The 107,734-nt window shown below is 31.4% G+C and overlaps 11 protein-coding genes and 1 long non-coding RNA gene across 16 annotated transcripts; 3 read left to right on the top strand and 9 right to left on the bottom strand.

The window, feature by feature from the left end:
• Positions 1 to 9,097: 9,097 nt before the first annotated feature.
• LOC107645169 (mitochondrial Rho GTPase 2) lies at positions 9,098 to 15,278 on the bottom strand. Its single transcript, XM_016349135.3, has 14 exons — positions 14,918 to 15,278; positions 14,415 to 14,547; positions 14,175 to 14,324; positions 13,498 to 13,674; positions 13,125 to 13,376; positions 12,321 to 12,389; positions 12,118 to 12,173; positions 11,574 to 11,655; positions 11,286 to 11,497; positions 11,088 to 11,157; positions 10,792 to 10,904; positions 9,924 to 10,074; positions 9,626 to 9,812; positions 9,098 to 9,506 (listed from the first exon to the last, which is right to left on the bottom strand). The coding sequence occupies exons 1-14, from the start codon at positions 15,124 to 15,126 to the stop codon at positions 9,433 to 9,435; spliced, it is 1,935 nt and encodes a 644-aa protein (XP_016204621.1). The 5' UTR covers positions 15,127 to 15,278; the 3' UTR covers positions 9,098 to 9,432.
• Positions 15,279 to 19,313: 4,035 nt separating this feature from the next.
• On the bottom strand, positions 19,314 to 27,394 carry LOC107645168 (basic helix-loop-helix protein A-like). The gene is made up of 8 exons (XM_016349133.3): positions 27,220 to 27,394; positions 26,337 to 26,630; positions 25,514 to 25,610; positions 25,385 to 25,399; positions 25,221 to 25,277; positions 23,742 to 24,027; positions 20,542 to 20,610; positions 19,314 to 20,218 (listed from the first exon to the last, which is right to left on the bottom strand). The coding sequence occupies exons 1-8, from the start codon at positions 27,315 to 27,317 to the stop codon at positions 19,425 to 19,427; spliced, it is 1,710 nt and encodes a 569-aa protein (XP_016204619.1). The 5' UTR covers positions 27,318 to 27,394; the 3' UTR covers positions 19,314 to 19,424.
• Positions 27,395 to 32,018: 4,624 nt separating this feature from the next.
• LOC148554412 (uncharacterized) lies at positions 32,019 to 32,817 on the top strand. Its single transcript, XM_088489991.1, has 2 exons — positions 32,019 to 32,350; positions 32,664 to 32,817. Exons 1-2 carry the CDS (start codon positions 32,019 to 32,021, stop codon positions 32,815 to 32,817), a joined length of 486 nt encoding a protein of 161 aa, XP_088346117.1.
• Positions 32,818 to 45,806: 12,989 nt separating this feature from the next.
• On the top strand, positions 45,807 to 49,446 carry LOC107645166 (aluminum-activated malate transporter 13-like). Its single transcript, XM_016349131.3, has 5 exons — positions 45,807 to 46,378; positions 46,471 to 46,611; positions 47,408 to 47,826; positions 48,435 to 48,578; positions 48,916 to 49,446. Exons 1-5 carry the CDS (start codon positions 46,045 to 46,047, stop codon positions 49,249 to 49,251), a joined length of 1,374 nt encoding a protein of 457 aa, XP_016204617.1. The 5' UTR covers positions 45,807 to 46,044; the 3' UTR covers positions 49,252 to 49,446.
• A 1,960-nt stretch (positions 49,447 to 51,406) lies between these two features.
• LOC107645167 (protein trichome birefringence-like 10) lies at positions 51,407 to 54,850 on the bottom strand. Its single transcript, XM_016349132.3, has 4 exons — positions 54,029 to 54,850; positions 53,173 to 53,562; positions 52,367 to 52,525; positions 51,407 to 52,153 (listed from the first exon to the last, which is right to left on the bottom strand). The coding sequence occupies exons 1-4, from the start codon at positions 54,490 to 54,492 to the stop codon at positions 51,802 to 51,804; spliced, it is 1,365 nt and encodes a 454-aa protein (XP_016204618.3). The 5' UTR covers positions 54,493 to 54,850; the 3' UTR covers positions 51,407 to 51,801.
• An 8,757-nt stretch (positions 54,851 to 63,607) lies between these two features.
• On the bottom strand, positions 63,608 to 66,386 carry LOC107645164 (F-box protein At2g27310). Of its 4 annotated transcripts, XM_016349130.3 has the most exons (3): positions 66,059 to 66,386; positions 64,464 to 64,816; positions 63,608 to 64,289 (listed from the first exon to the last, which is right to left on the bottom strand). In XM_016349130.3, exons 2-3 carry the CDS (start codon positions 64,798 to 64,800, stop codon positions 63,679 to 63,681), a joined length of 948 nt encoding a protein of 315 aa, XP_016204616.1. In that variant the 5' UTR covers positions 64,801 to 64,816; positions 66,059 to 66,386; the 3' UTR covers positions 63,608 to 63,678. The 4 variants fall into 4 exon arrangements, with proteins under 4 accessions (XP_016204616.1, XP_088345612.1, XP_016204615.1 ...); XM_088489486.1 differs by having other exon boundaries at positions 63,608 to 64,812; positions 66,059 to 66,353; XM_016349129.3 differs by having other exon boundaries at positions 63,608 to 64,816; positions 66,059 to 66,350.
• Positions 66,387 to 77,741: 11,355 nt separating this feature from the next.
• LOC148554413 (uncharacterized) lies at positions 77,742 to 81,784 on the bottom strand. Its single transcript, XM_088489315.1, has 2 exons — positions 79,046 to 81,784; positions 77,742 to 78,960 (listed from the first exon to the last, which is right to left on the bottom strand). Exons 1-2 carry the CDS (start codon positions 79,398 to 79,400, stop codon positions 77,933 to 77,935), a joined length of 1,383 nt encoding a protein of 460 aa, XP_088345441.1. The 5' UTR covers positions 79,401 to 81,784; the 3' UTR covers positions 77,742 to 77,932.
• Positions 81,785 to 82,342: 558 nt separating this feature from the next.
• Positions 82,343 to 82,841, bottom strand: LOC107645163 (outer envelope membrane protein 7). The gene has a single exon (XM_016349128.3). It carries the CDS (start codon positions 82,697 to 82,699, stop codon positions 82,493 to 82,495), a length of 207 nt encoding a protein of 68 aa, XP_016204614.1. The 5' UTR covers positions 82,700 to 82,841; the 3' UTR covers positions 82,343 to 82,492.
• A 731-nt stretch (positions 82,842 to 83,572) lies between these two features.
• On the bottom strand, positions 83,573 to 85,648 carry LOC107645162 (small nuclear ribonucleoprotein SmD1b). Its single transcript, XM_016349127.3, has 4 exons — positions 85,521 to 85,648; positions 85,331 to 85,407; positions 84,014 to 84,205; positions 83,573 to 83,901 (listed from the first exon to the last, which is right to left on the bottom strand). Exons 1-4 carry the CDS (start codon positions 85,532 to 85,534, stop codon positions 83,840 to 83,842), a joined length of 345 nt encoding a protein of 114 aa, XP_016204613.1. The 5' UTR covers positions 85,535 to 85,648; the 3' UTR covers positions 83,573 to 83,839.
• Positions 85,649 to 85,859: 211 nt separating this feature from the next.
• Positions 85,860 to 92,811, top strand: LOC107645161 (uncharacterized). Of its 2 annotated transcripts, none has more exons than XM_016349126.3 (17): positions 85,860 to 86,107; positions 86,784 to 86,904; positions 87,656 to 87,804; positions 88,038 to 88,121; positions 88,203 to 88,265; positions 88,453 to 88,584; positions 88,686 to 88,922; positions 89,253 to 89,372; positions 89,679 to 89,728; positions 89,995 to 90,157; positions 90,259 to 90,396; positions 91,040 to 91,162; positions 91,245 to 91,343; positions 91,611 to 91,700; positions 91,801 to 91,885; positions 92,029 to 92,159; positions 92,264 to 92,811. In XM_016349126.3, the coding sequence occupies exons 1-17, from the start codon at positions 86,093 to 86,095 to the stop codon at positions 92,405 to 92,407; spliced, it is 1,944 nt and encodes a 647-aa protein (XP_016204612.1). In that variant the 5' UTR covers positions 85,860 to 86,092; the 3' UTR covers positions 92,408 to 92,811. The 2 variants fall into 2 exon arrangements, with proteins under 2 accessions (XP_016204612.1, XP_016204611.1); XM_016349125.3 differs by having other exon boundaries at positions 85,876 to 86,107; positions 88,686 to 88,961.
• Positions 92,812 to 94,232: 1,421 nt separating this feature from the next.
• LOC107647870 (uncharacterized) lies at positions 94,233 to 95,587 on the bottom strand. The gene is made up of 2 exons (XR_001621661.3): positions 95,425 to 95,587; positions 94,233 to 94,608 (listed from the first exon to the last, which is right to left on the bottom strand). It is a non-coding gene; the product is annotated as an uncharacterized LOC107647870 (long non-coding RNA).
• Positions 95,588 to 103,075: 7,488 nt separating this feature from the next.
• On the bottom strand, positions 103,076 to 104,790 carry LOC107645160 (putative aspartic proteinase GIP2). The gene has a single exon (XM_016349124.3). It carries the CDS (start codon positions 104,591 to 104,593, stop codon positions 103,286 to 103,288), a length of 1,308 nt encoding a protein of 435 aa, XP_016204610.1. The 5' UTR covers positions 104,594 to 104,790; the 3' UTR covers positions 103,076 to 103,285.
• Between the last annotated feature and the right edge of the window lie 2,944 nt (positions 104,791 to 107,734).

A 107,734-nucleotide genomic window follows, 5' to 3' on the forward strand; every position in this document is an offset into this window, starting at 1 on the left:
TGCAACTTATTAGGGATTGTAGTCTAATCTGTGTTTGATTTGGTCTAATTTGACTTGTTATAAAATAGATACAAATTCAAATTTTTATAAAAGTCTTATTATATTAATAGGCCAGATCTAAGTTCATTAATTAATTTTATTGGTCAGTCAGGCTTGCTTGAGTCTGTTAATACATAATTATATATATAAATAATTTTTTTATTATTAAAAAATTATGAGATATTTTAAATTTATTATATTTAATTATAACTAAATTTGTATATTTTAAATATTTTAAAATTTAATTTTTTTTATAAATATTAAATATGACATATTACATATAAATATGTTTATTAAAAAATAATTTTTATAAATAATATTTTTATTTTTATAAAATAAAAAATTATCAGACCTTTTAACAAGTTCCAGGTCAGGCTAATCTGAATAACAGACCAGACTTAATATTTTAAAAAAAGTCTATAATAGGTCAGACCTGTTAAAAAAAGTCTATAAATCAATTGACTGTATAACAGGTCAGACCTGTTAAAAATAAAGTTTGACCTGGCTTGGACTGTTAAGAGCAAACCTGGCCTGTTTTGAGTGTTTTTACCCTAGGTACAAGTAAGTGGTTGATTTTATTTGTGACCTTTATGCACATTTATTTATATGAGATATATAATTATTTATATATGAATAAATAATTTTATAATATAAGATTAAAAATTTTAATTTGTGACAAGTTTAAAATTTATTTTTTTTAAATAATATAATGTAAAATATATACTGTTTAATAAATTATTGAAGAGACGTGTAAAATATATAATGTTTTATATATATCTATTCCTATCATTTTAAAATTTGAATTGTTTCATGATAATTTTAGGATAAATAAAGAAAAAAATTGAATCAATTTAAATTGGTGGAATGATTAATTCACTCGTTTATTTAAGTAAATGTTAAAAGTTTCAATCTCATTTTAAGTATGTGGCAACCTATTAAAAAAAAGTGTATTTATTCTATTTTTTCGTTTAATGCTCAAAACTTTAGGTTGTAGAAGATAATCATTATTCTTATTAGAACCTTTTTTTCATATACAATTTCAAAGTGTCGAATAAAAAATGAAATATAGCTTGCAGTCATTTTGTAAACAAAGTAATTATAAAATAAATTATATGAGTACGTAATAAAATTTATTTATTTATTTGGCCCAACACTTAACTTATTCTAAATATTTTAAAAATTAAGTTCTAAATTCTTAATAAATCCTAAATTTCATTATTTTAATAGTATAACATAAAATATTAATTAATATTAATAAAGATATTAATCTTTTAATATTTTTTATAATTAAAAAATATAAGGATATTTAAGCAACACACGTCCAAGTTTAAACCAATTAATCATTAACCTATGAATTAGGGATGCTGGTGACGGATACCAAATGTAAGTGATGAAACTAAACCCTGTATCAATAGAATTGCTTAAGCAATATATATTGGTGTATTTTAGTATTTTATGAGACTATAGCTATAGTTGTTATATTATTTTAAAGAGTGTTGCTAAAATAAAGTTACATTTTTTATATTTTAGTAATATTTTTAAAATATTACTTTAATTTTAACAATACTTATATAATTACTGTAAATATAGACATGCTAACAATAATATATATATAAAGTTATTAAAAAAATTGTCTTAATAAGTTGTCTAACTTGCTTTTATAATTTCTCATATGTTGCTTGGGATTGATCTTTAGATTATGTTTAACAAACCAACTTGGGTTGGTTGAGTGGTTAGCTCACTCGTCCGCTTAAGTAAGTGTCGGGGGTTCGAATCCTGCCTTGTGCATGCAGCAATCCATTGGTCAGCGACAGACCCTTAAATGGAGCTTCGATCCGGGACGGATTAGTCCTTGACCTGTCGGGTTGGGGAATACCGTGGGCAAAAAAAAAAATTATGTTTAACATTAAGCCAGAAAATGTAGGTATTTAATTATTTCTTAATTTCTGTAATTTTGCGTCAATAACAAAATTTAAATGCAATCATATCTGTTAGAAACAAGAAGGAAATCTAAAAAAAATATTTTGTGTATTATTCAGATTAAAAAAATATACAATATACAAAGAGTATATATAACTGCTAAAAAAATTAAAATAATAAAAATATAAAATTCTACAATTAATATACAAATACATTATATAAATACAAATAATACTAATTAATCTAATTTGACTCTAATTATTCTCTTAACAATATCGAATTCATTAGAGAAGATGTATAAACTTTAAACCGCTCATATCATAAATTGCAGGAACATGCCTAAAGCTTAGCTACTTAAGTAGACATGTTGGGGGCGTTTTACGGTTGACTTAAACTCGTGAATAAAATGAATATTTAACAAAGTGAAAATTTTTATATCTACTTATTTTTTATGTGAAGTTATTAATTAAAAAAAATATTTAATTAAATTATAGTAAAAATTCAGATGCAGTCAATTTCACGTGAGATCGATAAATGTTAGATTAAAATTTAGTCAAATCATTCAAATTATTTAACGATTCTCAACTATTAACTTCACATAAAGTTGACTGCACCTGAATTTTTACTTTAAATTATTATTTAATAACTCTCAGTTATTATAACTTCACATGAAAACAATGAAAACAACCGCATCTAAATTTTAACCTTCAACAAAATATGCGAGATATTCTCTCTTTCTTTGTTATCTTCACTCTTCATGGTTCTTGCATTAGATTATGCATGATTTGACGAAAATAGCTTAAATCAAACACGTAGTGCACTTCGTTCTTTATTCCAAATTATTATCTTTTTTCTCAATGGATGCCATCCAGATAGAGAATCCCAAAGCGTATCCTTCAGGCCCCCCACCATCATCAAATACTTGACAAAATTGAATAATAACAATTTTTATGCAAATGTGTTAAAGTGTTTTTTGTCTTTTAATTATAGATCTCGGGAAATTAGAAAACACTCTTTATCTCTTTTATACTTATAATATTTTTTTTTTAAAAAGCAAACACCTCAACACAATAGTAGTAGAACAATTAGAGTCACCCAAACTAAAAACAAACAAACCTAAAAAGATATAAAATAACATAAATCTATCCCCATGTCATCTCCGGCATAGCCATCAACAACTAAAGAGATTTCCACCGCTCCACTCGTTAGCACTATTTGAAAACATGTTGATAATTTCTTCAACTCCTTTGCTTATGTGCTGAAAAATCTGCCTATTCATTTCCAATCATAAGGTCTAGACGATCGCGCAGAAGCACCTCAACCGGTGATTACGCTCTTCCATCCTCCTCGGTTCTTCTATCCAACTAAGAAAGTGTTTTTTCATCGATCCCGGATAAGACCATTGTCAGCCAAAGGCTGAAATCCAAGCAATCCACACCAGCCAAGCAAATACACATCCTAGAAACAAGTGATGTACATCTTCCACCTCGTTGTTACAAAGAATACAAGTAACATCGTCCTGACTGATGATTCCAAACCGGCTCAACCTGTCATTTGTATTCACTCTTCCTATTAAAACAAATCAAACAAACAGCTCCACTCTAGGCGGAACCAACCCCTTCCAAACAGTCCTGGTGAAGCTGTAGCTAGTTACCTCCTCTGGGATCAGTTCCTCCTACATCACCTACACAAAAGAGTTAGTTGTAAAAATACCCCGCCTATTATATTTCCACACCACTTTGTCCTCTCTGTTATGAACTAATTTCACAGGTCTCAAAAGCTCATGCAATGCACTCAGGAGTTCCAACTCCCATTGGAAGAGCTCTCGCTTCCATTGGAAGTTCCACATCCACTCAAACCCATCCCAATAACCACACTCTCCTATAACGGATCCACATTGGTTTGAAATAGAGAAAAGTCTCGAAAAACGATCCTTTAGAGATCCACAAAGCAACCATACATCCTCCCAAAAACGAGTCCGTCACCCGTCATCAACCTCCATGAACAGGTCTGCGACCATCTTATCCCTTAAATGTTGGTTCCTGATTTGTAACTAGTAAATATCCTTCCATGATCCTGATTTGTAATATGGTGTTGCTTCATGAACCTTAGCCTATTATATATGTTCCACTCGAGTAAGTAATTGAGGAAATATTATTTGCCAAATAATTGTTATCAATTTAGGGTAAGATTTAGAACCATATACAAGAAAATCCCGGCCCCTCCATAGTGTCTCCCACCATTTGTACACAGTGTTTGGTCTACTATGGAATTTGCATACAAAAACTGAAACATAAAAATGGTTTTCTATTGCTTTTTTTTTTTCTTTAATTTTTTTCAAAATACAAAAATAAAAATGCTGCTCTAGTCCAAATAATCCAACAGGTTTAATTAATTAATACTTTCTCTAACTAATAACAAGAATATTGTAACAAAGTAAACACACAAATTTTATTCACATAATTAGATGAGGGGGAAACTCGGATACAATCGACTTCACGTGAAGTTGATAGCGGAGAGCTGTTAGATGGTTTGACTGATTTGACTAAATTTTCATCTAATGACGCTATCAACTTCACGTGAAGTCGACTGCACTTGAGTTTCCAACTTAGATGAGACATTGATTGAACAATAACAAAGAGAGTAGTTAATTATGTTGTAGTAACACAAAAATTCCATACAAAAGGGTTGCAACTTGCAAGTAATTGATGATGATGAAGTGAAGTTTGTTCACTTGCTATGTAGCCAATAGAGTAGCCTCCTCTAAAGGATAAATGTACAAACACAACAATAAATAAATAAATAAAATTGACATTGGTGCACACAAAATTATCCCCATTATTCAAATCAAACATCATACGTGTCAAAATTGGCTTGGCTTGGCTTGTGTGGATTTCAATTTCTTGTATTTTAGTTATTTAGAAACAAAACATTTCTATTTAGGCCTTCTTTTTTAGATATTATTGGTTCTTGATAACAATTATATTTTAAAACACTTCATTCAATCTTTTGTAGATTAGAATATTTTAGAAATAATTTTATAAAGTTTTATAAGAGTTTTTTTTTAAATATTTATCTATCAAGACTATATATATATATGGAAAAGTTTTAGGGGCTAGCAATTTTTTAAAAAGTTGGCCAGTATTTAACCATCAAAAGAAAATTGAATAATCCCACACCATTAAATTTAATCTCACACCATTAAAAATACTATTGGTGGCCAATTAATGGTTATAAAACACAAAAGTTGCTAGCCCTATCACTCCTCAGTATTTGCCACAGATGTAGTGGCACTTTGATAAAATAGGCAAGTCAATGTCTTTTACCGCCATTGTGTTATATCCGTTTTGGTTAAATTTGGAGTACATATAATTGAAAGCACTACTGTATACTATATGCACTTGCAGAAATTTTTGTTGAATGGTATATGAGGTTTCATTTCCTCTATCCAATTTTTCTGTCTATTCCACGGACAATCAACTATAGACAACTTCATAATATAAAGATAAAATATTCAACTCTTGGAGCTATACAGCCTCTGAAAACAATATCATTATGAATAATATTTTTCTTTTTTTTGTTACATAATATACAATAATATAAGGATAGTTCTTTTTTTTTCTCATAATAACTATTCGTTTGTTTTGTTGTTTTTTGAATTCAATGTTCCGATGTTAATAAAAAATAAAAAATGTCCAAATATACCTTTTTTTATGATTATTTTTAGAGTTATATATCAAATATTTTATTAAAAGCTACAATTATATTACGTATACTAAAAAATCAACTACTAAATTAGTTATTCGTATAAAATATATATTAAAATATAAAATATATATTAAAAAATTATATAACACATATATATACAAATATATAGTAATTGATTTTTTATGTATATATAATTAAAAAAAAAAACAATCGCAATCTGAGTGTGGAATGATCAGAAACCGATAGCTATAATCTAGCTAGCAAGATCTGGAAATAAATGTACTGACTGAAGAAACTCATTGGGAAGGAATAGGAAAGAAAAAAAGAGCTAGCTAGTAAGATATATGATTTGATTAATTAGTAATCAATCATATTATGTATATAAATATAAAAAATTTATCAAATTACTCATTTATATATAAAAACACATGTTAATTACAAAATGTACATTAAAAATATGTGAAATAACATATATATTTATATATAATACATAATGATTGATTTTGGGAGTTAAGTCTTAAAGTGGTTTTTCAAGTTACACCCGAACTTTAAAATGGTCCTATCCCCAAACTTACACTACGAGATTTATATTAGTCTCTAAGGCATTTTCTGTCCATCGAAATACTAAAATGACGTCGTTTTGTATTAATATAAAAAAAAAAAAAAAACACGAGCCTCCCCTTTTCCTTTCCCAACCCGAGGCCCTTCTCCTTTCCCAGCCCGAAGCATCTGTCATGGCGTCGCGTCGCTCGCCTCTTTCCCAACCTAGTCTCTCACACTCTTGTTTCTTCTCTGCCTTCCTAATCCCTTTTATATTCCCTAATCCCAAAATTAATTCGTCATTGCACTCTGAGTGAAGCTGATATCTTCGAGCAAATTTATGAGAGGTGCTGCGCTGCTCCCATGAAAGGTGTTTTTTTCACCATTGATCAGTTCATTGAGGTCCTTGAAAAGTATGATTTTGATTCCAAGGTTGGTACCAAGGTCAATTCGCTTCGTTTCGGATTTTTTTAATTTTTTTTACAATGGAGTTTGTTCTGTCACTGATTGCATAAAATTTTAAACTTAATAAATGGATGAGTTAAGTATGATTTTGGTCCCCAACGTAAAGGTCGAAAATCGGAATCGTCCCTAACTTTTTTTTTGCTACGAAATGGTTCCTAAAGTTTCAGTTTGTTTTAAAATCGTCCATCGGACGAAAATATCCTTCTCCCTTCTCCCTTCTTCCTTCACCCCAAAATCAACCACCACCACCACCACCAGAATAGAAGCCTACGCTCAACCAGAACCACCACCACCACCATCAGTATCATCATAGTCATCATCATCTTCATCAGAACTTTTTCCAAAATCAACCAGAAGCCCAAGCTGAACAAGAACCCACCACCACCACCACCATTATCATCATGGCCTCATCATCATCATCATCAGAAAATTCAAGTCACATGCACTTTGAACAATAATCAACAAATTCAGCAACAACTTCCAAATTCAAATTTCAGCAACAATATTCCACAACAAATTTCACAAAAAATTCCAAAATTTCACAAAAAACTCAATTCACATAAGAAGAAGAAGCTGGTGGTGGTGCGGCGATATGGCGGTCCCCTTCTCTCCCCCCTCCTCCCCCCGCCCCTTTTCTCATGCCCCCCTTCTGTATCTCTTTCTTTATTTTTTTATTTATTTTATATTTATTTTATTTTATAATTTTTTTACTGAGGGGTAATTTAGTAATAAAATAAAATAAATTTAGTGAAAATGACGATTTTAAAACAAACTGAAATTTTGGGGACCATTTTGTAGAAAAAAGAAGTTGGGGACGATTCTGATTTTTTACCTCTACTTTGGGGACCAAAATCATACTTAACCCTAAATGGATTTTATGGTTTAGGTGAAAGATGACTTTGAATTGAGTTTGTTGAAATGATGTGTATTGATGAGTAATGATATTATTTAATTAATGTGTATGTGAAAATTGATGGTTGGTTGTGTATAAAAAAAAACAAAATGAGGTAATGGAGGAATTAATTTTGGGATCAGAGACAAAAGGAGACAGAGAGGAGACAAGAGTGTAAGACACTAAGTTGGGGAAGGGGGGCATGTGACACGGCGCCGTGACGAAGGCTCGCAAGAAGCGGCCACAAAGAGAAAGGGGAAAGGGGAAGGGAGGCTCTGGTTTTCTTTTTTTTTTTCTTTTCTTTTTTTACAAATACAAAACGACACATTTCATTGTTTTGATGGACGGAAAATGCCTTCGGGACTAGTATGAGTCTTGGAGTCCAAATTCGAGAATGAAATTGAATAACGATTAACTTCAAGGACCACCTTGAAACTCGAGTACAATTTCAAAAACCACTTTAAAACTTAACTCTTAATTGGGTGACTAATTTAGTATACACAACATTTTTTATTAACAATTTTCTATACATTTTGTAAGAGTCTTATTTATGTTTCTCTTCTTTCTTTCTCATGTGTTTAATAGGGATAATCAAAACTAGTCAATGATATACAAATACAAGCCAAAAGAAATATGGACATTCAAAAATTAAAAAATAATATGAAAAAATAAATAAAAATGCCTTGAAAAGAAGACTTAAAAACACATATATTTATCTCAGCAGATGACTCTTGAAGGCAGCAGGAGCCATGAGATCTTGTAGTTTAACTCTTGCTGACTTATTAGATCTCAAAATGCTGTCTTTTCACATCACCTGCTTTGTCCAGTTCTCATTGTTCACAAAATTTCTTCCCATTGATCATTTGGAAATAATAATATATTTGTGCTGCTTTGGTTGCTAGCTCCAATGGAATCCCATATGGAAATATATTATGTGTTTCTTGAAAAACTTGTGTAGAAAAAGTAGTGCCTTGACTTTTGATTTAGGGGTAATTTCTTATTTCCATTCAAAAGCTTCTATGCCAATTGATGATTATATATTTGATGTATTTTTTCAAAATCAGAAGTTTTAATAATAGTGCAGCTAATTTTCTCATATTTTACTAGCATGGTCAACTTTCTTAACATGCCATCAAAATACAGGATGATTGCAAAAAATGGTAAATCTTTCAAAAATTACAAAAAAAAAAAAAAAAGAATTAACCGGTGTCCATTCATAATCTCTGCGAGATGGCAAATTCTAAAAGGTTTCAAAGACAGGGGAGCACATAATTCATGAGAAACAATGAGTACTAACATTTAAGTCTTTTACTTCTATAACATGCAAACCCTAAACTACTTCTGACTTGTAAGATTAATTTGCTTTGAAAAGAAATACTTGTTGATAATTATAAAGAGTTCATTCCATAAAAACCTTGTCTAATGAAGTACATTTGTATTCATACAAGAATTTTTATATAGGAATCAAATGGTTAAAAAAATATCACATTATAAAGTACTAATTTCCATCAAACTTTAATGCACCCTTTCTAATTTTTAAAGAACACTCTCATACTTTGAATTCACCAAGCTACCTTGTATGTTTTACAAAATCATACTACCCCCGTACAGGCGAAAATACATACCAAAGGAAGCAAATGTAATTTACATAAACAAATGACAGATAAATGTAACTTAAATCAAATTTTAAGAACATAAACGTAACGTAATTTACCCTTAAAATATCCACTAGCAATAAAAAATAATGAAACTATATACACACAAATACTCTAATTTAAGGTAGTTCATCATGGTTAGTATACACAATACTGAGGAGGTACTTTTAACATTTAAATCGGCACCAGAAGCAGCATAAATTTACTTGACGACTAACCAGAAGATTTCTTTTTCACTGCATATGCGCGCAATGCTGCCACACCAACAACAGCCATAGCAGTTCCAACTGTAAATTCAAGAAAGAGAGCTATTTAGAAATCAACACTTTGACAACTTGAAAATAGATAGTGGATTTCAAGGTTAGGCTCAAGTTGTGGGGAGTGGTCGCTAGAAGTAGAAACAAACCTGATGCAAAAATGAGTGTGTTTTGAAGAAGCCGATGAAATTGCTTTCTTTTCCTCCCAATCTCTGTTTCTGGAATGCTTAAATGAGGGTGTTCTGCAACACTAACAATCCTATGGAACACATTGCTTGAATCACCTAATTTCATACTCAAGTGAATAGGGGCCTCTATTCCTAATTCCTGAGTCGCCTGTGATCGTCCTTACTCAGGTTAGATATGGAACTATGCATAAATTATATTATATTCATTTATTCAATGATATGGTACCACTGAACTGATCACTTAAAAATGCAATAATACCTTAACTGAATCTTGTACTGCCCTTGGATATGGGGTTAAATCATCCTTGGCAGCAATGAGGAGGCATGGAACTCTATAGCCAGTGAGTTCTCCTTGTCTTGCAACCTGCTCAAGCATATCTCTGGATTTCTTCCATGAATGTTCATTTGAGCTGGAAAGCACAAAGGAAAGAGCAAAACGTATGAAACAGGAACCAAATGCCAAAGGAAATGAAAATATGCAACAAATAGTGATAGATTAGTTCAGCTAAGGAAAACTATTCCACAGTCTATGACCAATGCAAGTCTGTTAGCCATGACCCATGGTTCGGCACCTCTGCCTTGGCAAGCTCTAGATAAGATTGGAATCAAATCAGACAACAGCACTTGATAATGGCCAAATGAGCTAAAGTAATAGGGGTTTATGCCCTGAATAACGGAACTCTTGACCTAGGTAAGCACTCAATCCAGCAAAGGGTACAAGAATAGGCTTATATCAAAGAATATAATGATGCAGAGTTCTTTGTGCATCCTTGAATGTAGCATTATATTGTTGATTTTGGCCTTGGCATGAATCATTAGTGTGCTTCCTGGCTGTACATATCTATGAACACATGATAGTTGGGAAACAATAGTACACAAGATACCATGACAAAGCTAAAGTTAGCAACATGTGAGTGTACAACGTGCAAGGTAGGCATTTATGGGATATTAAGTAGTTCCAATCTTATGTCAGTTTATTTTATATTATACATGTAAATATAAACATCACTTCATACACCTTTGCATACTACTCATTGAAGAGCGGGTTAGAGGAAATCACTAGTGCAAAACACTACTTCCACAGCTTAAATATAGCAATGCATAACAACAAAAGATTTGTACCATACCTGTCATACACGAAGATAGCTACATCACATGCCGCCAAATAATCCTGATTTGACAAAACTTTCGGCACTTCCCCTTCCGGAATCTCCCGCAGCACAAGAACTTTCTTGGTTCCCTATATAGAGGTAAACACCATGATAATGAGTATGGATAGTGGAGACTGCATATCATTCCTAGTTGACTTCCTCGATAAATTTATTAACTCCCATATTTACAAGTGAGGTATAGAGCTTGAGTGGAGATGATCAGTTTTCACAATCATTTATGTATCAATCTTGTTCTCCAACATGACACTCACCCGTATTAATTCAATGGTATTTGCTGCAAACTGTTCAGCTGTTGTCGGAGTATAATTATTTGAGAATGGCCTATGAAAATGGAGGAGTTAATTGTTACTTTGAAAAATAACTAACATGAAGAGTTTGAGTCGATAAAATCTCATTGATACATCTAAAAATGGTAGACAATGATTTAGGTAATTGGATTAGGAGCATACCTTCCCAAAAATGAATCCAAGAGAGCAGATTTCCCAGAATTTTTAGAACCAAAAACATAGCATTGGAATACATTCCTTTCTGTTGCTTGCTTCTTGCGATCGACTGATCTTCTGCGAGTAACACGTAGTGCTGCAGCTGTATTGCCACTATATCCAATGTAAATCAAATTAGCCACGCTACATGGTGGATCGAGCAATGTCATGAGGGCCCACTGCAGAATAAATTTAAGAGATATATCAAAAAATGCCTCATTTCAAAAAACGAAAGACAGCATAACTTACACAAACCTGGGACAAAAATCCGTTCAGTGTTATGTAACCCATGTCATTTTTCTCAGCAGCATCCTTATATGGAGCATCATTCCAAGGACTGCAATTCAAAATCAAATACCAAACCTAAGACATACTACATCAAGAAGAAGAGAACTAAGAGAACATGATAGAGCGTTTAAAGATATATATCACAATTGCAAAAGAAGTAAACAAAGTGAAAGATTTGCAAATGACATATCACTTTTGGCTAATAGATAAATAATAAGCAACATAAAATAAATAATCAAAAGAAAAATTGAAAAAATAGTTTAAAGTTTAAATGCCTACCTTTTGCCAAACATATAAATTTGTCAAAATAAAGAGATAAACTCTCCATCTAAAAATATAAAAACAAAAATTATCCGAAAAATGTAGCATAGAGCATGACATCACTAGACAAAAAGATAAAGCATGATACACAATAAGTATGATGCAAATTCAGAGGGACAGAAGAAAAGACATTATCTTTCTCTTTTTCCATATATAGGCAATTTAGGGAGAGGGGAGGTTGCAAGCTCACCTTGATGGAGCAGTACAAAATAGCTTATCAACTTCAGCAGGCCGTAAGGCTCGATCCTAGAGGGTATCAAGGTTCCACGAAGCAAATCAAGAAAAAACAGTATATTAGATATGGATTATCGCCTAAAAAGAGATCATGCAGAGAGGATGTTAAAGCATATATCTGTAATCATGGAATTGATAATTAAAAACATTGGTACATACTTTATCTGTGTCCAATAATCGGAAGATACCATTCAGAAATTCTACAGCTTCATTTGTTAGCTCCACACTCTGTCAATGAAAATACTTTAAAGTAAACGTTTTGTATCATTCGTAAGTTAAATAGAAAGCACCAAATAACTTTTCAACTATTTGTAATAATTTGATGACAAAAATCAATGAAAATTGTACTAATTGGTAAAAGTGCATACATCTATCATGCTTCATTGAAAGTCTATAACCTTTATATAAAAAAGTATTCCTTGAAAGACATTGTTTGACAAAGCAAATGTACATCCAAAAATGCAATAACACATAAATATTTGTATCCTCCCTTCAGATGAATGATGAACAGCAAAGAATAGAAGCTGAATTTACCACCTATGATGATAAAATAATTGCAATCCATTTGTCATATTTCAACAAAAGGAAAGCCAACAGATAAGGAAAGATCTGGGAAATAACCATGCTTAACATAAGAGTTATTCTACACATAAAATATATACTTGAATTATGCAAATCACCAAATATAGAACCCCAAGCAGCTGACTGTAATATTTACAAAACCTCAGATACTCTTTATTTTAGGCAATCAGCAACCATGAGACAACCTAAGGTAAATAGCTAACATTACAACTTTAAAGTATCTGTAGTTAGCAGTTTAGTGTTATTAATTTATCAATCACATATCTTTCTGTTATTGCTAATCCTAATAATAAATAAATGCTTCTCCCACTAAACCTCTTGCATTTAAACCAAACAGAAAGACAGTGGTGGAAATAACAGAATGAAAATATAAAGTATGACCTGATCAGAAGCATTCTTAGACGGAACTGGAAGGGAATCATTCCTGAGTTTTAAATCATTATCATATCCATAGTTTCTTAGAACAGCCCATAATGTCTCTGGGCGCCCTTTCCTAAGGAACATACTATGGACATAAAGAAATCCTGGAAAAGTAAGACCATTTGAGTTGACTCCTTCAGGTACATTCTGTTGTACAACAGTTTTGACCCCATTTATTTCAGATGGCTGCAATGGGGCATCAAAACATCTAACCTGTTGATACATTTGCAATTTGTGAATAACCAGGCTATATACTAAGGAACTAAATATTCAAAGTATACAAAAAGAAAAGGATATTCAAAAAAGAAAAGGACGATCCAAGTTTATAGAAAACCTGGAACTCATTTAGTTCTGTGTCACTGAGGGCATCATCCATGTCACGATCACAAAGAACAAATATTCTTCTCAATGCCCTAACACATCGATCTGTTAAAGCTTGACTTTCTTGATCAAACAATGGATCTATTGGATGTAGTACCGCTTTTTGGGCAAAATAAAAAACTTCAGGGACCTAAAGAGTAGAGTTAATATTAGATAGTTGATACTTAGTTTACAAATTCAAGGACATGGGAAATCCCAATCAAAATATCATCAAGATGTTATATATATAGCAAATAATTGGTGTCTTGCAGAGATGCACGGATTTCTTCTTCTTTTTCTTTGATTTAAAAAAAAAAACAAAAAGTAAAAAGGAAAAAAAAATGAGATACATGGATTTATACCCTTTCACTGGACTTAATTTTAAGGGGAAAATGGGAATCCAGTTAACTGTTTTTTTTTTTTATCTTTGTACTTCTTATTTTTTATCATTAAGTATCATCTTCACATTCAACAAGGATACAACTGCTCTGAATAGAGCTGAGGTAGGATCCACTGATGTTTTCAAACAAGCCCAATAATATACTGCTATATTTTCATCATGTTTTCAAAGACATTATTTATGAGCTATATACAAGGCCAAATAATAACCATAGCATGACCTACTAACAACAGTGTGGCAATACAATATACCTGGTATAGTGTAACTGCTGAGCATTCAATGCAGGTTACAATTTCCTTGAACTGTTGTAGGAGCTGATTCATGAGGCGCTCTAAGCTCACTTGCTGGCTTTCATCATGCAGATCTAGCTTGCAACCAACCACAACTACAGGCACCTTCACCTGAATCATGAACCAAAAATACAAACAGTAAAAACACTAATCGTTTAGCATCCACACATTACATTCCCTCAAACAAAACAAACCATCCACCTCCAGCCTCTCCAGTTCCGGCAACCAGTAAGAACTCAACCGCGAAAAGGTCGAAGGCTCATTGCAAGCATACGTTAAAACCACCACATCAGCCTGCTTCAATTCTTCATTGCGCTTCCCCTGTTTCTCTAAGCTGCACAAAAAACAACACCACCGATCTCCATTCATTAATTCATTCATTCAATACCGTATGACTCTGATTTAAAGAGTAAACACACCACAGCAATCAGCATCAAGTATGATAACAACAATAACAACACAATCGTACAACAATTATTCAGCACATGTAAACAGAGTTCAGCTAAGAGAATGCAACTACGCATATATGGTAGTAGAATTTGTATTGAATCATAACTGATTAAGCTAAACATAAATCTAAAATCATTGATTAACGATTTTTTTAGCATAAAAGGAATCTACTATTCCTTACGATTATTGAATTTTCAAATTACCATAACTTGCATCTAAAGTTGCGAGTGATGAGAGAAAGAGAGAGAGAATACCTTGAAGAAGTGTCGACGACGGTGATGGGGACGTTGTCGGGGTAGAAATCGGCCGGCAAGACAGTGAGAGGGAGCACCGGCGGGACGGTCTCCGAGAAGGACTCGGAGGCTACGGCGGCGATGAGGCTGGATTTTCCGGTGCCTCGGTCGCCGGCGACGACGACTCGGACTCCATTGGTGCGGCCGCCGGAGCTTAAGTGATTCAACATTTGATGATGCGAAGTTGCGGAAGAAAAAAATGGGGAAACAGTGAAAATCAATAATTAAGGATTCAAAAGGCGTTCATAATCATAAATAAACTATCATTTCGTTATTTGTTAATTTTTTATCTTTTTCTGAAAAAAATCATGTTGCCCTATTTATTTATTTATTTATTTTTAGCAAAGATAGGCAATAACTTTTTAATTGAGTATGGAGACACTATTTGTTATTTAATTATAAATAACTTATCATTTCAATTAAATAAAATAAAGATAAAAATTCGTTTTTGCAATAATATGAAAGATCTATATATGATTCCAACTTAGAGGATCTCACATTTTATTTTATTTGTTTTATTAGCAATTTTCTATAGTAAAAATAACATTCATAATATATAAAGATAAAATATTAGTTACATATAATAAAAAGATATATATGAAAATAAAAAATGGTCACATATTGGTATTTATTATAAATAATATAATAATACTTTATTCAAATTATATTTAAATTTATAATAAAAAATACGAAAAAATTATAACAATAGAATAGTAGTTATAAGAAAAACTTTTAATTATTTTACAATGAAAAAGTTTTATTATTTTAATAGTTTATCATTGATATTTATGAAGCAATTATGTAAAAATAAGCCTACTATAAAAAGTAGTAAATTTTTTTTTTTATTACCAAAGATATGAGACTCGAAGACGCAACTTCTTAATTGAGTATGGGGAGACTATGCCATTTGAGCTATTATTCATTGGCAAATAGTAAACTTATGTTGTTAAGATGTTATGATTTTAAAAAATTACTATAATTTTTATCTTTTATAAACAAAATTTTTTATATGACATAAAAAATTCAAATAATAAAATGTCAGTGTTTCCATTATAAAATTACAATGGTTAAAACGATTATATTATGTATACTAAAATTAATCATTAAAATTAACTATAAATATAAAATATATATTAGAATATAAATACTTTAAAAATAAATTAAATTATATATATTTATACAAAATATATTATATATTAATATTAGTGACTGATTTTAATATAGAAATAATATTTTTTTAGTTAAAAACACTTTTATATTTATTTTGAAGTTTTATAAAGAAATTTATTATTGTATTTCGTGCATTTTCTTTTCCATCCAACCAAAATCTGTTTATGTATAACATAAGTTGATAGTTTAAAAAATGAATTTAAGAATAAGCATACGGCTAATATCATGTAAATTAAACGTACAATGTGAAGGTCTAATAAGCAAAGGGGCACAATGGACGATTATAATTTTAAATTGGTAGTACCCATGAATTTTATAAGAAGAAGTATAGGGAGTCAATGGAATATTTGTATAATGTATACAATAGAGGTTTAGGGATATCCGATTCAGTATTAGATATATAACTATTAGTGTTATCTTTTTCCATTAGCTGAAATTTTTGGGATGAGTGGTATCATAACATGGTATAGAGCTCTAAATTCAAAAGGTGTATTGTACAAATATTTCACGTTAAAAAAAGTATCTATCAAATAAAGAAATTAACGTTGTATCTATAAAAAATAGGTTTAGTAACTTTTTTTCTTCTTCTCAAAATTCACTAAAAAAATACTTTCGGATCTAAAAGAACCATAATCAGAATAAGACGCTTAACATGGCTGAATCTATAACAACTATTTTCACTGTCGGTCACTACTCTCTCACTATCGTCGCCTCCTGTTTCACGCTCGTTACTACCTCCAGCAGCCTCTTCGTCTCTCATCATCGCTGCCTCTCGCAGCCTCCTCCTCGTCGTTACATCAATCTTTTTTTCTGTTGTGGCTACCTTGCATTTGTTGTCACCTTTCTATATTAACTCTATTTCTCTTATTAACATTTTGGAATTTAGGGTTTGTTAAGTTTTTTGGCAATTTAAATTTTAGGTATCACTTGATTTTATAAATTGATTGACAATTTAACTCTTTTTGTTGTTGTTGTTGTTATTGGTGGTGGTTGTGTAAGTGGTGGAAAGGATCTTTTAGATTTGGGGTAAGTACTGTTTTGGTCCCTAAAGTTGAGCGTGAAAATCGAAACTGTCCCTTACCTAATTTTCGATTTAGAATCGTCCTTAACGTTTTTTTCGTATTAAAATCGTCATTTTTAATAAATTTTTTTATGTTATTCCTAAACTACCCCTACCCCTCCCCCCTTTCACCCCTCACCCATCACCCCTTACCCCTCCCGTAACCCCACTCACCCCCTCACCCCACTCCCTCACTCACCCTCCCGTAACCCCCTCACCCCCCACCCCTTACCCCTCACCCGACTCCCGACTCCCGTAACTCCCTCACCCCCTCACCCACACCCTCCCGTAACCCCCTCACCCCACTCCCGTAACCCTTCATTCCCTTCCTTATGTCCCTCTCTTCAAAATTCTAACCCCAATTTCAACTTCAATTTTTCTTCTTGTTGCTGCCGTCATCCTACTTATTCGTTTCTAGGGTTCGTCGTCGCCGCCGTTGCGTGGTCATCGGGAGGGGGACTCCGCCGGCGCTGCTTCTTCTTCTATGACTGCCTTTGCTTCTTCTTTTGTGACTGCCTCTGCTTCTTCTGCTTCTGCTTGAACTTCTGCTTCTACTTGAACTTTTGCTTCCGCTTGAGTTTATGCTTCTTCTTCTGTGATTTTTTAATTTTTTTTAATTTCTATTGTTTTGCTGTTTTTAGATTTGAAAATTAAAATTGTACTTGATGATTATTGAATTATTGTTTATTGAAATTGCTGTGATTATTGAAATTGTTATACTTCTTCTACCTCTGATTTTTTTTGTTGATTTATTTTGTTTTGTGAATGTTGCTGTTAATTTGTTTTGTTTTGTGTGGGGGTGGTGGTGGTGGTGGTGGTGGTGGTGGTATTGGTGGTGGTGGTGGTGGTGGTGGTGGTGGAGGAGGTAATTATGTTGGTAGTGGTGAGGGTATTTTTGTCCAAAAAAATTAAAAGGACAATTTTAATACGAAAAAAACGTTAAGGACGATTCTAAATCGAAAATTAGACGAGGGACGGTTTTAATTTTCACACTCAACTTTATAGATTAAAACAGTACTTACCCCTTTAGATTTTAAGTGTTTTGAGTACTTTTAAATTAAAACTTTTCATTTTCAAAGGAATGGATATTGGTGTTGAAGTTTGGGGAAGAAGAGAGACCGTGGAATTGAGGTTGAAGATGAAAGATGAGTTAATTTAAAAATTTTGTTAAAAAGTGAAAAAAAAAATAAAATTTGTGTATTTTTGTCGTACAAAACCTATATTTTATGAGTATAATTTTAATTTTCTTGTTTAATAAATATTTTTGTCAACATTCATAAAGTTGATTAATACTAACAATTGTTTTTTTTTTATATATTATTATAACTTGAGTGACACCAATTGACTATAAAAAAAACCCTCTTAATATATAAAGTTTAATTTCCACTTATGTCTAGTATATTTATTTTTTTAATTTCTACCTATGTCCTCAAAGATTTATAATAGTTGCTAACAAACTATAATTCAAATGATATAATCTTTCTATTTTTATCTAAAAGTTTTAGGTTTAAATTTCACCTCTAATTTAAAAAAAAAAACTATAATTATTAATTTTTTTTTCTAAAAAATATATAAATCCAGTTTAAAAATTTTCAAAATACATATGTCTTAATTATTCTCTTTTTCCATAACTTCTATATCTTTTTAGAATTGTGTTATTCATATCACTTTTTTGGTACATTTTCCATTTTTAATATAAAAGTGATTATTAATAAAAAGAATAAAATAATTAAAAATATTTAAAAGACAAAAAATAAATCAAAATAATTTAAAATTATCTTATTTTGTATTTATGTTATTTTATTTTTAATTTTTAATTATTATTAAAATAATAAAATAATATTAGATGTAATAAATATGTCATTATAAATATCACATGGGTATAAAATTATAAATATAAAATTAAATAAATAATTTTAAATTATTATCTCTCAAAAATATTACTGAAAAAATAATAAATATGTATTTTTTCCAAAATAGAAAAATATACAGTTTAGTTTTCATACATACTAGAAAACAATATAACTAGTTAAAGGTGATTGCCTTTTTCAGTTGCCATTTTAGCCAGTACAGTATCTATATATCCCTAGTAGTCTGCATAAATAAGTTAACTTTATGTTTTCTAAATTGTAATGGAAAAACCTTTATTAGAAGTAAGTAAGAGCCATAATAGTTACTTCAGATATAAAGAACATCTTTTAAGTTCAACACCAAGAGTAATGAACAATGCTGTATGCATTATAGTGGATGATGATGAGGGTTTATAATGTTATGAAGGACCTTCTTCACTTCCACGATGCTAATCTTCTTATTCTTCTTATTATTATTATTCCTTTTTCCATTTTCTTTCACCTTGCCTCTTAACTCCACCACAAACACCCTTTCATCATCACCCTTAAATGACGATTTTACCCCTCTCACCTCTATTCCCACCTCCTTCAATGTTCTCATCAAATCAAGCAACAACCCTTCCCTATTCATACACTCCACCTCCAACAAAATCTCACCCTCTATCACCGAAACCTCCACCGCCCTCTCCTTCCTCTTCTTTCCACTTCTCCGCCGTTGATCTTCCTCCTCCAGCTTCTTCACCTTCTCGTGCAACTGTTTCACGTACTCAATTGTGTCTCCTAATATAGAAGCCTTGTCCATTTTCGTCACATATGGTACCAACGACCTTAACGTGATGAACTTCTCGTTCAGCTTTTCGCGACGCCGCCGCTCCGCTGCCACGTGGCTGCTGATTAGGTCATCTTGTGGAGAAGGCATTATCGTTCTTTCCAATTGTTCTAGGGTTTCTGCTGAATTGTGGCGGTTTTGCTTGCGATGCAAGTATGGAACCCTAAACAATATGTTCTTGAGGAGCCGTTGGGGGTTTTCAACCACCGTCACCTGGTGGCAGTTATAAGCACGGCTGCTCCACGTGGCAAAAGCTGATTGGAAGGACAATAAGCCGCAAACAGCATCCGGCCGATGGCCGGAGCTGCCTTCAAGGATGGTGGACACCGTTTTAGAGTAGTGTGTGTGGCCTTCTAATGGAAGTGAAAAAATTAAAAGAAAACAAATTAATAAGATAAAAAAAAAAGAAATTAGAACTAAATTGATTTACAAAAATATTATTTGTATACTAAAATTAGCGACTAAAATCAGTCATCAATGTATTTATATATAAATATATATGTGAGTTTAATTTATTTTTAATATATATTTTATACTGATAACTGACTTTGGTAGCTGATTTTATTGTCCACATAACATAGTCGATTAATTTAACCTTTTTTTTCTTCGTAAATTGATTATGATTCAATTCAAATAATAGGTAATAATTAAACTGAGGGAGTGAAATGAAATAAACCTTGCTCCGTACATAGGTGAGATGTCTCGGCCTCTGAGTTATTATCATACTCATCACCATGTAGTAGTTCTGACACGATGGAACATGAAATATACTTTAGAAAATTGAAAACTATAATTTGACAAAGAACACTACGCAATGCAACCAAGAAAACTATATATTTTATTTGTCAATAGCTATATCAATTTATTATTATTATTATGAAATTGAAGGATAGTGTATAAAGAAGAGTGATGATGACAATAAAAATAATGTCTATCCATCTAATAAGCTACTAATAACGTGTTAAGGATTAATTTATCAGTTCGTTATATGCAGAAGGAAGAATGATATATAACAAGGGAAGAGTTTTAAGTGTATTGGGAACACCGGTGTTTCAGTTGTTTTAACCGTTGATCTGATTATAAAAAATATATATAATATATATTAATTGAAATCAACGGTTAAAACAACTGGAACACCCGTGGTTCCGGTACACTTGAAATTTTTCCTATAACAAGTATGACTTACTCACTTGAGACTTGAGTAATAAATATGGTTAATTTTAGCGGCGCCTATCATTTGGTGCTGAAGTTTGTCTAGTAACTTATTTTTTGGGATAATGTTACATAAATAGTATAATTTATATTTTTAAGTCAACGCTTAATTATTAATATTTAAAGTATTAAATAAAAGTATAATATTGATGAGTTTATTGGCTAAAAATATTAAATTATTAAAAAAATACTGATCAATAATATAAATTAAAATTGTTAATCTTTTAATTTTTTATTTTTTATAATAATTTTAAAATTAATTATTTAAAATTTATTGATTTTTATATTTTTAATTAAATATTAATTATTTAAAAGATTAAATAAATATAGTAGTTATTTTAATATTTTAAATTTTACTAAATAAATATAATAGTTAGTTTAAATATTTTAATCTTTTAGATTTTTTAAATAATATAGTAGTTATTCTAAAAAATTATATTAAAATATTAAAATTTAACAAGTGATCAAATTGATTTTTCAATTATTGAGTTTTACTATATAAAATAAATAATAATAAAAATTATAATTTAAAAAATTTTTAAAATGATTTAAATTTTAAAATAACTACTATATTATTTAATGAAATTTAAAATATTAAAATTTTAAATATATAATCAACAATAATTTGGTAAACTCATTTAAATTAAAAGAATTTACTAAAAAAATTACAATTTGAAATGTAAAATTTTAAAATACAAATGACAACATAATTTTATAATAATTTAATTATTTTTATTATTTTATGTAAAGAGAATTTTGTTTATTAAGGTCTAAAAGATAATATTAAAATTAGTATTATCAAAAAATATTAAAAATGTAATATTATGAAAAAAATAAAAAAAATTATATAAAAACTAATTTGATTAATTTTTAAAATTTTAGAAATGAAAATGACTTACGTCTAAATTTTTAGAGACTATTTTAATTATAAATAATTTTTTTACATGTCAAGTGACACGTGATGTGCTAGGTATACTGACACGTCAACTAATTATCTTATGACACGTGACATTAACCTACTACATCATTATGCTATATGACACTTAATGTGATACATCATCATCTAACTAACGAAAGAATCAATTTAACTTATATTTTATCTTTTAAAAACTAATATGACTAAAAAATTATTTAATAACTTAATTTAAAAAATAAGTGATCTCTTGTCATAAACAAATTTCACTATTAACCCTAAATCCTAATAATAATAAAGGTTTGGAAATGTCAAATTATTCAGCTCGGTGTGTGCACATATTTCAAGGAGACCACAGACATGGTAAATCCTTTGCATGGAACAGAATCAATCGATCATAGATATGTCAGTCCCTCAGTTAAGATAGTTATTAATTAAAGTCAATTCTATAGTATTTATAAGTTGATGTTTAAATTTTGTCTAATTTATTTTTTTAATAAGTTTTAAATTTTTTAAAAATTATTTATTGTTATATTTTTTAAATTAAATATTATTTTTTAACTTTTTCTAATAAATAAGCACTACCTTTTAAGCACTGTAGCATTCACCATTAATTAAATCTGATACGTAGTGGTTAGAAATTAATTGTGGCATTTGAACTTGTCCACTAATTTATTAAGGGATGACCTACATTCAATCTTATCCCAACAATGTGGGATTTTTTTTCCCCTCTCATTATTGTTGGGCAACGTGGATGAATTCTTCATCACTGAAGAGACTTTATTAAGGAGGAACTAAATAATAAAATATAACACAAAAAGACACCATATCATGTCAACTTAAAATTTTAACACATTAAATGAATACATTTTTTGTTTTACAGATTATTTATTTACTTTAATTTTTGAATACGAGACTAATTCTTTATACTACTCATATTCATACTACTTAACATTAAAAAAATATAGAAAACCAACTATAATATAAGTGAACTCAAATCAATTTTTATATTTTTAATTTTAAAATTTAAAAATTAGAATAGTAAAAAATTATTTTATTTTTTTAAAAACAGACTTTCTATTTTTTAACTAATTAATTCTAATTAATTACATTCCTAATTGGTTCTTTAGCAGAACCAATATTTGTAATTTTAAGAACTAATTGTTCATAAATTTTTGGCTTGGTTTTATTATATATATACTACCTCGTCACTGTTAAAGATTTTAGTGAAAGATAATCTTTTAATAAAACTATATATTCATCGCCAATCTCAGAAAAAGGAAAAAAAAAATTTGTTGCACATGTTGATTAAATATATAATAATATGCATGTACTTAATTGTATATTATGGGCTTGTTTGGGTGAGTTTCTAAAAAAAAGTTTTTTTTTAGTTATCCTTTTTTAAATGGTCTTATGGAAAAGTAAAAGTAATTTTATGTTTGGGTATCTCATCCAAAAAAATCTTTTTATCTATCAATTATATTTGGGTATAATAATATAGAAGTACTTTTTTGTTTATTTATTATATGAAAAACATCTTTTTTTTAAGAAAAAAATATCTTTTAAAAAAAATATAAATTACAGCTTTTCAAAAAAATATTTTTTTAATTTTTTAATACTTTTATTTTTATTATTAAAAATTTGTGAAACACATTAAAAAAAATCTTTTTTTTAATTAAAAAAATCTTTTTTTTTTTATCAAAATAATAGCGCCCAACAAGCACTATATCTAAGATTATATATCTATTTACCTAGTGAAGCTGCTGATTCTGGTGGAAGCAGCTCCAACCCGGCTGAGTTCAGCCGATTGGAGCCATCATCCGGCGATCCGGCTCGGCTACCGTCCTCTGCCACGACCGGCTCCTTAAGCTTGCTTTGTGGGAGGGTTGCTGTTTCTGAATCCAATAATAATTGAGCTTCTTCTGTAATGGGATTGGAGGCAGAGTTTTCAGATAGGGCATGCTTTGGTTGGGGACGGTGGTGATCTCCTATGAAGAAGCTCTTTACATGTTTGATTACGTTGATGTCTTCTTTTACCTAATAATAAGGAACCATACCCATTTAATTGGCTATTTATATAAAGATATATTTAATTAAAAGTAATAACTAAAATATAAGTAGTATTATATTAAACTATTTAACGATTTTTAATTACTATAATTATGTATATAAGAAAAAAATTTGAAAATTAACATTACAGTAATTTTTTTTTTATTTGAGACTGCCAAAATTTAGAAAGATATGTGACTCGAACTCGCGACTTCTTAATTGAATATAGGGAGTCTATGCCATTTGAACTATAACTCATTAGCAATATTACAGTAATATTTAATATTGTAAAATAAAATAATATCATTTTTAATTTTTATAATATCACTTATGAGATGATTCTTTTGCATTCTATTTGATATCAATTTATAGAATAAATGAGTGGCATTATAAAAAAATGACATCATCATTTTTTTTATATAACATTAACATTTGAAATTTAAAAAAAATCAAAATTTAGCTAAATGACTTTTGAAATTTAAACTTAACAAAAATTCATTTTTAGTGAATTTTTTAATAAACTTATTTGACAACTTATTATAATATAATTTAATTTTAATTTATTGTTAGTATAAAATAATTTTACATGTGTATTTAATTATGTAAGGTTACATCATAAAAATAACTATTATTTTTAATGATAGCATAATTGGTCATCTCAAAAATAGATATAATTATATAATTATGTAAAATATTTTATATTATAAATACATCAAAATTAAAATTATTATAATATTTGGTGAAATTAGATTTTCTAACATTACTCCTTAGGAGGATGCTCCCATAAAAATACGTAAAACTGATTTTTTTTTTTTTAACAATAACAATAAACTCAATTGTTATCAGATCCAATCAAACCGACTAACATAATCTACTGGATTATGATTTTTTTTTTAAATAAAAATTAGGAATATATTTGTCTTTTTATCAAAAAAATTAAATATAATTCGGTTTAAATTATATAAATCGGTCGGATCAAATAATCGGATCTAATAATTATAGTGTGAACAATTGGGTTTATTATTGTTATTATAATAAACAGATTTTATTTTAATTTATTAAAAAATAAATTATTAACCAATTTAATAAAAATATCCAATAATATTATGACACATATAAACGTCTTTAGAAAAAGACATTTTTAATATCTTTATCAAAGTCGGCTCCTACTCCTTATTTACCTTATCAATGGTGCCGACTTCAACGACGCCATCCAACATTGGAATGCACACCACTGTCTGCAGTACAGTTGGCATGGTACAAAACGCAATCACATGTTAATTAATTAAGACCTCATCAACACATACACACCACAATAACAACAGTTTGTTGAAGGACATTGTACCTTCACATGAGCACTCTGGCGGTGGAAAAATTTGCATATATAATCATTCACACAAGAGAAGCTATAGTAAGTACGTAACTGATGAATTATTATATGAATGGAAAATAATATAATTAAGTAAGAAAGTACCTTGGCAAGAATTGCTCTTGAAAATGTCTTGGTGTCCGTTTCGTTTGCACCTTGGAGCCAAACATGCTGCCTCCTCGCATATGCCTTTCCCGGCAACCTTTAATTAACAACAATATTATCATTACTTAAAATTCTATCTATCAAGCATAACATAAGATGTAAATCAGTTCTGCTTAGCAGCTATTAGTACATCCTAAAATTTGTTTAAGATGGGTTAGAAATATAATTATTTATATATTTTATTTTTATCAGTTTAAAGTTTTTAAAAATATAACTTTATGACATTGTATTAAAATTTATATAATTAAAAATTTTAAAGTGTTGAACTACAAAAAAAATATATACATAAAAATTTAAGTAAATACAAAAAGATTCTTGTTTAAGAAAACATATTAAATATATAATTATTTATACACCTTTGTTTATCAATTTAAATTTTTAGAGAAAATAATTCAATAACACAAAGAATTAGTTTTTGTTTTAAACAACAACTGGTCAACAAATTAACAGACAGAAAGAAAATAGGTAGGGACCAACATTAGGAAATGTTAAAAGAAAAGATAAAATATTAACCAAAAAAAATATTAGTTTTGAATATTTTTTAGCTAGGATAATGATGAGAGGAGTGATAGGAGCAAGTAATTTTTGTGATTTGTAACTATCAAATAACTATTAATAATATTTTTAATGGTTTGAGATTTCATCCAATGATGTGAAATTACTCATTTTTCTTTTGCTGATTACATGCTGACCAGAATTTAATAAAGTTGATAATCCTTTAGACTTTTCCTAATGGTAATTAGGCCAACGACCATGTACTTACCCTACACCAGGAGCAAAGGAGAAGGAGACACACATCAAATAGTACCATTCGGATTCGCTAAGATCCTCCGGCGACAAAGCGGTGGAAGGACGCGGAGTTGCCGGAGGATCAACAGCGAAGACGTGGTCTCCATGGCGATCAGACAATAGTAAGTCATAGAGGTCTCTAAGCTGGTTGCTTCTCTGGAGAGACGCCTCCTCATTATTACTACTACTCTTGTTAGCCTCTATTGCTTCAACTGTCCTCCTAATCTTAATTTCTCCATTGTAGAATCCATCACTCCACCTTAGAACTCTGCACATTTGTTATGATGAATAAATTATTATTTGTACTATCAAAGATATAGATGTCGACAAATATACCCATATAAAAATAAAACGACAATTATAACCATGGAAGATGGCTTCCGTGTGCTAAGAGTACCCGGACGTTGGTTACACAATTGATCCGTTAGGATATTCTTGGCACACGAGAGCTATCTTCCGTGGGTACAATTGTCGTTTTATTCTTATATGGATACATTTGTCAGCGTTTATATCTTTCATAAATACAAATAGTAATTTATTTTTATTATGATAATTATTTTATGTACTTCTCTAGCTTCCTTATTATAATTAACAAGTAAAATTTGACCATCTCTTTATAATTCAATAGTAGTAGCCAATTTTAAGGGGGAAAAAAGTTAGATAACAGACACAGTGTCCTTTATTCTAAAAACTTAAATTGATAAGAAGATCAAAGACCGTAAATAATTATATCTCAGACAATAACTAACTCTAGTTATGAGTTAGCAAAAAATGTTATTTCTGTCTTAACTAAGTGTTTGAGAGTTTCATCGATTATCTATCTATCCCTGAATTTGAGGAAGAAGATGATGAGATACCTTTGTTGTGGAGAGAGTTGCCAAAAGATGGTGTAAGTCCAGTGAAGTGATTGAACCGCAGCCTGCAGCATGCTTTGAACCCTGCTACAGCTTGGCATTGTTATTATAACCTTGATTGAGTGAGATGAAGAAGAAATGTTGTTTTATTTTCCAAAATATATGATATAATATAATGGGAGATATTATTAGAGACTATATTTTCAGCTCAAAGGCCGAAAATATATATATACAAGGGAAGGAGAATTTCAAATTAAATGAGACGAGCACGTGCAGAATATGAGAAATTAAGAAAGCTTGACTTTCACATAGGGAAATAATTTCATTCATGTGGAGGCTAGTATAATTAGCATGTGAGTTTTTAATTGCAAATTACAAATGTTATCATCATCTAAGCATATATATCGTTGAGTGAACAATAACAGATGCGAATAACATAAACAACAAATTGTGTTTTAAGTTTATTAACCATCTAATTTTATTTAATCTATTATTTACGTTGTTAAAAAAAATATTATTCTTCTATATTTTTTCATAACTGAAATATATGTTAAAAAAATTAGTTAAAAATCTTTAAAATTTATCTTATTTATTATTTATTAAATAAAATAAATTTAAACTAATTTTTTATTTTTCTAACATTACTGCATATTTAATTTGTTTGTTAATTAAGAATACAAACGTGGAAGTCTGTTTTTTCATATAAAAGATGAAATTGTGATAATTCTAATGATGTTAATTATTAGACGTAAGAAATTATTTTTAAATTACTTTTATGTTTTTATTTTTTTTTTTTTACTTGATGTAAGTACAGTAGCACATTCATATAGATATAGTTGGAACACGGCGTACAAATTAAAATTGTTTAATGAGGAAGTATAGAGAGCCAATGGAATATCTGTACAATGTGTACAATTGAGGTTTTGAGATATCCGATTTAGTGTTAAAGATATAATCATTAGTGTTACTTTTTCCTATCAGCTCAAGCGTGGTTTCATGATATGGTATTAGAGCTCTAGATCCAAAAGGTCAATAGTTTAATCCTTGGTAAACCCCAAAATTAACTTAAACTTTTGGGATAAGTGGTTTCATGACATGAAATGTTTATTATTCTGGTACCCGAATGGTTATTCTGAATAGTAGAGGTGATGTTTATTTTTTAATTCATAGTCCATTGTACAAATATTTTATTAACTTCTTAGCGGAATTCTTGTTTAATTTTACGTACATATGGCAATTTTGTTTTTACACTAAATAATCTTTTAAAAATACTTTATTTACTAATAATTAATTATTCTCCAAAAGGAAGAATAGAAATTAGTAAACTATACATCATATTATTATGCAAACTAAAACGGATTCGACTAGATAATAATAATAATAATAATAATAATAATAATAATAATAATAATAATAATAATAATAATAATAATAATAATAATAATAATAATAATAATAATAATAATAATAATCTCTTTTAATTAAGCCTAGATATATATCAAAGCCAACCATATAGCAGTGCTTTTAGAGAAATTCCATGTATAGTTTATTTAATTTTGACTGGTTGGTTTACCAGACGGTCTTAGCCTATATATAACAACAAAAAATATTGAGAGTGAGAGTGTTGGTGGCTATAAATACAGTGCTAGGGTTTGGCTGCAACCATTATTATTAATTCATAAAAAATATTACACGTCCAAATAAAAAATCAATCATTATATAAATATATATAATTTAAACTCAATTTTAATTTATATTCTATATAGATGATTAATTTGATAATTAATTTTTAATATACTCTTAACGTAATTGTTAATTCATTTTAATTTATTCCATGTGGCTGAAAAAAATATTAATTATTAACTTCTAAAAAGATACAGATTACAACAAAATAACTTTCAAATATATTAATTAAGACAATAGAATGAAGTCTAAAAATATAATGTTTGAAAAAATTTGCTCATAGTCATTCAATCAAATATTAAGTTATTAATAGGCATCATCACTATCACCACTTTCCCACCAACCCTAATAACTAACAACCACAACAACATCATCATCAATAACAACCGTCACCATCACCATTACGGCCAACACCAACCACCACGGCCATGAAGAGTGAGACCATGAAAATCGGTGGTGATGATAGCGGTAAAAATAATGGAGATGGTAAAGTTAAATTAATCATTTTATAAAAATTAATATTTAATTGAATAAATTAACGGTTGACTCAATATTTGAGTTAATTTTGTCAAATAAAAATTATTTTTCGAAGGATCATTTTGTTGTTACTAGTTTTGGGAATCATTTAATTTGATCAAAATTTGCAATTATCAGACACCAAAATAACTATTTAATACACATATTTTTTTTTTTTTTGGTTTACACGGTATCCCCCAACCCGGCAGGTCAAGGACTAATCCGTCGCGATACTGAGCTCCATTTAAGGGTTTGCCGCTGGCCAATGGGTTGCTGCATGCACAAGGCGGGATTCGAACCCCCGACACTTGCTTAAGCAGACTAGTGAGCTAACCACTAGACCAACCCAACTTGGTTTAATACACATATTTTAATTGTGTTGTATAATTCAATTTTAAATTGAAGTTAACTCAAAAATAAAAATATATATCCATTTAAAAATATAATTAATTATTAAAACTATATATAATTTTTTATGGATAATTTAGTAAAAAAAATAAAAAAAGAGTATATTTAAATAAAGAGTGAAAGTTTTTACTAAATTTATAAAAAACATGTGAAATTGCAAATAATATATTTTTTTATTTGGCCGTTTCTTTACTAAAAGAAACAATCTTTATTCTTTAACAAATATGCCAAAGTATTATCTATTTTAGTATTGAAGGATTATTTTGTCTAACCCTTTAACATAATTCAAAATGGTTAAAAAATAAACTCCATAGGAAAAGATATGGTTCTCATTAGTAATTGTTGTTTTATCTTGACAGTTTGACAATTGACACTTAATAATTAGAAAAGAATATATATATATAAAATATGTGTGTGTATAAAATTTCAGCACTTCAATTAATACTTAGGTACGTCATGAGAATCATAATAAACGTTTCTTGTAGTAGTAAAATTGCCTTGTTTGCATTTTGGATGAACATACATGTGATTTAACTGATGATGTCCCTATCAAGAAGTTATTAGATGAACAATGATTTAAGTAATTATGATTCAAATAAAATTCAATTTGAGAGATGAGGGATGTGACCTTCTTCAGAAAATTAAATTAACACAAGAAATTAAAAACAAAGAGTGTGCAACACTTGAGAAAGTATGAATAGGTAGTGTACATGATAATCTAATTTAGAAATCTTATTGGCATCTGTGACAGAAATAAAATGTGTTTGAAGCAATATTTAATTGGGTAATGCTAGAAGACAAAAAAAACAGCCAGAACTTGTCTTATTTAACATTTATTAATTGTCGCAACAATTAATGAATGCTAAATAAAGCAAGTTATGACTGTTTTTGGGGATTTTCTTTGGTTACCAAACATTTTCGTATTTAATTTACATATATAGATAGATAGAATGATAAAATGATGTATATATATTAGAGTTGCATGTAGAAATATTAAGACAACATAGAAAATATTTTCTTCATCTATTTTCTATAAAAGAACCAAAAAAATTCTTTTTATATATTATTAATTTCCCCATTTATATCATGTCTCATCTCTAAAAGACAGCCTTATGTATGATTGCAATTTTCTCATTTATTTCTTAGCTTTTCTATAGTAACCTCTAGTGGATACAATAATAGATTATTATGTGAGTTCGATTCTTTTAACATTCTCTTTTTCTTTATTTTATATATACTAAATTTTTTCTTTAGAGTAAAGATGAAACTATAAAAAAAAAATTGTCATAAAAACTTTAATTATTTAAAAAAACACATCAGTATAATTCAAACATAAAATCTTTAATATAGTATCATAAAATTATTCATTTCTTTTCAAATATAACTATTTTCTCTGTTTTAAAATAATTATTAATTTCATTTTTTGAATTTATTGAAAATAGATACATTTTTCTTAAAAAAATAAAAACAACAATTATTTAAAAATAAAAGAAGTGATAGTTTATGCCTAAAACAAGGATTGGTAGTTTGATAAGAGGATTTAGGAATTCATGTACGAATCAGTTCACGTAGATGCATATTGGAAATTGATCCTTTCAATTGTTAAAAAAAATTAAGAAGATTCATTTCTGACGAATATTTCTTTTGGATAGGATTGAAGAAAAGATTTTTTTTTTTATGATATTTTTAATCCAATAAATAAAAAATTAATTTGTCCTAGATCAAAATTTTATTTAAGAATTCACTATTAATCAATAATAAGGGTTATATTAGGTAACTAATGATTTTTGTAAACAATATAAACAACCACCAATAAAATTAAAATACACTACACCTCCAAATTATTCACCTAAATTTTAATATTAGAATAACAATCCACACACCTAGTGAAATAAACATCCAATATATCCATTTTTCACATTATTTAGTATATTTATTGTCTACTTATATTTTTGGGATAAGTATGATTTTGGTCCCTAAAGTAGAGGCTGAAAATTTATTTCGTCCCCCAACTTTTTTTTACTCTAAAATGGTCCCCAAGGTTTCAGTTTGTTTTAAAATCGTCCTTTTTACCAATTTCATTTTTTTTATTACCAAACTACCCTTTATTAAAAAAATTATAAAATAAAATAAATATAAAATAAATTAAAAAAAAAGAAAGGGATAGATACGGGGTGGGGAAAGAAAGAAAAGGGATGGGGGGGAAGAAAAAGGGGGCAGGGAGAGGGGGAAGGGAAGGGGACCGCCGCCCGCCGCCTTGCCGCCCTGCACCGCACCACCTTCTTTTTCTTCTTTTTCTCCTCTCCTCGCCGCCGCCACCGATCTTTCTTACCGCCGCCGCCGCCGCTCTGCTCCTCGGGGAAAGGGGGAAGGGAACGCGAAGGGAGAAGAGGGGGAGGGGGGTTTCGGGACGGGAAGAAGAGGGGGAAGGGGAAGGGTCCTCGCCGCCGCCACCGGTTTTCACGGACGCCGCCGCTCTTCGCTGCCGCCGCCACCGCTGCTCCTCGCCGGTTTCTAGTTTCTTGTGGTTTCTTCTGGTTCTGCTGCTTCTGCATGCTTATGATTATCAATCTGGTTTCTGTGTTGTTGTTGTTCTTTTGATTCCATTATGATTATCGTTTTTCTGATTTTGGGTTCTGAGTTTTGACGATGACCATGATTTTGAGTTCTGAGTTTTGATTCCATTATTATTGTTCTTCTATTGTTGTTTGTTTGAGTTCAGATGATTCTGAGTTTTATTGTTGTTTGTTTGAGTTCAGATTATGATTTTCTGAGTTTTGATGATGATGATTTTTCTGAGTTCTGAGTTCGGTGTTGCTTCTACTTCTGTTTTGCTTCAGCTTCTGGGTTCAGCTTTGGCTTCTGGGTTCAGCTTTGCTTGCTGCTGTTCTTCCGCTTCTGCTTGCTGTTCTTCTGATTTTCAATTTTGTTTATGGTTCTGATGATAATGATAATGACCATGATGATAATGGTGGTGGTGGTGGGTTCTTCTGATTTTCAATTTTGTCATTGTTGTTGTTGTTATCCATTGTTGGCTGTTTTTTTTTTTTTTTCCGGGTTTGTGCATCTCGTTCTGCTTCCGTTAATGTTGAAGAAGAAGAGGAGGAAGAAGATGGGAGGGGAGGGGAGGGGAGGGGAGGGGAGGGGAGGGTATTTTCTTCCGAAGGACGATTTTAAAGCAAACTGAAACTTTGGGGATCATTTTAGAGCGAAAAAAAGTTGGGGGACGAAATAAATTTTCAGCCCCTACTTTGGGGACCAAAATCATACTTATCCCTATATTTTTTTATAAATTATTATATACACAAGGTGAGATTCGATGACAAAGCCAAGTTGGTTGAAGAAGAAGATATTAATTAGGTTTCAATCGACTCACAAAAAATGCGCATGCAGGGGGAGTAGATCCTCTCCAGTGAGAAAAAAACTGGATGGTATTCAGTGTTTAATCTAATCATTTATTGTTCTCTCTTATTTATTTTTGGTCTCACTTATAAAATTAAAAGTAAAAAATCACACTGTATTCTATCAATTATAAAAAAACTGAAGAGGATCATTTTCCGCATGGAGCATTAAGAAATGACAGAGAAACAAAGCAAGACACAGTCCATGTTGCCGTATCAATGGACCTTGCCAATTAAATTTAGGGCCCTTAAATTTATTATTGTCCTGGGCCTAGTGCCCTGTAATCTAACCAAACAATAAAATATTATTGTCCCACAATATATAAAAACAACTTAATTAGCATTTAGTAGTAGCAATAGAAGAGAAAGGATATGCCAAAAAAAAAAGGAGAAAGGAACATGTATAATAATCAGTGTTATGGATGAAAATTATTTTAATATCATATGATTATATACTTTAAAAGAGAATATAGGTTATTATAATTTTTGAACAAAACAAAAATATTAATATAGTCACAAAATAAATATTAACAACATTTGATAATTCAAAAGATAATAAACTCAATAATTTTGATTATTGTTTGCTAACATAATACAATAAAGATAAATAGTTAGCTTTTTAGCAATATAAAATGTTACTAGTTTTTATAAAATATAATTCTCTATTTCTATGATTTTTTGAGGGTCATTGGAATAATCAAAATATAGATATTATGTATATCATAATAAATATGATAATAAAAATATTAATATATTCAGTGAAAATTATTTTAATTAAAGGGTTAATGTGCAAATAGATTGTGGTGTATGTAATTCATGAATAATAAAGCCACAAACTCTATCAACTTCATTTTAGTAAAATAGTTTTGTCATATTTTGCATAATACTTTGTTATTAAATTTCTCAAACTTAGTTTGTTGCATTATGCGCATAATATATAACAATACAAAGTTATCATTTTAATTTATCTGTATTCACTTTATACCATATATATATAAACTTAGTAAGAGTATTACGAATAGCAATCTCCGAATAATGTAATATGTGTGAATTTGAAAATAACATTACACCAAATTAAATAAATAACTACGTTTATTTAATTTTATGACACTTATATTTAAGAGTATTTATTCAAAAATATTGTGACACTTTTTAATGTAACTTTTTAACCGCTAGTTTTATCATCTATATGAATATATCTCTCTTTTTCTTATTTTCCATTCTTTCAAAAGACCAAAACCCCTTATAGCTTCCGTTTGAGATTGAAAAGATAAAAAAAAAGTCACAGAATTTAATAATCGAACCGTGACTAAATATAACATAAAAAACACTAAGTGTTATAAATTAATAATGATTTTATATTTCAAAAATCATCACAAATAATTTAGTAACGGTTTTTATTAATGATAGTCTAAAATGATCGTTCTGTCAGCTGATGATGCTCAAATTGTGATGTTTTTCTAATCATTACAAAAAAAATTAGCTACAATAAATAATAAAAAAATCATTGCAAAGATACTATTTTATTATGGTGTAAGTCTATAAATATGAATATACTTATGCCTATGAATAGTATTATTACATATAAATAAACAATAACAAATCCTATGTAAATATATAGTTCCGTATGAAAAAAAAAATAGATTGAATAAAGTATTGACTAAAAAATTATAAATATGTCAACTCACAACTTGAATTTAAAGAATCAAAGATAATTTTATTGTACATATGTTCCGATCTGGTCCAATATTCTGACCCGGTCGACTCGACGGGTATGTAAAACCCGAGTCGGGAGGAAATCCAAGACACTTTCTCCCCTCTCGCGAGATACATGACAGTTGGGGAAGGAAGTTTTTTGGAAGGTGGGTCTGCTTCCGTGGGATTGGACTCGTCCTAGGTGCAGACTATATAAGGGGAAGGTCCTACTCCTCCCTCGAAGTACGTCACCTGATCCTCACTTTTTCTGCCATCTCTTACGAAATCTGACTTGAGCGTTGAAGTTCCTTTTGCAGGTGACTCTCCCTTATCGCTTCATCAACCCGGGAGATCGTGAAGCTACATTCTTCTCCCTTCAACGTTTGTCCAAGAGGTCCAATCACGCACAAACGATCCGAGTCCAGGCCTCTGTCATCCCTATATACACAATATTTTCGACCCGTTCAGGAGCCGACCTTCTGAACAGATTATATTCCTCTCCACAAAAATTCTTTTAAAACTATTGATATAAAAAGATAATATTTTAAAGAAATTATTTACAGAAGGAGGAACAACGAAGGAAAACATTTGGTTTATTATTATTATTATTATTATTATTTAATTTAAATTTTCTTGTCCTTCTTCGTCAGTAGCTTACGTTTATCATTCATATTTTTCCCCCAAAAGTATTACATTATCATGAGATAACGTTTACCCAAAAAAGTATGATTTTTATCCTTAATATTTTCAAAAAAATTTAAAATTATTATTTGTTTCAAATGGTCTCAAACGTTTAATTATGGGTCATGGCAGCATGCAGAGGAGAGCATATAATCAGAAAACCCGGTGTGATAGATATATAGTGGTCTCTCCACTTATCAAATATCTCATTGAGAAAAAGCTTATAAACTTTGTGGTCATCATTCTCCTATCATTTCATGGATAATTGCTCGAATTCATTGCACCCCATCAAGGGATTTCAATCATCATTTCTTTTTTACTTTCCAAGCACTATTATTTCATATATATATACTTGCTTCTTCTAAGATCCTTATTACCTAATTTATGCACTACTATATTGACTTGCAACCCAATCTCTTTCATCATCATTATTAATCTCTCTCTATCTATATCTATATTCTATTTACATGATGGTGCTATAGCCTACTAGTGTGGTTTATCCCATAACTAATTAATTATTTATGCTAATAGTTCAATGTATATACACTACATTTAGAATGTTTACACTAATAGGTTATTATTCTTTTTAGGTTTATTTCATAACAGTACATGTCTTAACAATTAAAAATATATAGGGTAAAATATTAAATTCGTCTTCTACGGCGTGATTTTGTTTTTATTTTTAAGATTTAAAGTGTTTTATTTGAATACAAAAAAATTTCGTTTAGTTTCAATATAACGTAGTCTCATGTAGCTAAAGCCTAAAAATATGTAGCAGCCATGCATTTCAATTAATTGAATAATGTTTGAAAAGAAGCAGGGTTAATAAAGTGGACATACATATATTTTATTATGCGCTGACTATCATTGCAATTGAATGAGTAAAATATTTATAAATAAATAAATAAAAAAAATACATATACTCCATTGCAGCTTGAACCATTGGTGCGTGCTGCGACTCTGGTTGATAAGGGGACACCATTTTCAATATAGGGTAACATAGATACAATACATTCAACATCAAACTGATAGGCTTTGCGAACATACTATACGACTTTCCTTAAAGTCGTCGTCATCATATTATTATCATTTTATTTTGGTTTAATTATTCTATTGGTCCTATAGTTTCGTAAAATTTTTAATTAGGTCTCTATACTTTTTTTTCTTTTTAATTGGGTCCCTACACCAAATTTTTTTTTTCAATTAAGTCTCTTTTAGTAGTAATTGACTTAATTTTATAGGAACCCAACTAAAAAAAAAATTGGTACAAGGATTTAAATAAAAGGGAAAAAAGTGTAGGAACTCAATTAAAAAAAAATTTGGTGTAAGGACTCAATTAAAAGAAAAAAGTATAGGAACCTAATTGAAAATTTTGCGAAACTATAAGAACCAGCAGAGTAATTAAACTTTTTACTTTCTTTCAATTTATTATCATATTATATATATATATATATCTCCTGAGATGTCAAACACCAATGTAGTATCGTCGGAAAATGCCATTGTGGAGATCAAATTAAACCTAAATATTAGATAAATAGAATCATTTTTTGTCGAGTAGTTAGTTCACTCGTCCATTTAAATAAGTATTGTGAAGTTTGAATTTTATTTTTGTGCATGCAAGCAAGCTATTGACTAGCGATAAATCCTTAAATAAAGTTCAAATTCGCAACCAATTAATTTTTAGCTTATTGAATTGGAGGATATATATTGTAAACAAAAAAAATCATTGCATGTATAAATTATATATAACTTTTCATGTTAGTTTAAATTTGGTTTAGTTACTTTTTTATTTTTTATAATTTTATCAAATTTATAATTAGATTTTTATATTATTTTTAATTTTTTAATTCAGTATAAAACAAATAAAAAAATTATAGAGAATTCAAGTAAATTCAAAATATTTAAAATAAAATATAAAATTTAAATAAAAATTAAAGTCGTGCACATTGTTATCATTAGAAGAGAAGAATAAGTAGTATTACAAGCCATATATATATACATTTCGAATTGAGGAGTTCAAACTAAAATCTCATCACATATATCTATATCTATCAATTTTCTTTAGGTGGATACTATAATGAAGATGGTAAAAATATCTTCTCATAAAGATTCTTTGGTTAAAAGTGTAGTTTATTTATTTAGCCACACTTTAAACAAAAATAACACTTTTATAAATATCAAAATTTAACCAAACAATCTATTATCCAAATGTAAAAAAAAAATATATTCATACGAAGAGAATTATAAAATTTTCATTGTAGTATCCATTTTTTTTAATCCTTTATTTGTTCTTTGTTTTACAGAAGACAATGAAAAAGCAAAAGAATGAAAATAAATCGAATACATAAGCCCTTACTAAAATAAAGTAATGAGGTACATGAAAACGAGTGAATAGCACTAATGTATGGTGTGATTGGGAGGCCAACGAACGCAATAAAAAATGGGCACCAATGCAAATTAATTAATGGACATACTGTGAATCTATGATCATCATTTCTCTTTGTTCCTTTTAACTACATAAAGTGCTTAATTAGTCATTAGTCATTAGTCATATTCATGCACAAAATAAAACCAATGGATCAATGGTACCGTGCATTTTCCGTGGCACGGATTCTAGATAAATCGCCAAAGAACTTGGAGTAATTACTTTTATTTATTTGTCTTTTTCATTACAAATAAAGCTGCACAGTAGTTAAACACACATTGAGAGATCGTTATATATTATATGAACAACAAAATTAATTGTCTTATGTAGCTAATTTGTCTTATTATTATTGGATATGATAGTGAAGCCATTAATTATCTAATAGATATTATTCAATTTTTTAATTATTAGAAATATAATTATTTATCTTGTTTCTTTCTATCAACTTAAGTTTTTTAGAGAATTAGTTCCATGATACAATATTAGAACTTTATGTTTGAAAGATCTACAATTCGATTATTGATGAATCTTCAAAAAAAAAAAATAGTATAAGACAAATAAAAAAAAATAAGGCCATTGTAAATGTAATTAAATAAATCTAAAAAAATAATTGCTTAAAAAAATATTAGAGATATAATAATTTATGTTCTATTTTTTTTATAATTTAAACTAAAAAAAATAATGTTATGACCTATGATGTACAGACACTGACACCGACACGGGACACGACACCGACACGGGACACGCTGACACGCGAATTTAAAATCTTATAAGACACAGGGACACGCATACATATAAAATATAAAGTATTTTTTAGATAAATCATAATGGTATTTTGATATTTTATTGAATACTAAAATATAAATAAATTTTTTAATTATTTTTAATATATAATTTTAATTATATAAAGTATTTAAAATATTTTTTGTTTTAATAAATAATCAATATATACTATATCTAAATTTTTTTAAAAAATATATGTTAAGAATAAGATTGGAAACGCTGACACGTGATGGTATTTAGATATGTTCAAGTGTGTCCGGTGAAAATTTTTTTATTTTTTATTAAGACACGGTTTGGACACAACAAACACGGGTGTCGGACGAGTGTCGATGAGTGTCGTGTCTAAAATGTGTCCGCGTGTCGGACACGGCAACTCAGAGAAGTGTCCGTGTTTCATAGGTTATGACATAAATATATCTTTATCAGCAGCAATGATGATAGTTGAATGGTATAAAATGATATGAGACTTATTTATTATTATTATTCATCCAAAAACTAATACTATGATCTTATTATTATTATTATTATTATTATTATTATTATTATTATTATTATTATTAGTAGTAGTAGTAGTAGTAGTAGTAGTAGTAGTAGTAACAATAAAATTGTAAAAGAAGTTTTGATTATCTAATATTTTTCATTACTATTAAGAAATAGCCTCAATAATCTTCCATATTTATTGCATTATTAATTAGGTATAATATGTATAATTAAGTGCCTTACATGTCATGCATATTGGTTTGAAAAATACAATGTCTCCAACCATATTATGGGACAATCAAGATTTAAGATAACATATATTTGAATTTTAAAAAAAGCCAATAGTTTCATATTTCCACCGTCCATTTTATGAAATTTATTTTGAACTATTTGTTATTACATGGTGATGGTATTATCTGCAAAACTATTGATAATATGTGAAAGGACCACTATCCATTGATACCTACTCTTTCCTTTCCTTTTCTTAATTTTAGTTGGATGATCTATGCAATTGTTTGCTGTACCGAAAAAAATTAGGTTTTATCAAAATTAAAGTGAAGTTACTATTTTTGCGAGTGAATACTCCACCCGATTTCGGACAATTATCTCGAAAAGACAACGAGACCCTAAAAAAAAAAACATCCAATCCGGTCTCTGATATTTTTTTTGGGACTGATTAACCCCTGTGTCAAAAAAATAATATTGACTTTTTTTTTGCACAGGGGCCTCGTTGTCCTTTCGAGGTAATTGTTAGGGGCCGAATTAGATTTTTTTTTTATCAAAGACCTCGTTGTCTTTCGAAGTAATTGTTAAGGGCTAATTTGGGTTTTTCTCCTATTTTTGCTGAAGTTACTAATTAATGAGATAGACTAATTTATTTTTCTACTAAAGACTTCACACACTGATATCTACATGACATTAAGTTAAATATTAGTTTAAAATATTTGTTTAAAATATTTGTCAATATTTTTGTTCAAATGATGCAAGTAATTTTTTATCAATAAATAATAATGTTTTATAATTTGAAAACTATCAGTTATTATTAATTACCTGAATTATTCATCATACATATGTTATTGTTAAAATGAATGAGATATTTTATTATTTACATTTTTATATAATACATAATATTACTATTTTTATACTAATGTTTTTTCCATTATGCTGCCATATTATTACATTGATTCATTTAATTTGATAATTCAATTAGAGAATCAACTATTTTGCAGTTAATAAAAGTTAAATTTTTAAATTATTTTGTTATGCTTTTCACTTTTTTTTTTCTATTCCAACAGTATAGTTTTATTATTTATTATATCAGTAACTACTGCTGCCAATTAGTTATTATTTTAAATCTTAAACTCTAAATTTATACCATTAAATCCTAAATGCCAATATCTAAATTTTAACTTTAAACTTTAAATTATAAATTCTAATCTCTAAATCTTTCAAAAAACAAGGATTAAAATATCTAGAGTCTAAAATTTTTAAAGTATTATTACCGACGCCTACAACCATCGATAAACCCTGAAACGGTAATAATATTAAATGTGACAATCAATTTTCTTGTTTAATTATTTATTTTAAATTTAATTATCTTTTTTAAGAAGATTTTAAAACTTACCAATAGTTATTTATAGTTATAAAAATAATTTTACAATAAAAAATTGACTAATGTTGACCAACAAGTAAAATTAGTTATTTATAGTTATTGTTAACCTAAATAATTTCATATATACAAAACACTACCAAAAAAAAAAAATTCATTGCTAGTACAATGTAACATCATACCAAAAAAAGCTAATACATAGATACGGTGGTACACATCTATCGTTTGTTTGCTGAGATATGAATTTTTAAGGACACGATGACACACAAACATACATAAAATACATGTATTTAGTGTTCTTCAAAAAAGATAAGACACAGAAATACATTGATGAAATACAAATATTTACTCTTTTATCCTTAATAATTTACTCATATCCTTATTCTATTGGTGATGATATAAGGATAAAATTGATATTTAGTTTATACTGTGTGTCTTGTTTAGTATCACCAAATACAATAAAAAATTTATGTATCTTTGTGTATATATGTCTCTTTGTATATTTATATTTGTGTCTATGTATTTAAAAGACAATAAACAAACGCAGCCTAAGGTATTACAAGAATTTCCATTCAATTAATTAACGAATTAATTATATAACATAACTTATTAGAGATGAAAGTGAATTCCCATGTAGCACATACATCATCATCCGGATTTAATTTGAACACAGTATTTAGTTTGAAATCATATATAATGGAGGCCCAGGTAGGGTTTTTGTCTGATTCTCTGATTTCATTATATCTCATATACCGAATTATGTCCATATCATGTTATGAACAGCGGAACCACTTACACAATGCAATGCAATAACTTGCCAACTTAATCAAATTTATTTTGAAATGAAAAACATTACATATACACGTTTATCAAATGTTCATTCTTTTACAGCAAATATATTTTATAAATATAATGAGTTTCTGGAGTTATGGCTTACACAACAATTTCTCATGCTCTTTTATTTTTCTTTTCATAGCGGCCAACAAAGCTTACGCGCGTGCAAGGCACACATTCGTCTGTCGACCCCAACATCGTCGTACATATTTCGTACATATAGCATTTCCTAGGTAACTATTTATTAGAAGTGTAACCGTTCCTATATATTTTTTTTTAATTTTTAGAAAAAAATAATTTTAGTTTATATGATAAAAAGAGAAATGTTTAAGATTAGTTAAATTTATTTTTTTTACCATTATTTTTAATTATTAATTTAATCTTTTTAGTCTAATAATTTAGTAACATATTTTTAGTCTAAATTTTTAAATATTTGATGACTAACCGATAGAAAAAAAATAAATTCTAATAGTCCTTTTTTTTTTACCAAAGTTAAAAAGACTCAAACCTACGATCTCTAAATGAATATGGGAAGATTATGTTATTTAAGCTATAGCTCATTGGCAAATTCTAATAGTCCTTGAGCATTTTTCAATTTAGAATTTAATTTTTGATTATACTATTATAAAAAATTTATAAAAAAAAAGTTATTGTGTGAAAATATATATATATAATAATATTTTATTTTAAGAAAAATGATTTTGGAATTCATATATATTAGATGTTGCATATGAATTTGAAATATATTGTTAGAGATATAATTATTCATGTTATATTTTTATCAGGTTAAATTTAAAAAAAAATAGTATTATGATATAATATCATAATTTCGTATCCGAAAAAATCTAAAATTCGATCGTTAGTGATCTCCAAAAAAAAAAAAGTATAAAACTAATAAAAAAAATTGCAAAAAAAAAAAAATTAAGCAAATACAAAAAATATTTATTTAAAAAATGTTAGATATATAATTAACCATTTATATTATTTTTTTAACTTTTTTATCAACTTAAATATTTAAAAGAAGGAGTATGACGAGAGATATATAGAACCTAATTCCAATTAATATAGTAGTTTGTTGTTTTCTATATATGCCACAAAATAATATAATGGTTGATATGTGGCCATACACTAAAATAATAATGGGAATTTCTAGGCGCGTCAATTATTTCATAATAGTGTGAAAGCACATATGTCTGCTATGAGGTAACCAAAATATAGTGCACACTTTTGAGCATCAACCACCTGAGTCGTTTACCGTGCTTCTCTATGTTTTCTTATCAAATATTAGATGATTTAAAGAGAAATGATGGACAATAGGTATCTGAATTTAGGAGAGAATTCTCTTCACTATCATTTCCATAAGTTTAGTCTAAATTAAAGGTATAACAGCCTCTAAGCTAGGAGATAATGATTCCGACACAAGTGTATTACAAGTCCTCCTACGTTTATTAAAGATAAAGTTTTAAGAGAATTTATAAGTGAGACATTTTTAAATTAGTTATCTAAAAGAACTCGTAGTTCGGTTTGTTTTAGATTGAGCTCGACTCGATTTGTTTTTATAGATCAAGTTCAAGTTTTTTTAAGCTTATTAGTTAAAAATGTCAGATCATAAAAAGTTTGTCGAGTCGACTCATGAAAATATTTATTTTGTAAATAAATTATTCTTAATTTGAATTTTTAACTATTCACTTATAACAAATTAAAAAAATAAGTAATCAAAATTAGACAAGATTCTAACTTTTTTTTTTAAAGAAAAAGTTTATTTATATATATAGATATTATAAATATGATTATGATATGTGAGTAATGATTGATATATAAACGAATTGTAATTTACAAATTATAAATTATAAAATATAGAATTTCAAAAATTTAATCTAGTTTAAACGATTTCATACTAATTTGGCCCTTTAATTTGGGTTTTGCCGCAATAATAAAAATGTAAAGATTTATTTAGATTGGTGGTTTATTGTGGTGTTGCACAATGTTGTTTTGGAGGTGCATACCATAAATGGAGGTTCTATTGGGAGGACTTTGCATGTTTTGTTGAACTTAAGATCATTTTTTTGAAATAAAAATGATATTTGTACACTAAAATCAGCCATTAAAAATAGCCATGCATTAATGTATTTATATATAAATACATATATGATTTAATTTATTTTTAATACGTATTTATAATTTTTTTATTTTAAGTTATAATTTACGAAAGAAATTTTTTAAATAGATTCGTAAACTTGTCCGACTTTTAAATTATCAAGCTGAGTTCAAGCAAAAAAAAATCTATGAGAAGTAAAAGTGACGAAGCAAAAGAGAAACAATACAAAGTAATGTATTTTTAGTTATTTAAAGTCCTTAAATTTCTATATGAATGTGTACTCTTTTTTTCTAATTAGAGAATAGTGGGGTTGGATAATGGAGCCGTGGAGGAGTGGTTTCATTTAACAATTAATGAAAAATTTTATCATATTAATGTACAAAAATTTAGTTATTTTATTATAGCACATTTAATTATTTTATTAAAAAATATATGTATATGTACATAAATATATATACTTGATAATTGATTTTTAATATCCGTTCGTCTATATAATTTTTTTGTTTTTTTAATCACGCAACTATATGAATAATGAAAATTAAAGTGGCCTCAGATGTGATGATAATTGATAACCTCCACTATATGCATGTAGGTTGTGTGATATACATAATTATTACAATTATCTATACCCTTCAATCTGTTTAATCTTTTCTCCATGCTTATGATTATTTGGAGGAATTTATGCAAGAGTTTAAGAAAGGTCATAATTAGTAAAAGGAGCAGGTTCTATATATTATTATTATTATTAGATGAAAACTCAGATCCAATCGACTTCACGTAGAAGTTGATAGTTGAAAGCTGTTAGATGATTTAACTTATTTAACTAAATTTTCATCTAACGATTCTCAACTATCAACTTCACGTGAAGTCGACTACAATTGAGTTTCCACCTTCTTATTATTATTATTATTTTTACGTAAAATTAATAATTAAGAATTGTTAGATAATGATTTAGCCAAATTTATTAAATTATTTAATTATTTTTAAATATTAATTTGATAACTGTATGTAAATTTTTACCGTTGAACAAACATCTAGGGCAGAAGCACTAACTTTATACACAGCATTCATAAAGTTGTGACACTAAAAATGTCGGATCATGGTCTTTCTATGAGGAACACCTGTTGGGAGAAATAACGATATGATCGAAACGTAGGCCAACGATTCAAGCAATCTAATACATTCATCTGATTCGTGGACGATGGTCCTTTTTATTTAAATTAATATACTTGAACTTTTAAATAGGATAAGTAGTATTGATAATCCGTGTATTAATAGACAGCTAAGTATTTATTAATCCAATTTTCAGAAATGATTCAACTAAAAAATAAAGTCTAAAGAGATGTAGTATGATTGGCAAGTGCTCGAATTGTTTGGAGATTTCGAAGAGGAATGAAGTGAAATAATATAAAATGAGAAGACATTACATCCAACTCAAAATTTTAAGTTGTTAAGTTAATGAGTCTCTCATCTTATAAACTCCTCATTCTTCCTTATTTTCTTTGATATGGGACTAACTTCAACACTCCTTATACTTGCAACACTAACACGAATTTGAATAACTAGTTACTTTCAAAATGCGAGCAAAATTACCTTGATCTTCAAGAAGACTCAAATTATTTGGTCGACACATTGTCTCGAAATTGAACCAAAATTATTCAAGCAAAACAGTATGCTAACAATAAAATTTTTAAATTAACAATAAAAATCAAGTTCAAATATTTATAAAAATTTAAGTATGTTATCAACAATGTACCAGTATATAATTTTGGCGATCGACTTGGTTGATCATATAGTATACGAAAATCAGCATACATAAACACAGAGCTAGATAGGTCATTAATTAATAATAAGGTAGGATTTAATTTGGTCGTGTGTGTATACGTGTTCCACTAAGGTGATCACTGGGTTATAATCAATCTATCTAGTTAACAAATGAAGCTAAACAGGTATATATGGTTTGCACTAAGATACATATTGGGTGCTACTTAGTTCATATTCACCCTCTAAAGTCTTGTCTTTGAATATATAGGTATGGAAATTAAAGTGCCAACGCATCCCACTAACTAATTTGGTACTTGTTTCATCAGGTTCCACTCATCATAGCTAGGGCGGCACGGTATAAATATGGCTCTCTCTCCAACTTCATCCTCCACAAGAGATATATAAAGTTACATAAAATAGACAAGAAAAGAAAATAAGGACAAAAAAAAAAATGGAAGCAACAACAACAACTACTACTACTACTACTACTAGTACTACTACTCATCATGTAATATCTATTGTGAATGGAGGAGAAGAGAGTGTTGGTGAGAATAATAATAGTAAGGAAAAGAGTAGAGTAGGGAAGTTGTTATCTCTTGTCCACATTGCTAGTTGTTGTTGCTATGTGAATTTGGACACAAGGAAGACAATCCACAGCATCAAAGTGGGAGTTTCATTGGTTTTGGTGTCACTATTTTACCTCTTGAACCCTCTCTTTGATCAAGTTGGAGAAAATGCAATGTGGGCTATCATGACTGTTGTTGTCACCTTTGAGTTCTATCCAGGTATATATATTATTATTATTATTATTATTAATTAATTAGTACTTGCAATAATGCAATAAATTAGATGATAATGAATGTGTTTGTGTGATAAGGAGCAACACTGGGAAAGGGCATCAACCGTGGATTGGGAACTATATTAGGAGGTGCAATGGGTGTCCTAACAGCAATTTTTGCCCAAACCATTGGAGGGATTGCTAACTCTATTACCATCGCTATTCTTATTTTTGTCTCCGGTAAGTTTTAACTATATATATCAATATAACTCATGCATGCATGTGGAGATGAAGCTACTCATATAAAAAAAAAATCTATTTTTTTTATCTAAGAATTCTTTTAGATTTAAAGTATGATTATATATCAATATATTGTAGAATTTTTAACTAGATAACTCACTTATAGTAGTATCTTTTATGTGAAGTTGATAGTTAAAAATTATCAAATAATTTAACCTATTTGGTTAAATTATAATTTAACTATTTTTAACTATTAACTTCATATAAAAATAATTGTATTTGAATTTTCACTTTCTCCAAAGTAGATACTTACATATAGTTCACATATAGTTATTTTTATACGAAGTTTATAGTTAACAATTGTCAAATAATTTAACAAGTTTGATTAAATTATAATCTAATAATTTTTAACTATTAACTTTATATAAAGATAATTCCTTATATGTATGTTTTTTACCTTTCTTTTATCAATATCAGTTATAAGAATAAATGATTTTATAACATAATACAAGAGTTTCTATAGCAAAAAAAATATAAAGTTTGATAGTTATTATTGAAAAAAAAAATACAAGACTGAGTCTGTTTAAATTTTGGAATAAGTAATTTTATGACAGTGTAAATTTAAGTGCAGTTAATTTTATTGTGAAGTTCATAACTGAAAAACGTTAAATGATTTGACTGATTTGACTAAATTTTCATCTAATAACTCTTAGTTATCAATTTCAAGTGAAGTTGACTGTTGTTGAGTTTCCACCTTTTAATAACAAATTGTTGTTGTTGTTTGTGGTGGGTGCAGGATCAGTTGCTACATATTTTCGACTGGTTCCAAGCATAAAGAAAAGATACGACTATGGAGTGATGATATTCATACTCACATTCAACCTGGTAGCGGTGTCTGGAGTGCGTGTTGAAGACCCTGTTTGGGAAATAGCACGTCAGCGTCTCTTAACCATTCTCATGGGTTTCATAGTCTGTCTTTGTGTCAACATCTTCGTTTTTCCCTTGTGGGCCAGTGACGAACTTCATCATTCTCTTGTAACTACCTTTTTCAACCTTGCCAACACAATTCAACGGTGTTTGCTGGAAGAAGAAGAAGATGCCAAATTCGTTACTGAAAAAGAAAAAGAAAAAGAAAAGGAATCATCATCCGCTGTTAATAACAAATTCTCTCTTTGTAATTCTGTCTTGGACTCCAAGTCAAAACATGAACTATTGGTAAGTACAATAAGTAAAACAAATTTTTAATTACTCAATGTTAATTAATTTTTTCATTCTTTTGAAGATTTACGATTAAAATTTATAGTTTAAACCTTAAAATTTTGTCTTAATTTTTTCATTTTTTTTAAAATTACTTTATGTTTTTTTTTTATTAAGAATCGAACTCTAAATCTTTTAGATATAAAACTCTTAGAGAAAAGGACAAATAGGTTCCTAACCTTTTGTCCCGCGAACATTTTTGTCTCTGACCATTGAAAAATACTTTTAAGTCCCTGACCTTTACAAAACTTGGACGGATCAGTCCCTGACGGAGGCATTTGGACGGATCAGACGGAGGCATTTGGACGGAGGGACTAATCCGTCTAAATTTTGTGAAAGTCAAGAATTTAAAAGTATTTTTCAATGGTTAGGGACAAAAATGTTCGCAGAACAAAAGGTTAGGTACCTATTTGTCCCTTTCTCAAACTCTTAAGTTAAGTTAATAGGAATAAACAACATAAATAATTATATTTCTAACAAATTTGAGAGATTATAATAATTAAAACTAACTGCAAAATAAATATATAAAAAATATCAATCACCTAACAAATTTTTTCTGGGGCCAGGCAAATTTCGCAAAATGGGAACCTTGGCATGGGAAATTCGGATTTTCGTACCCTTGGGAGAAGTACTTGAAGATTGGACAAGTTCTTCGAGAACTTGCTGCATTTATTCTTACAGTTGGAAATTGCCTTCAAGCATCAAAACAGGTAGGTATATATAAAAGGTACATGTGCAAATTTAGCTTAGTATTTTTGTTTTTTTCGCGGTATTTTCTAATTCGACAAGTCAAGAATTAATCCGTGACGTATATGATATTCATTTAAGAGTTTATGTTTATTTTTAGTTTCAAAAATTTTTTTTTTCAACTAATTTAAAAACGATAGAGGCCTAAACTTCTTTTTTTTTTTTTTTGTCAAAGAGACCTAAATTAAAAAAAAAAATAGTTTACCGTTATTAAAGAAGTCAATAGTTTTTCTTATTTTGATGGGCTTATATGTTGGGTTCAATGAACAACTATTTGATATTTTTTTTTTTGCATTACAGGCCATGGCATTATTGAGGGAATCACATTCAATCCAATTAGAATCATGGGAAGCAATTGGGTCAAAGGTTTCATGGGCTCTTAGAGAACTTGGAGATAGCATGAAAGAAATGAGGAAATTGGAGGATGATAGCAATAGCATTTCCACAAAGTTGAAAGCAGCAAAAGCAGAACTAAGCCTTGTAATCTCCATGTCCAAGGTTTCATCTCTTGATAATGGCGAAGTTCTAGCAATTGCAAGCTTTGTGTTATTGCTCTCTCAAGTGTTGGACAAGGTTGACCAATTGGTCAAAGAAGTTGATGAACTTGGACATCTTGCTGCTTTTCCTACTCATTAATTCATATCTTAGACCCCCATATAAATCTATATAGTATATGCTATTATATCTAGTATCTAGTAGTGTTAGTACAAACCAAATGCCAAATTTTTGGGTCATCAAAACAAAATTTAGAAATATGTGTCTTAGTGTAGTATATTGTAATATCAATAAGCTCAAAGTAAAATGATGTATCATGGATTTTAATGGCGATATATCCTCTAAATTATTTATTTTCAGTCTGATATTTTATTATTTAATTTTTATTTTTATGTAGTATTTGAGTTTTCCCAAAAAAAAAAAAGTAAATGACAAAAAATTACATTTAATGTTGTCAATTAAAAAAATCAATAATATTTAAAAAATAATAAAAAAATAAGTAAAAACAGTCCAAACTTATTTTATTTAGTATTTATTTATGATTATTATTATAATTAATACATGTTAAAAATAAGGTAAGTTTAAATTATTTTTTATCTCCCTAATATTACTGTATCAAAGTGGTAGACATATAATTTTTTTAATAAAAAATAATAAATCGATAAAAAAGTTATATGTAAAATATTTTTAAATTGGTTAAATTCAAAATAAAATATCATTGTTTTATTTTTTAATTATAATATTTTAATATAAAATTAAACAATATTAATCTATTTCATGTATATTCACCTTATTATTAATAGTGTTATTTTAATGATAACATTTTTATATAAAAATAATGTTATAAATTATTAAATAATTTAATATATTTAATTAAATCATTTAAAAATTCAGAACATCATCTTCACATGAAAATGTCATCGTTATTATTATCATACGCACGTTATCTAATAGCCAAGAGTGGGATCATTCATCGTTACCAACATTTTGCTATCATTTTTATTTTGGATCTAATCTCTCATATGACATATTTTTTAAGTTTATTTCACATTGTTTTGCGAGAATATTGTAGTCCTTATGAACTATGCCATGTTACATTCACACGTACTCTTCTTTTCCGCGTTTTTAATATTGAAAATTAATATATATTATTATAATATTTCTTTTATTATCTTTATTTAGGGGTCTGCATGTCTTAGCCAAGCTTTTTCAATCAGTGATTAGAATCCAACAAATCTACCATTTCTGTCTTAATTAAAAAAAAAAAAAAATTGGGTGACAAAGAAGTGCCTTAGGTTAATAGGTAAAATAATGTCTAAAAGATCACATGCATTAATTTAGTCCTTAAAAAATTAGAAACTTTTTTAGTCTAATTGATCCTTTTAATAGTTCGACAATAACATGTGCATAGATTATTATATGACATCTCATTTAATTGACGAAAAAATCAATTTGATTTAATATTGTATTTTTTAACACTAACTAAGTATTTGATATTTCGGAGATGAAATTGATGTGAACTTAATATTTTAAGGACTATTATAACCATTAAAATTGATCACATAAAAAGTAAACAAAAGAAAAATGAATTTTCCCTATCAATGTTTTTCTTCTCTTCTAGGTACCATTTATTTTGAGGTACTGAGATAGAGATTGGAAAACTGAAATTCAGTATCATATTTGTTGGTTCAAAGATTGGCACTAAAATTTCTGTCTCTGTCTCTAAAATTTCAATATTTCAGTATCTCTAAAAAATAGAGACACAGAGGACTAAAATTTTTAGAGATGGAAACTGAAACTTTAATAACATTTTATACCTAAAATATCCTCATTTCAATTAATTAATTCCAATTTTATCCTTTATACAAATTAAATTAGAGTTTTATTATTGTTTCAATTTCTATGTCCCACTTTGTACCAAACAGAATACTGAAATTTATTTCAATCTTTGTCTCTTAGTCTCTGTCTCTCAGTCTTAATCTTTCCGTCTCTGTCTCTCCACCAAACGCTACTTTAATAACTGATGTACTAAAAAAATTATCATGGAAAAAGAAAGAAATTAACTAATGCAAAGTATTAAAAAAAAAATGAAATGCCAAGTTCCAGAAAAATCAATTCTCAGCAACTTTGTGTGATTCGTAAGAATTACTCAAAGGATATTGATGAATATATATATAAATAATTATTGGAAGTTGTTGCAGATTACATGAAAGTTGTAAACACGCAACAACAGTAGTAGTACAGCTGACTGAATAAACAAACACCGAAAACAGAAAAGCACCATGCAAGAATTATATGGTAGGAAAATTTTCTGTATAAACCAAAATACTGTTTTTTTATGTACAAAACAATAACATCAATGTCTCCACTATGCTTCTTAGTACCAACATCTTATGAAATTTACAAAGAATTTTTCCAAAACAAAAAATTGTTGTATGCCTTGTGAATTCTGATCCATCAAGCTTGTCTCTCAGTGATTATGATTTCCCCACCTACAAAGAGGGTCAAGCAATGATTTTTCCAGGAAATTAAAAACAGATGGTTAGAAGCATCCACACCCAATTCAGCTTGCAGCTCCATGTCACTCATCAATCAATGAATCACAGAGAAGAAGGTGGCAGCAAAGATATGCGAGCGAAAGCTCTCTCGCATAAATTTGCATATTCGATGTGGACTGACTGAGTATACTGATTATAGTGAAACTTGGGAAAATTTTGGTGCATTCCTCTTGAGAAGAAGTGCATAGAGAATCTCATTCCAAGAATCAGGAACACCGGGCAAACACCAATGGCTACAATCTTGCAGCTGCATAGGGGCCCTTCGGTCTGGCCCGATATGGTAAACAGATGCATGGCCGTCTTTTCTGCTTGCCGACATCTGCGTGATGTTCAGCAGGTCCAAATTCATAACTACCGGTTCCCCGGCGTGCTCTGACAAGACATCAACAATGGTTCTTGAATGACTGTCAGATACTGCTGGCAATGAGCCTAAATCAGGCAGTGTTTCCGAGTTACAACCACCACCGGTGTTCCAATCACCACCCCTGCATTGCCGAACCAATTACTAAATCAACAACTTAGAACCAATGCACTATCCAGTTAAACTATTTCAGTAAGACTAAAAGAATATGAAGCTGCTAAAGCCTAAAAGCAAGGACCAACCATGAGAACCAGAAAATTACAGATTGATTCACAGACATAATTTAAGCAAACAAAGATGTAATTACAGGTAAGTCTGCTTGAAAGTTTAGGCAAACCTGAAATGCACAGGAGAATAAGTTCGGAAGAGGACATAAGATTTGTTCATGTTTACTTCTCTGGCAATCCAATCAATCATCGTCTCCACCGATATTCTGAACGCATCCGTTATGGTCAAATTCATGTTCACTTCCTCTCCTATTTGGAAGTAACAACCCCTAAGTAACAAAATGAGCCCAAAATTGAAGTCACAAATAATTCCAACTTTAACCATGACAACTTGAATACAGAAACAAAAATATTGTTACAAAATGTTAACAATGTAATCTAGAACCACAAATTTGCAAGTCATGCTAAATGGAGCATAAATCATTTTAACTTTTCAATATCAAGCGAATCTAGCAAAGTTTAAGTCGGAATTCACACTTCCCTTTTCCTTGTTACATTCTTTGGAGCATGAAACCAAAGCAAAATTTGATTTCGCCAAAAGAGTGAAAGCTCAATTGTCAAAAAGCTCATACAAATAAAGATCCTAGTTCAGTTCATGGAAACCTTTACATAAGTTTTCAATACGATGAAACTAGTTGCTTGCAGGTATTCACAACTAAAGAAGTATATCAAAGCCGTCATATAAATGCAATCCGTCCTTGCTAGTATTAGTGTTCCTGTTCTGTGGTAAGAAATTATATCAATGTACCACAAGAATTCTCTTCAAAATAAATATTATACAGATTGAGTGACCAATGTCTTCCTGTTTAGATGTGCTTATTTGGAAATCAATCCAAAAGAAGAGGGTACTCAAAGATTGAATCAATAATAAGAGTAATCTAGCCAGTTGGGATAATAGATCAAGAAAATTCCTTACATTTTAATAGTCTTCTCATAGTTCCACCAATGTCCGGTATTGAAAATCAACACATCTGCATCTCTCCACCGATGAGCAGTCCAGTCCATATGATCCAGTCTCAAAGTCAATCTCACCCCTTCAGGTGCTCCTGGAGGAGGATGTCCCTGCACGACCAGATACGTCGATCTGTAGTACTCAACCGTGCAGTTGTAATCTTCAAACATAAACGACAAGAAGCCTGTATGCTTTGTGATTGGGCTCCCATTAACTTCATAGATTTTACTCTTGTTTGCCACGGCAGAAGAAAGCATGCAAAGAAGCGATTCCCATTGGTTCCTTCCAATTGAATCTCCAACGAAAACTAGCCGCTTATCGCGTAGAGTTTCCAACATCTTTGTTGCATCAAATCTTTTGCAAGTGCAGGACATAGTACATATGTTACATTCCAAGAACCAAGTCAAAATTACTCAACAACAAAAGTGATTTTTAATCATCCATTTGGAACAAGAAAATCAGACAAATTAGTTAATGGCAAATGAAGAGCCATGGTTGACAATGCCAACAAACTTCTTCACAGAAACATTCTTCCTTTATAATCAATGTGAAAACTCATCCTAATTCACTTCAAGTACTAACAACCAAGCCCTATTCAATAGAAGTAGCCAACAGTAGTTAATTAGAGAATGGTTCCTAGAGTGTGATGCCTTAATGAATCAGCTACCAGACAAAAGTTAAGTTCCAAAACCATTCTTCCTTAAAGTAACAACACCACCCACATAAACAGAAAAGGGAAATTCCTTGTCTTTTTGTTCCACCAACCATAACCAAAATCCAAAACAAGAAGAATAAAAAAGTTAAAAGAGAAAAAGAGAACCTGGGCAAGTTGCAAGCTTTGGGGTGCCATCGCCATTTGGTGTAGAAGGAATCAGGTCTTCCATTCTCAAAGCAACGAAAACCTTGATCAAGGAAGGAGCAATTGGCAGAGTGGTAGAGAGGGTAGGACTCATCCCAAACCCAGTTACCATCATAAACATTGCATTGATCGCCCTCTTTGGAGAGAAACTGAACCAGTGGAGGAGCAGCGGAAGAAGAGGAAGAAGAAGAAGAAGGGAGGTGGAGACCGAGAAGCGTAGTTCCCCAAGAGCGTAAGCCTCTGTAATCGAGGTAGAAGAAGCAGGAGAGGAAGACAAGGAGGGTGAGCAAGAAGAAGCTAGCGATGCCAAGAGAAGGTTCTAGAGGCTTGAAACGCTTGAACTTGGTGAGTAAATCGCAGTGGGTGTTGGGTGTTTCAGTTGAAGGCTTGCTCATATCGGTGGGTTTTGTGGTGAACATTAACATGAATCATGAATGGTGGTTGAAATGAAAGAGAAGATATACAGAAAGAATTCAAGGTTGAGACTTGACAGAAAGAGGGAAAGTGGGGTCCAGCCACTAAAACGCCATTGATGAACCCTCAGACTCAGACGAATTAATGGTTACTTTGATTCAATTAGTAGGTTTTTAAGTATGGATTAGTGTTGAAGGTTGAAGAAGAAGAAGAAGAAGAAGAAGAGGAAAGAGGGTAGTGGTGAATAGGTGGCTACTGAATGCTGATAACCGACCACTGTAAGAAGGAGAAAGTGGAAAAGAGAGAGAGAGAAGAGAAGAAGAAGAATTGAATATTGGTATTTTTATTTTCCTACAATTTTTGGTCCCCATGGATGGGCGCCATTTTATTTATTACTTTTTATTAATTACTAATACATAAATTATGAATAATTATCCAAATTAGTTTACTGAGATTCTTAAGATTGGATATTTTTAGATGTGTTTGATTTGTATTTGTATTTTTTTTATTTTTAATATTTTTTATTTTTTAAATTTTGTAAAAAAATTAAAAATAAGAGATAAAAATAGAAAATAAAATTTTATTATTTTTATTTTTTTACAAAATTTAAAAAATAAAAAATATTAAAAATAAAAATAGAAAATAAAATCGCAAACCAAATGTATTTTTAGTCATTTTATTTTTAAAATACATAAAAAATTCTCCTAAATTTAATTTCAACAAATAAATCAGTCTCTGACGTTATTTTTTTGTCAATAATACACGAAAAATGTTGATTTGAAAACCTCGGCTAATTTTTTTTAATACAAGGTTGAGATGTGAGTTATGCTGAGTTATGGAGTATTGGGGAGATATATACGGTTGAGACAGCGTTTAATTTTTTGTTTTAGTGAGAAAAAATTGAACTATCCGATTTCATTGCAGAAAGAGAGGGACACAAATTGGACCTAGAGTTTTCTGAAATCGGATCCAGGATTTTCATTGCAAAATTTTGTGGATACTGAACCCAGGGTTTTCTGTTAGTACACAAATCGAACTGAGGATTTTCTGCCAGTACACAAATTAGACTTAGGATTTTTAGTACCTCCAATCGGACGATCCGATTTCTCTTGAACAGCCATCATACGCCAGTGAATCACCATACACCCTCATATCCCAGCTATACACCATTCCTTTCATCATATTAAAAATAAAAAGTTCGAAAACCTCAAACATGAATTAGTACATACGTTGTATTGTATTGTATAATTTTTTTTTTATTTTATCTTGTTTATATGTATGGATAACTGACTTGTCACATGTATTAATTTAAATTTTTATGTTAATATTTTTGTTTATCATTGATAAAAATATAAAATTAGAGACTAATTTATCTGTCAAAATTAAATTTAAAAATTTTTTTAGTGTATTTTAAAAATTAAAAGATTAAAATGTCTAATTTTAAAACTTTTAAAGACTAATTTAAATAATTATATATAAATTATTTATTTATTCTTTTCTTCTGAATTAGTTATCTTCTTAATCGTCTTATTAAGTTCATAAAATAGCCTTGGGCGAAATAAAAATATGTTGGAGAATTCAATGTTATTCATTTTGGGGGGAACCCTGTCTAGTGTTTTTCTTATTTTTTAAACTAAATGGTCAATTTACTAAACTGATAATTTACTCTTTTATAAAAATAGAATTTCACTAATATGTATTCTGAAAATATATATTAAAGTTACCAATTAAAAGTATTTATTTCTATAGGAAATGTATATAATTTAATTCGTTAATATATTTTTTATGTATTAGTCAACAAAAAATATATTTGTTATATATTTATTAAAATAATTTTTTTTATAATTGTTATTAATAATAATCATAACATATTCTAAATATGTAGTAAATAAAATTTAATAACAACTTTATTATGTAAATGTTTTAGTTGAAAATATAGTAATGTTAATGGTTTAAAATAATATTCAATATTTAAATATAAAATTTTTGTATATATATTATTAGTTCACTTTATTTATTTAATAGTAATATTAGAATTGTCTTTTTCTCTAGAAAATATCAGAATAGATTTGAAAAAAGTCATTAATTATAAGATTAAAGTGGCAATTATATCATAAAAAATTTTGACTTTGAACTAATTAACTCTTGAAAAAAAAAAATTAATTAGGTCATTTATAATAGTAAACAGTGGACATATATGTATGTTATTTCGTCAATAAATAGTATGAAATGAAATAAAATTGTCTATGTATCTTATTATGTATAGTGATATGTGTCACATGAGTTTAGAAATGACATAATTTTGGATAATCAAGCATTCGTTAGCTTTTAAAGTTTTACATAACTTTTATCAACTGCTTTTTGTTGCCACAAATTTTACTCTAAAAATTATTATCTACTTAACGATCTTTTATAAATAAATACGTCACAGTAGTTAACAGTACATATATTATCCTTAAGTTTTACATGATAAATTAATAAAAAAGACATAGTATGACAATTGTTTACTATTTTAAAAAAATCAAACTAGTACTTTTTCTTTTAAGAAACTAATTAGTCCGAAATTCAAAATTTCAGGACTTAATTGCCAATTTTCTCTAATTATAAACATTAATGACAATAAATGTGGATGCTCTCTTTCTTTAACTTTTTTTCTTTCGGATAAAAGAATAAAAAGAAAATTTTTTTTATAAATTCCAACAAATAAATAAAAAATAAAAGAAATAGTTATTTTTAAAATATACTTCCTCAAAAAATTTGGAACAAACGAGCCGAGTATGTATTAGAGCCTGGAGGTGATTAAAACATGTTATGACTTTTGATTCGTTTAAAACGTGGAAGAAGCGCACCATTCTCGTTTGAATTCAAGACTTTGGAGCTTTTAATATCTTGTCGTAGAAATTAGAAAGTTGGGATAAGAAATATTTAATACTTAAGATTTTGTTAATACTTTCAAAACATGCAATAATGCTCTCAAATTCTCGAGTTTTATTTATTTATTTATTCAAACCTTAATTTAATAATTAGTAAATAGATTTTGCCACCTAATGACTCAAGCCCATGCCTCTTTAGACTTAAACCCATCTTTTCCGCAATACTTTACATCAATTTATTATTTAATTTATATCATGTTGAATAATGGTCCCTTTTTTTTATGCCAACATTTCAAGTCTTTATTGTTTGATTAAGAATTAAACTATTACGAGTCTCATAATGTATTTGGCATATATCCGGCATCATCATCATCATCATAAATCACAATAATGTTTCATTAAATCGTTTAAACTAAAGTCTGTACGGTCCATTAATTATTCCTCTTGTTACCTAACATTCAGGCTTCAGCCTAATATTAAGACTTAGAAGCTAATTTGACCTAATAAATTTAAATTTTTTAGAATTTATTTGGATGAGTTTTTAAAAAAAAAAAATTTAATTTTTTTTTAAATCTTATAAAAAAGTAAAAGTAATTTTATGTTTGGATATCTTATGATAAAATATTTTTTTTATTAATTATGTTTAGGTATAATAATATAAAAATACTTTTTTATTTATTTATTACATGAAAAATATCTTTTTGTAAGAAAAAAATATCTTTTAAAAAAAATATAAATTGTAGCTTTTCAAAAAAGATATCTAATACCTTTATTTTTAGTTTTTTATTATTAAAAATTTACTAAACACGTTAAAAAATAAAAAAAATCTTTTTCATTAAAAAAAGATATTTTGTTATCAAAATAATTACACCTAAACAAGTACTTTTTATATATTTTATGAGGTATTAACTTGTTAACAACACTGTAGAAATTATTAGTTGTTTGATTGTGAAATATATAACATAATCAAATAGAATTCAGAAATTTAATGGCAGGTTTAAATTTCTTTTTTCAGATGATTGAGAAATTAAGTTATCATTTAGGGCATGGAGGGATAATGTATAGATTTGGACATACATAGACATCTCAATTTAATTAAATTAGGTCATGCATAGCACGTCTATTTCAATCTAATTAATAAGAAAAAAAAATCAAATATATTCATATTGTTATATACATTTTTGTATTGCATTTTGGTGTGCATACTTTTCATGCATATACACATGTGAACACAAACCCAATTTATTAAGCTATTAAGTATTAACAAATTGAATTAGTTCATGAAATTGGTTTCTATATGGTGGACCCATAATAATGGAAAGGCATGGAAAATATTGTATCTCTTTTGGATTGATTTCGAATTTCACTTAATAGGTTAATAATTGATAAAAGGCACTTGTGTGATGTATAGATATTGACACAATATAAAATATGATAGAATATGAGATACATAAATACATAAATTTTAAAATTTTATAAGATATAGAGATAGATATATATATAAAATATAAAATATTTTATTTTAATTATATAAAATATTTAAAATATTTTTTGTTTTAATAAATAATATATATTATTTATAAACTTATTTTAAAAATACATGTTAAGAATAAGATTAGACACGCTAATACATAATAGTATTTAAATGTATCTAAATATATTCAATTTTTTTTTGTTTTTTAATAAGATACTACTAAAGATATACATGTCGAATGAATGTCGATGAATGTCGTGTCTCATACGCTGATACAACAAATGAAGTATCCATACTTGATAGGTTATGGCTAAAACCTTCACCTTCAGCATTAAAATGAGAAGCATGGCACCTTCTATTGCTGATGCAAATCACGGGATTTTAATATCTTTTTATATTTCCAACATTTACTTTATGCATCTTTAACGAAACCGCCAAAAAACAAAAACCAGCGCTTCTAAGTTCTAACAGAAATGGTCCAATATGATAAAACCAAAATAATCAATTATGATTTACGTTCACTGACCCATTCTCCTCTTCTATTGATTTTTCGATTATGATTTGTGAAACAATTTTTACTTTTTAGTGAAAAACAAGTATCTGCACCGAGTAACCATAATGTCCTTCGAAATGGGCTTAAACCCCATAGAAAAATAAAAAAGATCAAGCCCCAAAAGAAAATAAAATGGGCTTAAATTCATAACATGTCTGATCCAATATTCCAAAGCAGGTGGATGGAATGTATGTGGTATCGGGTCAGGTGGGGGAATGGGTTCTGGGCAATGCCCAAATCCGAAAAAAAGACACATTAAAAAAAAGTTGAATTAACCAACTTGGATTAGTCGAGTGATCAACTCGCGACGGATTAGAGATACCGTAAAAAACTGAAAAAAAAAATTCAAAGATTCTTTTTGTCAGTTTTTTTTTTTAAATTCAATGGTACTATCTAAATACGTTAAATGGAAAAAGTATTTTAAAATTTTTGAAAAATTCAAGTGGGGTGCTTGTTTTAAAATTGAAAAAACATTCACTCCAAACGTAAAATCAATAATGAATTTACTATTTAAAATTTACACAAAAAGATAACACTTAAATTAAAAAAGTATTAGACGAACAAATATTTTTATAATTAAGTCAAGATTGGTGGATTAGTTAAGTAAATTGTGTTAGTTCTACCAGTAGCTTTATATTTACACAGCTGATTATATGATATGGGAGATAAAATTTACTATTTGTTATATTATTAATATGTCAGTAGCATAAAAAAAAATTAAAAAAATAATAATTTTATTAAATTTATATCGTTTAAAAACTAAATTAAGACGTTAAATTTTTTAAAAATAAATAAATTCGTATGTTTTTTCCCCCATAACCATCTTCAGCATTAAGTATTATATATCCTATGTCCTGAGCATGGGTGTTATCGGTTTGGTTTGGTTCGGTTTTGGACAAAAAATTAATCGAATCGATATGTTCGATTTCTATAGACACACAATTGTTCGGTTTGTTATTTTTACAACAACTGAATCGAATCGAACCGAACCAACAGTGGTTTGGTTCGGTCGGTTTTTCTGATTTTTAATTTTAATGAGCAAAATATGAATCACAATAATTAGAGGTTTAAAATAGTCAATAAACTGAAATAATAAGAGTAAAACATCAAAATAGTTAGAAATTAGAGATTTTTATTGTTAGGTTAAAAGTTAAAATGGTTAAAACATTGAAATGGATGCATATCTTCAGTTCAGTTTAGTTCGGTTCGATTTCTATCGAATCAACCGAAAACTGAATCGAACCGATCGATTTTGTCAAAAAAAAACAAAAAAAAAATCGATTTTTTATTTTTATTTTTAAATTGGTTGTTATAATATTCGGTTCGATTTGCGATAATTTTCGGTCCAATTCGATAACTTACACCCCTAGTACTGAGTGAATGTAAGTTTCTCAAGTCCCATAAGAAAACGGTGGTGCCAAGGCACATGGAAGTTGCCAATTTTTGTGTGACATTCATGTGTGAATGGCTGAAGATAGGCACATAGGTCTAATTGATTCAGATTTTAGAAGAGATCCAAAGTGTTGGTCCCAAATAGCTGCGACACACGTGGAACTTTTTGCCATAATCCTTGCCTTCCTTTTAGCTTATCTTATTATTATTACAATGCTAAATCAGACTGAACCATTGAATTTGCATGTCCAAAAACGGTACCTGATTATTCAATTTTATGGGAATCTTTCTTGACGAAATAAACTAATTAAATTGACGGTGCTATCAGTATTTTGTTTTCAATTATAAGGTCTCTCTATTCTTTAATATTGCATTTAAAAGAGAGACTAAGATTGAGATGTCGGAATTAGGAAATAGAAATTAAAAAATTAAGATTAAATTAAATTTTTATATTATATTTAGTATAAAATATATTGAATTGAATTATGTATTTATGATTAATTATTATATTTAATTTAAGATAAATATAAAAATTAAGTGATTGATTTAAAATTTAAATAATTAAATAAAAATATATATATTTTTTAAAATATCATTAAAGTTTTAGTATTTAATTTTAGAAATTTTAGTATTTTTTATTCTCATTATTTAGAAATATTGAAATGACTAAAATTTTGTGTCTCAGAACTGAAATTTTAATTCTAGTCTTTAACTACCAAACATAATACTGAATTCCAATTCCAATTTTAGTTCCAATATCTAAAAACAAACACTACCTAATTATACTCTTGTTTATAATATTATAGTTTTTGGCTTGCATCAGGTTTAACACATGCATGATCATATATATTCATAGTATGATTGTCTTATGAAGACCTTGTAAAGTTGTAATATAATATTTCTTTAGAATTAAACCCCACAAGTGAACAAAAAAGAGTGAAATTGAAAGGGAATTGATAAGTTAAAGTTGTTAGTAGTTTGGTGATATGCATATTTACAAGCATAGGACATGTGACTAAATATTCCACCTACTAACTAACTGCCATGACTAAATATACCCCCAATCTAATAACTACCACTGTCCCACCTTTAAACAAAACCAAAAGTAAAAAAAAAAAAAAGAAGAAAGAAATAAGGTTGCATTTGACCAGAAGACATTTATGAGTCAAGCTTAGTTATGGTGTAATTGGTTAGACAGTTTTCAAAGGAGATAATATTCAATTTGGTCCCTGAACTTACACGCGAGACTCAATTTAGTCCCTGAGGTTTCAATTGCCTCTATTTAGTCCCCGAAGTTTATAAACGTGCCTCATATTAGTTCCCGAGACCATTTTTAGTATAAAAACGTTAATAGAGTGCTGTTGTAGACTATCATATGTCACGTTAAAACTTGTAAAATGATGCAGTTTTGGTTTTAACATTTAAATAGCTCAAAAACGACATTGTATTACTTATTTTGTTAGGTAAAATTTTAATAAACACCATTTAGGATGTTGTTTTTAGGTTATTTGAGTGCCAAAACGAAAACGTCATCATTTGACAAAGTTTAGTGTGGCATCCGACTGTCACGACAGTGTTCCGTTAACGTTTGTATGTTAAAAATTGTTTCAAGGACTAACATGAGTTATGTTCACAAAGTTTGGGGACTAAATAGAGGCAATTGAAACTTTAAGAACTAAATTGAGACTCGCGTGTAAGTTCGGGGACTAAATTGAGTATTATCTCGTTTTCAAAGTTTAAAGGAAGAGTACAATGAGGTGCTGAATTCTTATTACTTACACAACCTTTAAACCATGAGGATGGTCTTTCATGATTTCCTTGTAAGTTTTGTAGCTTCACTCAATCACAATGAATTGACCAATGTTAACATGCACATATAATATTATGAGAAAAGGACAAATAAATCATTGATCTTTTGGCCTACCGATATTTAAGTCTTCGAAGATTTAAAAATACAATTAAGTCTCTGACATTCTCAAAATCTGGACAAATTGATTCTTCTGTTCACTTGGGTCTATCAGACCCAACGAAAAAATCAAATGTAACTTCAGTTGTATTGACCTGACCGATACATGGATGCGCACGTGAAAGAGTTTTTAAAATGAGATAAATTAGACCCAAAAATCGATATGTTCAGGTTTTAGAAAGTCAATGACTTAAATATATTTTTAAATCTTCAGGGGTTTAAATATCCATGGTTCAAAAGGTCAAAGACCTATTTGTTCTTTTCTCTAATATTATTAAAGGTAAAAAATAAGAAATAAAATATTTTAAATCCTAAAATCCTAAATCTTCAACTTTTAGTCCTAACACTCTTTATTTAATAAGAAGCGTTTAAAGATAAATTCAATAAAATTCTTCTGGCGAATTTATATCCCAATAAAATTAATCTAAGTAACTACAAAAATATTATTCATATATCAAAATCAGCCAATAAAACAAACTACCAGTATATTTGTATATAAATACATGTTTGGTTTAATTTATTTTTAATGTATATTTGTATTACAATATGTATTTTACACTGGTGGCTGATTTTGGTGTACACGTAACATAGTCGAAGAAATTTATGTTCGATTTTATCCTCCCAATCAAACACGCCCTAGGATTATTAGGATATTAGTTTAAGGTAAAAATTTAGGTGCAGTTAACCATTAACTTCATGTAAAGTTGATAGCTTAGGGCCGTTTGATGATAATTTAGTCAAATCTATCAAATTATTTAACAACTCTCAACTATCAACTTCACATGAAGTTATCTGCATTTGAGTTTCCACCTTAATTTAATTCTTTAGTAGAAGCAAGGAAAATCACCCAAGATGGAAGTTGGCAATATGATAACAAATTTTGTTAGAGGAAGCATAATTAGCAGATGTTATGTTAAACTATGAAGTGAAGCACCATTTTCACAGGACACAGTACCAGAATGTCATAAAAGCAGCAATGCCACTCAGAATACAAAGCCTATCCAACCTATTTTCATTTCTCATCTTTTCCTTCTTCAACTCATTCTGCACCTTTGAATACATGTGACAAGACTCAAGTGCATCACCATAGTTTTTGCTCCTTTGGCAACTAAGTGCTTTCTTAAGAATATGCAAACTGTTTCTTCCATTAACATGAGCACCTTCCATGTCTTCCAATTGCATGCTCAATTCAGTTAACTTAAGACTAGTTTGAATCCCCTCTGATTCTGTGTGGACAACTCTAAACTTCATGATAAGGATGCACTCCACTACTTGGCAAGGAAGAATTTCCTCGGCCGGGAGAATCGATCCGAACCGGACTACAAAATCATTATCTGTTGGCCAATGCCTTTGGCCACCAAGAGGAAACCAACTAGAAAGATTTGCAGCTTGCTTGATTTTTCTGTTTACTACAATCCAACTAAGCCTGAGTCCATTGCTAAGCTCCTTCCAAAGCTTCCCATCTTTCTTTTCCCTTTCCATGGATGTAATTGCTGGCAGACCATCAGAAATGGAAAGATTCACGGCGCCATCGTTGTTGCCTTCGCTATCTGCATAAGTAAGAATATCAATCTGAAAAGGGCAGTTATAGAACCAATCATCATAGCCATTTGCATTTGGAATACCCAACAGAACTTTGGAACAGATTGGTTTCTCCTTGAACCTAATATCTACAATAGAAACAAAGTTAGATGGAGAGATGCTCTCTGATTCAATCACATCACCATAATATTCGGCTTCGGTCCAATCATCAGGGTACTCAAAGTAGTTGTTGTGATGAAACTCCATAACATCCTTGTTCACAATAAGTGGAAAACTGTCTGCATAGAATTTTCTGAATCCACCAACAGAAGAGATTAAACTTTTGACATCTTCCCTATTGGTTGAAGGCCACATAGATGAACATACATTTTCCCATAAACTCTCTTCTTTTGAGATGGAGCAAAGTGCAGCACAGGTGCACGCCGCGCTTGCCAATGTCGCGCCATCAAGCCTTCGCAGTATGTCATAGAAGAGGTCACTACTTAAAGAGGGGATGCTCTCAACCGGTGCAACTGACATGGCGATAACACTCTAACTGTCAAAACACATATATCAAATAAGAATCAAAGGGGCATATAATGTTTCACTAACATGAACAAGACTAAATTACATTGAAATGACAAACCATTTAACTGACTAATTCTGTAATTCATCCTTAGACATTCAATATTCAAGCATTGCAGTGGCATGAACATCAATGTACATAATATTCAAGGTTTTAACTGTTTTGAGGTATTAAAGCTATATAACTCCAAAATAAGGTAGGACCAAAAAGGGGGGAAAAAAATCACCTTTACCAGAAAAACCATTTGCAACAGAAAACACAAGGAAAAAGAAAAGTCTAATTCCTAATACAGAATCACAGAATGTAACATGAGGCAGGAAACATCCCAACCCAGATTCCGATTCGAGTGGTTGCCTAAGATGCTAGAACAAAGTCAGTAAGAAACTGGAATATATGTATATATACAGAAATGAGAATATAGTTTCAAACAAAGTCAAGAGTCCAAGACCTTATTGGAATTCAAACTCAAATTAAACAACATCCAAAAGGGTGTGAGCAAACCTCATAAGAACAAGATGTTATAACACTCTTCCAAAGCAAGTTCACTGCATGCAAAGCCCATGGAAAAAAATTCCTGAACAATTTCGAAGCTCAACCTATAGAGACCCCAATTCACAGGATAGTTCTAATCTAGAATAAACTTAATCAAATTGAAATCACTAAGGTAATATTTGGTTCCCATCATGAGATACAGAAGGCAGAGACATTTGAGGACAAAAAACAGAAAAAATAATAATAACAATAAATAAATAAATAAAAATTGGACTTTGGAGAAAGACACAGAGCCAATAACTTCAAAATTTTCCTGTTTAGTAGAGACAAAATTTAAGATAATTTCTGATTTTGTCCAAAAAATAAAAACAGAATTATAAAACTTTGGCAATTGAAACACATAATCAGAAGGTTGAAATTCAAACCAAATGGTTGCTTTTGGGATTAATGACATTAATAGAAGGAATAAGAACATAGCAGGACAAGAACAACACAAGTCATGAAACAATGAAAGAAAGAATATTGTGAAAATATCTGCCAGTACCATATAACATAATCATTAAACACAAGCTCAGAAGAATGTGAACAAGTTCATTGCAATCTCAGAACATGCAAAATACCAACCAAACTATGCAATATCCACAAAATTTCTTAACAGAATGTAAAACTCAACAAGTATATACCTTTATGTTTGCATCACACACAAAAGAAACAACAAACCTGAAAAAATGTGAAGGCACAGAGGAAGAAGAACAACAATGGAAAGTCAGAGACAGAGGCAGAGGCAAAGTGAAAGTGAGAGAAGAATGCAAAGTTGTGAACTTTGGAGCAAAGGGTAACACCCAAACACTATATTATTATTGTTGCTGAGAGAAGATCAAAGATCCCTTTCAATTTTAGTTTCATTTTCATTTGCAGTAATCTAAATTCTTGAGAGTCCTCATCTTGGGGTCATCAATTTCCTACGTTTTCTTCAATCTACCATATAAAATTTTGCCACATCATGCTCATTAAATTTTTATTAGTTTTTCTCCTTAATTTACATCATGCTAGCTAGTAGCTAGTTACTTATAAACTGTACCTAATAAAATATGACTTTAGTAGTGATGAAAGTTTTTGAATTTTGTATTTTAATAAAGATGTAATAAATATATTATGGATACTCCATAAAGACGCTTAAAACGTCTTTTTATAAAGATGATTACGTTTCATATTATTATTGGACGTATTAATGAATCGGTTATTTTAAATTTTTAACAAATTATAATAAAACCGATTTTTTTATAACAATAACAAAAACTTAATTTTGTTTAGAGATTTTTTGGTGACTATTTTGTTTAGAGATTTAATTGTATTTTAAAAATTTTAAAGATTTAAATGTTTACAAAACAAAAAATCAGAGATATATTTGTCTTTTTACCAAAAAGTTTAAAGATATTCGGTTTAAATTGTGTAATTCGATCGAATCAAATCGAATTTAATAATTATAATGCAAATAATTGAGTTTATTATTATTGCTATAATAAATCGATTTTGTTTTGGTTTATTAAAAAATAAATTATTAACCAATTTAATAAAAATATCTAATAATAACATGACACATGTAAACGTCTTTAAAAAAAGATATTTTTAATGTCTTTATTAAAATGGTCTCCATATATTAAAAGTTTAAATTTTTAATATTTTATCAATTAATAATTTTAATACGTGTTTTTAAGACACTTGTTAATTAAATTCATAAATATATATTTAAAAGTTGCTTGTGAATTAAAATTTTAGAGAAAATAAAAGCAAAACAAAGAAGAATTTATGATTTAAAAATTTAAAATTTAAGAATAAATATGATTACTTTATTTTTTTTATTTTTCTTCAAAATTTTTAACAAGTGAACAATTTCTAGAATTTTATTTATGTGTTTTATCGAAAGATAAATGTTCTATTTTTAAACCATATCTAAACTTGAAAAAAAATGTCAAACTTTTATATTCTTAAAAATGGGAAGTGTACATTATTTATTATCAAACTATTTATTTGTTTATTTGAATTATTGTTTGATTATTGTCATATTATTATTTACTTTGAAAATAAAAATGGTTAGCAATGATAAAATATCTGTTTCTCTTGTCACTGTCCACCAAGTTCATGGGTAAACCAAAATGATGTAAACCTGGTCACATTCTTTTAATGTTTTAAGTCTTGTTTGGTATAGAATGGGAACTTTATAACTACAAAATCAAGAGGGATACAGAAAGTGAAAAAACTAATTAATAAAATATATTTAATTTCTCGTGCTTGGTAAAAGAGAGTGAGCTGCGATATAGCTTCATAATCACGAACTAAGCATATATAATATTTTTGGTGTTTTTATTTAAATAAATAAAATATTTTAAATTCCACCCAAATATATATGGGAGAAGTTGCACGTTTACGTAAAATTAATATCCTAACACCATAATGGAAAAATGTTCGTAAGTTAACCAAAAAAAAATCAGCCAAAAAATAGTCGTAATTTATTTTATTTAGTATTTATTAATTATTATAATAATTAATAAATATTAAATAAAATAAATTTTGATTTTTTATCTTCATAGCAACAGGAACGGACATAAGGGGGCGAGTGGCAGTCTCGGCCTCCCAATTCTTTTTAACAGTAATAAGTTATTATGTATAATTTAATTTTTTTTAAAAAAATATTTAGTATTTAGTATAATATAAATAAAAGTTCAGTCTAATTTAAATATTAATAATTTTTAATATCTAAAAAATAAGTAACAATATTTAAAAAAATCTAAAAAAGATATTATTACTAATATTTTTTAATTAAATAAAATTTTTAAATCTCATAAAGTGAATTCTTTTTCTTTTTGTGGCCTTTTTTTTATTCGTTTGGTATTAATTCTCTCTGTTTTAACTGCTACAATTAAGAGATCTTTTTCAACTATAAATATTATGAAAAATAATTTAGAAACAAAATAAAAAATGAATTTCTTGCTAATTATCTTTTAATTATATTGAAAAAAATTGTTGAAAATTTTGACACAAATTCTATTATCAATAAATTTTAAGTAAAAAATATACACATATTTTTTCACTTTAAAATATATTCTCTATCCATATATTTTTATAATACATTTTATATTACATAATCTTTAATATTATATGTATTATTGGCCCCATAATATCATTTCTGGATCCGTCCGTCCATAGCACTACGGACACCATAATGTGTTATTGTGATTATAAAAAAAAAAAACTCTACTTCGCAATAGAACCTCGTGAAATGATCAAATGGGTTTTATTTTGCCAATTACGTTGCCAAAAATTACATATAAAAAAATAAGATAAAGTTAAATCTCTAAATTTATTCTAAGAAAAAAATTATAGTGATCATAAATTACTAAGTTATAATATTAGAGGAAAAAAAACTAAACTTATATTATTTAATATTTATTAATTATAATAATTAATAAATTTTAAATAAAATAAATTTAAACTATTTTGATTTTTTTTTTTTGTTTCCTAAATATTATTGATCAGCATGATACTAAAAATTTTCAAGGGTCGCTATCAGCGCATAAATCTCGAATGTTCTCAAGGGTGTGAGTGTGATATAATTATATAAAGGAAGCAATATATAAGAGAGTGTAAAGAGGAAGGTGAAGTTCTCTTGATCTATCATAATTGCACTTGTGATCATATTTATGACCAACCAAACCTCTCTACTTTGATCATTTTGTAATGTCTGTTGTTTTTTGTAGGGGCTGCCGGGCTGGGGTCTAAAGATTCTGTCTTCCCTTCACAGTCGGTGCCACTCATTCAATACTTGAAATTGATCTATTTGTTAAGGAATAATTTACTAAAACTATTAATGATGAGTAAATACCAAATGATGATATATTTGGTTCTTCCTTTTAGTTAAATAAGAGATTGAGAGATTATTTTTTCAAAAAGTGTTAGTATTGACAAACTGCAAGTCCAATCATTGTCATTTGAGAAGTTGCATGAAAGATGCAAAAGTATTAATAAATGAATTTTTTGAAAGAATTTTTGCATAGAGTAAAAGATTGTTTTATTATATTTATAGATATAGCAAACTAAATTAATGGAGGCACTTGTATTTTAAGATAAGTAAATGATCAAATTCATTCACAAAAGATCACATATTTTTTAAATTGGTTATCGAAAGATTCTTTTAATTAAATTTGTCTATAATTTTAAGTTAATTATGTTAGTCTTTCCAATAATTTTATAGCTAATGACATTAAATTTATTGACGTGATATATTAAGTGATACTACAACACACACACTGACAATCCTAATTAACTATTGACATGATAAATTTATAAAATTTAATCAAATAATTTTTCACTTGCTAAACTCTAATCCCAATCTCATGAGTTAATTAGACTCATTTGATATAATTTCGTAACTTATCATGTCAATAATCAATTGAATATCAATAATCAATTGAGTCAAATTGTTGAAAATTAAACTAAATTTATCGATTACCAATAACCAAATTAAAAATTTTAAGTAGAATTAAAATTATTAGAGATTGCTAGAAATTTATAAAAGTTTTATATGACAATTCATACTCAAGTGTCCAAGAAAAAGTACAAATTGAATTCATTAATGTTTTGGCAAGAGCAAGAAGATTATAAAAAATTATAGAAATTGATATGTTTGACAAGTCAAAGTATATATAAATGCAATTGCCAACTTAAGATTTTGATCAATTTAAACTCTATTATTTGTTGGGCTAATTGTGGAAAATTTTCGACCATCGGGGAGATTTTTAAGAAGAATCAAGTGGGATAAATAAGATGAGAAGACACCACATTCAATTCAAAACTTTAAGGTATCAAGTTAATGGGTTTCCCATTTTATAAACTCATCACTCTTCCTTGCTTTCTTTGATGTGGGACTAATTTCAACACTTCTCACACTTGCAACATTAACAATCTCCCCCTCAAATGTGAGTCTCCACATCAAGCATCAACTCCCCATCTTTCTAGCTCCTCCGCCACATGAGTATTCGTCCATCACACTGCTGCAAAACACCACGGGACACGCCGCCCAGACCACCTTTGTCGGGAAGACTTTCGATGCTTCACCTTGAATACTCCTTAAAACCACCAGACCGATTAACCATCGGCTCTGATACCACTGTTGGGCCACCGTGGTATCAGAGCCAATGATTTAATCGGTCTGGTTTTAAGGGGTATTCAAGGTGAAGCATCGAAAGCCTTCCCGGCAAAGGTGGTTCGGGCGACGTGTCCCGTAGTGTTTTGCGGCGGTGTGATGGATGAATACTCATGTGGCGGAGGAGCTAGAAAGATGGGGAGTTGATGCTTGATGTGGAGACTCACACTTGAGGGGGAGATTGCTAATATTGCAAGTGTGAGGAGTATTGAAGTTAGTTCCACATCAAAGAAAATAAGAAAAAGTGAGGAGTTTATAAGATGAGAGACTCATTAACTTAATACTTAAGGTTTTGAGCTAGATGTAGTATCTTCTCATCTTATTTATCTCACTTGATTCCTCCCCCGTGGTCTAAAGCTCTTCACAGTTGACCAACACCAATTGTATTCTTATTCTTTTTTTGGACGGATATATGATATAATTTTTACGTGAAATTTATAAGGAATATGGGCCTGGTTTAAGAGTATTACTTCTTCTCTATTAATAGAGGGTAAAAATATGTATTATTGTTATAATTTAATTCTTCTTACTAGTATTTTATTATGTTATTGTTGAGAAAAAAATTATATTGAGGTTATGTTAGGTGTTTATACGAGTAAATGATTCTAAAGTCAATTAATTACGGATATTATATTTACAATTTTACATATATGTGTAGTGTGATATCACTTTATGTATCACATAATAAACAAATTCTAACGTCCTCAACTACAGAATTTATAGAAAGACTAATGCGACTAACTTAAAAATTTTTAAAAGGTGAATTTGACTAAAAAAATATTTCAAAAACTAATTTAAAAAATGAATAATCTTTTAAAGATAAATTTGATCATTAACTAATTTTAATATCATATAATTTCAAGCAGATATTGTCTCTCGAAATACACTCCTATACCTATTGTTCATACCCTGGCCCAACGATTAAGGCCCAGGATCCAAGTAAAAAGGCCCAACCCAAAGGGTTGACCTCACCTTTCACCAGATCAGCCACTACGAAGTCGGTACTCGTCACGACTTGCTCTAAAGAAGTCGGAAACGAGGGTTAGCTGGCAGATAATCACTCATTTGAATGAGTAACTGCCCCTAGAATCTCTCTAACCACTTCCACGAGCCATATCTTAACTTCCCTAAGATAAAGGGACGGTTAACACCCTAGAAAAGTGGCACTACTCCAACGGTGATTATTGGTTCACCACTATAAAATACACTGACACCCCTCAGGTATCTCTAAGTCCCAATACTCTCTAGACCGGCTAACACTCTTGCTGACTTAGGCATCGGAGTGTCCTTGCAGGTACCACCCCCCATTCATTCATACTCACAAGTCGGACGGAGGCCCCCAAGGCGCAGACCCTCTCAAAGGCTTCCTCCCTCAGACGATTGGGCCAACCAACGCCATCCAGCCCATTAATCTCCGGTTACCTACCGCAACATTGGCGCCGTTGCCGGGGACCCGAGAGATCAACGAGTGATGGCGGACAGATCCCCTGAAGAGGGTCATGTGGAAACAGATTCTGAACAAGAGAATCTGGATACCGGAAATAATGACGCGGACCTAACCCTCCATCAGGAAACCAACGATCAACACAAAGAAGGAACCTCCAGAGTCAAAACCCCGAAGGTGAATTCCTCAGAAGGCCGTGAGTCAGAGAAGGACGGACAGTCCCACGCAACTGAACTTATGGGATTAGTCCATGTCCACCAAAGTCGTTTGGAACAACTAGAACAGGAACGGGAGCGACAAAGGGAGATAGAAAAGCACCTAAGAGAGGAGATGGATCGACGAAAAGAATTAGAGGAAAAACTCTTAAAGTTAGAATCCCCCTCAAAGGTCGGAACTCCCGTGACAGTAGAGAAGAGTCGCCCCTAGGGGGGAAGATCCTTTTAGTGAGGACATAATAAGGGCAAAAGTTCCGAGAAACTTTAGAAGCCCCGATATGGACCTCTACGATGGAACCACTGATCCAAAGCATCATTTGAGCAATTTTAAAAGTCGGATGTATCTGGCCGACGCTTCTGATGCTACGCGATGCAAAGCTTTTCCGACAACCTTGTCGAAAGCGGCGATGAAGTGGTTCGACAGCCTCCCCCCGAGGTCGGTTACCAGTTTTAAAGACCTCTCAAGGAAGTTCTTGATGAGGTTCTCTATCCAGAAAGACAAAGTAAAACATGCACCAAGCCTCCTGGGAATAAAACAGGAGGTCGGAGAATCCTTACGAGCCTATATGGAAAGGTTCAACAAAGCATGTTTAGAGATTCAAGACCTGCCCACCGAGGCAGTCATAATGGGGTTAGTCAATGGGCTCAGAGAAGGTCCCTTCTCACAGTCCATATCCAAAAGACACCCCATCTCTCTAAGTGATGTACAGGAAAGAGCTGAAAAGTACATCAACATGGAGGAAAATGCTAAGTTGAGAGACCTGAGCTGGCGACCTGGGCACCCTCCCTCAACAAAAGAGAGGGAAAGGGAAACCAAGAAGAAGGAAGAACTCGTTCTAGATAGACCAAGAAAATATCACTCTTATACTCCTCTGAAAGTTTCTATAGTAGATGTATACAGAGAGATTTGTAACACCGAAAGGCTGCCACCCCCCAGACCCATTAAAAATAAAAAAGGGGGGAGCCGCAGCGACTATTGTGAGTACCATAAAATATATGGTCACTCCACAAATGACTATTACGACCTCAAAAATGTGATAGAAAAGCTGGCTAGAGAATGTCGGCTTGACAGATATCTCATAGAAATGTCGGACAGCCATGGGAAGAGAAAGCGAGATGATGCGGATAGAAGAGACCCACCACCACAGACCCCGGAGAGACATATCCATATGATCTCAGGAGGGTTCACGGGAGGGGGACTCACCAAATCCTCTCGCAAAAGGCATCTCAAGAGAGTCTACCAGGTCGGCGGAGAGTCATCCGACCTCCCCACCATTTCATTCACAAAAGAAGATGGGCAAGGAATAATCACTGGACACGATGATCCAGTGGTAATAACTATGATCCTAGCAAATGCTCATCTCCACAAAACCCTAGTAGACCAAGGAAGCTCAGCGGACATTCTTTTCAAGCCCGCTTTCGACAAACTAGGGTTGGATGAAAAAGAGTTAAGAACCTACCCCGACACCTTGTACAGATTAGGCGACACGCCCATAAAGCCACTGGGATTTTTGCCCCTCCACACCACTTTTGGAAAAGGGAAAAAATAAAAAACTCTAAGTATAGACTTCATAGTCATCGATGTAGGGTCAGCATATAATGCTTTAATCGACAGAGCTACCCTTAATCGACTCGGAGCGGTGGTATCCACTCCTCACCTTTGTATGAAATTTCCGACCTCAGCGGGAATAGCAACGGTAAGGGGAGATCAGAAATTGGCAAGGAAATGCTACAATGAAAGCCTAAACCTGAGAGAAAAAGGCAGAGAAGTTCACACAGTAGAGCTCGGAGGTGCAAGGGCTAAAGAGGAGCTGCGTCCACTACCGGGAGGAAAAACCGAGGAGATACAGGTCGGCGAAGAGGAGGGAAAAAATACTCACATAGGGGCCGACCTAGGGGAAACCCTAAAACAAGGGTTGACTAAGCTCCTAAGAGCTAACTCCGATCTCTTCGCCTGGAAGGCCTCCGACATGCCTGGGATAGACCCCGAGCTCATGTCTCATAAGCTCTCGGTTTACCCGGGGTCCAGACCTGTACAACAAAGAAGACGCAAGCTCGGCCCAGAACGAGCCCTAATAGTAGAAGAGCAAGTACAAGCGCTCCTAGAAGCCGGCTTCATCAGAGAAGTCAAGTACCCAACATGGCTAGCCAATGTAGTGCTAGTCAAAAAACAAAATGGTAAATGGAGAATGTGTGTCGACTATACCGACTTAAATAAGGCCTGTCCCAAGGACCCTTATCCACTGCCAAGTATTGACACCCTGGTAGACTCCAGCTCGGGGTATCAATACTTGTCATTCATGGGGCCACATACCAGAGACTGATGAATAAGGTGTTTGCCTCTCACCTTGGGAGCCTAATGGAAGTATACGTCGACGACATGCTGGTAAAGACCAAGAAAGAAGTCAACCTCTTGGCAGACCTCTCGCAAGTCTTCGACACCATAAGGTTACACGGGATGAGACTAAATCCCGCAAAGTGTGCCTTCGCGGTAGAGGCAGGAAAATTCCTAGGGTTTATGCTAACACAAAGAGGGATTGAAGCTAATCCCGACAAGTGTAGAGCTATCCTGGAGATGAAAAGCCCGACTTGTTTAAGAGAGGTCCAGCAGCTGAATGGCCGACTTGCAGCCCTCTCCAGATTCTTGGCAGGATCAGCACTAAAATCCCTTCCACTGTTCTCCTTATTGAGAAAGGGATGTCAATTCGAATGGGCTCCTGAATGCGAGGAGGCGTTCCAGGAGTTCAAAAGATTCTTGAGCCAACCTCCTATTCTGGCCCGACCTACAGCTGGGGAAGACCTCGTCCTATACTTATCTGTAGCAGACAAGGCCGTCTCGTCGGCCCTGATAAGAGAAGACGAGGTCGGACAGCACCCAGTATATTTCATCAGTAAAGTTCTACAAGGCCCTGAGCTAAGATACCACAAACTAGAGAAGTTTGCCTACTCCTTAGTGGTAGCCTCACGAAGGCTACGACCTTACTTTCAAGCTCACACAATAAGAGTCCGCACGAACCAACCCATGAAGCAAATCCTCCAAAAGACGGATGTTGCAGGGAGAATGGTTCAATGGGCAATAGAGCTCTCCGAGTTCAACTTGAAGTATGAAACTCGGACGACGATTAAAGCCCAGTGCCTCACCGACTTCATCGCCGAATACGCAGGAGACCAAGAGAAAAAATCAACTGCATGGGAACTCTATGTAGATGGATCCTCAAACAAAACAGGAAGCGGTGCAGGCATAATATTGGTGGATGAAAGAGGAACCCAGATAGAAGTTTCCCTCAAATTTGAATTCCCAGCTTCAAATAATCAGGCAGAGTATGAAGCCTTGATTGCTGGATTGAAGCTGGCGGAAGAAGTCGGTGCTACAAAAGTGATGATATACAGCGACTCGCAAGTGGTGACCTCCCAGATAAGTGGAGAGTATCAGGCAAAGGACCCAAATATGAAAAGGTACTTGGAAAAAAACTCTGGAACATCTTGGGCGCTTTGCAGAAACCGAGGTCAAACACATAACTCGGGATCTAAACAGCAGAGCAGACGCCCTATCCAAGTTGGCAAGTACCAAGCCAGGAGGGAATAACAGAAGCCTGATCCAGAAAACTCTCCAGAAACCCTCCGTAGTAAAAGAAAAAGACAAACAAGAGGTCCTCGAGGTAGTCGGATTAAACCTCGGTTGGATGAACCCCTTGGTCGAATACATGAAATTCGACATCGTCCCCAAGGAGGAGAAAGAGGCTAAGAAGATCCAGAAGGAAGCACAACATTACACTTTGGTGAGAAATATCCTCTACAGAAGGGGGATATCAACACCATTATTAAAGTGTGTACCGACCTCAAGAACCACCGAAGTGTTGGAAGAAGTCCACAGTGGGATCTGCGGAAATCATCTCGGAGCAAGGTCACTAGCCAGGAAAGTGATCCGAGCTGGATTCTACTGGCCGACCTTGCAGAAAGATGCGACCGAATTTGTGAAAAAGTGTCAACCATGCCAGATGCATGCAAATTTCCATGTGGCTCCCCCGGAGGAGCTCATCAGCATCACTTCTCCATGGCCCTTTGCAAAATGGGGAATGGATTTATTAGGTCCTTTTCCCCAGGCGCCAGGACAAGTCAAATACCTGATAGTGGGAATAGATTACTTCACAAAATGGATAGAAGCAGAATCATTGGCCACCATCACCGCACAGAGAAGTCGGAGGTTCCTCTACAAAAATATCATCACAAGATATGTGATACCCTATTCCATTACAACAGATAATGGAACCCAGTTCACCGACTCTACCTTTAGAAGCCTAGTAGCCAGTATGAAAATCAAGCACCAGTTCACCTCGGTGGAACACCCGCAAGCCAATGGGCAAGCCGAGGCAGCCAACAAGGTCATACTGGCAGGGCTAAAGAAAAGGCTACAAGATGCAAAAGGAGCCTGGGCTGAAGAGCTCCCACAAGTGCTATGGGCCTACAGGACAACCCCCCAATCCGCCACTGAAGAAACACCCTTCCGACTAGTTTATGGGGTAGAAGCCATGATCCCAATAGAAGTCAACGAGCAAAGCCCAAGAGTGATTCTCCATGACGAGATCGGAAATATACAGGGGCACAAAGAGGAGCTCGACTTGCTCTCCGAAGTCTGAGAAGAAGCCCAAATAAGAGAAGCAGCGTTGAAGCAAAGGATGGCCACAAGATACAACAAAAAAGTCATTCGAAGAGCATTCACCCTAAGTGACTTGGTCTTGATCAGAAACGACATTGGAGTCAACAAATCAGGGAAAGGAAAACTCGCTGCAAATTGGAAAGGACCATACAAAATCAATGAGGTCTTAGGAAAAGGCTATTATAAAGTGACCGACCTGGACGGCACCGAGTTACCAAGGTCGTGGCATGCTTGTAATATGAAAAGGTACTATAGCTAAAAGCGAACTCTACCCCATGATGTACTCTTTTCCCAACTTCATGATTTTTTCCCAAAACCAAAGGGTTTTTTCTGGAGAAGGGTTTTTAACGAGGCATCATAGTAGGGGCTAAGGGAAATAGACTGTCAAAAATCCTTAGCAGCAATAAAGTACCTCCCCAATTAATAAAGATCTTTTTTACAAATATCTCTTAAATTCCTTTGTTGTTTTCTCTTTCTACGAAACGCGCCGACTTAAGCTCGACAAAACGTGAAAATCCCATGAACCGACCTAGATGGTCGTCAGGATAAAACGACGAGGTACAAGTTGGTGTAAAGAGGTTATAAACGGTGATCGTAAGAAACTCGGAAACATTCCGACTCATAAGTCGAAATGAAAAGACCGAGTAGAAATAGAAAACGAATCGCAAAAATAACCTAAGTCATGAAAACTCAATAAAACAAAATTGAGTACTAGGAATAACGAAAGAGATAGGAAAAAAACAAAGAAAAATTAAAAGGCTGTCCTAAAGATCCTTGAAACTAAAAGGTTCAGAAAGACAGACAAGCCAAAGAAAAGGTTTTCCAGAAAAGATCAAGGGGAATTCGAAAAAATCGCAATCAGTAAAGCATGCACGCATAAGGTAACTTAAACCCTTATCCAAAAAGGGTATTTATTTTTTAACTTAAACCCTTATTAAAAAAGGGTATTTTAAATGATTTGTTTACGGCCTTATAAGGCCAAAAGCAAATTGTTCAGAACATCACCACCAACACAAATAAAGAAGTTTAAAAAAAAGGGGGACCCACAGGCCGGGCCCCCAAAATAGCCAACAAATTACTTTTTAGGAAGAAGAGTAGATGGATCACCACCACCAGAGTCAGGAAGAACGCCGCCAGGACCAGGAAGAGAGGCATCCATAGGAGACGAAGAGGAAGTCGGAGGAACTGTAGAAGAACTCGGAGCGTCCTTAGGGCGAGGAGGGGACTCTATAATTCTCTGCCCCCGAGTCTTCAATTCTGACTCGGAAATAATCTCGGGGACAGGGGGATCCACAATGGCACCATCAATGACAACTTTATCAGGATCTAAAGGGAAAAGGTCCAGGCCAGGAGCAATGACTCCGACCTGCTCCCTAAAGATCCTCCAAGCCTCCTCAGCCCCATCAGCAATAGAGTCCTCCAACTCGGTATAGGCCCTCTGAGAATTCAGCAGCTCATTTTTCACAGACACAAGATCATTAAATAAACTTTGGTAGCTGTCCTGTGCTGTCTTCCTCAAGCCCACCTCCATGTTGCACTGGGCTTGCAATTTCCTCTCCTTCTCCCGGAGGCTATCCCTCTCCTCTTTCAACTTGGCGACTTCCTCCTTCAACTCCCTCTCCTGCTCTTGACATAAAAGAAGCCTTCCTTCCAGCTCCTCGACCCTCGAGGTCATCCCTAAAGAGCTGAGAGGAGCCTTCTCAAAAATATCTAAGAGTTTGCCGCAAACTCCCGCCGCCTTGAGGCTCTCCTCAACCAGAGTGGTAAGGTGGCGCCGAACAGAAACATCATCCATGCTTATACGAGCATGGGGATAGATGTTCTTTCGGACGAATGCAAGAGCATCCGCCTTAACCTCACCAGAAGAGCCAGACTCTAAAGTCTTGCGCTTCTTCTTCTCTGGCTCAGGAGAAGATCGGGCAGAGGGGGGCGGCTGAGAGAAAGCTGAAGAAAAAATCACAATGGGCTGAGAGGGAGTCCCAACGTTTCGAGGAGGAGGAGGAGGAGAAATAACCGCCCTAGCGCCACCAGTCCTGGCGCGAGACCTTGCCTTAGCCTCCTGGACTCTTTGGTAAGACTCCTGAGAGTTTGTCTTCGCCATCTCTGAAAAAACAATAGATAATAGATTAAGACAAGTCGGGAAGGTCAATCAGACAAGTCGGTAATCTAACAAACAAATAAAAGCTACCTAGCTGTGCCTGGACATAGGTCGGGGACCCCTGGAGAAACTTTTTAGTGTCCAAATATGGGGCTCTCCCCCACACTTCTCGAAGGAACCCCACAATGACTGCTTCTACCTCGTCCAGGTCGTCCAGACCATATTTCTCGCAAGGGGAGGCCTCCAGCCAGTATAAAGGAAGTCGGGGAGAAGAGTTATCATCCAGAAAAAAGGGGTGGTGACCCTCTACAGCTTGAACTTTGAAAAAATAATTTTTAAAGTCATGGAAGGATTCGTCAAAAAGGGTAAAAACTCTCCGACCCTGTATGGCTCGGAAAGATACCCACTGTTGCTTATTGTTCAGCCCACTGAAGGGTTTGGTCATGTGAAAGAGATAGAAAAAAATCTTCAAAGAGGTCGGGAACTCCAAAGATTGGCTAATAAATTGATAAATTTTCAAAAAACCCCAAGAGTTGGGGTGAAGTTAGGTAGGGGCAACTCGACAGTGATGCAAAACAGACATCTCAAAGTTTGAAAAAGGAAGAAAAACACCCAAACGGGTGATCATACATTCATACATAAAGAAAAAATGAGAGGCCGCCTCATTGGCCCTCCCAAAGCAAACCCGGTCTTCAGGACCCGGGACTACCAACTCATACTTCGGCTCGTCCTCCTCGGAAGTACAAATTCTGTGGTGAGTACGAAGGTGGGTGATAAAATCAGTATCGACCGAGGGTTCCTCCCCTAGGACCGTGACATCAACCCACTGAGAAAGGACATCTACGGAAGCCATTTCTTTTTTCTTAAAAAGGTAACAAAAACCTACAAAGGAAAAAAAGAAAAGGAAAATAAAAGACACGGTCTCTAAAGGGAGGGAATACGGAACTAAAGTCTACAAACCAACCTATCTACAAAATAAAGGCATGCAAATAGAAAAGCATGTTCCAAAAAGAACTAACCTTTATCTGGAAATGAGGGTTGGAGGAAACAAAAGCCTTCGAAGATACGAGAATGCAGCACGAACGAATGAAGGGGAAATTTGAAAAATCGCAGAAACTAAACAATGAAAGAGAGGGAAAGTATTTATAAGTACGTTAGGGACACTATGGTAAAAACGGGGCAGTCATTAATGAAAATGCACCGTTACCAAGACCATCAATCCCTACACACATCCCTAACGGACACGACGCTTGATTAGACGTAACTACTAGAACCAAAAGGTCACGAAAAGTCACGTCGGTTTCAGAGCATCACGTCGGTCCTCCAACAAGTCGGTTACAACCCCAAGTGGTATACTCGAACCCAAATCTTAAAGAGAAATTGGGCTCGAGTAGGGGCACTGTTCATACCCTGGCCCAACGATTAAGGCCCAGGATCCAAGTAAAAAGGCCCAACCCAAAGGGTTGACCTCACCTTTCACCAGATCAGCCACTACGAAGTCGATACTCGTCACGACTTGCTCTAAAGAAGTCGGAAACGAGGGTTAGCTGGCAGATAATCACTCATTTGAATGAGTAACTGCCCCTAGAATCTCTCTAACCACTTCCACGAGCCATATCTTAACTTCCCTAAGATAAAGGGACGGTTAACACCCTAGAAAAGTGGCACTACTCCAACGGTGGTTATTGGTTCACCACTATAAAATACACTGACACCCCTCAGGTATCTCTAAGTCCCAATACTCTCTAGACCGGCTAACACTCTTGCTGACTTAGGCATCGGAGTGTCCTTGCAGGTACCACCCCCCATTCATTCATACTCACAAGTCGGACGGAGGCCCCCAAGGCGCAGACCCTCTCAAAGGCTTCCTCCCTCAGACGATTGGGCCAACCAACGCCATCCAGTCCATTAATCTCCGGTTACCTACCGCAACACCTATATATATATAAGGTTTTTTTTTAAATGAATAACATTAACACCGTCGCTTTTGATTTTTCGTGTGGGAGAGAAAAATGTGTATGACAATATGGTGTGAGGAGAGGGGTGTTTTATTTGGCTATGGGATGACACAAATCGGAGACACCGATTTGTTTACATTGTTTTGTTTTTTAAACAAACAATCACAAATTGGACGGTCCGATTTGTGATTTTGAAAATAAAAAAAATTTTAATGTTAAAATCGGACCGTCCAATTTTTATTTTAACAAATAAAAAAATAAAAAATACAAATCGTACCCTCCGATTTGGAGTTTAATTTTTTCTTCAAGCAAATCGAACCTTCCGATTTGTAATTTATTTTTTTTATCAAACAAATCGGACCGTCCAATTTGAATAAAACACCATATAAAAAAAACATAATTTTTCAATAACAATATATTACACATATATTTAATCAATATAAAAAAAATTAGCCTAACACCATAAAGTTTAAAACTAAAATAGTTTCCCTTAGGTTACCTAAATTAGGTTAAGAAAATGATATCTGCTATTACTCCTAATCCAGGTGGCCAAGCAGTGAGGGAAGATCTCAAGGTTAGGAGTCTCCCCTCTCCCCACGAAGAGATTTTGTTGCTCTTCACATGTATGTATGTTTGCATGCATATTATGATATGATGACATACATGATCAGATGATCCTATTCATGTCAGCCTAAGTACTTTTAGATTAATTCATGTGTATACGGTACATGGTACCGCTATTTTTTTTTCTAAAGTAGAGATTTAAATTCGAGATATTTAAGAAACAAAATGTTATTGGTAGATTAAAATCAACTTCTAAAATCAGCTATTAATATATTTGTATATATATAATTAATTTATTTTTATATATATTTATATTTTAACATATATTTTATACTGATAACTAATTTTAATATTTACATAATATAATTCTTTAGATAAATATAAAAAATTATGTCATTTAAGTTAGAGTTGGTTGACATGGTACCACTAATTGTTAGAGTAACAAATTTATACGATTGATATAAAAAAACTACTAAATAAAAAGTATATAATATATACATTAAGAGTTATAAAATTGGATAATTACTTCAATAAAATCTGTAAGAAGATGTAAAGTGATAATTCCAATGAGTTATATCTCAAACCCATACTCAATTAAAGAGGTCGCGAGTTGGATTCTCTTATCTTCTGTAAAAAAAAAAAAAAAAATGTAAAGTGATAATTGGTGTATCTAAACCAAATCTCTAACAAAAGAGATACAAATGAACGTAGTTGCTTGCTGTTTGTTGTAATGATTGTGTAATCGGCGCAAATTGTAATACGATTTTCATGATAAAGGCAATGATTGATTTCGTAAGATGACAAAAAAAGATTGAGTAGTTGATTTGATTATTCTGCGATTGGAACATGAGATAAGAGAATTCAATAAAGAGGAATAGGAATAAGGCGGTATTGCATTGCATCCTAGTGAGTCCAATGTTCCAATAAAGAGAAGAAGAAAGAGAGTTGGATGATTGTCCAGAATACATAACAGATTCGAAAGAGGGAAAAGAAATAAGGCAGACACCACCTGGGTTCAAGCGTCAGGTGCAGGTGGAGCAGGGGGATCCAGGGGTTTGGGTTCGGCCGGAGGAACGGCGTCATCGTCGGGGTCTCGAGCCGGGTCGGATTTGTCTATGTCGGACCGGGCCTTGCTCAGGAACGGCTTCAGGGCCAGCTCTATGGCGGCCCACGCCAACGCTAGGGCTCCAACAACCACCACCGCATCTTTCGCCTTTCCCATCTTCTTCTTCTTCTTGTTCTTGATTGAGTGTGCCACGTGCCTTGTGTTTTTGTAGTATCAAAGAGTGTGGGGGATGGGGGATTGTTATGGTGGTTGCGTGTGTGAGATGGTTGGTCTCTACTCTCAAATTAGTCACTGCCACAATTTCCCCATCCCATTTCTTCGTTCTTTTCCTCTATTCTTCCTTACACTATACGACAACATTGATACCCTTAACTCATTCATTTTGACCCATGGTTAACTTATTTGTCTTTTTTATCCTCCCTTTACTAATTTGTGGTGCCGGGACATCCCATTAATCTATCCAATTGATAAGATAGAAACAAATAAGTCTCGAAATTTGAGTACTATGTTTTTATTCATATGTACTATCAAATTCTTGAATGTACAAATTTACGAAATCTTTCATTTTTTCGCTTAACAATAAAATGAATTTCATATCATGTTGAATGTCAAAGGTAAATCCTGCACAATCATTATTCTAATCGGTTTAATCTAGTCACTTGATTCAATCTAATTTGGTTTGATCTAGTTATCTAATCTAGCCTAATTCGTTCAACGAGCCATGATTTATCATAGTTTAGCTCTATTGATTCAGTTGGGTCTAATCTATTTGCCCTTTTTGCTATCCAGAAAGTGTTCGTTAATATCTCTTCTGAGACTAGAAGATTATCATAGTTAGCTCCTACCAAAGTCGCTTCCACTCTAGCCATTAAGGATTGTACCATTTTAAAGTAATCCATTTCTTAACATGCCGAAAGTATCCTCATTTGATGTGGCATAAGATTAATCCACATGGTAATCCCTTAAAAGTTAAAAGAATGTAAGGTTTGAGGTCCAAAGTATATAAGGTCTTAACACAACCACCACGACTACGAGGCAAGGGCAATCCCCATTAATTCCTTTAACTTCTTCACCTTATCCCAAAGCTACATATATAGGAATGTTTCAGTTGAGAGGAATCAGGCATTACCCTACAGGAAGGAATTATACACTAGAAATAACTGATAAGAAAATAGCAACATTGACAGAGTCATGACTAATGAATAATAACACTCCTTGGATGTCTTTGAAATAGCCCTGAAAAATTTTCCTACAAAAGGGTATACAACCAATGCCACAAAACTTGCGACATGAAACTTAACGGCCACGACCACGTCCACGCCCACGTCCTCTTCCCCTTCCTCTCCCCAACGGCTTCCCTGCAAATGAAATAAAAACTTTGAAAACCAGAAATCCCAAATAACAGGCAACGTAAACACAAGTAGTCTCTTTGGAAAAATGTGGCAGTGTCAACAAAAGAATATACAGTACCAGCAGTTGGCTTCTTGGGCTTGACTCTTGGAGTCTCTTCAACTAGTAAAGTCTCGAGATTCAAGCTGTCTGGAAGGATGTAATAACGAATGTTGTTGCCTCTCACACTAAGATGATCCAGAGTCACTGGGTTTTTCCCTTTCAGGGTTAGTTTAACGGTTTTCAAATGTGTATTCATACTGATATCAACACCTGTAGCATAGCAACAAATTTCCAGGATCAGTACAAGTACAACAAAGTATTTTCCATCTCCATCCCCCAAGAAAAAAGGCTAAGAGACATCAAATAGAAAGACATGACCAATATGTATTTGCTAGATAAAAGGTGAGGTGATGATTGCTTAATTAGATAGTTTTCAACTTTTGAACAATAAGAAAGTAGCAAACTAGCAATGTGTTGCTCAATTGTAGACTTACAACTCTCACAAACGATGTTCACTCACTAATTATAAACATTGCATGATAGTGTTCAGACCTATGTTTCAGGCACCCCAAAATTCAACACTACAAAAGATACAATTATCTAAATATTTTGCAACTTGGATGTCTCATGCTTATGTAGCTTAAACTAAATCCTAGCCTATAGCAAGTTTATATGCAAAGATCTACTTCAACGTGACATAAGGGATAGTATTTGAGATATGCTTAAAACTGTCAAGCATACAAAGAACTAGAGGAACTACAACCAACTCCAGGAAACAAAATATCACCCTCTATTCTGCTCCACTTTAGAGAAAACCAAAATAGGGATTCCAAAACATATTAGTTACATCATAAGTTGAAAGATGTTAGGCCAATGAAAAAAGTTCCCACCCTACTGAGATGATAGATTGCCCATGAATAAGAGACAGAGCTAGTACTGGTATCACACCATAACTACCCAGCACTTAAGGAAGAATGTGTAATTCAGAGTTCAAACTGAAAAGAAATAGATTATAAACAACAAAATCTGCCTCCTGCTTGGAGAGAACGACATCTATGGAATCAATTGGATATTGAATACAGAATGCAAGTGGAAGAGACAATATCCACTGACAAACCCTAATTCATACATGGCTGCCAGTTTCAATAAAGGAATAACTAACACAAAAATTCTGGTAATGCCAGTTAGAACTCAGGAACTGCATTAGGTTTAGCAGTTCGGAAACCAAACCAATGAGCATGATTTCAATATGCAATTGGCAAATGGAATGAAACACTAACAATGCAGCAATGCAAAATCAGAAATGTTGAATCATGAAACCAAGCTAGGGTTTAACAAAAAGAAGCAACAAAATCCAAAAAGGCAAAGAACTACATTGGGAGAAAAAAGATGAACCTGTGATAGTGCCGTGGACAATAGTACCGTTCTTGAGCTCGATTGAAACGGTTTCGTTGTTCAACTTCATGAGAAACCTGCACGAATATTCACAGAGAGCTTCCAGCATCAGATTGCACGAAAACAAAGAGAAACAGTAAAAAGTGAAAGAAACGCGGAGAGAGAGAGAGGGAGAGAGAGAGGTTGAAACCTAACGAGCTTCATGGTGATGATGGTGGCAGTGGCAGAGACCGAAGGAAGACGAAAGCTGAAAGGAGGCGAGTGTGGTTTTGGGCTCCAAAACGACAATCGCTGTATATGAACGACTCAAAATAATTAAAAAAGTTAAATGTTAAATATATATGAAATTTGAAAATTCAGAAATTGGGAGGGGCATATGTTTAATTAATTTATTATTTATGATAAATTTGTTAATATTTAACATTTCTATTAATAAAATTGGTAATATATTTAATTTTGTATAAAATTATTTTCGCTATGCAGAAATAAATTTTCAATATTTTAAATGGATAGCGTATAAAAGGAAGATATTATGCAAATTTAATAAAAAGAATAAAAATAAAAAGGGAAAGTGGGTTAATGTCGGTTACTCGAGGAGGGGATGACGCCGATATATCCTAAATCATAAGCAAAGCCGCAGATCTTCGAACTTCAAAACTGCAACAAACTCCCATCTTCTCAAACATCGATTCACTGCTCCCCAATCCCAACCAAAAACCCTAATTCCGATTCTTCCTCACTTCTCATCAATCCTCAGCTCCTATGAGCTACCACGCGGTACATAATATTATAATATTCTTCTTCATTCTCCAAAACCGCAATTTGCTTTTTTTTTTTTTTTCTCTTTTCATTATTGAAGTTTTTTCTTTTTCGTTTTTACTTTTGACCTCATTCTCTTTCTCAATTCTAGTTCCATGGTTGAACAAGCATCTTGAGTAGTAAGTAGTACGAGAAATCAATCAACGGAAATAAAACCAAGTCAATTGTTGTTTTATACTAAAAACCATGTCATTCTTTCTCTGCATTCGAACACAGCGTGTTCTTCACGGTTTTTGTGATTATAATTTCATAGATGCATCAGACCTTTGCTGGCATTCCACAATTTAATATATGACGGTATTCAAATTTCACTTCGGCATGAAAACTTCACCGCACAATAGCTTTTGCTTACATAAGTTTTCTTTTTTAGTAGAATTGTTTTAATGTGTCAATGGAATTGTTCTGGCTTGTTGATTTTTGCTATTTACTTTCATCAATGGACTTCAAAGTGGTAAATTTTTGTGGAACTTTTTCATTGCTAAGCATAAATATTTCACCTGTTATAATGTAACCTCCTTTTTACTCTTGGCAATCTTATGTATTCCATTGGATTGTTGATGAATTGTCATTTTGTGATCATAACTTTCTATGCTTCGTTTGTTTTTCTTCTAATAGTGAGTTCTTTATGCTTCAGAATAGTGAAGAGGGCCGAAGAGGTTGGAAAAGGAAGCCCCCGGGAATGGAACGTTGGGGGAGAGAACAGAGGCCTTACGATACAAACTCTAGACCTTACGATAGGAACATGGTTCCTCATGGTAGGTTCTTCTTTTTCACCCTCTCTTAAATTTAAATATTGAGGACCATATTGCTTGCTGCAGAGATGTTGCATTGTGCTTTACCTGGTCGTAGTTTAAGAATTGCTACATTACATTTTTCTTTAAGCTTCTGTTTTGAATTTGACTTTTCAAATTGAACAATCCCTCCAAATAAATGAAGCTACAAATAACCTTTAGCTTTGAGAGGTTGTGTATTTGTTTTTCCTATATGTAGCAGAATTCTATGGAAGATGACCGTGTGTATGTTGAATAATATTATATTGAGATGCTGATTGCATGCTTTCAAATACTCATTGTCTTTGCCTAAGAAGATATTTTCTTTATTTGAATCTTTATTTGTGGTTTCAATGTTATATATGCCCGACTTTGAAGTTAGCTCTTTTTCATTGTTGACTTCATGATACGTGATTCCTTACATACTGATTCAAATGTTGAGATAATATTCTAGTGTCCTTGATTATAGTGTGTTTCTGGGTAGGATTAATTCTATCAGTATTTAGTTAGAATTGATTTTGAAGCAAAGTGATATATGTTTGAGCCTTAAAAGTTATTGTGACAAAAATATAGGTTTTTTACTTTTCCGGAATCAATAATAAAGGGAAGAATTGATCTTGTTCTACTAGAGCCAAATAACTAAAGAAACTGAATCAAACACACTAATAACGTGGTTGTATTGTTATATTCTTTTATTTAGTTAATTTGAAGTTTTTAAGTTGATCCTATATTGCAGGTTGGTTAGGCTGCCCACCACATGGTCAAGAATTAGGATTCATAATACCATCAAAGGTCCCACTCGGTGAATCCTTCAACGATAACATCCTAGGTCAGAAATATACTCCCAAGCAAGCAATTCTTCAGCAACGAGCTTTAGGTAGAGAAGTAAGTATAGGAAAAGCACAAGGTCCATCATTTTGGGCTATCTAGACTTATTATTTGTTGAATTGCTGAATCAACAGTTGAGGGAATTAGATAGCAGTGCTTAGCAATTTAAGAGTATCTTATGTTGTTCTGAATAAACTGTGCTCCATGCATAACATGTTATGAGTATTCTCTATTTTACAGTCCCTTTTGTTGAATCCAGCCTCATGATGGTCTACTCTGTAATTTTGCAGCTTGGTTTAGTGCTTGATCTGACAAATACTAATCGTTACTATCCAGTTTCAGATTGGACAAAAGAAGGGATTAGTCATGTTAAGGTAGCATATTAACTTTTATGGAATTGTTTTATGAATGCTCGTTGCACTTGGAATTTTGAACTTTTTGCTTGCTTATGGCAGATAAGATGCAAGGGAAGAGATTCTGTGCCTGATGATGAATCTGTAAAAAAATTTTGTGATGAGGTAGCTTCCATTTTGTAGCATATGTATTATCTGTGATGTTCATGCTCATTACGTTTATACAGTATTTTGATCACTGCTCAGAGTGTGATAATCTATTATTCTCTTGTTGGTAGCCTAGAAATGATGAACAGTTCCTGATATCTCACTTGAGGTTTTATGATTTATACCTGTTAGACATTCTTTTTAGGTTCTGGACTTTTGCTCCCGAAGAACAAATACAAAGAAATATATACTAGTACATTGCACACATGGGCATAACCGTACAGGTTATATGATTGTTCATTTTCTTGTGCGCACAGAATCCATTTCTGTGACTGAGGTGAGAAACATCTGAGGAAAGTTTATAGGCTGATTTCAAAAACCTGATTCACTCCAATAATTGATGTGTTGTGCATATTTTTGTGTGTATGTATCTCTCAGGCAATAAATAGATTTGCTCAGGCACGTTACCCAGGAATTTACAAGCAGGATTACATTGACGCCCTATATATGTTTTATGGTGAAAAGAAGCCTGAAGATCTTGTTTGTCCTCAGACTCCAGAATGGAAAAGACTTTGTGAGACAGATTTTGATGGTGCTGCTGTCCCAGCTGTAGACAACTATAGAGATGTGCCTCAGCAGGATGCTGTAAAAAATTATGGAAATGTTCCTCAGCAGGTGCATGCTGTAGAAAATCATGGAAATGTTCCTCAGCAGGTATATCAATAGATGCTCCTTCTTGTACTTTATTATTTGTAGTGCATCTTTAGGTTGAATTCCATATATAGATGCTTGGAAAGTAAACTTCCCACAAGTGTGAAATGGTTGTGCTAAGTTGATAACTATAATCTTTTGCTTCCCCAAATTTATATCATTTTATTTATCTTATTTTGAATGCTTGCTTAAGTTAGTTTGCTTTGTTGAATCTTTTGGGGAAAAAACCTTCGACTTTTTGCTTGGAGTTATAGGTATATATGGCTTTTTCTTACGTTTGGTTTTATATTCTAGGAGAATACCATGAGGAATGAAGCATTGACTAATGACGATATTTTGGGAGATTCCATTCCTTCATATCAGCTGCATACAATGCAAGAAGTTTGTTATCAACTGCTCAAACTGGGCACAGGGGTCGGTTCATGAATTGGCTTTCGTTGTATTTTGCATCTGTAGTTTAATGTTTCCTTTAGAATAGTTTCTTAATGTCTGCTGCTATATTTCTCTATTTTAATATCATTTCATATGAATGCTATACTTATTTAATTAATGGGTTTGGCTTTAGTTTGATTGGCATTCCTGAATTATGAGGAAATTAAAAAATAGGTTCAGCTTAAACAATTAAGTGATTTGGAAATGTCAGTGTCTTACACATAACTTTATATCATGATTTGATTGCATTATGTTTGGCTAATTGTCTTTGATGTTATCTCTTTTCAGGGGAGAGGACGTCCGCAGTTTCCTGGATCACACCCCGTTTCTTTGAACAGGTTAATATAACTACATTTGATCATTGATTTTCATTTCTATTATACTGAGTTATAGCTCAGGGATAATCATAATCATGAAAATATGTGGATCACTATTATTAGTATACGTGAATCCTTGATCAATTTTATATTTTAAGTAAATTTGGAAAACATTCATATGGTGCAGTTGAGTTGGAGGGAGGGAACACTGTGTTGAACACAGTTTAATAAATTTGTTTGTTATCTTTTATTTGCCAACTGACATCAGGTTACCTTGTTTTCTGCAGTGAAAATCTACAACTCTTAAGACAGCGGTATTACTATGCCACTTGGAAAGCTGATGGAACTCGTTACATGATGCTGATTACTTTTGATGGATGTTATCTGATCGACAGAAAGTTTCTCTTCCGAAAGATCAACATGCGGTTTCCTTGCAGATACTCAAATGGGGTATGCATTTTTATTTGCTGTTATTTCTGTTAGTATCTTGATATACATATTTGTTAGATCCATTCCTTTTATTTAATCATTTTTAATGAAACCATTTCAAGGGTACACCTGAGAAGAATCACCACTACACATTACTTGACGGGGAGATGATTATTGACATGGATCCGCATACGCATAAGCAGGAGAGAAGATACCTCATTTATGATCTGATGGCAATTAATCAAGTCTCAGTGACAGAGGTATTTATTGGTTGACAATTGTAGTGCCTATAGTTTGGTTGGTTCATCCATACATTTTACTATTCTGAAATATTGAAAATACCAGCTAACTCTTGTTTGATTTTGGGGTTTTGAATGTCTATTGGTAGTGGTTGGCGCAAAATAGATCGTATTAAATATTATAGATAGGGTGTTTGTTATTATCACTGAATTTATGTATATTCTCCTAAGAATCCCAATGAAAATGAGCTCCTGTAAGCTTTCTTGTTGAATTTGGAACTAGTTCTGATTCTTGGGCCATGGTTTGCGTGAAAGTTTGCAACCTTGATTAGTTCATCTCTCTCTATCAAAAGAGTCCATATCTCTAGTTCAAGATAGACATCACAAGACAAATGCAGAAAAGATTGTTGCATAATTATGGAAGCAGCATCTTATTAACTAAATAGTGATATAATAAGTTTTATTCAAGAACGTTGATACAGTTGGATGTTGATCAACAATGTTCAGTTTCTGGCTGAGCATGATTATTTGCTGCCGAAAAAGAAAAAAATAGGAAGAATGTTTATAAAACAATTTATATCCTGGATCTCTGGTTGGTTCCCATATGAGTTCTGTGCATTTTCTTGGCAGAATTTGACTTGACCATCTTTTTTAACGCTTGCAGCTTCCATTCTACGAACGGTGGAAATTGCTGGAGAAAGAAGTAATTGAGCCTCGTAACATGGAACGAGAGGCTCTCTCCAAGAGTACAAATCCTTATTACAGATATGACTTGGAGCCATTTAGTGTACGTATAGTGATGCTTATTATTCTACTTTAGGGGCATTTTCTAGTGCGATCAACTTTATATTGTCGTGCTTATGGTTCAGGTGAGGAGGAAGGGGTTTTGGTTACTTTCTACCGTTTCAAAGCTCCTTCACAAATTCATTCCACAACTCTCACATCAATCAGATGGTCTGGTTTTCCAGGTTATAACTACTATCTCTCAAAGTTTGAAACCCTGCAAGCATAGATTGGTTCTGATTGAATAGATGCTATAACAATGCACAGTTCATTTTTTTCCAGTTCTTCCTGCTTCAATATATAAATTACTATTAGCTACTGAGTAAACTGGATATAGGTGTACCCTTTTATCAGTGAAGAATGCCCAACCAACAAAATACTATCAGTTCATAAATATGGGTAGATGCTGTTTTTCTCAAATTTTCTGTTCTTGCTGACGTTTGATTCTACAGGGTTGGGATGATCCATATGTCCCTCGCACACATGAAGGTCTTTTGAAGTGGAAATATCCCGAGATGAACTCCGTTGACTTCCTCTGTGAGGTTGTATAAATACCTTTTGTCAAGTTAAGATGCACTGATTTTTGCCAAAAATCGTCCCCATCATTACAATCCAAATATATTGTGATGTCTTATTTTACAGGTTGGAGCAGGTGATCGCCCCCTCCTTTATCTGTTTGAACGCGGAAGGAAGAAGTTAATGGAAGGGAATAGAGTTATTTTTAAAGGTTTGTTGGCCTATAATTTGATACCATCTAGGAAAACATAATTCTAAACTCTGATACAGTTATCTGAGTAGTTTATCCAAGATTGGTATTTGCAAAAGCAAACCATAATTTGTTTCCCTTTTTCGCTTTTAAACCATTTGCAGATGCATCAGATATTTCTTCCTATTCAGGGAAGATCATTGAGTGCTACTGGGACGCCACAGAGCGTCACTGGGTCTGTATGAGAATCAGATTTGACAAAGCAAATCCGAATGAGATTAATACCTACAGAAAGGTTTATTCTTATTTCCTCTTAATCCTCTTGTGTTTTGGTTTAATTAGTTAATGTGAAGAACATGTAATACAAGTTTAGTTTTTAAAATTAATTTGATGACACAGGTAATGCGAAGCATAAAGGATAACATTACAGAAGAGTTGCTGTTGAATGAGATCAATGGAATCATTAGCCTACCCTTATATGCAGACAGAATACAAAGGGATATCAAGGCTCACCAGAACACCGTCTTGTTGCGGCGCAGATAACTGATAACAATTATAATAATCAAAGCTAAGCATTCCACTGTTACTTTATTGAAGATAAAAAAGACTGCTAAACCAGGTGCTGCTGGCGGAGCTGTGCATTTTTGGTTGCCAAAGTCATCATTGTTGGTTGGGGCAAGAGATCTAGGTTATAAGATTCTGTTTGGGCTTTAAGGTTTTGATAGCTGTTGTATATTAGCAATTTTGTCTATCTTCATTATTCTTTTCCTCCTCGTATAGATAGGGATGTGTTCGTCAGTTTGTACCATCATTTTTTTCCCTCAGAAGTAATGCTTTTTATGAGTTGATAATTAATAAAAATAATTCCACTACAGATGAAGGGTTGGCTTTTTTATTTTTTGCTCATGTGATCATAAATTTTGTTTAAAGAAAAGTGGTTTTTGTTATGAATATTTTAGTATTATTATATTCGTTATAATGCTTTCCTCCATTGTTCGTTTCTTGAGAGAGTCGAGTAATGTCATGGCAAACATATATATCTATCTAGCTAGATCATTTTTACTACAAAAATTAAAGCTCTTCAAAGGTTTCTTGAAAAATGTTGATATTGTTTTAAGAAATCGCACCTCCAAAAGTGCCTAAGATCATATAAGTGAAACATCAAGATTTTGTCCGTTTTGGTGAGACTATCAAAATATTTGTAGATATATTGAAGGAAAAGTCTAGAGGGCCAGCAACTTTGTTAAATTCTGGCCAGCATGTAACCAGCAAAGAAAAGTGAGCCATTGGATGAAATCTCACATTAATCTCACACCATTAAAACTATCATTGATGGCTATTTGATGGCTACAAATCACAAAAGTTGCTGGCCCCTAGCATTCCTCTATATTGAATTCAAATTTGTGTCATTTTATTTTATTTAGCATCTTGAAGATTTTGTGACTATATTAATTACCTTGAATTTGTATTTGATCGGGTTTTAATTTAATACATTTAATTTAATTACATTGAATATTAATTTTTTTAAAATAAAAATTAAACTAAATATTTATGAATATTCACAAATATCCACCACTCCAATGAAAAAAATAAATAGGGACCTATGATTGAAATGGGGGCGAGAAGGGGACATTTTACTAAATAAAAAGTGGAGGAATAGGGGTGGCAATATGTACCCTATCTGCTGGTATCCAACTCGACCCCATTCGATCGGGTAGGATAGGGTGTGGGTAGGGTTCTCGTGCGGGTCGGGTAGAGTGTGGGTTGAACTTCAACCCTATCCGACCAACCCACACTCTATATATGTTTATGTTATATACTTATATAAAAATATGTTTTAAGTAGATGTTGAATTAAAGACTTCTCATTAGATGCAAAAGATCCTTAACCACTAAAAGAAAATCATTAATTGATAATTTAATATTTTTTTAACGTAAAAATCAGTTTTATTTTAAATTATCATCAAGTTATATAATAATGTTGTATATTTTTTGTAATTCATGGGTAGAATCGAGTACCCGCGAGTTAAGAGCGGGTAGGATTAGGGTTGGGATATTCTCAATCCGCGTGTAGACTTAAAGTTGGATCCAAACCCTACCCTACCCTACCCATTGCCACTCCTATGAGGAGGTGTCTCTGTCCCCACAGAACTCCATTTTCCATCCCTACTGTTTGGTTTTAACTAAAAAGGACATATGCTAAAGGTGCCTTTAATTTGCTTTAGTTAAATTATCGTTTTATTCTGACTAGCATTATATATATATATACTTTGATATTAGTGTGCTTTGTGTTTTTCATGAAAAAATAAAACAAATCATTCATGTTTTAGAAGAAAATTAATAAATAATAAAACCATGTAGCTAGAGCATAGAGGCAATGGTGGGCCAGGTTAAAACCCTATATTATATTTAGGAATTGAAATACATAACATTGATAACAATAAGTGCCTAAGTGGCACATTACAAGATATCAAAACGTACACATAACATGGTGTATAGAAATACTCTATACTTTATTTCATAACTCCTATATATATATAGAAGCTGGTGCACGCGATGCATAGTTTATCGATGTATAAAGCTATGCATATTTTGCGATCTTACGTGGAAGGGAGTAAGATTCGCAACAATACTTTATGAGGCCAAGCCAGCAATACTCATGGCATGTGCTGAGCTCTTCTTCTTTCCCCAACACAAAATAAGCTACACCACTGGGGATTGATTCCAACACTTTTGTTATGCTTCCTGCATGTTCATTCCATATACATTATGAAAAATAAATATTCACATATGTCACACTGAATGCTGCTCTTATTATATATATTCTATACGAATTTAACTTCAATTTTATAAAATTTTATATGGATATCTAATTATATATGATCATATTAATAAAAATATTATTGTTTATATTCATACAGTAAATAATTATCTAAAAGTATATATACACATTGTATAAAAAGTTTTATACCATCAATAAAAATTAAATTCATTATATATATGCTGTAAAAATAAATGAAAATTTTTTGTTTTATTCTATTTATATTGTGAAATATATATCAACAATGTGACTCTCATTTTTATTTTTTAAAATTAAAAAATCTACTTAACTTATCCCTCTCTCCTTTTAAGCCCGTTTGGAAGTTTTAAAAGTAATTTTTTTTAGTTTTTGACTTATGAAAAATAGTAGTATTAATATTTGGTGCAATTTTTAAAATTAAATTATAACTTTCTAAGAAACTATTTAAGAACTTATAGAAAAGTTAAAAAAAAATGACTTTTCTCATAATAAAATTTTTTTTATCACATTTCTTTTAAAATAAGCATTTTTAGAATTAAAAATTCAAATACAAAATAACTTATTTATAAGATACTTTTAATATAGACATTTATTACTTAAACTATTTTTTTCAAAAAGAACTTAATTAAGCTTTATATCCAAACTGGGACTAAAATGATTACTGATGTAACACAATATGAATATATAGAATAGACAAAAAAAATTATAATTTATTTTTACAGCATGTAAGAAATTCTCATTATATATTATATTATTATTACCTTGAGTTGCATCAGCTTCAAATGGCTTATTATCAGTAGCCACAGCATAGGTGAAAAACAAGCACATGAACAGAAAGGATTTCATGGTATTCATCTTTAATTTGATATAAAGAGAGGCTAAAATAGTAAAAGGTATGAGATGAGAAAGATGAGAAGACCTTTGGGAATGTTTGCTCTATTTATAGGAGCAATATAATGGCGCTAGGGAGACATATATGTGTGTATTGGTATATCTATTTTTGGTAGTTTGGATTGGTAGTTGAGCATGAGAGATACTTGCATGGTAGTTTGGGATTTGGGAGATTCCATACTTTTTTATTATTTCATACTAATTATATATATATATTATTCTTAATTAGATGGTGGAGTTGATTTTTTATTTCTTTTAAATTTTTTTAATAAAAAAATAAAAATTTATATCATAAAATTACGTCTCTCAAAAATTTAAATTAATATAAAATGTTATATAAATAGTTATATTTTTAAGGTATTCTTACATGTAAAAAAATTTTTTGGTGGACCGATCTAATGGTTAGATCAGATAAATTCTGACACTATGTCATAAAATAATTTTTTTTAAAAAATTTAAACGAATAAAAAAAATCATATCAATAATTATATTTCTAACCTTCTAATCACCGTTAAATTAAATTAAGATATAATAAAACTCATACACATGACATAATTACAAAAACAATAATAATTAAATCGTTACTTGACATTCTCACTCTGATATTTTTCTCACTTTATATACATATAAAATAGAGTTATGCTACGTGTACATCAAAATCAGCCACCAGTATAAAATACACACTGAAATATAAATACATATTGAAAATAAATTAAACTACACATATATTTATACACAAATACATTAATGGCTAATTTTAGTGCTGATTTTGGTGTACAAATAGTATTTTCCTATAAAATATGAAGAGTTTGAAATTTTATATGGGTGTTATAATCATAACTTAAGTCTTTCATTTAGTAGTGGGAGTCTAATGATTATTTAGCTTTAATGCATTTTATTTGTATTTATTATTATTAGAAATATAATTATTTCATATATTCTTTTTTATTAACTTAAGTTTTGAAAAGAGTAATTTCAAAACATAATATCAAAATTTTTATAACTAAGTCTCGAGTTTAATCCTTGTTGAACTATTTTGTATGCATGTTCTTTTAACGTGTAACTATATACATCTAAGTAAACTTGAGTTGTTGCTGAAGTTTTGCATATATATGGATCTTGTTTCATCATAAAAATCATACTAGATATGTTAAATAAGATTACATTTTTCTGGCGTATATTTGATATATAAGCATTTAAAGATAAATTTGAGTGATGAATTTCTCTTGCTTATATTGTACTACACGTACATGTTGAAAAGAAATTTAAATTAGATTTCTCTTACTTATATTATGAACAATCAGTTAGAGTTAGAGAAATCAAAGGACCAACAAAAAGACAACGTACTTTTGATCACTTTTGGGTGTTGTTTTTCTTGGTACTACACTATCACACATTCACACTATATTAGTTGAATGTGTATTTGGGACCATGAAAAGAAATTATGTTAATAAATGATCAATAGACTATACTCGTGTATTGGAATTTGAAAATTGTTCGGTTGGTCAGTTATTGGACGGTTTGGAGGTGTTTGCTGGGTGTGAAGGTGAATGCTGGCCTCAATTTGGGTCTGGGATGTAAAATTTGGGAGCGGTCGACTTCTCGAGCTCTTGTTAATGTGAAGGGAGTGCCACCTATAAGGACACTTCGACACTCAAGTCAAAAAATGTGCAGGCGGTACGAGGGAAAAAGTTATGGTGACGTACCTTGGGGGTAGAGGTGGTAAACGGGCCTAAACCCGCCGAGTCGACTCGCGTAATCCGCCAAAAAAGGCGAGTTAGGCTGAAAAATCGGGACCGCCAAATAGCAAAAGTCCGTCTAACCCGCACCGCTTAAACCGCGGGCTTTGGCGGGGCGGGGCGGGCTTTCCCGCTGGGCTAAGGTTTTTTTTAGTGAAGGGGTATTTTTGTAATTTTTTTGCCAAAACCTAACTTTCCCCAACCTAACTTACAAGAGTATGAAAATAAAAATTGAGTGTTTTGAATTATGTTTATGTTATTTTAGAGACAATATTTACAATTATGTTTTGGATTATGTTTATTTTGCATTGGAGAGAATATTTATACTTATATTTTGAATAAAAATTTGGTTTATAATTATATTTATAGATATTTATAATTACAAAGAATTTAATTTTTGTGAATATAAAAAATATAATTTTTTATGCCATTAGAAATTATAAATTTATTAATATGGTTGTGAAATTATATATATTACTTAGTAGTTAATAGTAAAAAAAAAAAGAGGATAGCCCGCAGTTAGACAGGGCAGGCTAGAATTCTAGGACCGCCTCACTAGGCGGGGCGGGGCGTGGCGGGCTTTCCCGCTTGCCACCCCTACTTGGGGGAGGGGTAGGACCCTCCTCTTATATATCATGTCAGTAGGGCGGGCTCCACACAGGAAGACCTCCTTCTTGAAAGTTTCCTTCTCCACAGCTGTCATGCAGCTGGTAGCAAAGGTGCGTGTCCGGATCGCATACTGGACGGGTCATGTGTGTTAACCCGACCAAGCGGGTCGGGATGTTCTCGGGCTGGGCCAGCTAGGCTGGGCCATAACAAAAATACAAAAATATTATTTGTACAAAAATACATGTGTAATTTAATTTATTTTTTATATATATATTTGTATTTTAACATGTATTTTATATTGGTGAACCTACGACTTCTTAGTTGAATATGGAGAAACTATGTTATTTGAGGTATAACTCATTGACACATGTGACATAGCTATTGAAAATAAATTAAATCACATTTATATAAATACATTGATAATTAATTTTTGTAGCTGATTTTAACGTATAAATAGTATTTTTGATAATGAACAACGGCCATGATTTAGCATAATTATTGGCATCATTTTTTACGATGGATAATTCCTTATTTTTCATTGACGTATTCTATTTGAATCTTGATACGATGAATTTGTATGATGTTCATGTAAATCATAAAGAGAAAAATGAAAATACGATATTATTGAAGCATGTTACATTGATCGATAACAATAAGAGGCACGTATACATATATGCGTGGTAGGTACTCTATAGAGTGAGACATATACTCTATAGTTACTTATTTCATAATTTCATGCATGCATAGATAGATAGATAGATAGATATAGAGCAGCTATGCATAGCTTGCCATCTTACGTGGCAGTGGCAGGGAGTAAGAATCGCAACAAACTTTAAGGAAGAAAACAAGGCAATAGGTATCGCATTTGCCAAGTTCTGATCCTGATGATCCCAACACATGATAATATCCACTTGCAGTTGCAGGGATTATTTCCACTACTTTTGTTGCATCACTAGCACTAGTAGCTGCAGCATAGGTGAAAAGCAAGCACACCATCAACACAAACACCTTGCTATTCATCTTTAATAAAAACAGCCTATTCAAATGTATATATGTGTATGTTTGTATGTGAGATGAGAAAAACTGTGGGAATGTATGCTCTATTTATAGTAGTGGAGGGATTAGATTTTATTCTCTCTATTTGGTAGTTAGGATTGTTAGTTGAGCATGAGAGAAAATCCATCACCTGCCTATGGAACCAATCAGGATCATTAATCACTTCCACATTGACTATAAAGACCAACATAAAAAGAAAAAACTATATATTAATAATAATTACAAAAATTAATATAACCAGATGCAACCCTATATCATTCTGAAAGAGATGAGAAAATGTTAGTTGTTTGTTTTTTTTTTTTTCTTTTTTCTATGGTTTTTAGCTTAATAGACTAAAGACTAATTTATTATAAATCGAAGCTTTATTTAAAAATTTGTTGTTAATTAACACATATTTTATAAAAATCTCTCTATATAGTGAAGGAAGTGAGAATTGAACCCACAACCTCTTTATAACAATCACTAAACTAGTTAGTTAATTTAGTAATTTAGAACATTAGTTTTTTATTTTTTATGTTATTAATACGTATAAAATTCGAAATAATTGAATTTTATATTTACTTTGAAAAGATTTAATATTTCTGCGGGTAGGGTAGGTAGGGTAGGGTTTAGAATTTTAGGGTGCGGATAGGGTTAGGGTTGAGAGATTCTCAACCCGCCAGTAAGGTAGAGTTTTAATAAAATTTTCAACACGCGGGTAATGTTAGGATAGAATTTAGGGTTTAGGGTTTATCCTGCTAGTATACATATAGTATAACTAGGTATTCTTTAAATATTATCTTTTAGTCAGGTTTTATAAAAAAAAATTAATTTTTTAAACAATTAATACGTAAAAATAGATATTTAAATTAATTGAACGATAATAAATCTTTAAAAAAATTGATTATAGGCTGAATTTTAAAAAACAAGTAGTATTTTTGGTAATATAATCATGTGTACAATATATTTTGATAGATGAAAAATAACGTATAGTATTTGAAAGACTCCCTTTCTTGCACTCTAATCTTTCTACTATCTGCTGTATTCTCATCTCAATCGTTATTATTCTTGTGAAATTTCATCATCTTCTTCAAATGGATCTTATCTTATGATCCTTAGTTAATTTACTTTGAATCATAATTCTCCAGACTAATTCATTTCGGGTGTAGACAACCCTATATATACAAATAGAAAAAAAAAAAAGGATTGTAGCAAGAGATCGAAGCAAATGGAAAAATTAAAGGAAACAAATCATTGTATTTGTAATTTTATATATACGTGTTAGGGCATTAAGGCACTAACTTGTGATATCCATATTTTTTGTCCTCTATTTATATGAGAGTTTAGAACTAAGAACCTAAAGAAGAAAATTAAAACGGAAGATTTATAGTAGTCATACTTTTCCTTTATTTTATTTCGTAATGATTTGTAGTTATCAAGTAGTCATCAATGATATTTTTAATGGTGTGAGATTTCATTCAATAGTATAGAATTATTCATTTTTCTTTTGTTGATTACATGCTATCTAAAATTTAATAAAATTGCTTGCCCCTAAATTTTTTTTTAATTTTATTCAGTTTATTTAAGTTCTTAATTAAGTTTAAAGCTATAAGAAAAGCTAGTAAAACAATTAGGACAATAATTGTTATTTATATTAACTAGTAATTTTAGCTAGCACACATATTTATTAGTATATTTAGTTTTTTTTTTCTCTTAATAACATCAGCTTATAAAAATGAACTGATGATTAAGTACTGGTAAAAAAGAGTAAATTGTGCTGATTTTGTTGAATTACTTAACAATATATATACACGGTAACTGGATAAGGATAAAATGTGAGTTAGTTAAGAAAGTAGTTACAACTAACTGAACTCATCAGCTATTAATAGAATAGCAATGTATTAGTCTATACACTCTTCAAGAACACTTATAATAATAGAATTCTCTGCATTCTCTTCTTCTCTTTAGTGTTCATATACACACCGCTCCATCTAAATTGGAAGCACTTTAAACAAATTTAATTCCGATAAAAACTCACATGTAGTTGTCTTTATTATGTAAAGTTATTAATTAAATCGTTAAATAATTTGATATGTTTGACTACAACTTAACATAAAAATAACTTCAGCTGAGTTTCCACCTTCAATTCCTCTTCTTTCTTTCTTTTTTCTTTTTTATTTTCACTATCAATATCGATGTCTATATTTTGTTCCTTACCTTTCCTTCATCATCCATAATGGCCTTAATTATGTTAAAGTTCATCTATATATAGTCCACATTTAATTAGAAAAGTGATGGATTTTTTTAATGGAATTGATAAATAAGTGTTATGATTTGCATAAGCAAATGATTCTATACAAGTTTTGGAGGAAATTAGCATACGATAATACGATATTGATGATAGATTCAAGCATGTAACATTGATAATAATTGTAAGTGGCACACATACACATTACAATATAGAAATTGGGAGGTACATGCATGCATGGTGGTACAAAGAAGATGGATTATTGAAGCTAAGTAGACACATAATAAAATATAATACACACATCATAATAACATAGTGATGTGGTATTAGGTGTACAGAGAGAGAGAGACATATTATACTCCATACTTAATTATATTTCATAGTTGTTCAATAATCATCTATGCATATTTTGCCATCTTACGTGGTAGGGAGTAAGAATCGCAACAATATTTAAAGATCCCAATAATGCAATACGTATCGCATTTGCTGAGTGATGAAGATCCTTCTCCCAACACATAATAATATCCAGTTTCATCAGGTATTATTTCTAGTACTTTTGGTGTGCTTATTCCTGCATATATGAAAATTAAAACAATGAAATATTCACATTTAACCCAGAATACGGTGTGGTATGTGTGAAAGGAAGAGTACAGTGAAACCATATATTGAATGTACCTGCTAATTTTAACCGTTGATTTTAATTATAAAAAATATATATTAATATTAAAAAACTACTGGTGTTTTTGATACCTTTAAAAATTTTTCTATATTATTACCTTGTGTTGCATCATGAGATTCGAATGGCTTATTATTAGTAGCCGCAGCATAGGTGAAAAACAGAGAGGAGAACAAGCACATCAACACAAACATTTTGGTATCCATCTTAAATTTGCTTACAACAAAAGAATAATGAGATGAAGAGACTAAAATAATGTATGTGATGATGTGATGAGGATGGATGAGAAAAAGTGTGGGATTGTGTGTTGTATTTATAGGAGAGTAGTGGAGGGAGAGATCCCTGTATTTAATTGGTAGTTAGGAGTGTTAGTTGAGCATGCATGCAAGACACAAAATTCACCTGAATCCTTCCCCATGTTATGGGAATGTACCATTTCATGAATTCCACATTCCCTGTAAAGAAAACTAACAGGGATAGATATAGCTTACACGTGTAGTAGAAGAAAGTGAATTGAGCACTTGACTAACTCAAGTTGGTTCTTACGGGTTCTATTTAAAAACATTCAGTTTATATATAACTATTTTTTTTGTTACACCAAAATTTAATATACCTACTCAAATTTCTTTCCATTAGCCCACTAGTAATAACTAATCTATAATAAGTATTTTATTAAATTGGTCTTCTTTCATTTTTTCAATTACTTTTTTATATTTAAATTTATGCAGATAAAATATTATTAATGTAAAAAAATATTTGATGAGACAACGTATAGTACATACCATTATTAATAAGAAAAATATAGGTAAATAATAAGAATATTAAATAATATAAATAATAGATATGTTAGATGTTTAATTTACTAGGTGTACGAATAATTATCTTAATATTAGAGTTTAGAAGGTAATTTAAAAGTGAAATATTTTTTTTTATTTTATTGAGTTAATTTTAGAATATTATTCACGTTGTTTATAAAAATTATTGTCTACCTAACAAAACCTAATAAATTATTTTCTTTTTTAGCTTTATTATATAGCCACAGTTTGGTATACATCTCTTTTTTTATTTTTAATATTAAAAAATAATTAATAAAAAATTAATCCTTTATACGATAAGAAAAAACAAGTGTGTATACATATCATTTTTCATTAACAAAAATCTTAGCTATTTTATTAACAGACTTTGTGTGAAAATAAATATCCATGGACATGAAGTAGTGTATGTATCATCACTCCTTTATTATGATTCAAACACAAATGGTGTATGAGTATTATACTATTATTACACGTACCCCAGAAGCCGCACAAGCTACTCCCACAAAAAACAAAAAGTATGGCCCCACATGACATGGCCCTTTATTCTGAAGAATAAGAATCACATCACATAATTCAATTCTTCAATTAATTAATTAATTAATTAATTAATTAAGCGGTGGAGGTGAAATTGAAGTTGGAACACGTGGTTTGTCTTCCAAAGAGCAAAGAACTGAATCCCAATCTGGAAGCAGCCAGATCGAACTGCAAAAGATTGTTCTCTAACTGATACCCTCCGATCACGATGGAGGTTCTAGGGTTCTTCCCACCGTTCACGAACCCAAGACATATCACTTTATCACTCACTTGAACCACCGAGTTAGCACCGAATATGCTCCAACTCAATTTCGCGTTTTCAAGAACAAGCTCGATTGTTGGAACCGCGTACCCGAAGCGCGTGCTGAACACGTTCTCCGTGCTGAAGCATGCTCCGAACGGCTTCACCGAAGCCACCCTTGTTATGTTCCTTGCAGCCGAGGCATTCACGAAGGACTTAACCAAGGCGTTGAAGATCGAATCTTCTAGAACCGTGTAAGGGTTTACAGTGCTGATCTTGGTTCCACCCACGCCGCTGGTCTTGTTGATGGTCAACAAGCTGGATTTGACTTTGACCACGTTTTGGTCAACTTTAATGGAACTCACGCCGATGAAGTACTCAGCGGAGGGTTCTCCTTGGGAGTAAGCGGAGGCGGTGCTCACGGGGTTGATGAAGAGAGGTGTGTAGGTTAGGGATTTCGAATCGTACTCGACGTTCGGGAGGAAACCGTACGGTCCATCTCCGAAGAAAACGACGCCGTTTGAGGATAAGCAAACGGCGAATTTTCTGGCGAAGCTGAAAGCGGAGGCGAACTGCGTGGGAAGTGCGATTTTCGTCCTTCCGAGACCCGCCATGCCGGAGACGCCGCTAGCGAGGCCTTTGAGGAGGAAAGTTGGGGCGCAGGAGAAGAGGAAGCGCGAAACGGTGACGTTTTGGCCTGGATTGAAGCCGTTAGTGGATTGTACGGACACGGCGTCTTCCGCGAGCTCGCCGCCGGTGGCGGTGTGGGTGATGGTGTTGTCCGGTATGAGGCCGCAGGTGTTGTTGTTGCATCCTGGGCGGGGAGGGGAGTTGCAGGTGCCGCAGGAGGTGGAGCCGGCGAGGGAGCACTGGGCGGAGCCGCAGCGGGCGGGGCGGTAGGTGGAGGAGACGTAGTTTTTGTCGCAGTCGACCCAGAGAAACTGGCCGCCGAGGTCGAGGACGAGGGAGACGGGGACGAGAGGGGTGCGCTGCCGGATTGTTGTGAGGTACTGATTTGTGGAAGTGTCCTTCTTGATTGGGATCACCAATGCTTTTGGTCTGAATGATTTCTGAGCTGAAGAGACGGTGATGGCGGCGGAGAAGAGGAGGAGGAGGAAAGCTGCCAAGAGTTTTTGTGCCATGCTGACGGAGTTGGTTAATTTGTGGTGTGCTGCTATTCATATTGCAAAACCACTGCCTCTATTTATATAGTAAAATTCTAAGTTTAAGCACCTATTACTTTAATTTTATACGAGGAGTGTTAGGGGTAGTAATTTTTGTGTTTTGTAACTATCAATTGGTCATTAAGAATATTTTTAATGGTGTGAGATTAAATTTAATGGTGTGAAATCATTCAATTTTTTTTATGGTTAAATTCTGGTCAATTTTTTAAAAAATTACTGGACCCCTAAATTTTTTCATTTTATATTTTATGAAATTTTATATATTTTTTTTTGTGACTTTTCTCAAATTTTATATAGGTAAATACATATATTTCTATAAATGGTTATATATATTTTATTTTTTATTTTATAAATGTTTGTCAACAACGTATAAGACCAGGCTGATTTTTTTGGTTATGGAAGAGTTGGGTGTGTTTTGTAGGGTTATGGGATGAGGATGAGCTATACTAATATGTGGGACAAATTTTTTGTTCAGAGATGGTGAGAAGAAATCGGACCCAACGATTTACTTTTTGAAATTTTTTTGAGCAAATCGGAGGGTCCGTTTTGCATGCAGAGAAGGAACGAAAATAACATTAAACAAATCGGACCTGCGACTTGTACGTGAACAAAATTTTTTTATATAACTTTAAGGTAATCGCATGGTTTGTTTTCTTTGTTAATGAAGTTTTGGATACAGGCTAAGCAACTCGCACGGTCCGATTTGACCAAAACAACTCCCTCAATCCGATTTATATGTAAACTGACACCATAAGAATGTAAAGTTCTCCTCCTCTCCATAACGTCGTCCAGCACCAACTTTGGTTCCATATTAAAATTAATTTGCGTACAAGACCATACAACTGGCTTGATATATATAAAATAAAAATAAGGATAAACAAGAAAGTGGATGATAAAGAGAGAGTTGCCTTCGTTGACTAGAAACTCTTAATCTTGCCATCTGTGACTACGACGTTTTGAGTTTGACATATCACAATTAATGTGTCATGTCAATTATGTGTGTACGTAGTGCATTTACGTGAATGCATGAAATATTGAAATATCTATCAAATATCACTATTATTTTGGTGTATATAGCTAGATAAATGTGACTAGCTAGTACGAAAAACTATATAGTTTATGCAAACAAAATGTATTATTGAATGATGAAAAGTTACGTAAAAAAATATGGCTAGGGAAAAAACAAACAATATCACAATCTTAGCAAGTATATTCGAAATAAATACAGGTTGACTTTTTGTGTTATATTGAACCAAGAATGATCAAAATTTTCTCTGGTTTGATTGCTATGTTCATACATGTTAGTGATGAATGCAGTGTGCACGATTTAGGTTTGGATTAAAAAGCAGGTATATCGTGTATGCATGTAATTAAAGAGACATACCTCGACGTCAAAGAAAGCAGCCCTATTGTACCTAACTTTGGAAAATTTCTTGGCTTGCAAACTATAAATTAATTAATAAATAACTATATCTCTTAGAATTTATATATGGAAGTTGAATGTTCTCAACAATAAATAAACAAAGAGTAAGTATATAATAAATAGCGTGATATATATCACTAATAATATAATTTTGTAGCCAATGATTAATTTATACAATAAAACAAAGAAACCAACTTAACTTTGTGAACGATGAAACGAAAATAAAAATTGGCTGAAAAATATTAGTTATTAATATTTTTTTATAATATTATCAATATATATATATAACTAATTTAAATAAAATAAAAATTTATATATAATTATTTTTATGTAAAATTTATAATTAAAAATTGTTAAATAATAATTTAGTCAAATATATAAAATTATTTAATAATTTTTAATTATTAATTTTACCGTATTTGAATTTTTATTGTTAAATAAAATAAAAAATAATATTTCGTCTATATATATATATATATATATATATATATATATATATCCTGGAGGATTACGCTGCTGTTATACACGTAAGTTTAATTAATAATGGACTTGAATGAGATGTAAAAAAGGACGTCAAAGAAGGCAGCCATGTTACTTTATTAGTATTTTATTTCAGATTTTGTTAGATAGAAAATAATTTTTGTGAACAAAGTAAATAATAGATTTTAGAATTGGCTTAATAAAATAGAAAAATACTCTATTCTCAAATTATTTCCTAAACTCTAACATTAGGATAACTATTTGCACACCTAGTGAATTGAACATCTAGTCATTATAAACTGTACATGACTAAACCGAATCAAAAGAAATAACCATCCAATTAAGAATCAATATAATCAACTATCGACATATCTATTAAATTAAACATCCGATATATCCATTGTTATATTATTTAGCATTTTCATTGAGTACTTATATTTTTTTTATTTCTCTAATCTCAAAAGTAAAATCTAACTAGACACATCCTGAAAACTAGGTGCCTCACCGTGCCCCGGTTTTACTTCAAGGAATAGCATAAAATCAGGTTCATCGATCTACTCTTCTTATTACTCTTAATAATATAATCCTTGAATTATGTATTTTTGAAGAAAAAAAATACCTTTAATATCATCTACAAATTAAGAGTAACTTTACAGTAAAATAAATTCATGGAAACCTCAATTTAAAAAAGGGTTAAATTGTTTGGAAAGTTTTCACATGTTCCATTTACTTTAATGGAACAGCAGTATACCATGTACGGTCCGGTTGGAGGTAAGAAATTTGTCGTATTGCATGTAAGGAAATACCATATTTATCCTTGATTTAATTTTGTTTGAAAAGACGGAAAAGTCAGTTATCAAGAGGCAACCACACGTGGAGCAAACTTGGATAAAGTGGCTAAAGCCGAGATTCAAAAAGGCAACAACTTTAAGCCTTTATTTTTTCTTTCTATAACTATCTTCACCCCTCTTTTTTTTTTTTTTTTATCAGATAGATTAGCTCCAAATACTAAATATTAAAAATAAATTTAATTATGTAGTTTCTATTATATTTTTTTTTAACATGAAAAAGAACTAACGGTTGGAAAAAAAATTTGTTCACAATTTTTGAAAAGAAAAAATTTCTTTAAATAGAGACTTGTATTGTCTAATAATAACTTACTATATGACAAGTTATATAAAAATAAATAATTATAT

This window comes from Arachis ipaensis, chromosome B6, assembly GCF_059453495.1.
Source record: "Arachis ipaensis isolate K30076 ecotype BB chromosome B6, ASM5945349v1, whole genome shotgun sequence".
NCBI lineage: Eukaryota > Viridiplantae > Streptophyta > Magnoliopsida > Fabales > Fabaceae > Arachis > Arachis ipaensis.

What these genes read in the sequence shown, in the direction of transcription:
- LOC107645169 (XM_016349135.3), bottom strand. Translation starts at nt 15,126, where the DNA reads ATGTTGAATCACTTAAGCTCCGGCGGCCGCACCAATGGAGTCCGAGTC. An exon ending in CTAAGAATGCTTCTGATCAG is followed by an intron (nt 12,390 to 13,124) that starts GTCATACTTTAT and finishes TTTCATTGACAG; the next exon opens with AGTGTGGAGCTAACAAATGA. An exon ending in TTGGATTCATTTTTGGGAAG is followed by an intron (nt 11,158 to 11,285) that starts GTATGCTCCTAA and finishes CCATTTTCATAG; the next exon opens with GCCATTCTCAAATAATTATA.
- LOC107645168 (XM_016349133.3), bottom strand. Translation starts at nt 27,317, where the DNA reads ATGCCAAGCTGTAGCAGGGTTCAAAGCATGCTGCAGGCTGCGGTTCAA. An exon ending in AAGTCGGCACCATTGATAAG is followed by an intron (nt 24,028 to 25,220) that starts GTAAATAAGGAG and finishes CCTTATTATTAG; the next exon opens with GTAAAAGAAGACATCAACGT. An exon ending in AGAATCAGCAGCTTCACTAG is followed by an intron (nt 20,611 to 23,741) that starts GTAAATAGATAT and finishes CCATCGTGTCAG; the next exon opens with AACTACTACATGGTGATGAG.
- LOC148554412 (XM_088489991.1), top strand. Translation starts at nt 32,019, where the DNA reads ATGGGGGGGAAGAAAAAGGGGGCAGGGAGAGGGGGAAGGGAAGGGGAC. An exon ending in CCGGTTTCTAGTTTCTTGTG is followed by an intron (nt 32,351 to 32,663) that starts GTTTCTTCTGGT and finishes GTTTTGCTTCAG; the next exon opens with CTTCTGGGTTCAGCTTTGGC.
- LOC107645166 (XM_016349131.3), top strand. Translation starts at nt 46,045, where the DNA reads ATGGAAGCAACAACAACAACTACTACTACTACTACTACTAGTACTACT. An exon ending in CACCTTTGAGTTCTATCCAG is followed by an intron (nt 46,379 to 46,470) that starts GTATATATATTA and finishes TTGTGTGATAAG; the next exon opens with GAGCAACACTGGGAAAGGGC. An exon ending in TATTCTTATTTTTGTCTCCG is followed by an intron (nt 46,612 to 47,407) that starts GTAAGTTTTAAC and finishes TGGTGGGTGCAG; the next exon opens with GATCAGTTGCTACATATTTT.
- LOC107645167 (XM_016349132.3), bottom strand. Translation starts at nt 54,492, where the DNA reads ATGTTAATGTTCACCACAAAACCCACCGATATGAGCAAGCCTTCAACT. An exon ending in TATGAGAAGACTATTAAAAT is followed by an intron (nt 52,526 to 53,172) that starts GTAAGGAATTTT and finishes TTTGTTACTTAG; the next exon opens with GGGTTGTTACTTCCAAATAG. An exon ending in TATTCTCCTGTGCATTTCAG is followed by an intron (nt 52,154 to 52,366) that starts GTTTGCCTAAAC and finishes TCGGCAATGCAG; the next exon opens with GGGTGGTGATTGGAACACCG.
- LOC107645164 (XM_088489486.1), bottom strand. Translation starts at nt 64,800, where the DNA reads ATGTCAGTTGCACCGGTTGAGAGCATCCCCTCTTTAAGTAGTGACCTC.
- LOC148554413 (XM_088489315.1), bottom strand. Translation starts at nt 79,400, where the DNA reads ATGACCAAACCCTTCAGTGGGCTGAACAATAAGCAACAGTGGGTATCT. An exon ending in CTATGTCCAGGCACAGCTAG is followed by an intron (nt 78,961 to 79,045) that starts GTAGCTTTTATT and finishes TTGTTTTTTCAG; the next exon opens with AGATGGCGAAGACAAACTCT.
- LOC107645163 (XM_016349128.3), bottom strand. Translation starts at nt 82,699, where the DNA reads ATGGGAAAGGCGAAAGATGCGGTGGTGGTTGTTGGAGCCCTAGCGTTG.
- LOC107645162 (XM_016349127.3), bottom strand. An exon ending in TGTCCACGGCACTATCACAG is followed by an intron (nt 84,206 to 85,330) that starts GTTCATCTTTTT and finishes GCTATGCTACAG; the next exon opens with GTGTTGATATCAGTATGAAT. An exon ending in GCCCAAGAAGCCAACTGCTG is followed by an intron (nt 83,902 to 84,013) that starts GTACTGTATATT and finishes TTTCATTTGCAG; the next exon opens with GGAAGCCGTTGGGGAGAGGA.
- LOC107645161 (XM_016349125.3), top strand. An exon ending in CACCCCGTTTCTTTGAACAG is followed by an intron (nt 89,729 to 89,994) that starts GTTAATATAACT and finishes TGTTTTCTGCAG; the next exon opens with TGAAAATCTACAACTCTTAA. An exon ending in CTTGCAGATACTCAAATGGG is followed by an intron (nt 90,158 to 90,258) that starts GTATGCATTTTT and finishes AACCATTTCAAG; the next exon opens with GGTACACCTGAGAAGAATCA.
- LOC107645160 (XM_016349124.3), bottom strand. Translation starts at nt 104,593, where the DNA reads ATGGCACAAAAACTCTTGGCAGCTTTCCTCCTCCTCCTCTTCTCCGCC.